We start from the raw sequence: 144,179 nt of genomic DNA, 5'->3' as shown, positions 1-144,179 counted from the left end.
CTATAGGTGAAAATTAACTATCTGTAGATTTCATAAAAAAGGTAATTGAATGCAGAATTCAATATGTATTCATATCAGAGAGTAAACTGATAAGAGTATGTAATTTTTCCTTAGAACCAAGGAGATAGACACATCATATATAAGTACTTAAGAACCATCTAAAGATGAGCTATTCATGAACATTCTAGGCTTCATACAGCACAAGCATATATGTTGTGACATCAGTAATACCTTCTGAATTAATAAAAACAAAAGGTCTCAGAGTTTGTGAGTCTCAAAACATGTTGTTTTCAATATTTTTTCATTGTTTATTAAGTGGACACTCTAAGAGGCATAGTAATTATTGAATCTATCCTTGCTCATGCTACCATCAGTCCAAAATTACAAAATCCACGTCTTCAGCTTCCATAGAAACCTAATTTAACGTTACATTCTTAGACTTCAGTCAAAAGCTTATATTGAAATGACCATATGAGGAATATTGTGGAATCTTCCATAAAATTGCAATTTGATGGTATTTCATTGGTTTAATGTCCTTTGTAAAAGAACAATTGTTCTTAGATGCAATCTACTGACATTCTATAGCGGCAGTATGTATGGTTGATACCTCCTAAAAACATGTCAAAAGGCTCCAGATAGAAATATATACACTATTAATATAGTGTCATGTATTCCAAACACGCTTTCCTTTATTTTTATTTACTTGTATTTATTGATTTTTAGAGAGAGGAAAGAGTTTCAGAGAGAGGAGAGGGAAAGAGGGGGAAGAAGGGAGAGTTGTCAACTGATAGTAGTTGTTTCCTGTATGTGCCTTGACCAGGCAAGCCCTGGGCTTTGAACCAGTGACCTCAGTGTTCCAGGTTAATGCTTTATCCACTGTGCCACTGCAGGTCAACATCTTCCTTTAATTAATACTTTAAATCATAGTTTTATACAGTAGTGGGATTCAGCCAGTTCGCACCGGTTCAGCAGAACCCATACCTAATTTTTTGTTGAGTTCGGGGAACCGGTTGTTAAAATGGCACCTGTAGTCAGGGTTCTCTCTAAGGTGGGTGTGTGGGCAGCTGCCCAATGTGGAAATCACAAATTTACATTCCTTACTCTTTTTTAAAGTTCATCTGTTCAACAGCGTATTTTAAGTGCCCGTAGTAATGTTCATTCTGCCCACAGGTGAAAAAATGGCAAGTGAAGATGCCAATCAAGAAGCAATATAAAAATATCTTTAATAAGTTTTATTGTTTTATTGTCAGGTATTATTTAATATTTTTTCATTAATATTTTAAAAATTCTTTTTTATAATCTAGTTTTGTGTACCTCTTTCATTGTTCTTACTTAAGTATTAAATGCATGAAATAATAAACTACTTTTCAGTATGTTGTTTTTTTTATACTTAAAACAGTCTTTAGGGCAGAGACCTGGTTGTTAAATTATTTGACTCCCACCTCTGGTTTTATACCTAAGTTAAAAAATCTCAATCAGGCCCTCGCCAGTTGGCTCAGTGGTAGAGCGTCGGCCTGGCGTGCAGAAGTCCTGGGTTCGATTCCTGGCCAAGGCACACAGGAGAAGCGCCCATCTGCTTCTCCACCCCTCCCCCTCTCCTTCCTCTCTGTCTCCCTCTTCCCCTCCCGCAGCCGAGGCTCCACTGGAGCAAAGATGGCCCGGGCGCTGGGGATGGCTCCTCGGCCTCTGCCCCAGGCGCTAGAGTGGCTCTGGTCGCAACAGAGCGACGCCCCGGAGGGGCAGAGCATCGCCCCCTGGTGAGCAGAGCGTCGCCCCCTGGTGGGCATGCCAGGTGGATCCAGGTCGGGCGCATGTGGGCGTCTGACTGCCTCCCCGTTTCCAACTTCAGAAAAATACCAAAAAAATACACACAAAAAAACAGAAGGGAAACCTTTTTCTAGTCACCATCAGCTATGAACTATGAATTAGCTACATATGAATTAGAGAGCATCAAGCATTATTATCAGTGAGGAGAAACATAAATGCAAGAACAAAAATGAGGAGCAAGTGCCTACTGGGTGCTGCCATGGGCCATTTTTAGCTTCTGTGCAATGAACTAGGCCTCTTCTGGGTCGGTTCCAAGTATATCGTGGGAGAAGGCCAGCTTTAAGATTAATATTCCGTTGATCGTTGGATCATTTCATGAAAATTGAGAAAGATTAACATATCTTTTCTTCCTTCTTTGCATTCTATTCAGGAACCCATGTCATTTAAGCAACTCTGTTTTTGTGAGAGGAAGCCAATCACACCTCTGACCTAGAAAACAGCTGGAACACGTGTATATCCTGAGAGAAGCATGTTCCTGAGAGATGACCAGTGGACAGAAAATCAATCCATTCCTCTAGATAAGCAGTCACACACCAAGAATGATTTAGGATGCAGAAACATTCTGTTTGGCCCACACTATATTTTTTAAACTCAAAATTTTGAATTTCAAATATAGGAGGTCTGACAACACTGTACCCGTGTCCCCACATGGCAACAACTGCTGGAGTTGAGAATGACAGCTGCTCCCTTCAGTTTGAGCAAGGGGTCTTCCAGTGGTCATAGTCCATAGCACATCTGCAATTGCAGTGCTTACAAATACTGTTTTGAAAGGGAGACTGTGCTTACAGCACTGCTGGTTACTTATATGGCCTATTTATTTACTCTATCTATCTATCATCTATTTCCTGAAGTCATCTTCTTGCTTCTTAGTATACATTTATTTTAGATAGTGATATTAACAAAGCAACTAGGCTTTCTTGTTTGGAGATTGTAGAAGAGAAGGTTAGCTGGTTTGTCTATCTATTTTCCCTCTCTTCTATGACTATAGAAACCCCAATTTTCAATGAGCACAGGGTAGTCCAGGGAAAAGATTATATTTCTCAGCAACTGGTGCCAACTGAGTGTGGTCCTACAACTTACTACTGCTAATAATAGGGGTCCATGCCCTTCATCCAGAGACCACGGGAATGAGCCAGTGGTTGAACAAACTGGATTTATTTCATGTTGCTGTGAGGGAGCATATACATGGAGAACCATGGGGATCACAGTGAGAAAATGTTAGAAAGGCTTCACTGTAGAATCTGGCCTGTGTTAGGCAATTTTAGGGATAAGTGATTGGATGCTGTCAGGAAATGGGTAATTTTATGATTGGGCATCTAGTATTAAGAAGAATAAAATGTGATGAAAGCTGAATTGGTAAACAAACTAGTACTCAGTCATACTAGGCAGAGATGTTTGGTCACTTTGTGGTTTAGTCAATATTTATATTTTTAAATGTATTCAGGCATAATTATTCATAGCCTTGTTTTCTGGCCTTGTCTGATGTTGGTGTCGGGCAGCTCTTTCTCATAGGTAAGGAAGATAGCACAGAAACCTGGAAAAGACAGCAGGTGCGTATCCTCTGCCCTTGACTCTTCTTTTCCTCCTCCAGACAGGGTAAGATGATGGCTGGTGCAGTCTAGCAGGAGCATGAGGTGATCTCCAGAACGCAAGCAACAACTGCCCTGGACTTCCTTAGCTCCAGACTTTTATATGAGAAGCAAACAAAAGACCACCTTTCTTTAAGCCACTATTATTTGGGATCTTCTACTCATAGCTGAACTTATTCCTAACGATACAGCTAGTTTTTTTATGTTAGTGTGTTTGTTCAAGGTTGTTTTAATTTCCTTAAGTTGGATAGGTTAACAGGTCAGAGAACTGATTTACTTTCGTAAAAATGGAAGAAACTTATAAACCTGTATTTTTAATTTTTTTACTTTTCATTGAACTTATTGGGGTGACATTGGTTAATAAAATTATATAGATTTCAGGTGTACAATTCTGTAATATAAGATTTGTATATTGTATTGTATATTCACTACCCCAAGTCGAGTCTTCCTTCATCAATATTCATCCCCCCATATTCTCTTCTTTCTCTCCTCACCCCTTTTCCCTCTGGTAATCACCATACTGTTATCTGTGTCTATGAGTTCATTTGTTTGTTGTTGTTTTTTTCTACTACTTAATCCTTTTCCCTTTTATACCCAGCCCTGCAAGCTCCCTGCCTTCTGGCAGCTGTTTCTTCTCTGTGAGTCTGTTTCTATTTTGCTGGTTAGTTTATTTTGTTCATTAGATTCACATATGAGTGAAATCATATGGTACTTGTCTTTTTCTGGCTGATAAATTTCATTTAGCATAATGCTCTCCTGTCCATCCACACTGTAGCAAAGGGTAAGAGTTCTTTTTTTTATGGCCAAGTAGTATTCCATTGAGCAAATGTACCATGACTTCTTTATCCATTTATCTACTGATGGACATGGGCTGCTTCCAAATTTTGGCTCTTGTAAAAAATGCCACAATAAATACCTTCTTATGTCATACATAAGAATAAATTCAAATGGATTAAAGACAAATGTTAGATTTCAAACTATAAAAATACAAGAAGAAAACATAGGCAGTAAAATCTCAGACATTTCTTGTAGTAATATTTTTTTCTGATATGTCACTTCAGGCAATGGAAACAAAAGAAAACAAATGGTACTACATCTAACTAAAATTTTTGCACAGCGAAGAAAACGTTCAACAAACTAAAAAACCCATGAATGGGAGTACGTACTTGCCAATGATACATCAGATAAGGGGTTAATACAGTGGTTTCAAAGTGTGCACCAGGGCACACTGGTGTACCTTGGAAGATTTCCAGGTGCACCTTATGGTATTCTAGAGAAATATGTGCCTGTTGGGGACCAAAAAACCAACAGGGTTTTTGAAGTTTAGATTTTTGGCGGACAGAGGTGTAGAGAATTGGCTGTAAGCTGACAGACTGCCCAACTCCCCACCCCACTTGCCTGATTAGGTTGCAAAAGGCTGTTAAGCTGTGGTGCTGAATTGTTTACACTACCCTCCATGTTCCCTGGAAAGACTGGAGGCAAGTTTCTTCTATCCTTTGTTTGGTGTAAAGTTAAGATTTGCTAATGGCCTCACTTTGCCCTATAAATAAAGATGAGGTTTTTGGGTGTGCTTTGTTCTTGCCAGCAGCAATTACAGGGCCCTCCTGACCCCGTATTTACTTAATTCCGCACCATTCCCACTCGGGACGTGGAATTTCTAGCTGCGCTGGTTCACAGCATGTGGCCAGATATAAAAACAAATATAGTTACTCTATTATACCATTTCATTATGGAAATACCACTCTTTTTTGTTAAGACATCATTATTATATTTATTATTAACACATCATTAAATTGTTTTCAGATAAATACACCCAAATAAAATGGACAGATTTCTCAAAAAGAAGCATGATATTGAAGAATCCAATTCTGGAAGTGAGCAAAAGTTAAGTGTAAATAAAATAGGACTTGAAGGCTGATGGGCAGAATTTAATTTATAGCATTTTCCGTCACTTAACACTGAACAATACAATTAGATTAGAAACCCATTCATGGAAGCTTCAAGTGATTTTGGTTTAACATTAACAGAAGAAGAACTGTCAGCTATATCCACTGATCGTGGTTTGGTGATTAAACATAAGGAATTGACTCTTGAAGCCTTATGGATTTCTATAAAAGAAGAATATGTGGCAATATCTAAAAAAGCTTTGAACATTTTACTACAATTTTCAACAGCCTATTTATGTGAATTAGGATTTCCTACCCTCAACACAATTAAGAGTAAAAAGAGTAATTCTTCAATGTATTGACAAGGAAATTAGTTTGCCTTTCAAATATATGCCAAAACTTTGAAGAAATCGCTAGGACAAATCAGGTTCATGTTTCTCATAAATACAAGAATGAAAAAACTTAATACATTCATGCTGGGACCTGCCAAATTTACTAAATTTTACTAAGAATGTATCTATATATATAAAAAGATAACTTTTTTGTCATTTTTAGTTTTTAACCCCTCTTTTTTACAAATTCTAAAAAGCATAACTCAAAAAATGTAACATAAAAATGTTTTTTAATGTCAGAATAAATTTAATTTTGTCGTATTTATTTCATTTAATTACCATAAAAGCACATTTGGACTTTCTATTTTTTTCTTTAATATTTGACTTAATTATTATAACATATTTCTCATAAATTTGTATGTAGTGCACCTACAGTTATTTGTAGGATTTTAAATGCGCCCCGACTTCAAAAATTTTGAGAACCACTGGGTTATTATCCAAAATTTATAAAGAACTTATAAAACTCAACACCAAAAAAAAAATTCAATTTAAAAAATGGGCAAAAGACCTGAATAGACACTTCTCCAAAGAGGACATACAAATGGCCAATAGACATAAGGATGCTCAATGTTATAAATCTTCAGAGAAATACAAATAAAACCACAAAGAATAAAATGGCAATGAATATGTACCCATCAATAATCAATTCAAATGTAAATGAATTAAATGCGCCAATCAAAAGACATAGGGTAGCTAAATGGATATGAAAACAAGACCCATACATATACATATACATACATATACACACACACACACACACATACATAAGATCACACACAAAGATCCCACCTTAATATCAAAAGACACATGGATTGAAAGTAAAGGGATGGAAAAGGTATTTCATGCAAACAGAAAAAACAAACAAACAAAAAAGAAGTTGGGGTGGTTAATACTTATATCAGATTAAATAGACTTTAAAACAAAGAGACAAAGAGGATATTTTATAACAGTCATTTTCAACCTCTTTCATCTCATGGCACACATAAACTAATTACTAAAATTCTGTGACATACCAAAAATATATTTTTTGAATTGACAAAAAAATAGGTATAATTTTAATTCATTCAAAGCAGGCAGCTATTGTTGTGTTGTCTATTATCATTTTTTCTGACAATCTAAAGGAAAAGAGGTCAGTGCCATATAAATAGTTAGCTAAGGCATGTTTTAAAAATTCTTGCAGCACTCCAGTTAAAAATCACTGTTTTATAATAATAAAGGGGTCAATCCAACAAGAGGATATAACCCTTGTAAATATTTATGCTCTCAACAACTTTATATAATATATAAAGTAAAACCTTAACTTTCTATCTTCTTTATTTTGGGTGAATGGCACCATCATTCATCATTCATCCAGTGGGAACATGGGAATCATGATTGTTCCCCCTCCTTAAGCCTCCTTATCCAGTAAGTCTCTCCATCTTGTACTTAAGCTTTGTGGCCTCACCGTTTGTCCTCCACAGGAAGCCAGCATGGTCTTTTCTTAAAGAGCCAATGCTATCTTGCTCTAAAATATTCTTCAGTGACTCTCAATTGCTGTAGCAGAAGAAGTAAACTCAGATGTCTACAAGAGTAGATAGGAATTTAAATACGGTATGTTATCAGATCAAATATATATAATATGGAGAGGTGGCCTGAGGAGACAGAAAACTGTAGGACGCCTGGTTAAAGGCACTCAGATTTTAAAAACTATACCACACACGGCATATCTGTAGGCAAGATTCCACCCATAACAGTTTTTTTTTTCTTTTTTCTTTTTTTTTTTTTTGTATTTTTCTGAAGCTGGAAACGGGGAGAGACAGTCAGACAGACTCCCGCATGCGCCGGACCGGGATCCACCCAGCACGCCCACCAGGGGCGATGCTCTGCCCCTCCGGGGCATCGCTCTGCCGAGACCAGAGCCACTCTAGCGCCTGGGGCAGAGGCCAAGGAGCCATCCCCAGTGCCCGGGCCATCCTTGCTCCAATGGAGCCTTGGCTGCAGGAGGGGAAGAGAGAGACAGAGAGGAAGGAGGGGAGGGGGGTGGAGAAGCAGATGGGCGCCTCCCCTATGTGCCCTGGCCGGGAATCGAACCCGGGTCCCCCGCACACCAGGCCGACCCTCTACCGCTGAGCCAACCAGCCAGGGCCCACCCATAACAATTTTAATCCTTTATTTGGAGCATGGTCTAACAAACCCCTTTGTTATCTGGTCCCTAAAAGCATCCATCCTGCTCTTCAATTATTCTCAACTATTTGGCACACTCCAAAGTTGCCAAGCACCTTTGCCCATGTCATGTCCTCTGTCCAGAATGCCCTGCTGGAGAATTCCTACTCATCCTTGAAGGCTGAAATGTTACCTCTGGGAATTTCTCCCTGTCAAATCTAAGCTTAGTATTTCTCTTCTGCATTCCAGGACATGTAGTTAATATATCATTTACACACAGAGCTTATCTCACTGCTATAATTATTAGTTTATATGTCTGTACTGTCCAAACACACATATAACTCATGGTGAGTATTTAATTATCTTGGATCTCCAGCATCACACACAGTACTACCTACAGCACAAGCACTTGGAAAACAACTGCTGGATGAATGGATGGACTACTAAACTAAATAAAATGTCTGCTGCTGCTGTAGACAGTAGTTTAGAACTATCAGTCTAAAATTTTTAGATGTACCAAGTAGGTATGCCTGCCTGAAAAGTGTTGTCAGCCCTGGCCGGTTGGCTCAGCGGTAGAGTGTCGGCCTAGCGTGCGGAGGACCCGGGTTCAATTCCCGGCCAGGGCACATAGGAGAAGCGCCCATTTGCTTCTCCACCCCTCCGCCGCGCTTTCCTCTCTGTCTCTCTCTTCCCCTCCCACAGCCAAGGCTCCACTGGAGCAAAGATGGCCCGGGCGCTGGGGATGGCTCTGTGGCCTCTGCCCCAGGTGCTAGAGTGGCTCTGGTCGCAACATGGCGACCCCCAGGATGGTCGCAAGATGGCGACGCCCAGGATGGGCAGAGCATCGCCCCCTGGTGGGCAGAGCGTCGCCCCCTGGTGGGCAGAGCGTCGCCCCATGGTGGGCGTGCCGGGTGGATCCCGGTCGGGCGCATGCAGGAGTCTGTCTGACTGTCTCTCCCTGTTTCCAGCTTCAGAAAAATGCAAAAAAAAAAAAAAAGTGTTGTCAAGTAGAAGCTACTGACAGAAATGTTTTAATGAACAGATAAATCTTAGCTATGATTGGCATACTCATTTATGTGAACCAACGGAGTCAAGAAAAGCATCCTTAGATCCACTTTCTCCCCTCTGCAACCACATGGAAAGAAACTGCATGGTAATAGTCAAAAGCCGGGGCTTCCAAGCGAAAAGCATACCTGGTAGCATCCTAGCTTTGCCACCTACAAACTTTCAGACCTCAGGCAAGTTACTTCATCTCTCCCTAACCTGGCCTCCTTGTTTGTAAAATGAGCATAATAGTGCTTATGTCATAGGTTATTGTAAGGTTTCAGTGAGATAAAATATTTAAGGCATTCAATAGATTCAGGGGCAAGATTAAAACACTCAACACATACTGATAACTGTAGTAGAGTAGTATTTTGAGAAATTTACCTATGATTTTTCTTTTTTTTTTTTTTTTTTTTTTTTTTTTTCATTTTTCTGAAGCTGGAAACAGGGAGAGACAGTCAGACAGGCTCCCGCATGCGCCCGACCGGGATCCACCCGGCACGCCCACCAGGGGCGACGCTCTGCCCACCAGGGGGCGATGCTCTGCCCATCCTGGGCGTCGCCATGTTGCGACCAGAGCCACTCTAGCGCCTGGGGCAGAGGCCACAGAGCCATCCCCAGCGCCCGGGCCATCTTTGCTCCGATGGAGCCTTGGCTGCAGGAGGGGAAGAGAGAGACAGAGAGGAAAGCGCGGCGGAGGGGTGGAGAAGCAAATGGGCGCTTCTCCTGTGTGCCCTGGCCAGGAATCGAACCCGGGTCCTCTGCACGCTAGGCCGACGCTCTACCGCTGAGCCAACCGGCCAGGGCTACCTATGATTTTTCTTATCTCCACTTTCCTCTTTCCTTATCCACCATCCAAAATTCAAGGAGATAGCTATGTGTTCACTGTCTCAGGGAAGGGATTATAACATGAGAGAAAAAAGATAAGCTTGCAGGTTTTCTAACTTTTATTTCTAAAAGTCCTGGAGAGGGTGAGAAGATTAAAGTATGAAATATTATGGTCATAAAGGTAGAGAAAGATTTCCCCAAGACAAAAAAAGAAAGCAAGATGAAGGTTGGGGATGAAGGATGGCAGGACTGCCAATAGGTCTGTGCTTCTAGGAAAAGAGGGAACTTAGGCTCTGCTTCCTCAGCAGACTAGGAAGTACAATCCTAGCAAAGAAATACTTACATAGTATGTGGGGGGGGGGGGGGGATAGGCAACTGCACAATAATGTCCATACTGTAGTACCTCATGAAACAGCAGAATTTCTACACTCCTTGAGTGTCATGTAAGCAAAACACAAGGTTTAGACCTGAATGAGCCATGCTGTATTAGTTATGTATAGTTCTATACATAATACCACTCCAAAACCTAGTGGATTAAAACATCAACAAACATTACCTCACATAGTTTCTGTGGGTAAGGAATTCAGGAATAGCTTAGCTGAGTGGCAGTGGTTCAGGGTCTCCCATGAGGTTGTAGTCAAATATCAGTTATGGCTGCAGTTATCGTGAAGCTCGACTGGGGCTAGAGAATCCACTTATAAGATGGCTCACTCTCAGGGCTGGCAAGTTGGTGCCAGCAATTGGCAGGAGTCTCATCTCCTCCCCATATGGACCTCTCACAGAGCTGTCTGAGTATCCTAGCAGCATGTGGCTGGCTTAGTCCAGAGTGAGACATCCAGGGGAGCAAGTGAGAGGTGACAATGTCTTTGTTTGACCTAGTCTCAGTAGTCCCACTCTACTACTTCCCCAGGGTTCTACTTGTCACACACAACAGCCCTGGTGTGATGGTGGAGGAGGCTACACAAGGGCGTGAGAATCAGGAGGTAAGGATCACTGGGTGTTGTCTTGGAAGCTGGTTACCACACAGGACAGCTGGGGTGGTAACTGTTCCAGCAGCAAGCAGCATTGCCTGATTACATGGACAGGATGCCAACACCTGCCAACTTGGCAAGGTGTGAGATACCAGAATGCTTAAAGGGTGGCTCTTAATTTTCTTTCAACCTGCTGGGACTGGAGGCACAAAATAGAATTAAAACAATTTTTGGGGTGACATTGGTTAATAAAATTATACAGGTTTCACGTGCACAATTCTATAACACATCATCTGTCTATTGCACTGTGTGCTCCCCACCCCAAGTCAAGTCTCGCTCCATCACCACCCAAACCTGTTCTGCTCTCCTCCAAGTCCCCCAGACCCTTTTCCATCCTACAATCCCACACTGTTGTCTGTCCTTTGCTCAATTCCTAGAACTTAAACTTTTACAGAAAGTAATGTATTATTTCTTGCACATTTAAGTTTATGAATAAAAATAACAGCAATTAACATTATTATAAATTTAAGAATAACTCTACTTTCCTATCACATTTTCCCACTAAGGTGACTCTAGTTGAACAAGTAATTCTCAATCTTGGAAATCAACCATAAAATCAACTGGGAGGTTTTCACAAAATATCCACTAGATGCTTGGTGCATATAACTGCTTGGTAAATATTGGCTAAATATATAAATGAATTACTTCAAATGATTACTTTCAAGTAGGTTGTTGTCTTTAAAGAGGTTGATCAGCTTCCTGCGATCCTCTTTATACCAGTCATTTGCTTTTACTCAGGGATTGTGCAAGGGTTAAAAATTTTAGCTTAGTTCAAGCAAATTAATTCAGTTTCTAAAGTGGGGGCTCAAACCAATGAAGTATATTTGTATCAACAATGTTTTCCTAGTTTTATTTTTAAGAAAGGCACCATAAAAAAAAAAAGAAAAAGAAAAGAAGAAAAGCATCATATATTGCTTCTGACACTTGGGGGCAAATGATTGATAAGTAATGTATTACTCAAGTTAACTATACCATACGTAAGACACATATCAGTGTGCCTTATGGGTATGGCTTATAAATAATAGGAGGTTATAGCTGTCAATCCTCTTAATGAGGAAAAGAATACAATAGGACCTTTAAAGAACCAATTATGAACCAACCAACTTTTGTAGCATAAGGGAGTACAAATGGCACTTCTCCAGGTAAGAAACTCTGTGTTCCTCTCAAGAAAACCATATTAATATAAAAATAAAAAATTTTAAATCTTCCAACTTTCAGATACTATCACATAAAAACATTTCTCTTGGAATTCCAAAGACATTCATTCATTCAACAAATACTTATTGAGTACCTACTTACTATGTGCTAAGATCATTCTAAACTTTAGGGATGCTGTTGTTGCCTTTTTTTCTTCTTCTTTTTTTAAAATTTATTTATTTTTAATTTATTTATTTTTTACAGAGACGGAGAGTGAGTCAGAGAGAGGGATAGACAGTCAGGAACGGAGAGAGATGAGAAGCATCAATCATTAGTTTTTCATTGCGTGTTGCAACACCTTAGTTGTTCATTGATTACTTTCTCATATGTGCTTTGACCACGGGCCTTTAGCAGACCGAGTAACCCCTTGCTGGAGCCAGCGACCTTGGGTCCAAGCTGTTGAGCTTTTTGCTCAAACCAGATGAGCCCACGCTCAAGCTGGCGACCTCGGGGTCTCAAACCTGGGTCCTCTGCATCCCAGTCCGACGCTCTGTCCACTGAGCCACCGCCTGGTCAGGCTGTTGCTGCCTTTTTAAAGAGGACTAAGCAATAGGAAAACTAGTATAATACCAGGCTAGAAGATAAGAAGGAAGCCAAAGGCTGACTACATAGCATATCAAAACAAATACCACTTTGCTGGATAACTGCACAATTTTTTTTAGATCGTTTTATTTACTTATTTTAGAGAGAGGAGAGAGAGAGAGAGAAGCGGGAGGAACAGGAAGCATCAACTCCCATAAGGGCCTTGACCAGGCAAGCCTGGGGTTTCCAAACAGCGACCTCAGCATTCCAGGTTGATGCTTTACCCACTGCGCCACCACGAGTCAAGCTGGACAATTCTTTTTTCTTTTACCAGAATAAACCAGTGGTTCTCAAAGTGTGTGCCAGGGCACACTGGTACATCCTAGAAGATTTCCAGGTGTGCCCTATGGTATTCCAGAGAAATATGTGCCTGTTGGGGACCAAAAAAACAACAGGGTTTTTGGAGTTTAGATTTTTGGAGGACAGAGGTGTGGGGAATTGGCTGTAAGCTGACAGTCTGCCCAACCCTCCACCTCACTCTTCTGATTAGGTTGCAAAAGGCTGTTAAACTGTGGTGCTGGATTGTTTACACTACCCCCCATGTTCCCTGGAAAGACTGGAGGCAAGTTTCTTCTATCCTTTGTTTGGTGTAAAGTTAAGATGATATGTGTGGTGGGGGTTTTGGATTGATGATTAAACATAAGGAATTGTCTCTTGAAGTCTTTTGGATTTCTATAAAAGAAGAATATGTGATAATATCTAAAAAAGCTTTGAACATTTTACTACAATTTTCAACATCCTATTTATGTGAATTAGAATTTTCTACCCTCAACACAATTAAGAGTAAAAAGAAAGGAATTCTTCAATGTATTGACGAGGAAATGAGAGTTTCCCTTTCAAATATATGCCCAAACATTGAAGAAATCGCTAGGACACATCAGGCTCATGTTTCTCATAAACACAAGAAAAAACTTAATACATTCGTGTCAGGACCTGCTGAATTTAATAAGTCTTATTAAGAATGTATCTATATATATACAGACAACTTTTTTGTCGTTTTTTAATGTTTTTAACCCCTCTTTTACAAATTCTAAAAAGCATAACTCAAAAACCATAACATAAAAATGTTTTTTAATGTCAGAATATATTTGATTTTGTTGTATTTATTTCATTTAATTACCATAAAAGCACGCTTGGACTTTATATTTTTTCTTTAATATATATTTGACTTAATTATTATAACATATTTCTCAGAAATTTGTATATAGTGTGCCTACAATTATTTGTAGGATTTTAAATGTGCCCTGACTTCAAAAAGTTTGAGAACCACTGGCATAAACCCACATTTTGTAGCTGTCGTCATGAAGTTCACATATCAGTGTGGTGGGGGGGTAGGAAAGGTGGAAAGCAGGTCAATAGACAACAACAACAAACAGTGAGTAAAATATAGAGTCTGCCTAGAGAGTAGAAGTTCTGCCGGAGAAGTAAAACAGGAAGAGACATGAGGAGTACTGCAGGATAGAGGTACAATTTTAAACAGGGTGGTCAGGGAAAGGCTCAGTGAGACGGCATTTCAGCAAAGAGCTGAAAGAAGGGAGGGAGTGAACCAATTAGATGCTCAATAGAAGAGCATTCCAGCATAGGAAGCAGACGGCAACTGAAGACAGAGGTCCGGGTGGCATAAACCTGAGCTCTCACGCACCAGCAGGGAAGTCAATGGAGGGCAGCAGGGAATGCCGCGGAGAATACGTAGTAAGTGGTGGGTTAGAGCAGAGAGGTAATCTAGGGGAGAAGAGGGACAGGGTCCAAATATGTAGGCAGCACTCCTCTAATTTAATAGGCCCAAAGCTCTCTTTCAATGATACACGTTTTGTAATTTTCGCTTACTATCCTGAATTTAAACTCACAGATAATACAACCTATTTACATATCTAACTTCAATGGTACCAATATAATGCCAAACCTATAATATATATATGAAAGTAATTTATAATAAAATAATATATATTGCCAAACCAGGTGGTGGCGCAGTGGATAGAGCGTCGAACTGGGATGCAGAGGACCCAGGTTCAAGACCCCGAGGTTGCCAGCTTGAGCGTGGGCTCATCTGGTTTGAGTGTGGGCTCACCAGCTTGAGCACTGGGTCACTGGCTTGAAGCCAAAGGTTGCTGGCTTGAGCCCAAGGTCACTGGCCTGAGCAAGGGGTCACTCTCTCTGTTGTAGCCCCCAGTCAAGGTACATATGAGAAAGCAATCAATGAACAACTAAGGAGCTGCAACGAATAATTGATGCTTCTCATCTTTCTCCCTTCCTGTCTGTCCCTATCTGTCCCTCTCACTTTCTCTCTGTCAAAACAAACAAAAGCCTGACCAGGCGGTGGCGCAGTGGATAGAGCGTCGGACCGGGATGCAGAGGACTCAGGTTCGAGACCCCGAGGTTGCCTGCTTGAGCGCAGGCTCATCTGGTTTGAGCAAAAAGCTCACCAACTTGGACCCAAGGTCGCTGGCTAGAGCAAGGAGTTACTCGGTCTGCTAAAGGCCCGCGGTCAAGGCACATATGAGAAAGCAATCAACGAACAACTAAGGTGTCATAATGGCAACAAAAACTGATGATTGATGCTTCTCATCTCTCTCCGTTCCTATCTGTCCCTGTTTATCCCTCTCTCTGACTCTGTCTCCGTCCCTATAAAAGAAAAAAAAACATGCAAAAAATATTTTATGTTTATACATAAATAGAGTTAGGTTCTAGGTTCAGATCATCATATACAGGTTTTTCACCTTCAAGAATGTCCAAAACATTCAAAAGTCATCTATAAGTCTAGGGGGGCCTTTTTGTAGTGATGAGAATGTTTTATAGCTTGATTCTTTTTTTTTTTTTTTTGTATTTTTCTGAAGCTGGAAACGGGGAGAGACAGACAGACTCCCGCATGTGCCCAACCGGGATCCACCTGGCATGCCCACCAGGGGCGACGCTCTGCCCACCAGGGGGTGATGCTCTGCCCCTCCGGGGGTCACTCTGTCGCGACCAGAGCCACTCTAGCGCCTGGGGCAGAGGCCAAGGAGCCATCCCCAGCGCCCGGGCCATTTTTGCTCCAATGGAGCCTTGGCTGCAGGAGGGAAAGAGAGAGACAAAGAGGAAGGAGGGGGGTGGGGGTGGAGAAGCAAATGGGCGCTTCTCCTATGTGCCCTGGCCGGGAATCGAACCCGGGTTCCCCGCACGCCAGGCCAACACTCTACCGCTAAGCCAACCGGCCAGGGCCTATAGCTTGATTCTTATAGTAATTAAAAGGAGTATACATCTGCCAAAACTCATCAAACTATCCACTGATGTATTTTATTTTATATAAATTATATCTCGAAATCAATTTTTTAAAAGTCATTAAGAATGAGAGACAATTACATATAGTGGGAATTTGTGGAATGGGAAGCCACTGGAGAGTTTTGGGCAGAAGAGTAACAGGATCTGACGTATTTTAAAAGGCTTGTCTGACCTCTGGAGCAGAGGAGGCAAAGGCAGGTGCAGAGAGACCGGTTAGAAGGCTGTCATAAAACACAGATGAGAGATGTCAGCGGCTTGGCCAAAGGCAGTAGCAAAGTGATGATCAGCAGAGGTACCAGAAAAGACCTTTATTATTATTATTATTATTACTTTTTAAAGATTTTATTTACTGGTTTTAGAGAGAGTATTTATTTGCCTTGACCAGGCAAGCCCAGGGCCTTGAACTGGCGACCCCCTGCATTCCAGGTCCATGCTTTATTCACTGTGCCACCACAGGTCAGGCAGAAAAGACCTTTGAAACTTTCAAACAGACCCTCAAAGAACACCTAGAAAACCAAAAGAGCTCAAAAAATGTTAATTAGATTAGAAGAAGTAAAGAGTAGTAATTTTCATTATTCTTAACAATACTCACGTAACACTACTTCATTACCCAATGCATTAAAACCACTTTGGGTCCTGGCTGGTTAGTTCAGTTGGTTAGAGCAACATCCTAAAACACAGAGGCTGCTGGTTCGATCCCCGGTCAGGGCACACACAGGAACAGCTCAATATTCCTGTCTCTCCCTCTCTCTTCCTTCTTCTCTCCAAAATCAATAAAATAAACATTAAAAAAAAACCACTCTGGGGTTCCAGTTGTGTCATTTTATATCTAAATATAACGAAGCATTATTTTCTGGTCGAATGAAATTCAATAAAAATGTTTTTTAGAAAAGACTTTAACACAGCCCTGGCCAGGGAGCTCCTGGGAGCAGCCCTCCGTTCCGCCACCGCTGCAGTTTGATCCAGGTCAGGGCACATATAGGAGGAGTCAACCAGTGACTGCATAAATAAGTGGAGCACGCTTGACCAGGCGGTGGCGCAGTGGATAGAGCGTCGGACTGGGATACAGAGGACCCGGGTTCGAGACCCCGAGGTCGCCAGCTTGAGTGCGGGCTCATCTGGTTTGAGGAAAAGCCCACCAGCTTGAACCCAAGGTCGCTGGCTCCAGCAAGGGGTTACTTGGTCTGCTGAAGGCCCACGGTCAAGGCACATATGAGAAAGCAATCAATGAACAACTAAGGTGTTGCAACGCGCAATGAAAAACTAATGATCGATGCTTCTCATCTCTCTCTGTTCCTGTCTGTCTGTCCCTGTCTATCCCTCTCTCTGACTCACTCTCTGTCTCTATAAAAAAAAAATTAATAAGTGGAACATCAATAAGGGCTTTCTCTCTGTCTCTCTCGCCCTTCTTCTCTCTCTAAAATCAATCAATCAATGAACATTCAAAAAATTTTACCAACAAAAGTATATATTTTGCCTAAGTGAAATATTCTACCTTGGCTACTTCTTTGATAATTTAGATCTTGCAATACCTTAAGCTCAGTGTAAGCAACATCAGTTTGTCATGTGAGAGCCTTTGTAAGGCAAAGATTTCGAAGATTACACTGGATTTGGCTTAAGGCTAGAACCTACTAAACTGAATTTTTAAGACCTGAGATTATAGATAATTTCTTATGATTTGTCTTGTACTCTTATCTTAAGTCTGGAGGACAGTTAATTGAGAGTTCTGGTTAGTTGACCCAAGGAACTCTAGAGTTTTATATTTAATATTAAAATCTTTCCCTTAAAAATTTTAGGGAAGTGCTTGCTTTGGCAGCGCATATACTAAAATTAGGACAATAGAGAGATAAGCATGGCCCCTGTGCAAGGATGACACACAAATTCGTGAAGTGTCCATAGTTTTAAAAAGAGAGAGAAAAAAGAAAAAATGCCAGAAAAGTAGTTATGAATAAAACGATTCTGAGATTTGCTTCAAAATAATACAGTAGGAAGAGGAAGTATAAGGAACTTAGATGAAACAAGAGATTGGACCTATGTTGATAACTGTCAAAGCTGATTAATATGTAATAGTGATTCATTTCACTATTCTCTTTACTTCTTGTTTAAAAAATGGTTTTTAATTTATTGATTTCAGTGAGAGAGGAAGGGAGAGAGAGAGAGAGAGGAAGAGAAAGAGAGAGAAAGGAACACTATCCTGCCTGACCTGTGGTGGCGCAGTGGATAAAGCGTTGACCTGGAATGCTGAGGTCAACGGTTCAAAACCCTGGGCTTGGCTGGTCAAGGCACGTATGGGAGTTGATGCTTCCTGCTCCTCCCCCTTCTCTCTCTCTCTGTCTCTCTGTCTCTCTGTCTCTCTCTCTCTGTCTCTCTTCTCTAAAATGAATAAATAAATAAAAATAATTTAAAAAAGAAAAAAAAAGAAGTCTAAAAAAAAAAAAAAAAAGAAAAAGAAAAAAAAGAAAAAAGCTGCTCCTGTATGTGCCCTGATCTGGGATTGAACCTGCAACTTCTGAGCTTCGGGACGATGCTAACCAATCAAGCTACCCCTCCAGGGCTCTCTTTACTTCTATAAACTTAAAATTTGCCATAATAAAAAGTTTTTTAACAATTCAGGGCATGGTAATTTATTCAACATTTGTTGAATAACTGCTATGTGCAGGATTTTTCTAGGAGCTTGGGAGAGATTTGTTAGCTATGAAGATAAAGTCTCTACATGAAGGAGCTCACATCCTAGATATATAAACAATTATAAAGCAATGTAAGGGCTATAACATTGTGTTAAATGTATAAAGTGTTATAGGAGAAAAGGAGTGATTGATTTTGCCTGGTGAAACCATTGAACCTTCCCAGAGGACTGATATTCAGATAGGGCCCTGCAGGTTAAGTAGATCTTTTTCTGGGACAAAAAGGAGCAGGAAGCCTCCACAGAGAAGGCAACATAACTGAAAAAGGGTCACATTAAGTCATTCAAAAAATAGAAAGCAGTAAGAGAAATAAAAACATATCAGAGCCTGACTGGTGGTAGTGTAGTAGATAGAGTGTAGAACTGGGACGCTGAGGTTCCAGGTTTGAGGCCCCAATGTTGCCAGTTTGAGCATGGATTTATCTGGCTTGAACACAGGCTCACCAGTCTGAGCACAGAGTCATTGACTTAAGTGTGGATCATGTTGATGAAAAAAAGTCACTGGCTTGAGTCCAAAGGTCATTGGCTTGAGCAAGGGGTCACTGGCTCAGCTGGAGTCCCTGGTCAAGGCACATGTGAGAAGCAATCAGTAAACAACTAAAGTGCCACAACTACAAGTTGATGCTTCTCATCTCTCTCCCTTCCTGCTTGTCTGTCTCTCTAAAAAAACAGGTGTTAGAGGGTAAACAATATTTGTATTTTCACAGCCAGTACCTAAGACAGTGTTTAACAATATACTTGGTGATAAAATTTTTCTTATTGAATAAATTTACTGTTTGAAAGGGAGACAGGAGCCTGACCTGTGGTGGTTCAGTGGATAAAGGATCGACCTGGAATGCTGAAGTCACCGGTTCAAATCCCTGGGCTTACCCAGTCAAGACATGTATAAGAAGCAACTACTATAGGTGACACTTCCTGTTCCTCCCCACCCTTGCTCTCTCTCTCTCCTCTATCTAAAATCAATAAAATCTTTAAAAAAAATGAAATTTAAGAAAAAAGAAAGGGAGACAGGAGGGAAAATAGAGAGCAGATTTTTAAACCCAAAGAAAAAGACAACTTACAGAATGGGAAAAGTATCAGCAAATCATATATTTTATAGGGTCTAGTATCCAGAATATACAAAGAACTCTTACAACTCAAAAACAAAAAGACAAAGAACCCCACTAAAAAAATGAGCAAAGGATTTGAACAGACATTTCTCCAAAGATATACAAATGTCCAACAAGTATTTGAAAAGATGCTCAACATCATTAGTTGAAAAATGCAAATCAAAAACCACGATAAGGTACCACTTCACACCCACTAGAATGACTAAAAAAATTCAAAATAGCAAGGGTATGGAGAAATTGAAACTCTTGTAGAATGCTGGTGAGAATATAAAATAGTGCTGCCACTGTGGGAAACAGTTGGGTGGTTCCTCAAAAAGTTAAACATAGAATATGACCTAGCAATAATTGCTCCAAATACATGTACACACATGTTCATAGCAGCACTATTCACATGAGCCAAAAGGTGGAAACAGCCCAAAAGCCCATCAATGGATAAACAAAATGTGGTATATACCTACAATGGAATATTATTCAGCTATAAAAAGGAAAGAAAATCCTGTCATATGCTACAACATGTAGGAACCTTGAGGATATTATGCTAAGTGGAATAAGCTAGTGACAAAAGGACATATACTGTATGATTCTACTTATACCAGCTGTCTAAGGTATTCAAATGTATGGAAACAAAAAGTAGAATGGTGGTTAACAGGACCTCAGGGGAAGGCAGAAAGGGCAGGTATTGTTTAGTGGGTACAGATTTTCAGTTTTGCAAGATGAAAAACTTCTGGAGATCTGCTTACCAAAAATGTGAACATACTTAACACTACTGAACTGTACATTTAAAATAGTTGAGAGTCACCCCGTTAAAGTAAATTTTCTAAATAAAATTTAAAAATTAAAAAGAAAGCTGAGATGACAAATTTTGTTTATGTTTTTCACCATAATTAAAAAAAACAACAGGTGAGACACCAATATACCACTGAACACTAGAACAATAAAAATTCTAAATCCAAGATATCAGTTACTTCTGAGGAGGGAGGGTAGGGAAGGACTACAAAAACATTTCAATTCTCTCTTTAATGTTTTGTTACTTAGATAAAATGTAAGCAAATATGGCAACATGTAAAGATTTGAAATAAATGAAACTATACTAAGTAAAAGCGGTCAGACATAAGAAATCATACACAATTTGATGCTATTCATATGAAATACCAGAACAGGTAAATCCATAGAGACAGAATAGAGGTTGGTGATTGTCAGGGGTTGGAAGAATAAAGGAGTAGGGAGACACTGCTTAATGGGTATCGGCTTTCCTTTTGGGGTCCTGAAAATGTTTTAGAACTAGATAGAGGTGGTAGTTGCAGAACATTTTGATTGTACTAAAGGCCATTGAACTGTTCACTTTAAAATGGTTAATTTTATGCTATGTTAATTTAACCTTAATTTAAAACTAAAATTAAGGGGCCCTGGCTGGTTAGCTCAGGGTTAGAGCGTTGGCCTGGCATGTGGAAGTCCCAGGTTCGATTCCCGGTCAGGGCACACAGGAGAGGCACCTTGCTGCTTTTCCACCCCTCCCCCTCTCCTTTCTCTGTCTCTCTCTTCCCCTCCCGAAGCCCAGGCGCTGAGGACAGCTCCACCGCCTCTGTCTCAGGTGCTAGAATGGCTCCAGCCACAACAGAGCACCGCCCCAGATGGGCGGAGCATCACCCCCTGGTGGGCATGCTGGGTGGATCCCAGTAGGGCCCGTGCATGAGTTTGTCTGGCTGCCTCCCCGCTTCTAACTTCGGGGAAATTCAAAAAAACACACTCCAAAAAACTAACACTAAGGAAGGGGTGACTGCAAGGAGGAAGGGTATATATTGGAAAGGATCTAAAGCCACAGAAAAGTAGAGAACTACATAAATTAAGAGGTCATTAGATCTGGCAAGTAGGAGGTCTTTTAGGAGAAATGTGCTAGTGTTCAGATTGGTATGGGTTGTAGTATGAGCAGTAGCTTGTGGGAGTCTTAAGCATTTTGTAGGATAAAGGGAGTCAGTGGAGAGGAAAGGCTGCAGGTAGATAAAGAACATATTTGTACAGCAAGACTAGGAGGAGCTAAAGGAGGAGATAGGGGAGGGGTTAGCCTCAGAAAAGATGAAAAATTCTAATACTGGAGAGACACAAATCAATATAGAGATAAATTTGTGATTTCCAAATTTCACCTGGAAAGGGGAGTGGCTGGGTTGATACTTGGTAAATTCTACTTCCTCTAGGAATGAGGAAGCTGGGCGTAGGGCGTGAGGAGCCATGGAAGTTCACCAAGAGTGACTAAAACGGGCTGCCTGGCAGCTTTAAGGGCATTAGTGGTAATCATAAATATTTCTCCTCCCCCCAACACGCACAAATCCACAAGTGAAAAAGCTTGTTAAAAGCACTGCATAATTATTATTGTCTCCAAATTGCTTATCAGAAATAAAATGACTGCATAGTACCATCTGTATGACATATGATACTGGATTCATGACATATTATGAATATACTTAAAATAGTCTTTATGTAACATGCAACAGAAAGATCAGTCAGGGACAAATGGAGAAGGAGCCAATTGAAATCTACTGAAGAAACATTAAATATCAAACATTCAACTAGAAAAAAGGAAAAGATCTCTAAAGAAAGATATAAGTAAATATTTCATGAGAATTTTGAAGTAATGGAACTACTTAAAAACTGATGAGGAAATAGTAGATAACAATCGCCTTGAATTACATAGCTTATTTATTTGAAAAAGAAGAAAATATATGCCTTAAAGTTTAAAATAAAGTATTTTTTTAAAGTTTACTTCTAAAAAGTAATTGATAGAGCATATTAAAAGGAAATTTAAAAATAACTTTAAAACTTTGGATGCTTATTAGTTGAAATTTAAGAAAAATTTAACTAGCCAAACACATTTTCAACTACAGGGTGAACTGGAATATGACTATAAAATGGGCATCTTGAAATGTGATAGCCACCAACAAGGTAAAGCTATCAGCTAATGATTTCACTGAATGAAACAATATGCATGTAAGGTGCTTTGTGGAATTCTACCAGAATTAAATCTTTTCCATGATGGTTTTGGAAATAAAATTTCCCTCTATAGATTTTAGTTTAGATTTGAATATCTCCCTAACAACATCGATTTTTTATGTTTGATTTAGGGTGAATAACTGGGGCTCAGTAAAATCTTAGCTTGATAGGGTCTACTTAGAAACATGGAAAGTTATTTTTTCAGAATAGTGAACAGGATAAAAAATTAAAATTACATTGGTACTTTAAATACAATTTTTAACTATAGTAAGCTATAACTAACGTAAAATTTAGCATTTTAACCAATTTTAAGTATACAGTCCATTCACATTGCTGTGCAATCATCACCACTATCTCCAGTACCTTTTTATCATCCCAAGCAACATTACTGATTTATTTATATTGTGGTAAAAACATATATGAAATTTACCTTCTAACCCACTTTTCAGTGTGTGGTTTAGCGATGTTAGTTAAGTATATTCCCATGGTTATAAAACAGATCTCCAGAACCTTTCTATCTTGCAAAAGTAAAAATGTGTACCCTTTAAACAGTACCTGCCTTTGCACCCTACTCCCCGCCCAGGTAACCATTATTGTGTTCTGTTTCAATGAATTTGACTACTTGAAATTCTGTCTATAAGTAGAATCACAATTTTATTTTTTTCCATTTTGTTTTTTGAGAAACAATCAATATATATCACTGTATAAGTGTAAGGGGCACAGCATGATTTTTATATATTATGAAATTCTTACCACAATACAGGGTGGGGCAAAAGTAGGTTTACAACTGTTTGTATGGAAATACAATAATTAATAAATAATAATACAAGAATAGATGGTTTTGCGTACTCAGCCTTGTAGGTTCAGCTAACATCCATCATCCCAATGACATACAATAAAAAAAAAAACAATTTTTTTCTCTTTGTGATGAGAACTCTTAAGATATACTCTTTTAACAACTTTCTAATAAAGCACACAGCAATGTTAACTATAGTCATCATGCTGTCCATTACATCCTGATACTTACTCATCTTAGTTAGAAGTTTGTACCTTTTGACCACCCTCCTCCTCTGATAACTCCAAGTCTGATCTCTTTTCCTATGAGACTTTTTTTAGATTCTGCATGTAAGTGAGATCATATAATATTTGTCTTTATATACAATTTATTTTTCATCTAAAATATTAGCAATCACTAAATGAAAGGGATTTTTGGCTTGTTTTGTTCTGGAGCTTTTTGCTATAGTAGAACCTGAGCTCAATCAATATACTGAATGAATTATATGGTGTAATCATATTTCACAACCCTTGTTAATGATCCATTCCTGAATACAGAAACTAAATGTCATCATGGTGAAGAATCACTAATTAAATGCTCAAGTAGTACTTGACTTTGAAGTTATTCGTAAAATACTAATTTTTTCTTTGAATGTTAAATGAAACAGCAAAAGAAATATAGATAATTTATAGAAGAGGGTAGATTTATTGACTACACCCTTCTGCAGTTAGTATTTATCATTATACTCCAGCATTTAGCCTGTGTTGTGTAACACTCTGAAGTTTTCCCTCAGTGGAGAGACTCCTGGGTCTTGGATCCAGTCCTGCCATCTATATCACCTTTGTCAATCTTTTCATCTCTCTAGGCTTAGGGATTTAATTTCTATAAGATGGAGCTTTTAGTTTCTCTAAACTAAAATTCTAATTAATAAATAAAGGTGGATAATAAACTTGACCTACTTACTTCAGGGTAGAGTTATGAGACTAAACAGGGACTATAATGTAAAAAAGTTCTGAAACATTAGCTTTAAAAATAGTAAGTATTAAGAAATTTAATCTTTTCCAAACTTTTCTCCTTTTTTATTTTATTTTTAAAATTTATTGATTGATTTTAGAAAGAGAGGAAGGGGGAGAGAGAGAGAGACAGACAGAAACATCAATCTGTTCATGAATTTGCCCTGACCAGGGATTGAACCTACAACCTTTGAGTATCTGGACAATACTCAACCAACCGAATATCCAGCCAGGGCTCTCCATTTTTATATGCCTTTCTTCTAAAAATGTTATGCTGCCCTGGACTAAAAACTTTTGCTTCTGTATCTCCCCAGTCCCTATCTATTGGATAACATATTTCAATAATAAACTCAGAGATTAAAAAATGGCCAACAGCTTTCTTGCTGTGACTAGGTCTAGGAATGAGAGACTAAAGGATGCCAGGAATAAACTAAATAAAACACAGGGAGAGAAGAATTTCCCTCCTCTCTTATTCACTGTTCCATAATTTCCCAGCTATGGGTCCTTTAATTTGGAAGAATAGAGAGCACTGAGGGATATAGAATGAAATGACAAGTTAATATTAGAAGTGCTACTTTGGGAGAATTTCAGGTTTGAATCTTCATCTGCAGTTTCACTTAAGTTACACTGGGCATAAAAACGTTGTGACTCAGTGGTTTATGCAACAAGCTGGAAACTCAGGACCTGTAGGTCTGGCCATGAGTCTGACAGTTGTTTTTTTACAAGTGAGCTAGTCACGTTAACTCCTGTGTTTTACTTAGTTTTTTCATCTATTAATGAGGACAATGATGCCAAATTATTTCCCAGGGTTGTTTGAAAAAATAGAATTCACAAGAGTTTGCAATGCCATGAAAATTCTAAAAAAGGTGGCTTTCATGAAAGAATAGACATGAAAATACTCCAACAGTTAAATTTTCTATTAAGATTGAAACATTACTTCTACCTTAGCTAGAGGAGAAAGGGAGACGGTAAATATGAAACAGGTAGATAATTCTGAAGTCTCTTTGGTTATTAGTTTTAAATTCCCACTCAAATCTTCACAAAAGTACTAAGAAGAGGGATTTTTCAAAGTGGTATTTGGCTTTCTTCTCATCCATCATGTATTTACCCAAGTGCAGGCAGCTAGTGAGGAGGGAATGAGCCTCAAGAGAGGAAAGGTAAAAAAGTAAAAGGACCGGGAATCATTCATTCTTTGCCTGTTTAACCAGTTCTTCTTTTGTGCTTTCTATGAGCAAGTGTCACGTGTGGGACACTAATTCTGAAATACACCTTGTTAAGCCTGCACCAAGCAGTTCTCCTAGAAAATGAAACTGAGGCTTAGAAAGGTTCAGTGACTCTCCCTGACTAAGAAATGGAGTGGGTTTTTGAACCTGTATCTCTCACTTCAGAGCCCATGCTCTTTATTATTACCCTATTCTTTTTCAGGAAAAGCAGAATTTATTTATGGAATAAATGTCAACCACACCTGTCCTGAAAGCTATGAGGAAGTCAAGTGGTTCCAGGGGTTCTCCCATCTCTCCCATAGCCACATGGGTTATATCATGACATCTCTACATATCTCTGCATGCCTGCTTAACACTCCTTTCTTGACTAACCAGATTCTTTATACTTCTACTCTCCTACAAGGATTCAGCCTGCCAAATCCTTAACTCAACCCCATAGCATTCTGCTTTTGCTCTTGCAGCTTGATGACTTATTCTCTCTAGGTGTCCTAGTTCAGATTCCCAACAGTGAGAACTGATTGGATCAGATAATGTTCCTACACCAGGCCACAGGTTGCTGGCCAGTCTGCATTGATTGGTTAACTTGGGTCAAGTGCCCAAACCTTTGGCTGTGGCTGAGGCTGGGCAGGATGGTCAAATTCCCTGAGAACTGTGGTGTAAGTAGGTGGAAATTCTGAAACAGCCTGTACCATTTAAAAAAACAAATCTCCCAAAACAAGATCTGTTCCTTTTTCCTTTATTCACAGGTTTCTATGAAAGATACTGCCATTTCCCCTAATACCCAGATTGAAAGTCTAAAAGTTTTTAAAAATTGTTTATTTTGTTGGAAAAATAACACACACACACATACACACACACACACACAGAGTAAATTGTCTCCCTTCTACCAAAGATTCTCAAGGCCCTCCTAGAGGTGACTACAGCTGTTTTTGAAATATTCTTCAGAAAAATTCTATGTATGTTCAAGCATTTTATCCACATTCTATTTTACATAAAAGGAAGAACTCATAAACACACACATGCCAAGCTTTCCTCATTTAATAAGTAAATCTTGTGACCTATTCCACAGATACCTTTTTAAAAAAATTTATTTATTTATTTTGGATTTTTCCGAAGTTAGAAGCAGGGAAGCAGTCAGACTCCTGCATGCCCACCAGGGGGCGATGCTCTGGCCATCTGAGGCATTTCTCCATTAAGGCTGGAGTCCTTTTAGGGCCTGAGGCGGAGGCCATGGGGCCATCCTCAGAGCGCAGGCCAACTTTGCTCCAGTGGAGCCTTGGCTGCGAGAGGGGAAGAGAGAGACAGAGAAAAAGAAGAAGGGAAAAGGTGAAGAAGCAGATGGGCGCTTCTCCTGTGTGCCCTGGCCGGGAATGAAATCTAGGACCTCCATAGCTGGGCCAACGCTCTACCACTGAGCCAACCCACCAGGGCTCATTTTTTTTTTTTTTAAATAACAGCTTCAGACAACTCAATTATACTGTTCACAAAAATTAGGGGATAGTTTATCACTTCATATTCATTTTGAAATATCCCTAATTTTTTTGAGCAGTACATTTGCATGTGATTTTGTTTTTTAACCAGACAGGTATGTTGCCACTCTTGCCATTACAAATAAGGCTGCAATAAGCATTTATGTTAGTACACAGCTGTCAATATTACCTACACATTTTTCAGTCAAAGCTTGCATGACTTTTCCATTTTGATACGTTTATGGCCAAATTGTCTCCAGAGATGTGCCAATTTCTCCTACCATCTGTTTGAATGCCCCCAGTTGTCCGTACCATGCACAGACTTGTGTTCTGTCAAATTTTCTGATCTCTGCCAACCTGGTAATTTCATCATTTTAAATTCTACCTTCTTTCTTTTTTTTATTGATTTTAGAGAGAGGAGAGAGAGAAACATTGATCTGTTTCTGTATGTGACCTGACCGAGATCAAACCCACAATCCTTGTGCATGGGTAGATGCTTGGTGCTCTGAGCTATCCTGCCAGGGCCTACCTTCTTTCTTGCACATTAAGTCAGTTAGTTACCTAGTTCTGTGAGGTTTTTTGATCTCTCTCACCTCTATCTGTGTCTTTCTAATGGCAGTAATATGACCTTAGTTTCAGCTTTTATTGCTTCATGTTTTGGCTTCCAATACCTCTCATTATATTCTCTGCCTTAATAAATCATGATCTATCCAAAAGTGACAGATTAATATTTTTCTAATTTTAATTCTATACTCAGAAACCTTTGTTGGCTTCCACTGCCCGCGGTATCATGTTTCAATCCTTAGCCAAGTATTCAATTCTCACCAAAGTCCGTACCAGTCTACTTCTAAACAGTGATCTAGGAAAAAGGTCTTACCACTGATATGTCCTATTTTAACCCAATTCCCTGACCAATCTGATCTGTAAAAAGCGTTTGTGGGCCTGACCTGTGGTGGCGCAGTGGATAAAGCGTCGACCTGGAAATGCTGAGGTGGCTGGTTTCAAACCCTGGGCTTGCCTGGTCAAGGCACACATGGGAATTGATGCTTCCTGCTCCGCCCCCCTTCTCTCTCTCTCCCTCTCTCTCTCCTTTCTAAAATGAATAAAAAACAAAAAACAAACAAACAAACAAAAAACGTGTTTGTGGATTAAGTCTACGAATGAAATCCTTCACTACTGTCCATTTGGTGATGTAGTAAAAGCAAAAGGATTTGAGTTCTGGTATTTGGCTCTGCTAAGAATATGCTGGGGGACCTTGGGCAAACAAACCACTTCTTTTTTCTTTTTTAAATTTTTATATATTGATTTTAGAGAGCGAGCGGGAGAAACATCAATCTGTTCCCGTATGTAACCCTGACCAGGGGTTGAACCTGCAACCTTTGCACATCTGGAGGACGCTCCAACCAACGGAGATTCGGTCAGGGCCAAACAACTTTCTTTGTCAAACGGTTTATTTGACTAGATGTTCTTTGATTACTAGATTTACAAAGATGTATAAAGATTGATAAAGCCCATTCTACGGAGAAAAGTCTATTCAGCTCTAAAGTACTGTGGGTCTAAAGCAAAAAAACTAAATTCCGCCAACATTGAGCCCTCACCATAAGCATAGTATGTAGTATTATTAGGTCGCACTTCGAATCCCAGGCGCCCAGTCGCCAGGGTTTAGATAGATTTGCAAAAAAAGCAAAAGTTCTTTCTCTCAAGAGGCGTTTGGTTTCTCTCAGCCGTAGCCAATTGCCCGAAAACCAAGTAATTACCACTGGTAAGTAGACAGCTCGGCAGTGAACCTGGGGCTGACACTACTACAGCTCCCAGCATGCCTCTCTTCTCACCACCGCCCTCTCCCGCCCCCGCTCCTGGACTCCTGCCCGCCGGGACTTGTAGTCCAACCAACATCGGGCCGCGCTGCCAAAGCACTCTGGAAATATGCTTTTCCCACCTCGTCGGCGGTAAGAACGCCAGTTCCAACTAAAGTATTACTCGGACTGCCCTTTGGCCCCGCTCAGTCTAATCCCCTCCGCCCAACTCCCCTCGGAGCTCTGAGCTTACCGGCCGGGGACCTCCCCGGAAGTGGAGTCTAGTCCTCCAGTCGACAGCCGAAGCGCCGTCCAGCCACTCCGGGCCGGTCTGGGCTGGCGGGCGGGCTCAGGGCGTGGCTAGGGGCGGAGCGGGCGGGAGCGGATTGGCGTGGCGTGGCAGCCGGGGCGGAGCCGCAGCGCGGACCCGCGCGTCTGGGTGGCGGCGGGGGGCGCGCCGGTGGGGAGAGGCGGCTGCGGCAGCTTGTGGGGAAGGGGGGGTGGTGGGAGGAGGAACCGGGAAGGGGGGGCAGGGCGAGCGGAGAGCCGTGTTCCTGAGGCGGTGGCGGCGTCTCCGGCGGAGGAGGAGGAGGGCGGGGAGGAGGATGGAGCGAGCTGGGGGTTGGGGCCGGCGCTAGCTGCAGCGGCTCGCCGCGCACTGGGGGAGAGCGGCGGCGGCTCCTGGAAGTTACAGGGTCGGAGCCGGGCCGGTGCCGCCGTCTCGGGAGCGGCGGGGGGCGCGAGAGGCGGGACGAGGAGGGAGCGAGCTGGGGAAGACGGAGCGGGCTCTGCGCCGGGCGGGCGGGCGGCGGCGGGGCGGCCAGCGGCCGCAGCCGGGGGGACGCGGGAGGATGGAGCAAGTGGAGATCCTGAGGAAATTCATCCAGAGGGTCCAGGCCATGAAGAGTCCGGACCACAACGGGGAGGACAACTTCGCTCGGGACTTCATGGTGAGTCCTTGCCCCGGCGGTCGCCTCCGCTCGCCGGCACCGGAGCCTGCCGCCGCCTGGCCGGGCGGCTCGGGCCGCCGGCGCTTTGTGTGCGGCAGTGCGGAGAGGGCGGCGGGCGCGCACCTACCCCGAGGGCCGGGTGGTCTCGGAGGCCGGCGGGAGGCGGACCGCCTCCGCCCCGCGGCCTCCCTGCCCCCTCCCGCGCTCGCGGCCACCCCCGCGGGCTCTGGGCGCAGAGGGAGCGGCCGCCCGGCCGAGCCTGCGCCCGGCTCCGCCGCCGCGACCACCCATTGTTTCTCGTGCCGGGGTCTGGGGGCGAGTGCGGTCTCGCCTCGCCTCCCCGTGCAGCCTGCCCCTCCCGGGGCTGTCGAGGCCGGTCGTCTGCCCCGGGAGGGAGCGGGTCGGGCTGACAGGGGAACGGGCGTGCTGAGCTTGGCGTTAGTCTGTGGGGTCCCCGTGCTCAAGCTGGTCTGAAAGTGGGCAGAATAGCGCTTCGGCTGTTTCTGGGCTCGCAATTATTGTCTCAAACGCCTGGGAAAGGATTGTCTATAAGGTATCTCGTGGTTTGCCTTATTCCCATTTACCTCCGCCCGGTGTCTTGTCTCCTGAGACCCTGGTTGGGGACGGGGCTGGGGGTCAAAGTGACTTGAGGTTAAGGGGGTCAGTGTTTGTGGAGGGAAGGGTCCTACTGGAGGAAACCTTCTTCACACTCCCTAAAGGGATATTGCCGAAGGCGGAGGGGATGTGACTATCACTTCCTATCCGGGGTGGGGGTGGGGAACTTGGGAACAATAGTCCTGGTGGGGCGGAGGCGACGGTGCGGGCCGAAGCCCTGAACTGGGAGATAACCTTCGCGCCCCCCCCCCCCCTTCCGCTCTGTGTGCAGGCGGGCTGGAAAGAAGGTTAAAAGTCTAGTTCGTGGAATTGCCCTAGAAACATCACTATGAGGGGGTTAGATCCGAAGGTGTGGGACCAGAAGTCGACTTCCTACATTACCCCCCACCACACCCCTTATTTTTCTGCCGGACAATGTTCCTTTAGGGTTGTTTCCCGGCTTAGGAGGCGGTGGTTGCGGTGGCTGCTCCTACGGATATTGCGCAAGACTAGGGCGTTGGAAACCCTAGAGGTCTGGGGAATGGAAAAGGAAGTGGGACTTTGGGAAGTGGTTGCTTCTTAGCCTTGGCGGGATTTGGGAATGGGATATAAGCTAGGGAAAATTTTGTTCCTGGGTAAGGTGCACCCCATGGGTAATCATTTAACCCCGAATTTCTGGTTTGCAAAAACTATGCACAGTTTATATATATATAAAATTAGTGAGTAGCAAACATTGTTTAGTTTTTACTTCAAAGTACAGTTTAATTGTTTACAAGGTGCAGGTGAAATGATTTAGTACAGAAATACTTTTTCACATTTTAAAAGGAGCTTGGTCTAGTAAAGCTTTAGCGTTAGAATGAAGTGTGGTTGAGCTTTGGGATTCCCGCCTTTCTAGACCAATAATAGAGGTTAGGAGGTTTTTTTAGTATCTTGAAGATGGAAAAATATACGTTTAAATAACCTATGCTTTATTTTAAGCATTTTCTCTTGGCATTTAGTCTATATGTTTTTAAAAATTACTTTTGATCTGGGAAGGGTAAAGAAAAGACATTTTCCCTTAATATGGAGAATTTAGGTTGTGTTGGTGTCTTTGAATAGTGTCAATAATTGGATGGAATCTCTGTTTTATTATAGCAAAAATAGAAGAAAATATTAGAATTTTTAAAACGTTGAAAAGTAAGTCTTTTGCTTTCTTATTTCGGTTATGGAAGTGGTGTGTTCTCTGACCATTTCTTTGCATGCTAGTCACCTAGTTATCCCTGGGCATATCCTGTCAGGAAAGAACACTGGTGATGCAGGCCATCAGGACAGGTGCCCAGTCTCTGAACTCCTGTACTGGGGAAGTAGCCCTCGGGTTCATGCTTTAGGGATGAGTCAGGGATTCCTATTGGAGATTTCATTTCTCAAGGACTGAAAGAGTTTCCTTTTTCTTCCATAATACCTGGGTGATTCTATATTTGAGAATTGATGACTAAGGCCATTCTTTTATAATGCTTGCTTTTTTAATTCCGTGACTTGATAAGCAATAGCTATAATTACAGCTGTTAGTTGGTGCAGCTTTTCCCCTTGCCTGGAAGACTGGAGGGAAATTATGTACCTTCTGCCATAGAAAGAGCATAAAAGATCAGCTAACAGTTCTGTTCTTAAATTCTGATGTAGATTTAAAATTTTAACACTTTAGAACTGAGCTTAGAGATAATCTAGCCAGTATAACCCTGTTCAATTATAGAGTAATGTTCATTTTAAATTTGGAAATTATAGAATAATAATTAATAATGCCCTACCTTTAGGAAAGTTAGGTGGGCATCTAAACTGTGCTCTTTCCATTATTCTATCCAGCCATCATAATCCAGCGATTTTCAACCTTTTTTATCTTACGGGATACATAAACTAATTATTAAATTCTATGGCATACTGAAAAATATATTTTTTGCAGATTTGAAAAAAATAATAGATAAATGTTTATTCTCACCAGATGGTTATTGTGCTGGCTGTTGTCATTTTTTAAAATTTGACAGTCTAAGGGAAAAGAGGTCAGTGCTCCTAACCAAATAGTCAGATATTGCATGTTTTAGAAATTCTTGCAATACACCAGTTGAAAATTGCTGCTATAGTTCCATCACCCAAAGGCTATCCTTTTTTAATGGTTTTTTTTATATGCACATAACATTTTTATTTATGCCTTGAGCCATATATTCTAGTTTACGTTGTACTTTGGACATGTTTGTAAGCATATATAGATATAGATTATTGTAGTTCTTTAAAAAAAATTATTAAAGTACAGTTGACATACCATACAATATCATACTAGTTTTAACTTTTAAGAAACTTTATTTAGAAAATTAAATTTAACAGGGTGATGTTGATAATAAGAGTACATAGGGTTCAGGTGAACGTTTCTATACCATTTGAACTGTTGATTATGTAGTATACCAGTCACCCAAAGTCAAATCATTTTCCATCACCTTACGTTTCTCCCTCTTTACACCCTCTCCTCACCTCCTCCTCAGTCTGTTAATGTTTTTTTATGACTACTACATATACCATTTTATATTCTTGTGTTTTTTTTTCAACTTGACATTTTGTTAAATTTATTTGTAAAAATAGTTTTAAGTGACTACATATTATTTCAGCTCATGACTATTTTATAACTTAACCAGTTCCTTGTGATTGAATGTTTAGGCCATTTATTTCCTGCTGTTGTATATCATGATTCTAAAATGAACATTTATGCATAACACTTCTTTATTTTGTCTTATGACATATCTTCTAGTACTGGAAGTATCAGGTAAAAGGATGTAAACATTTAATATGTGCTGATAACTTTTTGAAGAAGTATATAATTGTCAGTAATGTGTGAATCTTCATATATTAGTTATCTTGATCTTTGATAATTTGATAGTCGAAAAGTGGTTTCTTGTTTTAATTTGAATTTATTTTTATATTTCCATTCGGGGGAGGGTGGCAAGGAGAGAGAGAGAAAGAGAGAAGCATCAGCTGGTGGTTTCACTTGGTTGTATACTCATTGATTGCGTCTCCTGCAGGCCCTGCCCCAGGTTGAACCTGTGTTCTTTGACGTACACTGAACCATCCTGCCCAGGGCCTTGAGTTTCTTGATAACTAGTGAAGGTAGAAATTCTTCCATCTGTCATTAACTATTCTGTGAGTTGTCTATTCTTGGCCTTGACCTGTTGTGTCCCCCTCACCCCATCCTCTTAAAGAGGAGAAATCTAAGGTATAGAGATAGTGTATACTATGGAGATGAGTTGATTACTTACATGTTTCAAGTTAAACAGCTAATTTGTGGCAGATCCAGCGTTGATATCAACAATATCAAGTTTTAGTCTTTCCAAGATGGCAGGCAGTGATCATGATTAGCAAATTTATAAAATAAGGTGGTGCACATCATGTGTGACAGACCTGGGTTTTACTTGCATCTCTGCCTTTGGTTAGCTGCATGACCTTGGGTAGGCCATTTAACAGAAAATGAAATGACTGAGCTCTCTCACCTTTAAAAGAAAAGAAGTGTGGCCCTGGCCGTTTGGCTCAGTGGTAGAGCGTTGGCCTGGCGTGCAGAAGTCCCGGGTTCGATTCCCAGCCAGGGCACACAGGAGAAGCGCCCATCTGCTTCCACCCCTCCCCCTCTCCTTCCTCTCTGTCTCTCTCTTCCCCTCCCGCAGCCAAGGTTCCACTGGAGCAAAGATGGCCCGGGCGCTGGGGATGGCTCCTCGGCCTCTGCCCCAGGTGCTGGAGTGGCTCTGGTCACAACAGAGCTACGCCCCCTGGTGGGCGTGCCGGGTGGATCCCGGTTGGGCGCATGCGGGAGTCTCTGTCCCTGTTTCCTGCTTCAGAAAAATACAGAAAAAAAAAAAGAAAGAAAGAAAAGTGTATCTCCTTTACAGGGTTGAAGTATGAGATTGACACTTAGAGTCATTTAACAAATTATTGTGTTATGGTCTGTGTATCCTCATATTGCTAATATATTTGTTCAGTTACAGAGAACTAGAGAGAGAATGCAAGAGGTATCTGGGCTTTTGTTTTCAGTCATTTTCGTTTGCTTTAAAGTTTTATCATGTCTAACACAAGTAGATTTATTCTGATCAAGGTAAAGGTTATCTAATGTGCATTAACCCTTGTATAAAAATTATAAAAGATGACAAACTACATGTAAATGTGGCCATTTCAGCTTATTAACCAGTTCTCTCTCCTCTTATGAAGGTAAAAACAAAAATTTAATGAGTGGACTCTGGAATATTTATAAAACAAGATGCAGCAGAGGTGTGAATGATAATACTTAACTTTGTGAAATATTGGGAGGAGAGGATTTATGGACATTTTTCTAAACCTAAACTGGGGTATGATAGCAAATCATCCTATGTGAAAATGATATTTTATCAATCAAAGGCAACTACAGAACTATCATAGAATTTATTCATCTCAAGGGATTTAGTCTATAAGACCATATTTTCTACCAATTGTAATCCTGACAGAACTGATCAAAACAATCAGTTTGCTTGCTTGCTTTATGATTGAATAACTATTTTTATTCTTATATTTTATTAATTACTGTTTTTATTTTACTATAGAATGTTAGTGATTTTATAAATTATTTTGAGTAGAAAGGAAATTAACATTTTTAATTCCTGCTCTGTGTGAAATACTATGCCAGATGTTTTATACTCTGCCTTATTTTACATATCAACATTTTAGGAAGTGTAGATATAATCTGTGTTTTACAGATAAGGAAACACACTCTAGGAAGTTAAGTATCTTGCCTGACTTCAAACCTCTGTTCCTTTTATCCTGTTTCTCCAGGATGCATCTGAGATCCCTAAGGACCTATCTAGACTGGTTTAGTGGCAGAGGGCGTATCATGCAAAAGAGTGGAGGTTTGAAAGTTGAACATATTTAGGGAGGAGTGGATAATCTGCTATATGTGATGCTCTCGGGCCTTTTAGTCTCAAGAGTCCTGTACATCTTAAAAGTTATTGAGGACCCCAAAGAGCTTTTGTTTATTTACTATATTAGAAGTTAATACAGATATTTTTAAAAATTTTCACTCTAAAATAATGATAATAAACCCATTCTATATTAATCTGTATACTATACTATGCTTTAATCATTCAAGACGAAATATTAGTTTGAAAAAGCATTTTTTTAAAATTATTTATTGATTTGAGAGAGGAAGAAAGAAAGAAACATTGATTTGTTGTTCCACTTATTTATGCATTCATTGGTTGATTCTTGTATGGCCCTAACTGGGAACCAAACCTGCAACCTTGGCTATCAGGATAACACTATCCAACTGAGCTACCTGGCCAGGGCTCAAAGAAGCGTTTTATTTTTGCAAATTTACTTAATATCTGGCTTAATAGAAGAGAGCTGGATTCTCACACCTACTGCATTCATACTGTTTCCCTGTCACATTACACACAGTATCACGTGTCATGTACCCTCTGGAAAACTACTATGAATATGAGATTGAAAGTGATAAAAAAAATTATACTAAAGCTTGTGCATTCTCATATTCACAGATGAGGAAACAGCAGTCTTATTAGGAAAAGAGTTTTAACCTTGTTCTCTCTGAAGTGATCTGGAGGGGCATATCTCAGAACCACAGATTTTGAGAACCAGTGAGTTAATGCATATTATAGGGTCATGGTATACAGGCTGATTGATGGTGCTGAGAAATTTAGGTAAGGGTCAGATTGTTATTGTATCTATGCTATATTTTATTCCCTAGGTCAGTAATAGTATTTTTAACAGTTCAACACAGAAGTTCTTAGATTCACAGAGAAAGTGGGCAGGTGTTAAAATAGGCATGCCAGATCTTGGCTAGTTGGCTCAGTGGTAGAGGGTTGGCCCTATGTGTGGATGTCCTGGGTTTGATTCCTGGTCAGGGCACACAGGAGAAGTGCCTATCTGCTTCTCTACCCTTCCCCCTCTTGCTTCTCTCTCTCTCTTTTCCTCCCCTCCTGCAGCCATGGCTGATTAGAGCAAGTTGGCCCCAGGCACTGAGGATGGCTCCATGGCCTGTGCCTCAGGCACTAAAAAATGGCTCCAGTTGCAACAGAGCAAGGGCCCCAGATGGGCCGAGTATCATCACCTCCTAGTGGGCTTGCTGGGTGGATCCCAGTTGGGGCACATGCGGGAGTCTGTCTGCCTCCCTCTCACTAAAATAAAAATAAAATAAAATAGGCATGATAGTTGCTAACCAGCAGTATTTCTTCACATCCAACTGCAACCACCACCCTACTCCCTCTCCTTCCACATTCTGCTTTACTGTGAGCCGTCAGTTATAATCATTCAGATAGGTTCTGGGAGAAAAGCTGAGAATCATTACTGTATGTATGTCTTTGGAGAGCCACTACCTATTTTAAATAAGGTAAGCTGTCATTTGACAGACTTGTGTTGTAGAAAATTGATTCTAATGGTAATATGAAGGATGAATTAGCAGGTGAGGAAGAGTATTTTGGAAGTCTTTGAACTCTTAAGAAGTGAGATAAGGGTCTGAACTAAAACTAGTGGAATAGAGGGCTTATAAAAGATTTGATAAGGATTAAGAAAAGTTTCAGTGATTCACTAGATGTTGGTAGTAAAGGGGAAAGAAATATTGTAGTAATGACCTCAAGGTTTCTGGCACTGTGTACATACTGTTACCCAAGTTAGAAGATAACATTTGGTAGGGTGAAGAAGAAAGGAGGAAATGGTGGGAGGAAATTACAATGTAGAGGAGAATGAGTTTAGTTTTAAACATATTAAAACTGAGGTGCCTGTGAGACATCTAGTGTAGATATGTAGAGCTCAAGGGAGCTGACAGGATGAAGTTAAAAGATTTGGAAGTCATTGTATAAGCATGTAAAAGGGAGTTGAAAGCGTGGGAGTAAGCAAGTATATTCAGACAAGTACTGTATGTATTATAGAATGACCAGCTTTAAGTAAAGAGCATCAGTATTTAAAAAGCAGCACCGAAAGGAAGTACCAGTGATTTTTCCTGAGAAGATGTGTTCAAAAGGAGGCAGGGAGCCCAAGGATGTCAGAAAGCCTGTGAGAGTTTCAGGAAAGAAGTAGTTAGCAAAGTCAAATAATTCTGGGAGGACCGGTAAGGTGAGGTTGAGAAAATACCCATTCTGTTTGCCAAGTAGGAGTGATTTGATGGCTAGAAAAAGCAGTTTGGGGTTTGGGTATGGGAAGAAGCCAGATTATAGCGGACTGAGGAGAAAGTAGATGAAATGTGTATAAATTTCTTCATTTTCTTTAACATTCTGAAAGTAGATGGCAGAAGATAGAGGAAGACACAGGTTGGAAGCCCTCCCCTCCTCCCCTCTGCCTTTTTAAAAAAAGATGCACCATTTTTTGTATATTTATATATATGTATAACTTCTTGTGAAATGAGTGCTATTTAAATGCAATTTTAAAAGATAACAAGAACATGCCTTTTGATTAAGGCCTGAATTTTTCTTTTTAATTTAAAATTTTGGTTTGAAATGTTAGAAAACAGGAGGAGAGGAAAGACAAACACTGGCAAGATCTTATGCTGCACAGACTAGATAAATAAAAAAAATGTATTGTCTGTTAAATTGTTCAATATTTTGGCTTGTATGTATTTTAAGAATTGTCAGCTCTATTGAGATATAATTCACCTACCATAAAATTCATCCATCAAAGCTGTACAGTTTCATAGTTTTTAGTATACACAGATTGTACAACCAATCACCATTAATCAATTTTTATATCCCATTCCTCCAAAAAAAGAAATTCCTCCCCATGTTCCTCCTTCCTGTCCCCAGCCAATCACTAATGTATTTTCTCTCTCCATATATTGCTTCTTCTGGACATTTATAAATGGAATCATACAGAATGTGGTATTTTGTGACTTAACTAATGTTTTCAAGGTTCACCTATGAACATTCAAATAATTGGAATTTTAAATGCTTAAGCCAACTCAAAACATCAGATCCAAGCTCTGCTTTTTTTCCCCCATACTGTAATTATATGCCTGTCTTCCCAATTACTCTTTCTTTTGTACCCCCGATTTTGTAAGTTTTGCATTAGTTTAGACTCACAGGCCAATATAGACAATACAGTCTATACTTAATTAACCTGGTATTCCGAGATGCTTTAACAGTCCCACCTTACCTTTCCATTGTTGAATTCCTGTACTCTGCGGTATGTGTTCTCTCTTACATTTTGGAATAAGCTATTTCTTTTCCTTGAGCATACCTGCTAAAAGAATGAAGTCTGTGATTATACTGTTGAACATACTTTTTCCCTTTATTGGAAAAGTTTTCTTCTATGATATAGACCAGTACTTTGAAAATCAGAACACTGAAAATTTAGAATGACTTTACCATGTTCACAAAGAACTCAGAAGCAAAATGTAATTAATTTTCATTTTCTGGGGTAAATATTTTAGCCCAGTTTATCTTTTTTTTTCCTTTTTAAATTTTATTTATTGATTTTTAGAGAGAGAGGAGTGAGAGAGAGAGAGAGAAGAGGGAGGAGCAGGAAGTATCAACTCCCATATGTGCCTTGACCAGGCAAGCCCAAGGTTTCGAACCGGCAACCTCAGCGTTCCAGGTTGACGCTTTATCCCACTGCACCACCACAGGTCAGGCTAGCCCAGTTTATCTTAAAGCTCTTGTTCCCCATTGTAAAATTTGGTTTTTAATACTATGGGGGAAAATGCCTTTATTTAGATTTGAGTCAAAGAACTTGCTAAGACTAAGTTCAGTTGATAAGCAGTTGTACTAAACCCCTAAGCTCTTCCAAATAGAACTCTTCTCCAGTGTTTTATATTTCCTGTAGTATTTAAATATTTTAGATTTATGCAATCAAGCCTTGACAGTTAACCTCCTTCCTACTGAAATCACACAAAAATTTTGTTTCCGTTTGTACAATATTATACTATCTGAACTAGCTTATGACAGGTATACATAGTTACCCGTAAAAGTTTTTCCTGGAAAATGTGGAATGTAGGTCACGTTAAAATTGGGCTTTGGAATGTATATGGATAGCTACATTTCCTGTAATAACTTTTTAAAAATTTTTTTATTGATTTTAATTTGTTGTGTTTACATAGTTATAAGTGTTCCCCTGAATATATCTCCCTCCCTCCCTCCCTCCCCTTGTTCTCCTTGATACACCCTTGACCCCCTCCCCCCACCGCCTTCCCTCCTTTCGTCCATGATTTACTATCCTGCCCTCTATCTCTCTGTGTTATGCGTATGTACTTTCACTACTGTCTTTTCTTTCTTTGATCCCCTCCTCCCTTCCCCTTTCCCTCTGGACTCTTTGAACCCTTCTCTGCCTCTATTCTGTTCCTCAGTTCACATTGTTCATTAAATTCCTCATATGAGTGAGGTCATATGATTATTTCTTTCTCTGCCTGGCTTATTTCACTTAGCATAATAGACTCCATGTTCATCCATGTTGCTGCAAAGGGTAAGATTTCCTTCTTTTTCATGGCCGCATAGTATTCCATTGTGTATATGTACCACATGAAAAAGTGTTCAGCATCACTAATCATTAGAGAAATGCAAATTAAAACCACAATGAGATACCACCTCACACCTGTCAGGATGGCACTTATTAACAAAATAACACATAACAAGTGCTGGCAAGGGTATGGAGAAAAGGGAACCCTGCTGTACTGCTGGTGGGAATGCAGACTGGTGCAGCCTCTGTTGAAAACAGTATGGAGATTCCTCATAAAATTAAAAATCGAACTGCCTTTTGACCCAGCTATCCCACTGTTAGGAATATACCCTAAGAATAACAAATCACTGATTCAAAAGGAGAAATGCACCCCCATGTTTACTGCAGCATTGTTCACAATATCCAAGATCTGGAAACAGCCCCAAGTGTCCATCCTGTAATAACTGTTTTTAAATGTAATGTGCACTTGAGAAGCTATTTAACATTTGAGTTAGCTATCCTGGTAGGTTCGAAGGAATGCAAAAATGTGTCCATGTCATCCTTCCTTGTTTCCTAACCATCCACTATTTATACAAACGGTATTCATTCTGTGTCTACTAATGCAGTAGTAGTTAACCTGATCCCTACTGCCCACGAGTGGGCATTCCAGCTTTCATGGTGGGTGGTAGCGGAGCAACCAGAGTATAAATAAAAAAATAGATTTAACTATAGTAAGTTGTTTTATAAGAATTTATTCTGCCAAACTTAGCAAAAATCCGACATAAAGTACTTGGTAATTATCATTATATGCTTTAACTTGCTGTATCTCTGCTTTATAAATTTTATAAGTAAAGTTACTTCCCTACTTTATAAATCACCATTACTGTGGAACTGGTGGGCGGTTAGAAAATTTTACTACTAACAGAGATACAAAAGTGGGCGGTAGGTATAAAGAGGTTGACTACCCCTGCATTATGGCTTAGGCACTGGGTTTAGAATTGGCAGTTGTAAACAAGGCAGTTTTTTTCCTCAAGAAGTTTATCTATTGTGAACAGACTTGTGAGAAACTGGGGGCAGTGGATGGTCTTTGTGAGGGGGCGGGTCTGTGAATCCTTTCACTCTGTACATAAAAATTTGTGTTAGCCCATTGGGGTAACTAGAGTGGAGAATGTTCCTAGCTCTTAGGGTCTCAAGGGGCTTGGGTTTCAAAAACCTTAGAGCCTCTGGGCTATTAGAAAGATGACAAGCTTTGGAGTCATACAGGCATTTATTTCTGTTCTGGCCTTGCTCTGATATAAGCAGGTTACCTAGGGAAATTGGGGATATAATATCTACCAGGAAGGGCCAACATCAAGGTAATATGTATATGAAGCTCCTAGCATAGGAGTACAAATATTGATCAACTTACGACCTATGCAACTTATGACCATTCGACTTTACGACCACATTCGCTAGCCACGACTGCTCTGCGTCTGGCAGCGCAAGCATTGCCCAGCTGGGCATACTACAGTGCAGACCAGCTTCCGACAGCACTGCCATCTCTGTATACACCATTTCAACTGTTCTCCCAGACTCGGTACAGCAATTTGTGCTTTGTGTCTTGGATATTTTTCATCAAACCCCTCCCAAGATGTCTACCAAGAGGAAATTGTCTTTGCAAATACAGTATTAAACCAGTTGTACTGGTAATGCAGTGTTTTACTAAAACCTGACAAATGTAAAAATAAGAAACAAAATGGTGTAGGCCCTGGCCAGTTGGCTCAGTAGTAGAGCGTCAGCCTGGCGTGGAGGAGTCCTGGGTTCGATTCCCGGCCAGGGCACACAGGAAAAGTGCCCACCTGCTTCTCTACCTCTCCCCCTCTCCTCCCTCTCTGTCTCTCTCTTCCCTTCCCACAGCCAAGGCTTCATTGGAGTAAAGTTGGCCTAGGTGCCGAGGATGGCTCCATGGCCTCCGCCTCAGATGCTAGAATGGCTCTGGTGGCAACAGCAACGCCCCCTGGTGGGCATGCCAGGTGGATCGCGGTCAGGTGCATGCAGGAGTCTGACTGCCTCCCCGTTTCCAACTTCAGAAAAATACAAAAAGAAGAAAAAAATGGTGTAGAGATGATGCAAATGGCATAAAATTAACAAAGAAAATTATGATATATAACAATAATGAAAGAAAATTATGATAAAATATGAAAGTTTTTTTTTAATTTATTTATTTTTTACAGAGACAGAGAGTGAGTCAGAGAGAGGGATAGACAGGGACAGACAGACAGAAACGGAGAGAGATGAGAAGCATCAATCATTAGTTTTTCATTGCGCGTTGCAACACCTTAGTTGTTCATTGATTGCTTTCTCATATGTGCTTTGACCGTGGGCCTTCAGCAGACTGAGTAATCCCTTGCTCAAGCCAGCGACATTGGGTCCAAGCTGGTGAGTTTTGCTCAAACCAGATGAGCCCGTGCTCAAGCTGGCGACCTCGGGGTCTCAAACCTAGGTCTTCCACATCCAAGTTCGATACTTTGTCCACTGCACCACCGCCTGGTCAGGCATGTTTCTCTTTTTTGACCTTTATTATTTTTTCCCAATGAGTTGACTTTTTTTTTTCCTTTAATTAATTTTTGAGAGGAGAGAGAGAGAGAGAGAGAAAAGAGGGAGGAACAGGAAGCATCAACTCCCATAGGTGCCTTGACCAGGCAAGTCCAGGGTTTCGAACCTGCGACATCAGCATTCCAGGTTGACGCTTTATCCACTGCGCCACCAACAGGTAAGCTGACTTCTTAAAGGGAAGAGTTTGTCATCAGGTGGATTAGGGTAAAAAAGACATTTCAGATACAGAAAACATGGCACTTGCAAGCACAAAGAGATGATAAGAACGTGGGTTTTAGATGAGAGAAACAAGGTGGTACAGTATATAAAGAGGCAAAGCCGCCTTACCAGATGGTGGCGCAGTGGATAGAGCGTTGGAATCGGATGCAGAGGGCCCAGGTTCAAGACCCCCAGGTTGTCAGCGGGAGCCTTTGTTCATCTGTTTTGAGCAAAGCTCACCAGCTTGGACCCAAGGTCGCTGGCTTGAACAAGGGGTTACTCAGTCTGCTGTAGCCCCCTGGTCAAGGCACATATGAAAAAGCAGTCATTGAACAACTAAAGTGCCACAACGAAAAATTGATGCTTTTCATCTCTCTCTTGTCTGTCCCTATCTGTCCCTCTCTCTGACTTTATCTCTATCTCTGTCTCTGTAAATTAAAAAATGAATAAATAAAAAAGAGGTAAAGCCTATATATTCAATAGGAGGAGTTCCTCAAAGTAGAACAACTTACATGCTGAGTATGAGATGAATAGGAAATTAGCCTCTAAGTTCCTAAATGTTTTGGTGAGAAGTGTTTTGGTATCTTCTTATTGTGGCGTATTTATTTTGTCTTGCAATGTATGATTTGGTTGGTATGAAGGATATTTTAAAAATCAAGTTTAAGCCATACCATTAAACCTGGTAATTTTCCTTTATCCCAGGTAAAGTCAAACTCTCTCTGTTTAGGTCAGCTGTTCTCAACTTGTGGGTCGCGACCCCGGACCAAAACACAGGGGACGCCTAAAGCCATCGGAAGATACATATTTATTATACAATACATTTTTAAATAAAATATGTATTTTCTGATACATTTTAAAATAAAATATGTATTTTCCAATGGCTTTAGGCAACCCCTGTGTTTTGGTCGTTCGACCCCCACCGGGGTCGCGACCCACAGGTTGAGAACCGCTGGTTTAGGTAGTTCTTAGATGGTTAAAAATCAGGGGTTTTCATTGGTTTCTGTTAAAAGTGCCCTGTAAAAATTTACATTAAAAAAAGCCTTTAGGACCTAGGAAAATTATTTATACTGCTCACAAAAATTAGGGGATATTTCAAAATGAATGTGAAGCAATAAAATATCCCCTAATTTTTGTGAGAAGTATATAATTCTAGGCCTGTTGCTTAGTTTGGATTCCTCAGCATACTTGTTTTCCAGGTTTTTAAAAGAACCATTAAAGCTATTTAGAAATTAAAGATTTTGTTATAAGTTTTACATTTAGAAGTTGGCAGAGCTGAGTTTGTCCCAGTTAACAAAGAAGATCCCTTTACTATGACATGATGTTGCCTCAGCCCACAGTCGCATTCTGCCCCCCCCCTTTTATTTTGAGAGAGGGTATAATGGGACAGACTCCTACGTGCGCACTGACTGGGATCCACCTGGCAACCCCTTGTCTTGGGTCAGTGGTCAATCAACTGAACTCATATTAACACCTGAGGTGGACACTGGGATCAACCAAGCCACTGGCTGCAGGATGGGGTAGCTTCTTTTGTTTACCCTAAGCAGTAATTGAACCCAGGAATTCCATATGCCAGACAGGCATTCTATCCACCACTGAGCCCACAGGCCAAGGTCTACAGTTCCATTCTTATTAGGTGGAAAAGTGAAAAAAGGGGCATAAATATCATGAAAATTACAGAAAAATTATTTGTCAGTATAGATATTTGGTAGTAGCCTAGTTCTGAACTAGCTTAAGTGAAAAAAGACTTTATTGCAGCCCTGGCTGGTTGGCTCAGTGGTAGAGTGTTGGCCCAGTTTGTAGAAGTCCCAAGTTCAATAGTTCAATTCCCAGCCAGGGCACACAGAAGAAGCACCCATCTACTTCTCCACCCTTCCCCCTCTCCTTCCTCTCTCTCTCTCTCTCTTTCTCTCTCTCTCTCTTTCTCTCTCTCTCTCTTCGCCTCCTGCAGCCAAGAATCCATTGGAGCAAAGGTGGCCCAAACGCTGAGGGTGGCTCCATGGCCTCTGCCTCAGGTGCTAGAATGGCTCTGGCTGCAACGGAGCAACACCCCAGATGGGCAGAGCATCGCCCCCTAGTGGGCATGCCAGGTGAATCCTGGTCAGACGCATGTGGGAGTCTGTCTCCCTCCCTGCTTCTTTTTTTTTTTTTTTTTACAGTGACAGAGTTACAGAGGGATAGATAGGGACAGACAGGCAGGAACAGAGAGAGATGAGAAACATCCATCTTTAGTTTTTCGTTGCGACACCTTAGTTGTTCATTGATTGCTATCTCATATGTGCCTTGACTGTGGGGCTGCAGAGACCAAGTAACCCCTTGCTCGAGCCAGCGACCTTGGGTCCCAGCTGGTGAGCTTTGCTCAAACCAGATGAGCCCGCACTCAAGCTGGCAACCTTGGGGTCTTGAACCTAGGTCCTCCGCATCCCAGTCCATCGCTTTATCTACTGTGCCACTGCCCGGTCAGGCTCCCTGCTTCTTATTTCAGGGGAAAAAAAAGAAAAGAGTATTGCAATAGAATAGTGGCCTTGAGCTACTTCAAGGACAGGAAACAAGAAATGGAGAGCCATCCATAACCTAGGTGACTCTTCTCTTTGTTTCAGCTCCTCTATCCTTATGTGTTCCACATATTTTTCAGTTTCTCTGTCTCTTTAGGGCTTCTTGGCTTCACTTCTATGTGCACCTGCTTTACCCTTACTTTTCTTTGCATTTGGCTTTCAGAGTTTGGGGCTGCACATGCTGAATAAAGGCATTACTATGGTGACCACCCTGTGTCATTCACTTGATCTAAGTTTAGGGCTAATCAGAATGATTAGAATTGATCTAGCTCATCTTCATACTCTTGGAAGAATTAATCAACTTGCCAGTGAGATAGATGTGTATTACAGTATGAATAAGTGGAGATGACCAGATAGGGGGCTTGTTTAGATGTGTATGGAAGGGATTTTTATTAGGTAAAGAGAGAGGTAGTTCACTAAGTGGTCAGGCAGCTAAAGAATATCTTATACAAAAATCCTTGAAGGGAAACTGAAAAAAAAAAACGATTTTTTAAGTTTTCAGCTCCAAATAAATCCCATTCACCTTTCTTCAGAGCAGGGAAAAGAGAAGCATAGGATCCTTACAACTTGAGAGAACATTCTTTTAGCTCCGGCAGAGTGTGTTACTTCACATACACAGGACACATTAAATGTCAGACAAAATTTTAAGGTTTCTGTGTGGAAACTATAAAGTAAAGATAATCTGTAAATTGCATGTTTATGGTACCTAAGATTAAATCTTGGGGGTTTTTTTAGGGCTAAAATATGGAACCAGAGCATTATTCTTGCAAGGAAATACTATTCGACAGAACAATTTGACCGAAGTATTGTATCTAGTCATTAATTACTTCCTAAATATATATCTGAAATATATATCTATCTGAAAGATATTATATATTGTGTATCCTTCACAATAGATTTTACATTAATAAAATAAATCTAACATAGTTTCTGTAGTTCCCAAATCATCTAAAATTTAAATACAGTAACACTATTTGCCTGATTGTGCGTATCTCTTGAGTTGTTGTGTTTGCCTCCCTTTGCACCTCCCTGTGCATAACTATTTGAGTAGGTATCTTTCTCAACTATGTCCAGTGACTTGTTTGTGCCTTAGATTTCTTACTGTGTTGAAAATGGGTGTTACAGATAGATTAGGATGTACAGTTGACCCTTGAACAAACCAGGTTAGGAGCACAGACCCCCAAGAAATAAAAAATCCACATGTAACTACAGTTGGTTTGCAGATCTGTAGGCCGAAAATACTACTGTGTAATTTAGAAATTTCCTGTAATTTATGCCTAGTTGTTTGTAATTCTTCTAATACTATAAATAGGTATATGTATATAACTGCTCACAAAAATTAGGAGATATTTCAAAATGACTATGAAACTATAAAATATTCCCTAATTTTTGTGAGCAGTATATAACTGGCAGGAAAGAAGACCAGACAAAAGTAGCATATCTTTGTGATGATGTATTTGTTATTAACAATTTGAATGTCTAGCATTATACTGGATACTTCAGTTGATGTACAATAGATCACAACAGTTATATCTGGAATAGACCCAGTATTACTTACTATTTTTAATTTTGAGTAAGTTACTTAAGCTTCCCTGAATCTTAGTTTTCTCATCCATAAAACAGGAATATTTTGCAGTGTGAGAATTAATAATAATATTAATAAAGGACTGTCAGATGTTATTCTAAATAAATGATAGGAAGAATGATTAAGGGTATTATGTAAGTAGTAAAATAAATGTGAAGGGAAAAGGCATCTTCTTTGGTGATAGAGAAAAAAATATGTACAGTATACTTAATTATCTTAAGATATCATTGATAGTAGTTTGGGAGTTTTGACTTTATGCTCCAAATCAGTGGTCTCCAAACATATTTCTTTTTTAACTTACTGATTTTAGAGAGAGGAGAGAGAGAGAGAGAGAAAGAGAGAGAGAGAGAAAGAAAGGGGTGGGGAAGAGGAGTGGGAAGCACCAACTCATAGTTGCTTCTCATATGTGCATTAACAAGGCAAGCCCAGGGTTTTGAGCTGGTGACCTTTGCACGCCAGGTCAATGCTATGTCCACTGCGCCACCACAGGTCAGGCTCCAAACTTTTGATCATAGTAAAAATTTTGGAGCATGCACCTTCTCAATATAGTTTCATTAATTAATAAAGTATATATTTGTACTACCATGCTAAAATTTATTATAAAATATAACAAAATTAGAATAGATAAGATAAAGCCTGTGTAAAGGGTATTCCTAAATTTAAAAAAAATTTTACTAATGGCACATAAAGGATATTTATTAAGTAAAATTACAACATTTTGTAAAAATCTTGATTTAACACTTTGTGAAATAGAGATTCAAAAGACAACAGTTCAAATGCTGTAGAAATGTTAACCTGAAACTTATGTACTCTTTTTGATCAGTGCCATACCATTAAATTTAATTTTCTAAAACAAAAACGACTGGTTCTGAGTTTAATGGCTTCCAAAGATTAAAAAGATATCTAGTACAGGTACATAGACTCAAATGGTTTACTAAACCATCATGGTCATTTTTATTTATTCAGTATTTACAGAATGCCTGCTGTGTACCATTCTAGACCCTGAAGACTACAACTCTTTATAGAGCTTAATATTCTATTGGTAAGAGTCGGAGAATACAGTAACCTTATAAACAAGTAAATACGTAATAGATCAGATTTTAAGTACTATGAAGAACAATAAAATAGGAAGGAGAGAAAGGGTAGATTATATCAGTTATCTGTTATCACAGTAATTTGTATAAAACTACAAAACCTTAGTTCATACAGTAATAAATAGTATTTCATACATTTTCTTGTCAACGGGGCAGCTTTGCTGATCTTACTGGGTTCATTCATGTTTCCAGGGGTCAGCTGGCTTATCAGGACAGCTAGCCTGGCTGTGGCTGGGAAGACTGGATTGCTTGTCCCTGCTCCACCTGTTTCTAATTCCCCAATAGGCTACTTGTAACATTCTCCTGGCTGTGGCAGAGGTGCAAGTGAGGGCTGTCAAGGCTTGGAACTGGCACACTTACCACTTCTGTCACATTCTCTGGCCAAAGTAGGATATAACACCACCTCAGCTACAAGGGGTGGGGAAAATCAGAACTGCAAAGATGTCACATGTGGTTTTAATACAGGGAAGGTTGAAAAGTGGGCTATTAATACGGTCAATATATCAGGTTGAAGGGATATTATTACATAGAATGGTTAAGACGTTGAGCCAAGACGATGTAGTGAGGGAATGGGCCATGCAGTTGTTTGGGATAAGGGCATTCCTGACATTGAGTGTCCAAGGATCTGAGTCAAATGTGTTGAAGAAATACCAAGGGAAGCCAGTACTTGAGCACAATGTGTGAGGAAGTAATAGATTTGCGGTGTGGTTGGGAGCTATGGCAGATCATCTAAGTTCTTTAAAATCCTTGTGAGGACTTTGGCTCTTATTCTAAGTGAGATGAGAACCTTTTGGGTTTTACTGTCAGGTATAATGATAGTTTAACATTGTAACAGGATCACCTTGGCTGCTGTGTTTAGAATAAAATGTAGAGGGGTAAGGACAGAAGCACAGACCTTTGAGAAGAAGCTGTTCCAGTCATTCAAGCAGAAGGGCCTTAAGAAAATGACAGTGAATATGAAGAAAAGGGATGAATTTGGAAGGCAGTTCTGAAGTAGCATTTAAAAAACTTGGTGACTGACTGTCTCTCCCCGTTGCCAGCTTCAGAAAAATACAAAAAAAAACTTGGTGATACTGGAGGGTGAGAAAAAACTTTTCAAGGTGAATTGGACACTAAGAGATAGTGATGAGATAGGGAATACAGGAGGAAAGATGGATTTGAAGACTGGGTATACTAAATTAAATTTTATATTATTGAGTTTGAGTTGGATTTAGCCTTTAGGCCACTGTCATGGTGGCCCTGTAGATCTTTTAATTTTTTAGTGTATAGATGATCATTGAACTCATGAAAGAAGATGTGATTTCTGAAATAAAAATATGTACTGAGAATAACAGAGGACTATAGAACAATAGTGACACTTGGTCTGCTTCACGATGAGAAACACAGTGCTAGAGAGTTAGAAGCAGAACCTGGAGTGTAGGATAGAGACCAGGTAGATTGGAAATTTCAAAGAGAATTTGGATTTAAATCTGCATTTGGCAATAGAAATGAGTGACCTTGTCAAAACACTGAGAAAGCAGTAGGACAAATCTGCTTTATATATATATTTTCTTCTCTTTTTTAATGAAGATTAGCCTGACTGGTGGCACAGTGGATAGAACACCAACCTGAGATGCTGAGGTCCCAGGTTTGAAACTCCGAAGGTCATTGGCTTGAGCAAGGGGTCACTGGCTTGACTGGAGTCCCCCAGTCAAGACATATATGAGAAGCAATCAATGAGAAACTAAAGTGCTACAACTACGAGTTGATGCTTCTCATCTTTCCCTTCCTGTCTCTCTCTCCTGCATGTGTGCACTTAAATAAAAAGATATTAAGAGAGTTTTAGGCAGTTAGTAGGCAAGAATAGATTTTGTTTTATTTTTTAAAGCAGTGGGAGAATTACTTGGGCATGTTATGTGTATGAGTAAATCCTGTTATGTGAAAGGTAAATCTGTAATTTTAGGGGAAAGAGAAGTCTGGGAGGGAGAGTGAGGACAGGTCAGAAAGCTATTCTGATATTTTGGTTTATTCTTTCCTCTCTTAACCCTGAATTTCTTCTCCCTTCCTGCCCTCTACTGCCACCTTTGTGTTGCTGTTTACCTTGCCCTCCCTCCAAGCAAGATGGCCATGCACTGCGGCCAGAGCTGGCTTAAAACCCTGAGATTATGGAATCAAGGCAGTGATTAAAAAACCTTACAAGTGTTGAATTAGTTCTTGTTTGTACTTAATGAACTCTCATACTTTTACACTATAACCTAGTAAGCAAGACTTTATGTCCATTTTATAGATGAGGAAACAGTTACTAAAGTAGCCCTTCAGCTTGGTGAGGTCATTGGGAGTGGTAGACTTCCCATAGTAGTTAAACCATACAGAACTTTTCTCTTTTAAGGTTCAGCTTTGAGAGTGTGGGAGTGGTAATTATTAAATGCTATCATATGATATGGCAGAAAATGGTTGATGAAATAAACTCGATTTGACAGCATAAAGGTATGACATATTTAACACACACACACACACACACACACACACACACACAGTGTGTATGTCCGTAAAGTCACGGTGCACTTTTTACCGGTCACAGGAAAGCAACAAAAGATGATAATTATGCGAAATCTGCACCAAGTAAAAGGAAAACCCTCCCAGTTTCTGTAGGATGATGTGGCAGCATGTGCGCATGCTCAGATGACGACGTAACACTGTATATACAGCGGAGCAGCCCACGGCCATGCCAGTCAAGATGTGGACGGTACAGAGGAAAGTTCAGTATGTTCTGTGGCTCACTAAATTCGAATCCGCAACGTGAATATCGGCGCGTTTATAATAAAGCACCACCATATAGGAATAACATTACTCGGTGGGATAAGCAGTTGAAGGAAACTGGCAGTTTGGTGGAGAAACACCGTTCTGGGTAGGCCATCAGTCAGTGAGCAGGGGTCCCCAAACTAGGGCCCGCGGGCCGCATACGGCCCCCTGAGGCCATTTATCCGCCCCCGCCGCACTTCCAGAAGGGGCACCTCTTTCATTGGTGGTCAGTGAGAGGAACACATTGACCATCTCATTAGCCAAAAGCAGGCCCATAGTTCCCATTGAAATACTGGTTTGTGGCCCTGGCCGGCTGGCTCAGCGGTAGAGCGTCGGCCTATTGTGTGGAGGACCCGGGTTCGGTTTCCGGCCAGGGCACACAGGAGAAGCGCCCATTTGCTTCTCCACCCCTCCGCCGCGCTTTCCTCTCTGTCTCTCTCTTCCCCTCCCGCAGCCAAGGCTCCATTGGAGCAAAGATGGCCCGGGCGCTGGGGATGGCTCTGTGGCCTCTGCCTCAGGCGCTAGAGTGGCTCTGGTCGCAACATGGCGATTCCAGGATGGGCAGAGCATCACCCCCTGGTGGGCAGAGCGTTGCCCCATAGTGAGCGTGCCGGGTGGATCCCGGTCGGGCGCATGCGGGAGTCTGTTTGACTGTCTCTCCCTGTTTCCAGCTTCAGAAAACTGAAAAAAAAAAAAGAAAAGAAAGAAAAAAAAGAAATACTGATTTGTTTGTTGATTTAAATTTACTTGTTCTTTATTTTAAATACTGTATTTGTTCCCATTTTGTTTTTTTACTTTAAAATAAGATATGTGCAGTGTACATAGGGATTTATTTGTTCATAGTTTTTTTTATAGTCCGGCCCTCCAACAGTCTGAGGGACAGTGAACTGGTCCCCTGTGTATAAAGTTTGGGGACCCCTGCTGTAGAGGCTATACGGGATATCTACCTAAGGAGCCCTAAAAAATCTGTGTATGAGCCCACATCGAACTGCACTGAATCGGTATGAAACTGGGAGAGTCTTCTTTTTATTTGGTGTAGATTTCACATTTCTATCGTCTTTTGTTGCTCTCCTGTGACCAGTCAAAGGTGCACCATGACTGTGGACACACTGTATATATAAAAATAAATTTCTGTTTATATTACTAGCTTGTAAGGTCTTCAGTGGCCAGAGATTCAGAGATTCAGTAGCCGGGATCTGTCTTTATATTTTTGGAACATAGTCAGTGACCACATGAGAGGTGCTTTGTAAATCTGGTTAAATAAATTAATCATTGTAATATGCTTATGAAGAATGTTTTAACAGACAACACAAATAATAGGGTATATATACTACTGTATATCTTATTTATATAATAAACTCTTCAAGAAGTGTCGCGAGGCCCTTTAATTGGATCTGAAGGCTAATCCAAGTCCTATTCTTAAAATAGGATACTGAACTTGTCCAAGGTCACATTGGTAGTAAGTTGGCAGAACTATTCCAACTATAAAACCAAAGCTATTAACTATTACACCCTCTTATTTTGTTTTAAGATTGAATCATGGCTTCTTAGAGTAGGTGTAAATGTAAGAATAGTCCTGACACTTTCTGTTATATTTATGGCTGTTACACACTTCATCGTCAAAGGTGCAATATTTCATCATTTGTGACATGTGCATATATTGCCTATTTTCAAGTTCCCTTGGCGATCAAGACAAGAATTGGGCTCCTCATATTGTGTGTCATAATTGTGAGGAAATGCTTCATGACTGGACAAAAGGAAAACGCAAAGGAATTTCTTTTGGTATTCCCATGGTTTGGCATGAACCTAAGGACCACAGCAGTGACTGTTACTTCTGTCTGATTCATACAAAGGGCATCGGCAAGAAAAAACGGCATATGATCACATATCCTAACATTCCTTCAGTAGTACGACCTATTCCACACTCTGAGACACTCCCGGTTCCAGTTTTCAATGTTTTTATTTCTTGTAAGGATGAAGAAAGTGAACATGGTGATCAAGTGTATTTTGATAAGATGCATGAGGAAATGAAATGGTTGTACAATCTGAAGGGTCTTCTGATACCAAGCAGTCATTAACCCCTCAGCAGTTTGGCCAACTCTAATTGAGTGACGTAGTAAGAATGACATAAAAATTGTCCTCGACTTTCTGAAGTATGAGGCACATAACTGGATCATTTGTGTGGATCTTAAAATGGTAAATTTCCTGCTAGGACAACAGAGAGGTTTCTCGAAGTATCTTTGCTTTCTGTGTTTTTGGGACAGTCAAGCTCGGGAGAAACACTGGACACAGAAGGTGTGGCTGAAACGTGAAGCTCTGAAAGTAGGGATGCAAAATATTGTGAATGAACCTGTAGTTAATCGAGACAGAACCATTTTTCCTCCACTTCACATCAAACTTGGCTTAATGAAGCAGTTTGTTCAGGCTTTGAATAGAGAAAGTGAATGCTTTCAACATATTATTTCTGCTTTTCCTGCCTTGTCTTTTGAGAAGATAAAAGCAGGTGTATTTGATGGACCTCAAATTCGAACCCTCTTCCGTGACAAAGAATTTGCCAGGAAGATGAATAAGGAGAAGAAAGCAGCATGGCAGTCTTTTGTGACAGTTACAAAGAACTTCCTTGGCAACAGAAAAGCAGAAAACTAGGAACTTCTGGTTCAAAGGATGCTGTTGGCTTTCTGCGACATTGGATATAATATAAGCGTTAAGATTCACTTCCTGAACAGTCACCTTGGTAAGTTTCCTGAAAATCTTGGAGCTGTTAGTGATGAGCAGACTACTGCTGGAGCATCAAACAAGATTGTCCTCAACAAGTACACAAATGCAAGATTTTGCCTGAATAGAATTTAAATAAGTTTTGCGCAAATTTTATGATTAAAATAAGTGTTTTAATATGTTCTGTTTTGAAATTGTAGACAAATTCTGATGCAGTCATATCTTTTAGTGTATTAGTGTATTTACTGCATTATATAAATTATTATATTTTCACAAAGATGATGCCCAAGAAGACATTCTACTTCATTATGTTAAACTAAATGTTGAAAATTTTACAATAAGACGAAAACTTAAAATCTTGAATTGCAAAAATTTGCAGTTTACAGAGAAAAACTAATGTCAGATTTGAGATTAGCACACTCGAATTAGGAAAGGACAAGTGGTTTTGTGGATGCAACAAAAATTTTGTTCCCAAGTGTAATCAGAGAAATGCAAATAGACACTAACTTTTGGGTCCACCATTAACTTTTGGGGGAGTCAACCAGATTCTGCAAAATTTGGTAAGATTCAAAAGTTGTTAATCATGGTAATTAAAAATAAATAATAGCAGATATTGGGAAAGATACAGAAAAACTTATTTTGTATCTGTTTATAGAAGGTAAGTTGGTGAAGTCTTTTGTTTTTGAAGGCAGTTTGGACACTTCTAATAGAATTGAAAAGGTGCACATGTCAACTTCTAGAAATCTTTTCCTACACTGGTTGCTGAATTGCCTGTATTCCTGTTACATTTGTATATGCTGCATTTAGACTTACGGCAAATAAGGCATGTTTAAAAAGAAAAACTCAAGAAATCATGAAACTGTAAAAGCTACAAATGCCTAAGAAAGCTCTGAATTTGCAAGTCCCAGTTGCTGTTAAAAGGAGTGAATGGAACTCCCACTCCTGCCTTTTTTTATATAATAAAAGTGCCTTAGCATGTGTTGCAGCTGTCACCACTACAGTAAGCTGATTTACACGTTTTCCACTGAGCGTCATAATAAAGTACTATGTGCTATGAAAAAAGTTGCATATGTGCATAAAATAGTATGTCCCAAGTATGTTAGTTGCAGTAATTTTTGTGAAACAACATAAAATATCTGTTAATAAGGAGGCTTAACATGGTTGGCTACTTTAAATGAGTGGGAGTTGGGGGGGAGTGTTACTTTTTCATTATATATTTGGGTGCAGAGAAGAGTTAACATAGAATGGCTGAGATTGCTGTTCTTAGAAAGGCCTGCTTGCAAGATTGGCCCTTGGCTGGTGTTTAGAAACTTGGATTTTTCAAAGGGTATCTATTTTTCTGTGATAGGGTGGCTCACTGTGCCTTGCTTTTACTGTACATTTTGAGGGAACACCTGCTTTCCTTCTGGGACTATGGGTTTGCGCTAGGCAGAGTTGCTTTTTTTGACCAACCCCCATTAAAAAGACACAATCTCTAATGAGCTTCCCAGTAGAAAACATTCCACAGGTGTTTATACTCATTACTGGAGGAATTAAGTGTATCCTCTGTGGCTCCATTAGAGAGAGGGTTCTTGAAAGCTTTTGCCTAGTTTCTTCAGGACTTTGCCTCTTGCACCTTTCTCTCTCTCTCTCTCTCTCTCTCTCTTTTGTGACAGAGACAGATAGAGACAGACAGGAAGGGAGAGAGATAAGCATCAATTCTTCGTTACAGCTCCTTTAGATGTTCATTGACTGCTTTCTCATATGTGCCTTGATGGGGGGGGACTACAGTAGAATGAATGACCCCTTGCTAAAGCCAGTGACCTTTGGGCTCAAGCCAGCAACCATGGGGTCATGTCTGACCCCACACAAGCCAGTGACTTCCCACTCAAGCTGGCGACCCCAGGGTTTCAAGCCTGGGTCCTCTACGTCCCAGTTTGATGCTCTATCCACTGTACCACCACCTGGTCAGGCTCTTGCACCTTCCTTTTTGCTGAGTTGGTTTTGTATCCTTCAGCTGTCATGGTCATAGCTGTGAATGTGACTGTATATATTGTATGTAGTCCTGTGAGTCTTCTTCATATTCATCAAACCTGAAGGTGGTCTTGGGAATTCATGACACACTTTGTCAATATGGTTGGAATGTTTTAGCATCTGCATGCATTACTTACATAAATTTTAAAACATTAAATTTAATACTATGTTTAAATTATGTGTGAGTATATGTATATATAGGCACACACACACATCTCATGTCTAAGGATATGTCGATGGGTTTTTTTAAGTACATTATCCGACCCATTTATTCTGCACATTTCTCTCCTGATGATAAAGATGAAAGGTCTCTTTGATGATGTGTAGGTAATAAAGAAATGAATCAAAAACAAAGTGTCTTTAGTTACATTATTTAGGACAAGGAAATATTACTTTATATAAACTATTAAATTAATGCTTTATCAATTTTATGTCAATATAATAGTCACAAAGATCAAATTTTAAGCAGCATTTTAAGTTCATACTCTTCAGTTATATACAAACTATATTATCTGAACTTACTGAACTGAATGTGATATAAATGCGATTGGTAGGGCACAGATTCACTGAGTGTGATGTTCTGAATGTGGTTATCAGTGCCCATTAAGTCAAAAGATTTGCCATGCTTTACTGAATATATGATACGTGGAAGACAGTAAGTACTATGATGGAATAAAGAGAAATGTAAAATGATTATCTCTGGCAGACAGAAAGTTGTCATCTTGAGTGGTAGCAGTGGTGGTAGTAATAGGATAATATGTAAAAACAAATGGATATAGAAGGAAAGAAAAATACTTATGTGACTGGCATGTACTTTGGAACATATGCTACATGAAGACCCATTTTTGTTCCAGTCACCACTATATTTGTAGTGCCTAAAAGAGCTGGCATATAGAATAGGTTACGGGAAAATGGTGAAACCAGGCATCCTCATGAAGGCTGTAATTAAACCTTTTTTCTTTTATTTATATATATATATATATATAATTTTTTAGATTTTATTTACTGATTTTTGGAAAAAGGAGGGATGAGAAAGAGGGGGAAGAATCTACTTATAATAGTTGCTTTCTATATTTAAGGATTTTAGCCTGACCAGGAGGTGGCGCAGTGGATGGAGCGTTGGACTGGGATGCGGAAGGACCCAGGTTCGAAACCCCGAGGTCGCCAGCTTGAGTGCAGACTCATCTGGTTTGAGCAAAAGCTCACCAGCTTGGACCCAAGGTCACTGGCTTAAGCAAGGGGTTACTCGGTCTGCTGAAGGCCCGCGGTTAAGGCACATATGAGAAAGCAATCAATGAACAACTAAGGTGTTGCAATGTGCAATGAAAAACTAGTGATTGATGCTTCTCATCTCTCTCCATTCCTGTCTGTCCCTGTCTATCCCTCTCTCTGACTCACTCTCTGTCTCTGTAAAAAAAAAAAAAAAATATATATATATATATATTTAAGGATTTTATTTATTCAGTTTTAGAGAGGGGAGAGGGGGGAGAGAGAGGGGGGGAAGGAGGGAGGGAGGGAGGGAGGGAGGAGCTGGAAGCATAAACTCCCATAGGTGCCTTGACCAGGTGAAGCCCAAGGTTTCAAACCTGTGACCTTAGCATTCCAGGTTGATGCTTTATCCACTGTGCCACCACAGGTCAGGCTCCTTTTATTTATTTATTTATTTATTTATTTATTATTTTTGAGAGAGAGAGAGAGACAGGCAGGAAGGGAGAGAGATGAGAAGCATCATCTCATAGTTGCAACACCTTAGTTGTTCATTGATTGCTTCTCATATGTGTCTTGACTGGGGGGTGGGGGGGAGATGCAGCTAAGCCAGCGACCATGCGGTTATGGCAATGATTCTGTGCTCAAGCTCATGACTGTACTCAAACTGGTGGCCACAGGGTTTTGAACCTGGGTCCTCGGAGTCCTAGGCTGACACTCTATCCACTGTGCCACCACCAGGTCAGGCTAACCTTACTTTTTCCTATTATTGTAAATGTCTGGATCCAGTATGTGAGCAAACAGATAGATTTTTTAAAAATTAACTTTTCTTCATGAGTAGACCAGAACTATTTAATATTACAGTAAGGTGACCAGTCATCCTCTTTTAGGGAGGACAATCCTTCTTTTGTAAGTTCTGTCTTCCTCGAAAAGTGCCCTCCTATGTGTCCTCCTTTTTGATATTGGAAGACTAATCTGTAAATGTCCGTATTCGAGCAATGCAGAGTCAATCCATTGCATGTGGTGTGACATATTTGTATCTAAATGAGTACTTTTTTCTTACAATTAAAACTTAATAGGCATGTAAGCATAATTACAATATAAAATATTACAAATGTTTTTATTATGCATTTATCATACACTATAAAGTGTATCATTGCAATGAATAAAATGTTTCTTTTGTTTACGATATTGTTTTCAATTTTTTTTGTCCTTTTCATTCTCATAAAGTTAGTCACCTTAATTCTTTTTTTTAAAATTATTTTATTTTATTTATTCATTTTAGAGAGGAGAGAGAGAGAGAGAGGGAGAGGGAGGGAGGAGAGACAGGGGGGAGGAGCTGGAAGCATCAACTCCCATATGTGCCTTGACCAGGCAAGCCCAGGGTTTCGAACCGACGACCTCAGCATTTCCAGGTCGATGCTTTACCCACTGCGCCACCATAGGTCAGGCCCTAGTCACCTTAATTATATGAATAATGTGTGTCCTAGTAATCTGAAATACTGGACTAGCCCTTACCCTAACCAGCTGGTTTTTCTTACTATACTTGATAGGACATTTAATTTCTATGTAAACAAACAGTGGCTTTATTTTCCTTTTTTAAAAGAAATGCTTAATTGTGGTAAAATGCGTATTGCATAAAACCCTCTTAATAATTTATAAATGTACAGTGAGTGTTTTCATTATTTTTTTATTCATTTTGGAGGGGGAGTAAGAGGAGGGGTGAGCAGGAAGCATCAACTCCCATATGTGCCTTGACCAGGCAAGGGTTTCTAACCAGCGACTTCAGCGTTCCAGGTCAACGCTTTATCCACTGCGCCACCACAGGTCAGGCTCTACAGTTGAGTTTTATTAAATACATTCACATTGTTGTACAGCCAATCTCTAGAACTCTTCATCTTGCAAAACAGACACTCCATATTCATTAAATAACTTCCATTCCCTTCCTCTCCCTGACTCCTGGCACCACTATTCTTTCTATTTGTGTCACTTTGGCTAATCTAGATACTTCATTTAAGTGAAATCATACAAAATTTGGCTTCTTGTGATTAGCCTATTTCTATTATTATAATACTCTCACCAGTCATCCATGTTGTATAATGTGTTAAATTTTCTCTCCTTTTTAAGACTGAATACTACTACATTGTATGTATAAACCACATTTGTTTTTCCATTTGTCCATCAATGGGCACTTGAATCACTGCCACCTCTTGGCTATTGTGGATAAAGTTACAGTGAACATGAGTGCACACAAACCTTACTTTCTAATTCTTTCAGTATGTACCCGGAATTGGAATTTCTAGATCATATGATACTTCATTTTAATTTTTTTCAAGAACTGACATACTGTTTTCCACGATGACTGCACCATTTAATATTTCCACCAACAGTCCACCAGTTCCTCTACATCAGAACCGCTGCTCTACATCCTCATCAACACTTTGTTTGATTTTTATAGTAGCTGTTATAGTGGGTGTCGGGTGATATTTTGTTGTTTTGGTTTGATTTCTGTGCTGATTAATTGTACGCTTGTTGGCCATTTGTGTATTGGAGAAGTATCTACTCAAGTCCTTTGCCTATTTTTTAGTTGTATTATTTTCTTGTTGTTGAATTATTGTTCTTTATTAATATATCAAAGTGTTTCTACATATCTACCTTTAACACATAGGAAGCCCAGTGTATGAAAGTTGAACACTCAAAATTTGTGATTCATTTTCTTTTTTTTCCTTTCTTTGGGGGGGGGCAGAGACAGAGAGAGGGATAAATAGGGACAGACAGGCAGGAATGGAGAGAGATGAGAAGCAGCAATTCTTCATTGCAGCTCCTTTAGTTGTTCATTGATTGCTTGCTTATATGTGCCTTGACTGGGGGGCTCCAGCAGACTGAGTGACCCCTTGCTTAAGCCAGCGACCTTGGGCTCATGCCAGCGACCTTGGGCTTCAAGCCACCAACCTTTGGGCTCAAGCCAGTGACCTTAGGGTCATGTCTATGGTCCCACACTCAAACCGGCGACCTTGGGGCTTCGAACCTGGGTCTTGTGCATCCCAGTCCAATGCTCCATCCACTGCACCACTGCCTAGTCAGGCTGTGATTCATTTTCAAGGTAAAATGTTCATACAGGATAGTTGAAGTGGCTTCATAATTCCTTTTTTTTTTTTTTTTTTTGTATTTTTGTATTTTTTTGAAGTGAGAACTCAGGAGGCAGAGAGACAGACTCCCACATGCACCCAACTGGGATCCATCCGATATGCCCACCAGGGGGCGATGCTCAGCCCCTCTGGGGCATTGCTCTGCTGCAACCTGAGCCATTCTAGTACCTGAGGCAGAGGCCATGGAGCCATGCTAAGGGCCAGGGCCAACTTTGCTCCAGTGGAGCCTTGGCTGCGGGAGGGGAAGAGAGAGACAGAGAGGAAGGAGAGGGTTAAGGATGGAGAAGCAGATGAGTGCTCTTTCTGTGTGCCCTGGCAGGAATTGAATCTGGGAGATCCACACTCAGGGCTGATGCTCACAACTGAGCAAACTGGCCAGGGCCATAATTCCATTTTAATTAATAGTTCTTATAGTTTCATTTGCTTATAATTTTTCCTTCAAGATTGCTATACAGATTGACATACCTTCTGTGTATCTCAGTAAAATTTCTGCTGGAGGAAATATTAGTATTATTGAAAGTTGTCAAAATATCACATCTTTTATTTAAAATCTTGGCTTATTTTAGTTGATGGGTTTTTAAATATCTTTTTTTTTTTTTGTATTTTTCTGAAGCAGGAAACGGGGAGAGACAGACAGACTCCTGCATGCGCCCGACCGGGATCCACCCGGCACACCCACCAGGGGGCGATGTTCTGCCCCTCTGGGGTGTCGCTCTGCTGTGACCAGAGCCACTCTAGCCCCTGGGGCAGAGGCCAAGGAGCCATCCCCAGCGCCCGGGCCATCTTTGCTCCAATGGAGCCTTGGCTGCGGGAGGGGAAGAGAGAGACAGAGAGGAAGGAGGCAGGGGGTGGAGAAGTAAATGGGCGCTTCTCCTATGTGCCCTGGCTGGGAATGGAACCCGGGTCCCCCCGCACGCCAGGCCGACGCTCTACCGCTGAGCCAACCGGCCAGGGCCGGGTTTTTAAATATCTTAAAAAAAATAATTTAGAAACCCATTCTAGATTATATTTACTGTATTTTTTGCTCCTTAATACTCTTTTCCTTCAAAACGGAGGGGGAGATACCGTGCATTATGGAGTGAATGTTTATTTTTTTATCTGCTGCGGATTCCCAGACCACTAGAAGAGTATCTGAACATTAAAGTCTCTTTGCATTTGTTAATAACAGTGCTAATGGTTGTTAATACTGCTGTTGAGTTTACATTATTGAAATATTGTGGTATATTTTATTAAATATTTTAATACACCATTTGGTTCAGAATATTTTTTTTCTTATTTTCTTCCTTAAGACCCTAGGTGCATCTTATGGTCAGGGACCATAAGCAAAAAATACGGAGCAAAAAATACGGTATATATTAGTTTTAGTTGTGTATTCTATATCATAAATTTGTATTAGTATAAAATATTGTGGAAATCCTGATAATTGTATATAGGTAGGCACTAGTTTTTTATTATGATTGAGGTTTGGACTTTTTGTTTGTTTGATTTTACACGTTGTAAGAAGAACACTGCTTATTGTTACAAAGAGATATTTGAAGACAAAATCCTGTTCTTGGTCATTTGGGGTGCACATATCTTTGTAGTAGTGTGGTTTAGCCTTTCAGGACCAAGTAAAACAAAGTTAAAATACAGGTTTTTTTTTGCAAGGAATCTGAAATTTTGGTATCAAAGATAACCTCCAATTCATTTCTCCAGAGAAATATAAAATTTGAAGAACACATACTTGATTAGCTACCCAGGTTTGAGTTTCTTTTATTTTCAGTCTTCCTGTTCCTAAGGTTAGAGTTATGTAAGTTATAGAACTTAAACTGTAACCCTAATATTAGATGGCAATTATTCCTCCTCACCCCCTTCTTGCATTTTCTGCCTGTTGTATCTTTCTCTTCTTATTTATTTATTTATTTATTTATTTATTTATTTTTGCAAGAGACACCACATAGAGAGGGACAGATAGGAAGGGAGAGACATGAGAAGCATCAATTCTTCATTGCGGCATCTTAGTTGTTCAATGATTGCTTTTTCATATGTGCCTTGACCGGGCGGGGGGGGGGGTGGCTTCAGCAGACCAAATGACCCCTTGCTCAAGCCAGCAACCATGGGGTTTTGAACCTGGGTCCTTAACATTCCAGGTTGACACTCTATCCATTGCACCACTGCCTGGTCAGGCTTATCTTCCTCTAAATATTTAGTCTTCCAAATTAGTTGTCTAGTTTTATTGCTGTGGTTTTGGGCATCAACTCGTGTTAAAAACTGCGTACTTTTATCCTATTCTTCGTGCTTATCTGTTCTTTCCTGAAAAAGTTCACTAGCCAAAGTTTCTAATAGACCTAATTGTTCATTTGTAACTTGCTCATGTTATTCCTATGTAGATCAGATTCTTTATTTTTGTTGCTGTTTGGCCCTGTGAGAGGACCTGCATAAGGAACAAGCTGAATAATAATTGGATCTGGATGGATATTCCGTATTACAGAGTGGGGAAACTGAATGTGCCTTGGTCAGCTTGCTCTGAAGTTGTCAATGAATACTATTAACAATATCTACTAAAATCTTACTAAGAGATTTTTAACAGCTTTGTTGAGATAAACTCATATTTATTGAGATTCCCATTCCATAATAGTCACCTATTTAAAATATTCATTTTATTGGTTTTTAGAATGGTGACAGAGTTGAGCATCTCTCATTACTAATTCAGAACATCTTCATCTCCAAAAGAAACCCCATATCCATTACGAGTCACCTCATTTACCCCTCTCTCCAACACCCTCAAAACCACTTTTTGTCTCTGGATTTGCCTGTTTGGTAATCTGTATCATGAAATCGTACAATGTGTGTTTTTTGTGTTTGACTCCTTTCACTTAGCATGATGTTTTCAAGATTTACCTGTTGAGCATGTACTAGTACTTCATTCTGTTTTATGCCTAAATAATATTCCATTGTATGAATATACCACATTTTGTTTATTCACTCTGATCAATTGATGGACCTTTAGGTTGTTTCTGCTTTTTTGGCTCTTATGAGCAGTGCTGCTATGAACATTTGTGTACAGGTTTTTGTATGGCTAAATTTTTTCAGTTCTCTGAATTATATATACCTAAGAGTAGAAATGCTAGGTCATATGGTAGGTCTGTATTTAACCTTTTGAGGAATTGCCAAATTTTGTTTCTGTTAAGAATTTACAACTTCATTCTAAAAACAAAAATTTGGCAACCTAATCTGATTTTTATCTCTGCTTGGGGTTTCTTTCTTTTTGAAAAGTGGTAATGCTGTGTTAAAGAATATTCTTTATTAACCTTAATTTTTTTTAAGTGAGAAATGAGGAGGCAGAGAGACAGACTCCTGCATGCGCTCTGACCAGGATCTACCTGGCAGGCCGCTGCTCCACTACTTGCAACTGAGCTATTTTCATGTCTGAGGCGAGACCATGGAGTCATTCTCAGCTCACGAGGCCAACTTGCTGGAACTATTCGAGCCACGGCTGTGAGGGGACAAGGAGGAGGGGTGCAGAAGCAGATGGTAACTTCTCCTCTGTGCCCTGACCAGGAATTGAACCTGAGACTTCCACACTCGGGACCAACGCTCTACCGCTGAGCCAACCAGCCAGGGCCAATTTTATTTATTATTAATATATATAATATATACATATAAATTTTTTATTTTATTTATTTATGACAGAGACAGAGAGAGGAACAGATAGGGACAGACTGGCAGGAAAGGAGATAGATGAGAAGCATCATTCTTCATTGCAGCTCCTTAGTTGTTCATTGGTTGCTTTCTCATATATGCTTTGATCAGGGGGCTACAGCAGAACGAGTGACCCCTTGCTCAAGCCACCGACCCCACACTCAAGCTAGTGAGCCTTGCTCAAGCCAGCAACCTCGGGGTTTCAAACCGGGTCCTCTGCGTCCCAGCCCCATGCTCTATCCACTGCGCAACTGCCTGGCCAGCCCAGTTTTTTATATCTTAAAATCATAAATTGCTTATGTTAAACAGAGAGCATTTTTATGTATTAATGGAAAAAATGGGCACAACATATCTCTTAATAGTAATACCTTAATGTGTTACTAGACTTTGAATTTGGAATGGGAAGCTGCAAAAATATAGCCTATAAAATTAGTCTGGTTTGCCAGGTAATGTTCAAGCTTTTGGATATATAACAGTTGAGACTTAAATGTGATCTCTGTCTAAATTTATAATGGAAGGATCAGAGAGAACATCAGCGACAACTTACCATTCCAGAATTTGGCCCATGATTTATTTTGTCTAATGCAATCTAAATAGACTTGCAGTATACAATTTACAATTGCTTTATGTTTATAAACAGGAATTGGGGCTATTAATGAGTAGTGTGAGCTCAAGTATCCTACTCAGTCTATAGCACCAAATCTTAGGGTACACACAAAAAGGGATTAAAATATTCTTTAAGAACAAAAAATTGGCCAGTATTTGAGTGTATAAACACACTTTGGTATCTGTTAGTTTCAAGAACAAATAAGCTCATCTGTGCCTAAGGAATATAGTCAATAATATTGTAATAACAGTATGTCAGATGGGCAATAGACTTAATAGGGTGGTTACTTGGTAAGGTACATACATGTAATTACTGTTTTGTACAGCTAAAACTAATATATTTTGGGTCAAGTATAATTGGGAGGTAAATTAAGTTTTTAAATTCCCCATCTATTATTAAGTTTTATAAACTTATCTCGGTTTTCACATATTTTAAGGCATGCATGCTCTATGCCAGCTGGTACTTCTATACATGATTTAATTAACCTAAGTGCATTTCTTCTGTCTGTACTCGTTGACATAACAGTAATTTATTTGTATTATTCTGTTGTGCTCACCAAGTTTCTTCTTTTTCCTCATTCAGAGAATTTTTTTAGTCTTTTTAAATTCAAAGACAATGTTATTAAAGGAAAGAAAGTTATCTGTGATTCTGTACTAAACAGCTATCTTTCTTTTTAGGCAGTGAGACTAAAAAGTAAGGGCCAGGTTTGGGAGATGTTTATGAGGGCAACTCACCAGAACTTGAAACTGGTTGGATATGAGGAGAAGCAAGTGGACAGATGAGGTGGCAAAGTCAAAACCACTCAGGTTTTAAGCCTGAATGGATAGGAGGCCAGAAGGTCACGAAAATAAAAAAGGACATAGAAGCATTGGGAAAATGAGGTGAATTTATTTTTATCTGTTTAGGTTTGGATTGCTCTTGGTGTGTTCAATAAGCAGTTTTAATATGGAACTGGAATTGAAAAGTCAGGACTAGAAATAGAGGTTTTGGGATATTCAGAAATTAATAGTTAAAGGAGGAAGAAACTTGCTAAAAGACAGTGAGGGGAGGACAGTTCTAGAGAACATGTCCGTTTGAGGCTGGGAAGAAGAGGAACCAGAAAGGACTTGTTAGCAGGTTCCAGAAGAATCAAGAGAAAGATGTTTCATGGAATCTAAGAAAGGATTTAAAATTCATCTGTGTTTGAAAAAATGTATGAATTGAGGCTTTTGAGATTTAGATGCCTTTTGGAGATTGCTGGTGTCTTCCTAAAAGTACTTTCAGAATGAAGTTTTCAGAGGGGTCAGGAGTTGATGGCTCACCAGGAAATGTAAGTTTCTTTTTAAAAGTTGTTGACCCACGCCTCGTGGCAGCTGGGCTAGCAAATGATCATTTATTTCCATATAGTGGTGAATATGAATGTATTGAGGTCCTTCCATTGTTTTTCAACCAGTGTGCTGCGAGACATGGTCAGGTGTGAGTATAAATACATTTAGAAACTATATTATTAACTATATGTATAATGTGTACTGTGTTAGAGTGTCATTTTGGTAGATGGTGTGCCCCAGGATTTTGTAAATGTAAAGAATGTGCTGCGGCTCAAAAAAGGTTGAAAATCAGGTGCCTCTTCCTGTGATATATATGTATTTGTGTTTTTGCAAAGATAAATATGAATTCTGTATGCATACTATTAATTTGGGGGTCTTTATTTTTTAGTTGGACAGTTGATATAATTGCAGCTTAATATGTTAAAGCTGGAACTCAATGTTCTCAGTTTTACTGTATGTTTATATTATATATTATGGAATGAAATTATTGATGAATTGCTTTTGCTTTGTAATACTTTGAGATTCTTGTTTTGTTAATAGAGACTGAAGGCTAAAGAAGACGATAGTGATCTTGTTTCCTTAAATCAAGACACAAAACCAGATGAAGAGTAGCACAGCCAGGAGCCATAGTTTTAATACCCAGATTATGGAATTTCTGAGTAATCTGCATGGGGGATACTGGAACAAAATATTGGGATTGACCTAGAAATTGTAGAGCCAGTAGTTCTTGAGTTAATAGATAGAAATGGATGAAAGATAAGGTGATGGCAATTAAAATTTGTTTTGTTCTGACTGGGGATGGTGCAGTTGAAAGATCATCAACCTAGGACACTGAGGTCCCAGGTTCAAATCTCCAAGGTCACCAGCTTGACTGCGGAGTTGCTGGCTTGAGCAAGGAAGGAGTTGCTGGCTCAGCCTGTGTCCCCCAGACAAGGCACATATGAAAAGCAATCAGTAAACAACTGAAGTGCCATAAGTACAAGTTGATGCTTCTCATCTTTATCCTTTTCCCTCCCTTGCTAAAAAAATTAAAAAGCTTGCTGTGAAATTGTTGTATTACAAAAAGAAAAAAGAAAAAAATTGTTATATTACCTTATTCATTTTACTTTTTATGCTTCTCCATAGTTATTCTTAAATATAAAGTCTTGAGTACAAGGTTTTATTTAGAAATATTCTCTAAATTAAGGTCTAATGCTTCACCCATTCAGGGAGGATTATAAAATTGCTGTGTTGAGATTTCCTTTGCTAGTACTTGATGGACTCGAACCTAGCTTCTCTGACTCAAAGCAGTCCCATTGTGAAGTAGTGATGAAGTAGAAGAGGGGAGAGAAAACCGCTTCATAAATTCTGATTTGCATCCATTTTCCCTGAACTGAACATTACTACCGGAAAAGGTGTAACAGTTTACTGACTGCTACTATTTGTCACAGGTTGCTGTGGCACTAGCTGGTATTAATAGAGAAAGAAGATAGGGTCTGCATCTTCAGGGAATTCACGTTCTATCGGGGATGGTATGTGTGCATATATGAATAATAATTTACACTGGGATATGTGAGAAATGTCCTGTTTTAGATGTATATTTGAAAAGCTGTGGGTAGAAGTGAGGAAGTGGAAGATGGGGGTGGTGGATGCCACTATTAGTCTCTGGAAATGTTTCAGCAAGGTGATTTCTGTATTGAGCTTAGAAGAAAGCAAGGAGTTTGCTTGGCAGATTACTAGGAAAATAACTGAAGCATTGAAATTAGCATGAAAAAAGAATAAAATCATTTTGTTACCTAAAGACCTGTAAGATTTGTCCCTGTTTACTTCAAATTCTGTCCTTTTAACATCAGTCCTGACTTAGTTTCATATGGGAACCCATATGCATTTCTGAAAAAGAACAGCAGACAAGTTAGTCCGTCATGGCAGTAGTAGGTCAAGTGTGAGCAAAGATAAAATGGATTTTGAAAGAAGTGTTGTATTTTGCAAATAAAGGTGGGAGTTGCAGTTGCATAGTTGGAAGACCCTTTGGTTGTTTTAGTTGCTTTTTAACATTGCTAGAGGTATGCATTATTTATATACCTAAATATGTTTGTAAAGATTTGAGAACAGCCTGTTAGAGATAATATGCTTTTTTTGTGGAAATTATACTTTGATTTTACTACTTGCTGCTGTTATTTTGTATTTGGGGTTTTTTTTTTTTTGCTTTTTTTATTTTTTATTTTTTGTATTTTTCTGAAGTTGGAAATGGGGAGGCAGTCAGACAGACTCCCGCATGCACCTGACCGGGATCCACCCGGCATGCCCACCTGGGTTGTTGCTCTGTTGCAACCAGAGGCATTCTAGCGCCTGAGGCAGAGGCCACAGAGCCATCCTCAGCTCCAGGGCCAACTTTGCTCCAGTGGAGCCTTGGCTGCGGGAGGGGAGGGAGGGGAAGAGAGAGACGGAGAGGGGGAGGGGTGTAGAAGCAAATGGGTGCTTCTCCTGTGTGCCCTGGCCGGTAATCGAACCCAGGACTCCTGCACGCCAGGCCGACGCTCTACTACTGAGCCATCCGGCCAGGCGCCTGTATTTGGGTTTTAAACAAAATTTATTTTGGTTTAATAATTATGCAGCTGGTATGGTAGGGTTAACTTAGTATTAGACTGAACGGCTTTTGTGATTTAGGATAATTAAATATTTCCAGTATCAAACCGGATGAATTTTTGTATTTACAGTTATCGAATGCCAACTATGTGCCAAACCCCCTACCTTTTAAAATTCTAGATGGGTTCTTCAGTAATTGACTCAGAACTTTTTCAGAGCAATAACAAAAGCAGTACTATTTTATTAAAATCATATTTGTTTGATAACCAATTTATAGAAACAAGAATAACATACATTTGCCTTTTTTAAATGTTGCCATACACATTTTTAAAATAAATCGATCGTACTTGGGATGGTCAGGAGGCACGAGGATGTACATCAACATTCATACTACTCAAAGGGCTAAAAAGTATTGTCTTATGAAATTCGTACTGTTTTTTAAGTGTTTGACATTGAGGAATTGGGGCAGTTGTGTGGACTAGTAACAGATCATGAGAAGTCTTGAGCTCCAATATTTTATTTATCCCATCTTACCACAAAAAAAATTTCAGTTGGTTTAATTTTCATTTTAGCTCTTAATATTTTTTTTGTGTTCATTTGTTTTCTTAATTGTTGTGATTTAAAATCTAGCCAACAATTAAATTTAATACCTGTCAGTATCTAAATGGGTTCTAAATTCTAAGTATTGGTGACTGTGAAGAGAATTAGATACATTTAGAGGTGGAGCTAACACAATTGGCTGATGGTTGAGATCTGGGGTGAGGGGAGGTAAAGGAAGGCATCAACTATGATTCCTAGCTTTTAGACTTGAGTAACTTTTGAGTGGTGGTGTTAATTGGAGGTTTGTGATGCCCATGATACATCCAGTGGACAATTTATTAGGTAGCTATTTGAGAGATTCAACAAACAACACACAGCACGTTCTTATTAGCTTTGGTTCTTGGATAAACAGTGAAGTTTATCTTTTCTTTTTTTTTTTTTTTCATTTTTCTGAAGCTGGAAACAGGGAGAGACAGTCAGACAGACTCCCGCATGCGCCCGACCGGGATCCACCCGGCACGCCCACCATGGGGCGACGCTCTGCCCACCAGGGGGCAATGCTCTGCCCCTCCGGGGCGTCGCCATGTTGCGACCAGAGCTACTCTAGCGCCTGAGGCAGCGGCCACAGAGCCATCCCCAGCGCCCGGGCCATCTTTGCTCCAATGGAGCCTTGGCTGCGGGAGGGGAAGAGAGAGACAGAGAGGAAAGCGCGGTGGAGGGGTGGAGAAGCAAATGGGCGCCTCTCCTGTGTGCCCTGGCCGGGAATCGAACCCAGGTCCTCCGCACGCTAGGCCGACGCTCTACCGCTGAGCCAACCGGCCAGGGCTATCTTTTCTTTTTTTTAAAATTTTTTTTACAATGAAGTTTATCCTTTTAAAGAACTCAAATCTTGACACACAAAGGGTACCTTAAAGAAGGTAGTCATACTGCATGTGACTTTGAGGCTTTTGAGAATCAGTTTATTGATTTAGAACAAGGGGAATAAAACTTTTGTGTTTTAAGAGACAAAGTGAAAATTTGTTTGGAACTTTAAAACAGTAACTATTAAACTCAATTTTTGTTTGCATCAAAAATTCTAATATTGAAAATATCCCTGTGACTTGTCTGAGAAGCTTCAAGTAACTCTTGAATTTATCCATTTTAAATGTCACTTGCATTCTGTTGAATATTTGTTTATAAAGTCCAATTTATAGTTTAGAGGGTGAGATAGGACATTACTGAAAACTTTGCAAAAGGTAATAGAGCAATCTGTTCTTGATAACTCAGTGCTGGAGGCTGAGGACTGGTTAAGAATGGAGAGTTCAAGAAAGGCTTCAAAAAATATGTAACACTTTAGCTCGAATCATCAACAAGAGTAAAAATTATGAAACTGATGTAGAAGGGTGGGGTGTTACTTGTAGTGGTGGTAATTCTTTATGGCTGAAGCATCAAGCTCTAACAGTGCTATAAAAAAGAAGCTAAGAACTTGGAGAGGCAGCATTTGAAATATGTTATAGTTAAACTAAGGAATTGGTAGTTTATCATGGAGGTGATAGACCCACTGGAGGATTTTTAAGTGTGGGACTAAAATTAAAATGATCATACTTGTCTTTTAGAACAGAAACTGAGATATGAATGAAATTATTTAAGGAGTTTATGTGCTTTTTTCCAAGACAATTAAAGCTGGAATTGAAAATGTCTTTAAAATTTTTTTTATTTTTCAATTACAGTTTATATTCAGTACTATTTTATATTAGTTTCAGATGTATAGCAAAGTGGTTAGGAAATCATGTACTTTTACAGAGTGGTCCCTCCTGCTGCTTCAAGTACCCAACTGGCCCCATACATAGTAATCATGATATCATTGACTATATTCTTTATGCTATAATCTATAGCTCTGTGACTATTTTGCCACTACCAATATATACTGTTTAATCCCTCACCTTTTTCATGGAAAGCCACCCACAAGCCCTCATCTGACAACTGTCAGGCTGTTTTTTGTATATATGAGTCTGTTTCTATTTTGTTTGTTTATTTTGTTTTTTAGATTCCACATATTTATGCTAAGTGGAATAGTCAAACAGAAAGTGTCTTTCTTAAGGGCTTGTTTGGGTGTTTTTGTTTGCTTAATTTAATATGCTTAATTTAAATCAAAGTCAGACATTATAAAGGGTTTGATGAGAATAAGCTTATATAAATGTATCATTTAGCTATGTTTTGCCCAGTTAAGACAGTTAGGACAATAAATGATTTAACATACTTTTTTGCCTTAGGATTATATTAATAATTATATATAACAATAAATTAATTATTTTATTAATGTTTAGTTCAGGGCTATTCTTATGTAGTCTGGCCTATAGCACTAACTTTCTGAGTAAGGTCCCTTAGTACATTATGGCATGTTTCTCAGTTTATTTCCTAGTAACAGCTTCACACTGACCATGCAAAGTAATGGTCAGGAAGCTAAAATGAAATCAACTGTATAGATATTTTCCATTTTATATAGTTAAATGACCTTTGGTGCTACCTTTTCTTTCTCACTATTTGGACATCAATTCTGACGTATTAAAAGAACAAAACCTTTGTTTAGGCTGACATTAAAGTCTTACTATAGGATTAAATTATTTAACATGCAAACATTTAATATGCTATAGAGTTACACGGCATTATAAATATTAATCTAGCAATAATATTGTACTCACAGAATTTAGAGTTTAGTAAGGGAAGAAAGATGTGTTCTCTTTATATATCATAAACAAACAGAAGGAAATGGCTTTTTCAGAGTATGTATAAAGTCTAAAAAAGAACTCAGAAGAGAAAGATTATTTTTGCATCAATGGGATAAGAGACTCTAAAGGAGCCAACACTTAAAAGATGGATTAAAACAACAAAAAAAAGATGAGCCCTGGCTAGATAGCTTGGTTGGTTAGTGTCATATTATGCTGATGTTTTATTTAAGAGATTGGAAAGAGATTTAGAAAAGAATATTGGTTTTCCTATTTACTGTACCTCCTAGTTTATCTAGAGTCTAATCTCAAAACCTTTTGTTTTTTGTAAGATTTTTTTTGTTTATAGGTAGTGCACTTTTTGGCTTTCACTTGCTGCTGACCCATGATCTCCTCTTCTCTTCTTTATTTTGTTAATTAATAGTTACATTTTTCCTTCATCTTTAATCCATGTTCCACTTCCTGAGAGAAAGATCCCTAATCTTTATTCAAAATTATTTAATGCTGCCAAGATGTATATAAAATAACAGAGGACCCAAGGTATTGTTGAAAATCAACTTCCATTCCTCCATGTAACTGATCACAATACTCCTTCCTCTTGGATCCTAACCTTATACTAGTGGTGCTGAGAGTGTTTTTCAGCAACTTATTTAAAGAGTACAAATTCTCAGGCTGTACCCCAGACCTACTGGATCAAAAACTCTTTAAGTTTGGGACCCTACAATGTATATTTTTTTTTTTTTTTTTTTTTTTAAATTTTCTTTTTTTTTTTTATTTATTGATTTTTAGAGAGAGAGAGAGAGAGAGAGAGAGGGAGAGAAGGGGGAGGAGCAGGAAGCATCAACTCCCATATGTGCCTTGACCAGGCAAGCCCAGGGTTTCGAACCGGCGACCTCAGTGTTCCAGGTCGACGCTTTATCCCACTGCGCCACCACAGGTCAGGCTACAATGTATATTTTAACAAGTCTTCAAGATGCTTCTGAAATGTTCAAATTTGACAAGCATGCTTCTTCTTTGTTTTTGACAAGCATGCTTTTTTTTTTTGAATTTTTCTTAAGCTGGAAACCGGGAGGCAGTCAGACAGACTCCCGCATGCACCGACTGGGATCCACCGGGCACGCCCACCAGGGGCGATACTCTGCCCATCCAGGGCGTCGCTCTGTCGTGACCAGAGCCACTCTAGTGCCTGGGGCAGAGGCCAAGGAGCCATCCTCAGTGCCCGGGCCATCTTTGCTCCAATGGAGCCTTGGCTGCCGGAGGGGAAGAGAGAGACAGAGAGAAAGGAGAGGGGGAGGGGTGGAGAAGCAAATGGGCGCTTCTCCTATGTGCCCTGGCCGGGAATCGAACCCGGGACTTCCACACGCCAGGGCAATGCTCTACCACTGAGCCAACCGGCCAAGGCCAATAGTAAAGGTTTTAAAGAAAAAAAAATCTGTTGAAACAAGTAACATTTAAAGAACTTCAGTAATTGACTTGGTAATATGGTTAACATTTATCGAGCCCATTTTTGTGTGTGCCAGGCTGTTTATTATCCTCGTATTAGGGTGAGACAGGTTAACCCTTTGAATAGTATGAATGTTCATGTAAGTCCTCGTGCCTCCTGACCAGAGCACGATCGTACATTTGTAAGGCACCATTAAAAAAGGGCGAATGTATGTTCTTCTTGTTTCAATAAATTGGTTATCAAACAAACATGATTTTAAGTTAATAAAACTGTAACTGGAACTAATTTCATTTTTTGAAACAAACTCACTCCCAGGGGTCAGCAAGCATGAAAAAAACCTCACTACTCAAAGGGTTAAATATGGTCAATGTCCTACAGCTAGCAAGTGTCAGGCCCAGTTAACTTGAGGAGCTCACTGTAAAGCTGGCTTTGTTATTGTTAAGAAATAAGTCCAGGACCTGGCTGGATAGATAGTTCAATTGGTTAGAGCATAATCCTAAGTGCAGAGAAGTTGCTGGTTTGATTCCTGGTCAGGGCACATATAGGAAGCCATCAATGTTCCTATTTCTTTCTCTCTCTCACTCTCTCTTCCTCTCTCTCTCTCTCTCTCTCTCTCTCATCCATAGAATAAACAAAAATAAATAAAAGGAAAGAAATAAGTCCCTCCTTGAGTATATATATGGTTTTACAGTAATATATATTGCTCACAAAAATTACAGGGTATTTCAAAATGAATACGAAGCTATGAAATATCCCCTCATTTTTGTGAGCAGTGTATTTATAGTTGTATAGAATTTATTTATTTTTCTGTACAATATTATGTTTAATGGACTACCTTTATTTTATTTATACTGTATCAGAGATTAGTATCTCTGATACAGTGTATGAAAATTTCTAAGTGCATTGTAGATAGACTTATTTTAAATAGAACATTCTTCATCATAAGCTTGACTGTAGTATTCTATTCTGTGGTAGACTTTAATAAAACTGAATATATAAAAATTTATACTCAGGTTACATACTTGTATGTAAAAGTGTTCTTAAGGTTCATTATATAAGCTATGAAAGTCATTTCACATAGCTTGCTTATTTCTCAGTAAACGTAATTTGTCATGTAAAAGAAGAAATGCTTGGAGTGATTGCAGCAGGTATTCCTGAGGTGCAGCCACAATTTATTATTAAATTATTTCTTCTTCCTTTTTTCTTTGAAGTATATATTTTTTTCATCAATGGTTAACTTAAGTTACTTTCCTCCTGTGTTTCTGCAACTGTTCAGGTTGCTCTCCTTTTGAAGTCACATTCACATACACTGTCTTGTAATACATTTAAGATAGTATAAATAATCTGAAAATGAAAATCTTCTTAACATTTAAGTTTTTGAATAGGCAATACACAAAAGTCATGAAAGGAAATACAGTAATGTTTCCCATCCATTTCTAGCTAATTTCTCTTTCCTACAGATAGTAATCTTTGTTGATAATTTCTTTTCAGAGATATTTTATGCACATGTACAAGCAAATACAAATAAATATTTTTAACATATACACTACTGTGTTCTCTGTATTTTACACTTAATATGTGTTTGGATGTATTTTCATATCATTATGTATAAAGAGCTTCCTCACTGGCTTTCAACTATCATATTTGATTATATGAATGAAACAAGTCTTTTTAGCTATTAACAGACTTTTGTTTGTACTTTTTTGTTCTTTATAAGTAAAGCTTCAAAAAGTAACTTTTTAATGCATATGTCATTTTGTGTGTGTGCAATTTATCTAGAGAACAAATTTATAGAAATACAGCTCCCAGGTTAAGGAGTTGTTTATTTGTAATTGCAAATTACCTTCCTTAGTGGTCATATTAAAATGTTCTTTTCTACCATCATTGAATGAAGTTCTCGTTCTCCCATATCCTCACCAACAGTCCATTTACTTTTAAATACAATTTTCCCCCTAATACAATTTGAGAACCTTACCACAGGAAGTAATATAGTAAAGGTGGGGAATTTTACTTTACGGTACTGTGCCAGTGCAGAACAAGATTCTACTACTAAGTCTTTTCATCTTAAAAAAGTGTGTATTGGGCCCTGGCTGGTTGGCTAAGTGGTAGAGCGTCGGCCTGGTGTGCAGAAGTCCCGGGTTCGATTCCCGACCAGGGCACACAGGAGAAGTGCCCATCTGCTTCTCCACCCCACCCCCTCGCCTTCCTCTCTGTCTCTCTCTTCCCCTCCCGCAGTCAAGCCTCCATTGGAGCAAAGATGGCACGGGCGCTGGGGATGGCTCCTTGGCCTCTGCCCCAGGCGCTAGAGTGGCTCTGGTCGCAACAGAGCGTCGCCCCCTGGTGGGCGTGCCGGGTGGATCCTGGTCGGATCCGGTCGGGCGCATGCGGGAGTCTGACTGTCTCTCCCTGTTTCCAGCTTCAGTAAAATACAAAAAAAAAAAAAAAAAAAGTGTATTGGTTTAGGGCTCTAAAATTGTGGTGATAAAGTTTATTAGTTTTTCAAAGAAAACCAAAAAACTCACTATTCTATATATGTGCCTATTTTTAAGATTATTTCAAAGGATGTTAAGTATATCATAATAAGGATGAGTTAAGAAAATTTGAATTACAGTTCTATCTGTGATTTTATAGACACAGTACTCTTAGTTGTTTAAATATAAGTATCACAGACAGCAAAAACAGAATGGTGAAAAAGTTCAGTGTTACTGGATTTCTTTTTCATTTCATTTGTATTTAATAATTTGTTGAACAGTAAAACCAGAATGCCTTCAATATGTCTTTAAGCCTGGAAGATGTAGTAGACTCTTTTGAAATTAAATTTCAGCAGTGTAGTTGAGTAGTGAATTTAAACAATTCACAATGCTCACTTTCAGTGCTTCTGAAAGCAGGAAGTGTATTACTGACATGCAGAAATATTCCAGCCCAAAGAACATCCCTACTGCCATATGTGGTAAGAATTTGTCACTAACTCACAAACCACTTCTGTAATGCAGTGAATAAGCAGAATTGGTCTTTGTTGAGCGTTTCCAATCCAGTATGTGAAAGAACTTTGTTTTTCAGTGTCTTATAAGTAATTATTAGCTTATGCTTTAGAAGGAGCCTGGCACATCATGGGTGCTCAAAGTTTAAGACAGAATAAAGAAAATTGTAGATAATCTTTAAAACTTGGGTTTTGGGACCCTTCGTTAAAACTCAAAAGATACTTGAGTACAGTAGGGACTGAGTAAAATATTCTGACTCAGCTTATTAATAATTTATTTAAATAAAATTTTCTAATTTTATTTCACTGCTACTTGGAATATTAATCTTATGTTTACATTTAATAAAAATAAATCATCCTTGGGATTAATTATTAAAGGGTAAGTAGATACTGTGTATGAGCTCAGGAAAACAGGAAAATGAGTTGGGAGGAACTGGGGTTAACAAAATTCAACGAAGAGCAATTTGTGAATCATTAAAATTTTGAAAATATTAATATTTTTCTAAACTTGAATTGTCTTCTTTTTTGTATTTTAAGCGATTAAGAAGATTGTCTACCAAATATAGGACAGAAAAGATTTATCCCACAGCCACTGGAGAAAAAGAAGAAAATGTTAAAAAGAATAGATATAAGGACATACTGCCATGTAAGTCTGAAATGCCCCTCATGAAAGGGGAATGCTAATTAGCAGTTTGTATTCTGCGTTAGCTCTTGTCTTTCTAATGAATTTGATTATTAAAGAGGTAGTAATTGCCCTCTTTCTACGTACACTACAAGATAATTTCTAATTGTGCTTCTTGTTTTCCTTCTGATAGTTTTTGTTGTTTTTTATTGTTTAACTTTTTTAAGCATCACAGTTACTCTGATATTTAGTTTTAAATACTGAAAAACCCAAATAAGAACTATTTTTGTGGATTCCTTATTCAGTTATTTTATTAAAATATAATATAGACAGATAATTCAATAAAACTGAATAAATTTTGTAAAATGCTAAAATACTTTTATTTATTGTCTGTTCACAGAACCTTTATTGATTAGTTATGCATGAAAAAAGGAACAATAACTCATGCCTGTGTATCTGTTGTTCTCAGCAATCTTAATATCTGAGAGTATGCATTATATGTACTAATAGCATTATATTCTAATAATAATAATGTGACTATATTCTTAAACAGCATACTTTTTTAGAATATACACTCCACTTTCCTTCCAGTCCACCTCAGAATAGTGGGTGGTATGGGTATCTTCTGGACAGGTTTATTAAGCAGGAATTCATACACATACTCTTAAAAAGGTAGTTTCTCTACCTTTTTCTGTCATCCAGGGAAATGAAGCTTAAACAGCTCCAGATTTCTGTTTTCATATGTTGTGTCTCATTCATTGATTTTACAAAATATTTTGATTGTATCCTGTGATCTTGGGATACTGCAGAAAATAAAGTGGGAAAACCTCCTGCCCTTATGAAGCTTATGTTCTAGTCAAGGCACCAGATATTGAATACAAATAATGTGTGGTCTTTCAAATGCTGATTAGTGCTATGTTGAGAATAATACAGTAGGAATGAGCAGCATACAGAAAGCTGAGAATAGAATAGCAGGCTTTATAATTTTAAATAAGAGAGAGGGAATGTCAGTGGTGTGTTCTTAAATTGGCCCTCTGAAAAATAAAAGCCCTGATTTTTAATTTTGCCAGTTTTTGTAGTAAGTAGATTATTTGTCATAGTCATCACAACAAAATTTTGAGGTAAATACTATAATATTCCACTTTGCAGATGAGAAACTGAGACAGGGAGGTTAAGTAACTTATCACACAGCTAACAGAGTGGATGAGAATTTAAACCCAGGCAGTTTGTATCCAGAACTTCAGTTCTCAGCTAGGGTGGTTTTGCCCCTAAAGTGACATTTAATAATCTCCGGAGACATTTTGGTTTGTCAGAACTGATGTGCATTAGGCAGGCTGCTACTGGCATCTAGTGGGTAGAGGGCAGGGATGCTGCTACATCCTGCAATGTAGAGGCCACAGCAGCCTCCTCATGAAGGTTATCCAGAGCAAGCCGGACCTCTTTATCACTGTGCCACTTTATCACAGTCAGAGTGGTAGTACCTTTCTGTTTCCCTTTAAATGATATAGTGTTTGATAAGTCAGGTTCCAATAAATTTCTAGTCACTTTAATTTAGAAAATTATATTGAAAATAATTCTACTTAGAGAAGCATGTTTACTTAACTGTTATAAGAATGTTGTCAATTCCTTTTGCATGTTTAATATGTCCAGTGATTGCAGATACAGTATTTTTTAATAAAAATTACCCATTGTAAGTGTACAAATCCCATGATTTTTACTAAGTTTATAGAGTTGTGCAGCCAGCAACACAATACAGTTTGAAATATTTCCATCACCCCAAAAAGATCATTGATGCCAATTTGCAATCTTCAGCCCCAATCACTGCTCTGCTTTATGTCTCAATAGATTTTTCTTCTGGAAATTTCATATAAATATAAGTATGCAATTTGTAGTCGTTTGTGTCTGGCTTTTTTCACATAGCATGATTTTTAATCCACATTGTAACGTATTAGTACAGTAGTTTATTTCCTTTTATTGTTCAGTAATATTTCGTTGTATGGTTATATCACTTATTATTTATCCATTTACCAGTTGAAGACCATTATGAATAATGCTGTTACAAACATTGCCATACAGATTTTTATGTGGACATATGGTTTTATTTCTCTTGGATAAATACTCAGGAATGGAATTTCTGGGTCCATGGGAGCTTATGTTTAATTGTTTAAAAAACTAATAATTGATTTTCAAAGTAGCTTTGTACCACTTTATTTTCCTACTAATGGAATGTGAGGGTTCCAGTTTCTCCACATTCCCGCTAATGCTTATTACTGTCTTAAGATGATAGTTATTCTAGTGGTAGATTTGTAGACATATCTCATTATGGTTCTAATTTGCTTTTCCATGATGACTTATGATGTTGAGCATCTTTTAATGTTCTTTTAGGCACTTGTATATCTTTTTTTGGTGAGAGTGTCTTGGAATCATTCTACTTTTTTAAAATCTGATTTTTTTAATACTATAGAGTTGTAAAAGTTCTTTATATATCCTAGATACAAGGTATTTTTTCCCCCAGATATATGATTTGTAATAATATTTTTTCCTAATATGGTATGTGATGTTAGGGTCTGAAATAATCTTTGTACATGTGGGATTGTTCGAGCATTATTTGCTAAGAAGACTATTTATTCTTTCTACATTGAAATGCTTTGATACCTTTGTTGGAAATCATTTCACCTGTACATTAAATTGTATTCTATCAACCTATTCTTAAGCCAGTATCATGCTGTCTTGATTACTGTAGAAATATATAGTAAAGTTTAAACAAGAAGTGTGCTCTTACTTTTTAAAATTAGTTTGGTTCTTTTGGGTCCTTTGCATCTCAATATGAATTGTAGAACTAGCTTGTCAATTACTGCATAAATCCTAGTAAGAATTTATAAGTCAGTTTGGGAAGAATTATCATCTTAAAGCATATTGACTCTTTTTTAATTATTTATTTTATTTATTTATTTATTTTTACAAAGACAGAGAGAGAGTCAGAGAGATGGATAGACAGGGACAGACAGACAGGAATGGAGAGACATGAGAAGCATCAATCATTAGTTTTTCATTGGGCATCGCAACACTTTAGTTGTTCATTGATTGCTTTTTCATATGTGCCTTGACTGCGGGTCTTCAGCAGACCGAGTGACCCCTTGCTCAAGCCAACGACTTTGGGTCCAAGCTGGTGAGCTTTGCTCAAACCAGATGAGGCCGCGCTCAAACTGGAGACTTCGAGGTCTCGAACCCGGGTCCTCGGCATCCCAGTCCGACGCTCTATCCACTGCGCCACCGCCTGGTCAGGCGCATATTGACTCTTTCAATCTATGAACATGGAATGCCTCTCTTCGTTTATTTAGATTTTAATTTCTCTCAGCAGTGTTTTATGATTTTTAGTGTCTACAAGGTTTGTATTTTATTTTTTTAAGTATACTCGACTCTTGAACAGCATGGGTTTGAATTGCACTGGTCCACTTTTACACACAGATTTTCTTTCAATATATAATAAAGAACTACTATTTTCTATTTGAGTTGGGAGTCCATGGATGCAGAGGGCCGACTATGCATTCACATGCCATTTTATTTTATTTATTTTATTTTTATTTTTGTATTTTTCTGAAGTGAGAAGCAGGGGGAGGCAGACAGACAGACTGGCATGAACCCAACTGGGATCCACCTGGCATGCCCATCAGGGAGTGATGCTCAGCCCCTCTGGGGCATTGCTCCGCTATAATTGGAGCCTTTCTAATGCCTGAGGCAGAAGCCATGGAGCCATCCTCAGCGCCCAGCCAACTTTGCTCCAGTGGAGCCTTGCTGTGGGAGGGGAAGAGAGAGACAGAGAGAAAGGAGAGGGAAAAGGGTGGAGAAGCAGATGGGTGCTTCTCTTGTGTGCCCTGGCTGGAAATTGAGCCCAGGACTTCCACACGCTGGGCAACACTACTGCTGAGCCAACCGGCCAGAGCCCATTTTATTTTATTTTTATTTTTTTTAATTTATTGATTGATTTTAGCGAAAGAGGGAGACAGACAGACAGGAACATAGATCTCTTCCTGTATGTGCCCTGACAAGGGATCAAACTAGCAACCTCTGTGCTTCGGGATGATGCTCTAAGCCAGTGGTCCCCAACCCCTGGGCCGCAGACTGGTAACGGACCATGGGCCATTTGGTACCGGGCCCAGAGAAAGAATAAATAACTTACATTATTTCCGCTTTATTTATTTAAATCTGAATGATGTTTTATTTTTTTAAAATGACCAGATTCCCTCTGTTACATCCGTCTAAGACTCAGTCTTGACACTTGTCTCGGTCACGTGATACATTTATCCATCCCACCCTAAAGGCCAGTCCATGAAAATATTTTCTGACATTAAACTGGTCCATGGCCCAAAAAAGGTTGGGGACCACTGCTCTAAGCAACCGAGCTATCAGGACAGGGCCATATGTCAGTTTATATAGGGGGCTTGAGCATCTGCTGATTTGGGTATTTTCAGGGTTGGGAAGTTCAGGAATCAATCTCCCACAGACACTGAGAGACAGTTTAAGATTTGAGAAGTCAAAAGTTGTAATCGGATTTTTGACTGCATGGAGGAAGTTTTCCCTAACCTTCTATATTGTTCACCGGTCAGCTGTATCAAAAAATACAATTTATATTAGTATATTGATTTTTTTTTAATCCAATGACCTCCCTGAACTCATTTATAAGTTTAGTGCTCTTCTGTGGATCCTTTAGGATATCTTATACAAAATCAGGCCATCATCTTCAAATAATGACATTTTTGCTACTTTTCAATATGAATCTCTCTTTTGCCTTATTACACTGGCAAGAACCTCTAGCATAAAGTTGACTTGAAGTGGCAAGCATAGACATCCTTGCTTTTGATCAATTCAAAGTAGTTTCATTACTATTCAAAGATTAGATTTTTCTGCAGTTACTTTGGATATTTGGCTTGCTTTATACTAGAACACTAAAGCCAGTACCAGAATTAAGACATTTCCATGTATTGCTTGTGGCAAGGATAAGCTGTGCTTTGTGTGTTGAGAGGCCTAAAACTGAGCTGGCTAGCTTCTAGGAGTGATGGATCCAGGGCACTCTGCTATCTAATGTTAATAATGGAACTCCTTTTATTTCTTAGACCAGGATTTGGTAAGTTGGCTGTTTCTTTTTCCTTAGTAACAATCTTACCCATTTTCTCTTTGTTGCCATAGGTTGTTGATGTTTGTTCAAAAAGAAAAATGTTGCTGCTTTAAAGAGCCTCTTAGCAGCCAGAAATGATTTTGTCTGTTTGGAATTGGGCTCTTGGGACATTGTAGGGACAGTCAACAAAACCATGAGAAGAAATGATGGCTTTCTTTTTTTTTTTAATTTATATTCTGTATACTAATTTTTATGCCTAATAGAAGCACCAATGACAAATGTTAAAATACATGAGTTATACAAGCAACATATTTTTATATTCTTAATAATATATTATGATTATAAGTAGTGAGTATAAAATCTATCTACTTATGAAGTTTTTTTTAAGTCATTTCTTTGCTCCATCTTGAAATTACTGAATAAAACTTAATTATTTTTTATTTTTTTTATTTTTCCGAAGCTGGAAACAGGGAGGTAGTCAGACAGACTCCCGCATGCGCCCGACCGGGATCCACCCAGCATGCCCACCAGGGGGCGATGCTCTGCCCATCTTGGGGCATCGCTCTGCCTCAATCAGAGCCATTCTAGCGCCTGAGGCAGAGGCCACAGAGCTATCCTCAGCGCCAGGGCCATCTTTGCTCCAGTGGAGCCTTGGCTGTGGGAGGGGAAGAGAGAGGCAGAGAGGAAGGAGAGGGGGAGAGGTAGAGAAGCAGATGGGCGCTTCTTCTGTGTTCCCTGGCCGGGAATCTAACCCGGGACTCCTGCACGTCAGGCTGACGCTCTACCACTGAGACAACCGGCCAGGGCAAACTTACTATTTTAATGCAACATAAGACTCAGATATCATGTGTTTTAATTTGCTTTCTCCATTCCCTAGCTGTTGTATGATTAGAGGTAGATGAAATAAGACAGGCAAAATGTTAATTATTGAAGCCTGGTAATGCATATATGAGGATTCATTATAGTGTTATATTTTTGTATTTGCATAAAATTTTCCAAATTTTTTAGAAAATGTTTCATAAATTTTTCCAAATTCCCAGCTTGCAAGAAGAAGCCTAACACCAGTCTTGACTATCATTTGGGAGTCATTTTTATTATTTGAGTTCACAATCCCTAGAAACATTTACTGAGGATTCAGTGGTAAACCAACTATTGTGCAAAGTCTCTGCCTTTGAGAAACTTAATAGAGGTTGAAAAGTAACAGATAAAAAACATGTATAGTATGATTGCATTTATGTGTTGTTGTTGTTTTTTTTAATTTTTAGTAAGAGAGGAAAGGGGAGAGTGACAGAGCAAAACATTGATTTGTTGTTCCACTTATGCATTCATTGGTTGATTCTTGTCTGTGCCCTGACTGAGGATCTAACCAGCAACCTCAGCATGCCTGGGTGAGGTTGGGACAATGCTCTATAATCAACTAAACTACCCGGCCAGGGCCACATTTGTGTAATTTTTCAGAGTATGTAGGTATATGCATAAAGAATACTTTTTGAAGGAAAAAAAATCCTGCTTAATATAGTATCTTTCTTAGGAAAGAGAGAACCCTAAAATTCAAAGACAGGGGAAGATTACTTTTCATTTTATATATCTCTTAAAGATTTAATTTAAAGAAATCATATATATTACTTTTATTTAAAAAATCACTAGGCCTGTGATGGCACAGTGGTAGATCATTGCCCTAGAATTCTGAGGTTGCTGGTTTAAAACCCTGGGCTTGCCTGGTCAAGGCACATGACAAGAAACCAATGAACAACTAAAGCGAAACAACTATGAGTTGATACTTCTCACTCCCCCCACCCTCTCCTCTCTTTGTAAAATCAACAAATAAAATAAAATAAAATAAAAGTAAAACTACATAATTTTATAAAATTTATATTTTTGGACTTTACTGTAAAGATTGTTTAAACCCTAGACTACTGTCTAGTAAATATGGGATGATGTCCAGGAATTTGATTGGTAAAAGAGCTCTTGAGAATACACCGATTTGCCACTTTAAAACACAGCTTTACATCATAAGATTTTTGTTTTTAAAGAATGACTTCTTGCCATTAGGATGTTAGAGATTATCCTGCTGGTACCTAGAATCAATTTTTATTGTTTTTCAAAGTAAATATTTTTAGTTATTTAACCGTACTTATGGTTTGTTAGAAAAGACCTGTCTGCCAACAGGACATAATTTGTGAAATCCTTTTTTTTTCTTGCAGTTGATCACAGCCGAGTTAAGTTAACTCTAAAGACTCCTTCTCAAGATTCAGACTATATAAATGCAAATTTTATTAAGGTATGTTTAACTTTAAATAGTGTTTCTCTGCCATACATACTTAATATATTTAATAAATTGATTTAAAATGCCTAAACATGATACCAATAGCAAAAGAAATGAAAATATAATTACAGACCTGACCTATGGTGATGCAGTGTGTAAAGCCTCAACCTGGAACGCTGAGGTTGCTGGTTCAAAACCCCAGACTTGCCTGGCCAAGGTGCATATGGGAGTTCATGCTTTTGGCTCCTCTTCCCCCCTCTTTTTTTCTCTCTCCCCTCTCTAAAAATGAATAAATAGAATCTTTAAAAAAAGAAAAGAAAAGAAAATTACAACCTGACCAGGTGGTGGCACAAAAGATAGACCGTTGGACTGGGATTCAGAGGACCCAGGTTCGAAACCCTGAGGTTACTGGTTTGAGCGCAGGATCACCGGCTTAAATGTGGGGTCGCTGGCTTGAGCATGGGATTATAGACATGACCTCATGGTAGTTGGCTTGAGCCCAACGTTTGCCAGCTTGAAGCCCAAGGTCACTGGCTTGAGCCCAAGGTTGCTTGCTGGCTTGCACAAGGGGTCACTCAGTCTACTGTAGCTTGCAGGTCAAGGCGCATATAAGAAAGCAATCAATGAACAACAAAGGAGCCACAATGAAGAATTGATGCTTATCTCTCTTTCCCTTCCTGTCTGTTCCTCTGTCAAAAAAAAAAAAAGAAGAAGAAGAAAAGAAAGAAAAATCACAACCCTGACACGCTTATGTGCTTTCCCTTTTTGTGTCCTTATGAATAGAGTTTTCCGACAGTAGAAATAGTTTTCTTCTTTTAAATTGAAGACTTACAAACACTACCTATTGCTAAATCGTCTTTATTGTCCCTTTGAGTTTATGTACACAGATGTACATGGTCATTCCCTACTGTTAAATCATATAGGTTGTAGTTTCTCTTGATGGCAATACGTATTACTATGAATGTTAATATTCTTTTGAAAAAAAATTTTAGGATAAATTACCAGGGTTGGAATTATGGGGTAATACTGATTTAAAATTATAGAATATTAGATTAATTTAAAGCTTTTGGCAGTTGTCACCATTTCAAGTGGAGACCCAAAATGCAAGATTAATGTAACCTTTATATATATAGTAATACTTTTTGAGATAGTCTTTAGTCAAAGCAGTTAAGTCTTACATGGTTAGCAATAGAGAGACAAAGTCAAACTGCTATTTGATTAAATAAAAGACTACTTTATTCCATTAGCTGCTCTCTGTTTTTGAATTTTTTCATTATGTAACAGTATCATTTTACATGTCATTTATACATATTTTAATACAATATTTTATTGACAAAAGCATTAAAATGATGAGTTTGGTGATAAAATTAATATTATCTATGTCAACATTAAACAGTCATAGTTTCAAATAACAACCTACTTTTCCCAACAAAGTCAAATCAATTACAAAACCCAAAACAAATAGATTAAACAAAAGTAATACATAGGTGATTTGCTCTTTCAGATATGTTCACGTTTACATTCTTTTATAAACATTAGTTACATCTCCATTTGTTAAGTTTATAAAAAGACATTTTTAGAAGTGCTAGTTTTTAATTGCACTTTAGTAACAATGAGTCATTATATGATTCCATTATATGCTGCTTTAGTATTTTAGTCTTGTTTGGTTTATTCTTAGTTTCATTGTTAGAAACATAGTATGCACACAGTACACTTTAAGTTGAGTAATTGAAGGTAGCTGTGGAAGCATCTAACTAAGGAAACAATTAGTTTCAATATTGTTTTTAAAATCAAAGGATGCTTTTATAAAAAGTTTCTGCTATAGTTAATTTTGTTGAATTAGGATTGAGGCTTTTTAATTCCTAGGTAAAGAATTATTTTTAAATTAGACAGGTTAATTACTAATTCTATATACCATATCTAATTAATACATAAAAGTAATAACATTTCACAAGAAACTGAAGTGAATCGATTATATTTTGTCATGCTTTTGTGTACTGTGAAAGGAAAATGCTTTAGGTGAAAACAGTAGTATTACTAATAAAATTTGAAACATTAAAATTTACTAAGGAAATATTTTTGGTAATCATAATGAAATTTGCTTTTTACCATTTTAGGGTGTTTATGGGCCAAAAGCATACGTGGCAACCCAAGGACCTTTAGCAAATACTGTGATAGATTTTTGGAGGATGATATGGGAGTACAATGTTGTAGTAAGTAATTTACTTTTCAGAATCTAGTACATGTGGTGACATAGGATGTTTTACTGAATAAGACATGGAAACACTTTTTAGCCCTAATGATATATTAATTATAGCTAATATTTACTAAAAATTCTGAAACTGATTCTAAGATTTCTCATTAAATTAGGAAGAGGGTGTGATAATGCTTTAAAACTGTTCCCATGTCAGTAACTAAGAAGACAGCTACCAATCAGATAGATTGATAGGTGGATAGAGGGATAGCTGTGTGATAAATCAAGTATAGCGAAATGATAATTGTAGAATACAGATGACAGTTATACAGTGTTTACTGTAAAATTATTTCAGCTTTGCTGTGTGTTTGAAACATTGTAAAATATTGTAATGGGGAAGCAAATGGAATAACATGTTTAAAGACAGTTAAATCCGTTCAACCTTTAGATAATTTAATTAATTGTAGTTCCAAGTATGAAGTAAATTTATAAGATTTATAAAGTTTGATTCAAATTGAATACATTATGTTAACTTAAGCCAATTTAAATTGGTGCTATATAACCCTTGTTAGGAAGGTGTGATTTTCATTATATTTTTAACTCATACTTTTTATATAAAAAGTAATTCTTGAAGTTTATATTTGATTGAAAAGAGAAAATTGTGCTTAACTGATAAATTGTTCCTCTTATCCTACCCCCACTTTTTTTTAGATCATTGTAATGGCCTGTCGAGAATTTGAGATGGGAAGGGTATGTATGTATACCTATTAACCCTTAAAATAATTATAGCGTGTCCTTTTTGTCACTTCATTTCTGGCCTTTTATTATATTGTGGGCTCTAGCAGTTAAACCAGATGCTTTTTTTTCTGTGTTCTGCTATTGCTTTTATTGGATTAAAGAAACAAAATAGAATTACATTTTATTATGTATATACTGGAAAGAACATTTTTTATTGTTACTTAGTAGTCTTCAAATATTTAATGTTGCTATAAGAATATTATTTATGGCCTGACCTGTGGTGGCGCAATGGATAAAGTGTCAACCTGGGAACGCTGAGGTCGCCGGTTCAAAACCCTGGGCTTACCTGGCCAAGGCACATATGGGAGTTGATGCTTTCTGCTCTTCTCCCTTCTCTCTCTCTCTCTCTCAAAAAAAAACTGAATAAAGTTAAAAATAAAATATTTTTTAAAAAAAAAAAGAAAAGAAAAAAAAAGAATATTATTTATGAACTGAAGTAGAGAGGTCTTTTAAAAATTGGAATAAAATTAGGCCCTGGCCGGTTGGCTCAGTGGTAGAGCGTTGGCCTGGTGTGCAGGAGTTCTGGGTTTGATTCCCGGCCAGGGCACACAGGAGAAGCGCCCATCTGCTTCTCTACTCCTCCCCCTCTCCTTCCTCTGTCTCTCTCTTCTCCTCCCGCAGCCAAGGCTCCATTGGAGCAAAGTTGGCCTGGGCGCTGAGGATGGCTCTGTGGCCTCTGCCTCAGGCGCTAGAATGGCTCTGGTTGCAACAGAGCAACACCCCGGATGGGCAGAGCATCGCCCCCTGGTGGGCATGCCAGGTGGATCCCGGTCAGGCACATGCAGGAGTCTGTCTGACTGCCTCCCCGTTTCCAGCTTCAGAAAAATACAAAATATAAAAATAAAAAAATAAGAAAAGAAAAAATGCCTGACCTGTGGTGGCGCAGTGGATAAAGCGTCGACCTGGAAATGCTGAGGTCGCTGGTTTGAAACCCTGGGCTTGCCTGGTCAAGGCACATATGGGAGTTGATGCTTCCAGCTCCTCCCCTTTCTCTCTCTCTCTCTGTCTCTCTCTCCTCTCTCTCTCTCTCTCTCTCTCTCTCTCTCTCTCTCTCTCCTCTCTAAAAATGAATAAATAAATAAATAAATGTATCTTAAAAAAAAAAGAAAAAGAAAAAATAATTGGAATAAAATTGAACAATGAATATGAGTTAAAATAATTTTGATTATTGATTTCTCTGCCTGCAAATAGCACATTTTTGTTTGTTTATGCTATATTCAAAGAAAATCTTTTAATCTGAAAATTTTAATAATGCTATTTTTATGCTCTGTACAAGTAAAATTAGTTTCAAGCCCATTTGCTCTCCTGTAGCATCAAGTACTATGTCTTCATTGTTGGAGGTGTTAACATACTTATAGAATAGGTATTTGATAAAACTTATATATGGTCTTCTATAACTGACACACTAATCAAAACTTACAAAACAAGTTATGTGGTGATTTTAAGTTTCCCTTATACTAATATGGTCCATTAATTAAATTAAAGCTATTTTTACTGTAAATTTATTTATTTATTTATTTATTTTTAATTTTTTTTTTTTTTTTTCTGAAGTTGGAAACGGGGAGGCAGTCAGACAGACTCCTGCATGCACCCAACTGGGATCCACCTGGCACGCCCACCAGGGGGCGATGCTCTATTGCAACCAGGGCCATTCTAGCGCCTGAGGCAGAGGCCATGGAGCCATCCTCAGCGCCCAGGCCAGCGTTGCTCCAATGGAGCCCGGGCTGCTGGAGGGGAAGAGAGAGACAGAGAGGAAGGAGAGGGGGAGGGGTGGAGAAGCAGATGGGCGCTTCTTCTGTGTGCCCTGGCCGGGAATCTAACCCGGGACTCCTGCACGCCAGGCCGATGCTCTACCACTGAGACAACCGGCCAGGGCCCTGTAAAAATTTTTAATCAATTTTTTTTCAGTATAGGATATGTTGCAAAAGCAAGATAGTACATCTTTCAGTTATGAGAGATGTTATAATATATAAATCATTGGAAAAGCTTAGTTTAACTAATAGTTTTTGTTATTCCTCCCAACCCTGTTTTTTACTAGTAGTGGAAATATTCAGTAATATTGGACAGAAAAATGAACTTTTTTTTTTTTTTTGACAGAGACAGGGTGTCTGAGATAGGGACAGTCTGTCAGGAAGGGAGAGAGATGGGAAGCATCAATTCTTTTTTTTTTTTTTTTTTTTTTAAATTTTTTTTTTTATGAGTTTTTTATTAATTTTTAGAGAGGAGAGAGAGAGAGAGAGAGAGAGAGAAGGGGGAGGGAGGAGCAGGAAGCATCAACTCCCATATGTGCCTTGACCAGGCAAGCCCAGGGTTTTGAACCGGCAACCTCAGCATTTCCAGGTCGACGCTTTTATCCACTGCGCCACCACAGGTCAGGCCGGAAGCATCAATTCTTCATTGCAGCATTTTAGTTGTTTGTTGATTGCTTGTTCATATGTGCCTTGAATGGGGAGTTATAACAGGTCTTGCTCAAGCCAGCGACCTTGGACTTAAGCCAGCAACTTTGGGCTTTACGACCTTTGGGCTCAAGCCAGCAATCATGGGGTCATGTTTATGATCCCACGCTCAAGCTGGTGAGCCCACGTTGAAGCCGATGATCTCAGAGTTTTGAACCTGGGTTCTCCGTGTCCCAGTCTGACCCTCTATTTACTGTGCCACCACCTGGTCGGGCATAAAATGAACATTTTCTAAAATTAAAAATTATTCAAACTGAGAGAACACTTAGCTGTTTAATGTAGTTCAGTACCATTATTATTAATCAAGTATAATAGTAAATTTATATTTTTCCCCCTAACATTTTCTTAAATTACTAACTATTAAGGTTTAGGATTTATTTCTTTTCATTTTGTTAATTAGCTGCCTTTATATATTAATAATATGTAATACTTGATGAAAAATTAGGTTGTATTGAGTGCCAAATTTTTAGAAACTAAATGATTTTGTGATTGATAGTGTTTTGTTAGTAGTAAGTTGTCAGTCATTCAGGGTCTGTTAATTTATTTTATAACCTTGACTTAAATCTTGACTTACAATGTGAGCAAATGGAAAGAGCATCAATAATGAAATCAAACAAGCCTACATTTCTAGCATTTTTGATCGTGGTACAGTGAACTGTCCCCTCTGAGCTTCATTTTCTCACTTCTAACACAAATGATACAGGGTCATAGGTTATGCATGTATGATGCATAACATACAGTTTTGAGTCTTCAGTTTATTGTATTGAGTCATTAGTTTATACCTGGAGTAGAAATAGCAATTTACTGTAGTGTTATTCACACAGTTAGGATTCTTACTAGACTTGTATAACTTGTTTCTGTCTGTTTCAAGATGTTAAAGCTTGACCAGGTAGAAGAACAACAAAAAAAATCCTCAAAAGTTATTTAATTAACCTGATCCTTTTCTGTAAACTTATACTGGGAAAAGAGGTTTGTGATTTTAAGCCTTCTAAAATATTAATAATATTGCTCTAAGCCAAATGAGCATATTAGACAGATCTACTTTGTTGTCTTCTGAGCAGTATTTTCAGCTTATGTTTAATTCCAGCCTGTAGGTAATAATTCCACTTAGTATATTTGAAACTATACTGCTCACAAAAATAATTAAGAACTGATACATTTTCCACTGCCTGAAGGTTTATTTAAGCTAGATTGTCATTTAAAGGTGTTCATTTTATTGGGTCTTGATAAAATTGTATCACTTCTTAGCATCAAAATTACTGTATATTCTGTTAAGTTAGGCTTTCATTTACTTACCTAATTTTCTAAAATAATGAGGTTTGATATTAAAATACCAATGAAAATTGAGTGATCTCTTTTTGAGAGAGAGGCATCAGCTCATAGTTGTGTCACTTTGATTGCTCCCCATGCGTGCCTTGACTAGAGGTCTCAAGTTGCAAGCCAGTGACCATGGAATTATGCCGATGATCCCATGCTTAAGCCAGATGAGCCTGCGCTCAAGCTGGTGACCTCAGGGCTTCGAACCTGGGACCTTAGTGTGTCTTAAGTTGATGCTCTATCTCCTGTACCACCACTGGTCAGGAGACTGTTCTATTTTTCTATCTTTTGAAAACAGGAAGATAAGAAAGATAACTGGTTAAACTTTCAAAGTGAATAGTTTAAATTATACATTATGCTTGTATTGATGAGTTTTTACCATCAATAGAACATTGAAGGCCTTGACTGTTGGCTCAGTGGTAGAATGTTGGCCAGCGTGTGGATGCCCTGGGTTTGATTCCTGGTCAGAGCACACAGGAGAAGCAACTTTCTGCTTCTCCACCCTCCTCTTCTCGCTTATTTCTCTCTGTCTCTTCTCTTCCCCTCTCCTCCTGCAGCCATGGCTCGATTGGAGCGAGTTGGCCCCGGGTACTGAGGATGGCTCCATGGCCTCCGCCTCAGGTGCTAAACATTGGCCCTGGTTGCAACAGAGCAAGGGCCCAGATGAATAGAGCATCCATTACCCCCTAGTAGGTTTGCCAGGTGGATCTCGGTCAGGGTGTATGTGGGAGTCTGTCTCTGCCTCCTCTCCTCTCACTATATTAAACACCCCCCCCAAAAAAAATATTTGAAATATACTATTATTCAGTACTTGCAACAATTATATAAGGTAAGGATTATTCCCAGTTTTACAGATAAAGGAACTACCATATTTCCCCAGGTATAAGACAGTCTTATGTATAAGACACACTTGAATTTTTTTTGTGAAAAAATATTGCATAAAGCAGTAGTCCCCAACCTTTTTTGTGCCATGGACCAGTTTAATGTCAGAAAATATTTTCACGGACCGGCCTTTAGGGTGGGATGGATAAATGTATCACATGACCGAGACAAGCATCAAGAGTGAGTCTTAGACGGATGTAACAGAGGGAATCTGGTCATTTTTAAAAATAAAACACTGTTCAGACTTAAATACAAATAAAACAGAAATAATGTAAGTTATTTATTCTTTCTCTGCAGACCGGTACCAAATGGCCCACGGACCAGTACCAGTCCACGGCCTGGGGGTTGGGGACCACTGGCATAAAGTTTTGAACTCTAGTTTTATTCATCATGAAATGCATACAACTCCTCTTCACTGTCAAAACTCCCATCCATTAGCTTGTCCTCATCTGTGTCGGATGACAAATCACTGTCTTCAACAAGGAGTAGAGAAACAAGTGTGAAAAAGCAGGAAATGCAAGTAAAAAAACCCCTACAACCACTGTATAAGCCACACCCAGTTTTTAGATCCCAAATTTTTTGGAATAATGTGCGTATTATACATGGGGAAATACAGTAAAGAAAGACCTTTTAAACATGAAAATTAGTAATTGTGAAACTCTTCTGACACCAAGTAGAATGCTCTTTCCACTATCCCACAGATTTTATACTTAACGAGAATTCAGCCAGATATTACAGAGATTGTCATTATAGGCTTTAAAACTTGTCTGGCAACCTTTCATTCTAAATGGATCTTGTGGCCCTGGCCGGTTGGCTCAGTGGTAGAGTGTTGGCCTGGCGTGTGGAAGTCCCCGGTTCAATTCCCGGCCAGGGCATCCAAGCACCCATCTGCTTCTCCACCCCTCCCGCTCTGAACTAGAGTCTCTCTCTTCCCCTCCCGCAGCCAAGGCTCCATTGGAGCAAAGTTGGCCCGGGCGCTGGGGATGGCTCCATGGGCTCTGCCTCAGGCACTAGAATGGCTCTGGTCGCAACAGAGAGATGCCCTGGATGGGCAGAGCATCGCCCCCTAGTGGGCGTGCCGGTGGATCCTGGTTGGGCGCATGCGGGAGTCTGTCTGACTGCCTCCCCGTTTCCAGCTTTGGGGGGGGGAAAACCTAAATGGATCTTGTGCTAGGCACTTTTATTTAAAGCAGTTTTTTTATTCTAGAGGAGGATGTTAATACTGTCTTACAATTAATCATGGAGAGGACGCAGCCCATCTTTTAAGAACCATTGGATAAGTGGGAGCTCTCAGCTCCTTGTCACTGATGGCAATTTTTTTGTTTTCTGTGAAGAAACAGGCAGAACCAGAGCATGAGAAATTTATAAAATTTCAAGTAAAACTTTCCCATAAGTTACATACTAACCTTTTTTTTTGTTTTGTTTTGGGGGGCAACAGAAAAAATGTGAGCGCTATTGGCCTTTATATGGAGAAGACCCTATAACATTTGCACCATTTAAAATTTCTTGTGTAAGTACCTATTTTTATGTATATTATTTAATCATAAAATTGGCTTGCTAGACTGATGAATCATTAAATATGATATGGTATGAACCTGGTTTTATATAAGCCAAGCACTCTGTTTCCACTGTAAATCTAAACTTATAATAAACAGATATTAATAAATATTTCATACTGCTTTCAAATTTAGAAACTTTGGGAATGGCTTCTAATAAATGTATAAATCACTTGTACCTTATGTTAATTTTTATTAGTCTTTGTAAGTTGATGAATGTTTAATTATGAGTAAACAGAGTAACTGCTCTTTGAGTAATCTATTTGAAACCCTTGATGACTGATGTATAGTTGTTTCATGTTAATCTTTTATGTCTGTTATGCTCTCCAGAATGTTCTAATTATATACAGAGATGAGTTTATGAGTTGCTACCCTAAATGTAAAGATTGATCTTTTATGGCAGGTAATTTGATAAGAAACTTAAAATATATAACTTTCTAGCCTGACCTGTGGTGGCGCAGTGTATCAAGTGTGGACCTGGAATGCTGAGGTTACTGGTTCACAACCCCAGGCTTGCCTGGTGAAGGCACCTATGGAAGTTGATGCCTCCTACTCCTCCCCCCTTCTCTCTCTCTCTCTCTCTCTCCCTTTCTTAATCTCTCTCTCCTCTTGCTCTAAAACTGAATAAAGAAAATCTTTAAGAATATATTAAAAAATAAAAAATACATAACTTTTTAATGAACTCTGGAAATGAATTAAATTGAAGTTCTGAAAGTAACGGCATAAAACTAAAAAAATTAATAAAAGAAACAAAAACCACCAAAAAAGAGTAAAATATAAGTGTAGAACAACTTGCTTTGGGTTACACATGATGGCATCTTTCTTAATCACCTGAAAGAAATGTATTTTTTATTTACTCAAGAGATCCATGATTGAGCAAAAGTGAAACAAATAACTTTCCTATATTATGGTTTTTCAGAGAAACAGAACCGATAGGATGTGTGTGTGTGTGTGTGTATATATATATATATATATATATAGAGAGAGAGAGAGAGAGAGAGAGAGAGATTAATTGTATGGAATTGCTCTCATGATTATGGAGGCTGGCAAGTCCAAAACCTGAATGGTGGGTGGGCAAGCTGGAGACCCAGGCTAGCTGATGTTCATCTACAACACCAATGCTTCCTGGTTGTACACAAGACTGTCTTTGACTGGGGAATTGAGCTGATGACAACCGCTGTGCTCTGAGAGGATGATCCGAACAACAGAGCTATCTAGCCAGGGCTTAATTTTTATTGATTTTTAGAGACAGAGAGAGAAAGGGAGAGCGAAGAGAGGGTAAAGGAAAGCATACATTTGTTGTTCCACTCAGTCATGCATTCTTTGGTTGCTTTCCATGTGTGCCCTGATCGGAGATCGAACCTGCAACCTTGTGGTTTAGGGACAATGCTATTAACTGACTGAGCTAACCACAGCATTTTTTTAAATGCTTCATTAACCCACAAATAGTTCATTCTAACACGGGTGGGTGGGGTGGGGTCTTATGAAATCACCAGGGACAGTGTCCCCATCAGACATAGAGATGCAGATGTTTGTGAAGACCTTTGAGGTTGAGTCCAGTGAGACCACTGAGAATGTCAAAGCTAAAATCTAAGACAAGGAGGGCATCCTGCTTGACCAGCAGCATCTGATCTTTGTGGGCAAACGGTTGGAGGATGGCCGCTTTCTCTCAGACTACAATATCCAGAAAGAGCGCTCCTGTACTTGTTGCTTCATCTGCAGAGTGGCGTCATCGAGCCCTGCCTCCACCAGCTCACCGGAAGTACAGCTGCGATAACATGCTCTGCTGCAAGTGTCACACATGCCTGTGCTGCTCACACTGTCAGCTTCTACAGGAAGTACTGACAGCCAACAACCTGCACCGCAATAAGGAGGTCAAATAAGGCCCCTCCAGTACAATCAGTGCCTACTGGCCTCCTGCCTTAACCCCAATGTCATAGGGCCTCACTAAAATTTCCCTTTTGTTGACTGGAAAAAGTAAAATAAAAAAATAAAAATATAGCCTGACTGGGTGGTGTTGCAGTGGATCTAGTGTTGACCTGGGAAGCTGAGGACCCAGGTTTGAAACCCCAGGGTTGCTGGCTTGAGTGTGGGTCATCAGCTGGAGAGTAGGGTCATAGATATGACCCCATGGTTGCTGGCTTGAGTAAGGGGTCACTGGCATACCTGGAATTCCCCGGTAAAGGCACATACGAGAAAGCAATCAATGAACAACTAAAGTGCCTCAATTACGAGTTGATGCTTCTCTCTCTCCCTTCCTGTCTGTCTGTGTCTCTAACTATAAATAAACAAACACATAAATAAAGAAATTCATGACTTTTACAATGGCTATTTATATACATGATTACCAGGTACACCAGGAATTTTAAATGTTAATTTTATATTGTAAACTTTAAGTACAAGGTTGTTTTGGTGTGTGCTATATATGTGTTTGGTTTAATGTTGTCACTGACTCACAAATATATCCCTTTATTTAGGAAGCTGAACAAGCAAGAACAGATTACTTCATTAGAACACTCTTACTTGAATTTCAGAATGTAAGTATTTTCTGTAAAAATAATAAAGTATTTTTATTTACTCTTAATTTCTAAGGATAATTGTTAAAGAGAAGACAAGTAGCTTACTATGTTATTATTTTACATAAGATTTTTAAATTTTTTCATTGTGTACAATATGAAGAAAATCAGTGTGATGCTTCATTTATTGAGCCTTATGCTTATCAAATTAGGTAATAAAGTAATATAAATTTTAACTTGCTTAGAACAGGTTTCCCTAAATTTACTGTCTTTGTAATAATGGTTTCTTTGCTGCAAATATATTTCCTCTATTGCAGTAGCAGATGATAGCATTGTTTAGATAATTATTACCCGCTTTTACAGTTTACAAATTTTTAGAAAGAGGCCACCGTCAAAGCTAAGCTGTCCTTTAGGTTCTGATTGTTTTCACTTAAGGCCCTGGTGTTAGGGTTTCAGAGCTTCCCTCAGTGATGATTTGTCTAGGAATAAATCCAAGGAAAATCGGATGGCCATTAGAGAATGCTTGTCATCTTCTTCCTCAGTTTTTTCTGTTTTTATTTTCTTAAATTTTAAACCGTATTATGTAATCTAGCTTGCCATGAACTTCCTTATCCTTCCCCAATTAGTGCATTTGTAAACATAGAACTTCTACTTTGTTGTTTACAGCAATCCCTCCCCCACATAACTAATCAGGTCCCTTTAGTTGTTGTTTATTACACTTTGGTTGCTATTTTTTAATTTACAATAATAATTATAGGTACTTTATTAAATTTCAGTAGTGTCTCAGGCATTTAAAATCTAACTTTATAGTGGTAGATTATTATCTCCATGGCACAAAAGTGAAGATACAGTCTTTAAGAAGTTAAGTAGCTTACCTAAAGGTATTCAGTCTGTGGCAGAAATAGAATTTGAGTACAGTTTGAACCTGGATTCAAAGCAGGTGCTATTTCAGTGAAACACCGAGAATAGCCGTTTTTAAAACATTTTGATAACAGGACTCTTGTATACACACACACATATATTTTTTGTGACAGTGACAGAGAGAGGGACAGACAGACAGGAAGGGAGAGAGATGAGAAGCATCAATTCTTTGTTGCGGCTTCTTACTTGTTCATTGATTGCTTTCTCATACGTGCCTTGACCAGGCAGCTCCAGCTGAGCTAATGACCCATTGCTCAAGCCAGCAACCTTTGGCCCTAAGTCAACGACCATGGGGTCATGTCTATGACCCCACATTCAAGCCAGATGAGGCTGCGCTCAAGTTGGCGACCTCAGGGTTTCGAACCTGGGTTCTCTGCCTCCCAGTCCGACACTCCATCCATTGCACTACCACCTGGTCAGGCAGGACTTTTCTATTTTTAATAATTATTGAAGATTCCAAAGAGCTTTTGTTTATGTGGGGTATATCTTTCAGTATCTATTACATTTGGAATTATAAACAGAAAAAATTTTTTTTTCTAAAACATTATCATACAAGCATATACTCCATTAGCTGTCAACATGATGATGTCATCATATGTCATGTAGTCTTGGGAAGACCCTACTATACACACGTGAGCATAAGAGTGAAACAGGCAAATTAACACCTGAGTATTATTATAGAAATAGTTTAAAACTCATAGATCCCCTGAAAGTGTCAGGATGGGGGTCCCCCACACTATACTGATGTGAAGTAAGATAAGAAAAGTGGCTTTGGGGTTGGACAGGTTCATTTCTAATTTTCTTTGCCAGTTTAAATATTCTCTTAGCCTTCTAACTGTAGTAGATTCCAACACAGTGCTCATGATATATTGCCCATCCATTTAATATTGTAAATTAATTAAATAGTGTATATAGAGTAATGGTTAAAGAGCATGCTCTGGAGGTAAGACTGCTTGAATTGAGATCCCACATTGGTCTCTTGATATGAAATGTTAGGTAAGTTATTTAATTATTTTGTCTGTTTTCTTATTGATAAAATGAGGATAGTATTACCTTTCTCATGGCATGACATGGTGATTAAGTGAATTGTTACATGTGAAGCCCTTAGATCAATACTAGGTATGTGATAGACAATAAATGTAGACTATTATTTGTTATTTTTTTAATGTAATACTGAATACCATATAACTATCTTAGAAATGGCAGTAAAGTAAGATAGATATATACCTTTTCTCTGTTTTAAAATTTACAAATATATTTTCATAATTACTGAATTTTTGTAATTGAAGGAATCTCGGAGGCTGTATCAGTTTCATTATGTGAACTGGCCAGACCATGATGTTCCCTCATCCTTTGATTCGATTCTGGACATGATAAGCCTGATGAGGAAGTACCAAGAGCATGAAGATGTGCCTATCTGTATCCACTGCAGGTACAAAGAGATTTCCAGATATTTATAAACTTTGGAATATAGGTGACATTTTAATATGGGTGAGATACCATATTTTAAAACTTAATTTTTGGATTTTCTTAGGTCATTTTATGAGTTTCCAAATCATAAGATACCTGAATCCTGAGGTAGTTTTTCTTCTCTTAATCTTTAATTTACATTATTTTCTTTCAAAAGACTTTATATTCATAGCACTTTATAGAACTGCCATCAGTTTCATCTTTTTAAGTGACTTGGAGGTGAACTAGTTAGGTAGCTAAAAGGTTGTTATTTTTTTAACTAGAGAGGGACACTGAAGCTAGTTTCTGGTGCACTTGATCTGACTGTAATGCCTACCTTAGTGAAGTGTAAGAGCTGCTCTTCTTATTTATAGGCCAGAAAAGGTGACTTGTTGCTGGAAATGTGACAATCAGCTCACAACTCAGTTAATTAACAAATATTTGTCTATAGTTCATTTAGTGGTTAGATGATGTTTAAATCAAGTAGTTGACTAGTTAGGGGAAAAAACCTATTTAATTGTAAAATTAAAAGATACAACATATCCTTGACTTCTTTTCAATTCAGCTGAAATTGTAAACAGCAGTTTAAATATCCAGTGGCCAGTCTTAGGGCAAAATTTTTGAGTATGTCTGTAATTACTTCATAATAGACAGCTAAAAGTAGGATTTCTCTAAGTTGAAGGCTGTGAATGTTTTGTGTTTTTTTTTTATATATATATATATATAAATAAATTTTTATTTTAATGGGGTGACATCAATAAATCAGGGTACATACATTCAAAGAAAACATTTCCAGGTTATCTTGTCATTTAGTTATGTTGCATACCCATCACCCAAAGAGAGATCGTCCTCTGCCACCCTCCATCCAGTTCTCTCTGTACCCCTCCCCCTCCCCTCCCCCTCTCCCTCCTTCCCTCCCCCCACCCCCCATAGCCTCCACACTCCTGTTCATGCCTCTCAGTCTCGCTTTTATGTCTCACTAATGTATGGAATCCTGCAGTTCCTGTTTTTTTCTGATTCGCTTATTTCACTCCGCACAATGCTACCAAGACTCCACCATTCCGCTATAAGTGATCCAATGTCACCATTTCTCCTAGCTGAATAATATATCATGGTGTATATGTGCCCCATCTTCTTCATCTAGTCCTCTATTTTTTTTACAGTGATTAAAAGCCTTTAAGCAAACTCTTGGCCAATACAGCAAGAATCCATAAATGAGTAGTGTCCTTAACATGTTCCCCAAGTCCAAGTTGGCCCCCTCACCATGCCAAATCCCTGAAAAATGCAACCCAACCACAGTTCAGTCTGTTAGGAGCTGTCACAGGGAGCAGGAGTCCAGGAAAGTTCCCCACAGGAAAAGTCCGTATGGCACTGGAATTGTTGTCACCATTCTATACTTTGCAGCTCATGTCCAAGTCCCAATGACCGCTGCTTCTAGCTGGTAATGATTCAGGTAGACTGGAAAAAGCCATTTGCAGCATGCGTGGATATGGAGCTTCTGTTCTCCTCTGCCTGGAGAGTTGAGACCAGGTTGCTTTTCCCTGGAGCTCTGTGACTTTGGCCTGGTAAAGAGGACCTTGGGATACACTAAGCTGGGTGGCAAAGGTAAATTCATAATACAAGTTGGCAAAAGGAGAAAAGAGAGCTCTAAATTAAGAGTAGGTCCCAGCCTGAAATATGAGTGGGGCATTGAGGTAGGAGGAATAAAGGAAACACTATATATTAAGCAAAGCAGCAGAAAATAGGACTATCAACACCCACAACAGAGATCTTTGAGGGAAGAATAAAGAACCTGACTATTCAGGCAAAACATAGTTAAGTGGCCCTTGTGCAAATGAGAGAAGAATTTACCTGCTTCTTGGAAGAAATACCCTAAGCTCGTCCACAGTGTCGTAGATGGGGTCGACGGCCCTGGGCACCTTCAGCCTTCAGTGGCAAACCCCAGCATTCTGGGCAAGGTTAGGTCATAGGTGGCTGGAGCAGGCCTGGAAGAGACTGAACCCTCCCTTAGAGGAGCGAGGGGGAAGCCCACCTTCCAGTGTCCCTGTTTCCTCACAGCAGAGGTGTGTAAGCCTGGCAGGCTTTAGCTCAATGACCTTCCTTTCCACTATTGAAGCAGGACCCAGATGGCATCCTATGAGACCCCTTTGGGGTGCTGGAGCCTTTAAGGGTGTATCCTAAAAGCTGGTAGTTCCTCCTGATCTCTATTGGGCTTTTTCTGCCTCTAGGTATCTTAAAAGCCATTCTCAGAAGATCTCGCTGAGGGGTTTGAGGATCCCCATCCGCCTATATACATCTTTTCCATATATCTGGAGCTATTTGGAAAAAAGACAGAACAGTGTTATTAGCTAGATCTAATAAAGAAGGTAGATTTGGTGTCTCCTGTTCATCAGCTTTCAAAAGAAATGTAAATTTTTTTTTTTTTTTTAAGTAAAAAGCATGATATGGTAGACCCGTCGGAGTCATTGGCCTGGTGTGCAGGATTCCCGGGTTCGATTCCCGGCCAGAGCACACAGGAGAAGCGCCCATCTACCTCTCCACCCCTCCCCCTCTCCCCCCTCCCGGTCCCTCTCCTCCCGCCCACAGCCAAGGCTCCACCGGAGCAAATCCACCCTGGGCACTAAGGATGGCCTCATGGCCTCCGCCCTAGTTGCTAGAATGACTCCGGTTGTAACAGAAAAGTAGGATTTCTCTAAGTTGAAGGCTGTGAATGTTTTTGTTTTTTTTTTTGTATTTTTCTGAAGCTGGAAACGGGGAGAGACAGTCAGACAGACTCCTGCATGTGCCCGACCGGGATCCACCCGGCATGCCTACCAGGGGCCCAGGGGCAATGCTCTGCCCACCAGGGGGCAATGCTCTGCCCCTCCGGGGCGTCACTCTGCCGCGACCAGAGCCACTCTAGCGCCTGGGGCAGAGGCCAAGGAGCCATCCCCAGCGCCCGGGCCATCTTTGCTCCAATGGAGCCTTGGCTGCGGGAGGGGAAGAGAGAGACAGAGAGGAAGGAGGGGGGGGGGAGTGGAGAAGCAGATGGGCGCTTCTCCTATGTGCCCTGGCCGGGAATCGAACCCGGGTCCCCCACACGCCAGGCCGACGCTCTACCGCTGAGCCAACCAGCCAGGGCAAGGCTATGAAATTTTAATGCTTATAATACATATTTTAAAATGTTATCCATAAAGTTGGTACTAATTTTAATTAATCTACCACTCCCAGTTTGTGGGAATGCCTGTTTCCCAGAGTCATCCATTATGTTTTGTTCATTTTAATGCCTGTTACAGGCAAGCTTTTATTTATATATTTACTTATTGTCATTTTTTTGTAAATTGCTTATTTGTATACTTTGCCAATTTTATAGTAGTAATTATTTATCTCTTAATAATTATACTTTATGGATTCTTTATATATTGAATATGTTAACTTTTAGTCATGGTTTTTCAGTTTTTCTGCCTTTTTTAAAAGTTATTATTTAAGATTTTTTAAATTGATTTTAGAGAAAGGAGAGATGAGGGGAGCAAGAAGTATAGTTGCTTCCCTTTGGTTGTTCATTGCTTGCATGTTGCTTGTTGTATGTGTGTGTCTTGACAGGGCAAGTTGAGGGTTTCAAACTGGTAACCTCAGCGTTCCAGGTTAATGCTCTGTCCGCTGCTTCACCACAGGCCAGGCTATTCTGCCTGTTTGCTAGGTATAAATTTTAAATTGTTATGTAGTCAGAGTTGTGAATCTCTTTTTTTTTTTTTTTTTTTTTTTTTTTTTTTTTTTTTTTTTTTTTTTTCATTTTTCTGAAGCTGGAAACAGGGAGAGACAGCCAGACAGACTCCCGCATGCGCCCAACCGGGATCCACCCGGCACGCCCACCAGGGGCGACGCTCTGCCCATCCTGGGCGTCGCCATGTTGCGACCAGAGCCACTCTAGCGCTTGGGGCAGAGGCCACAGAGCCATCCCCAGCGCCCGGGCCATCTTTGCTCCAACAGAGCCTCGGCTGCGGGAGGGGAAGAGAGAGACAGAGAGGGAAAGCGCGGCGGAGGGGTGGAGAAGCAAATGGGCGCTTCTCCTGTGTGCCCTGGCCGGAATCGAACCCGGGTCCTCCGCACGCTAGGCGTGAATCTCTTCATGTATGAATTCTGTCTCTTCATTTATGAATTCTATCTATTGAGATATGCCTAGACAAGTCCTTCTCTTACTAGTAGTGCTTAAAGTTTTTTTTAGTCCCTTATGGGTTTTAACATTTTATTTTTAATTCATCTGTAGTTTTTTTTTTTTAGCTAAATTTCCCTATTTCATTTATTGAGTGGTCTAGTCTTTTTGATGGAGAATCCATTGTGTGATAAATGCTTATATATGCTCAGATCTGTTTCTGAACTTTATATTGTGTTCCTTTTTTTAATAGCTATTCTGTACCTTAACCACTTTTTATTTTTTATTTATTTATTTATTTATTTTTTAATTTTATTCATTTTTAGAGAGGAGAGAGAGACAGAGAGAGGAGAGAGAGACAGAGAGAGAGAAGGGGGGAGGAGCTGGAAGCATCAACTCCCATATGTGCCTTGACCAGGCAAGCCCAGGGTTTCGAACCGGCAACCTCAGCATTTCCAGGTTGACACTTTATCCACTGCGCCACCACCGGTCAGGCATAACCACTTTTTAAAAAAGGTATTCTTGACTGATTTGAGAGAGAAGAAGGGAGAAAGATAGGGAGAGAGAAACAGGTATTTGTAGTTCCACACATTCATGCATTCGCTGGTCATTTCTTGTGTGTGCCCTGACCTGGGATGGAACCTGCAACCTTGGCCTATCAGGGCAATGCTCTAACCACCAGAGCTACCTGCTCAGGGCTCCATTATGTTTCATTCATCTGGTTGTCTATGTCTCTGTCATATAAAGTTCTAGTAATTCTAATTCTTAACTCTATAATTCTAGCAATATGTTAGAAATGTTTGGAATTGACAAATGTGTCAGTAGTTTAAAATGAATATTATTGATGTTCATTATTAAGAGCTTTTTAAAAATCACAGTAAGCTGCTTATAATGTACTTTATCAGGACTTTCTAGTTTATGTGTTTAACAAACTACTTATACTTCTGAATTTTTCAAAATATGCATTAAAATAATGATAACATTTTTCTGCCTAAAAATTATTCTAGTGATGTCAGTAACATTTTTAATTACTCATAATGACTCTCAATCCTCAGGTATATATTGTATCCCTCTAGTTGAGAATCATTTGCTCTAAACTATTTTTGTCATGTTTTAAAATTAAAACCCGGTGGTTCTGTTAGTTTTTCAGGTGAGAAGTACCTCCGTGATCTTTGTTTTTTTGTTTTGTTTTTAGTGAGAGAGAAAGAGATAGGGACAGACAGACAGGGAAGGAGAGAGATGAGAAGCATCAGTTTTCCATTGTGTCACTTTAGTTGTTCATTGATTGCTTTCTCATCTGTACCTTGACCAGGGGTGAGCCAGTGACCCCTTGCTCAAGGCAACAACCTTGGGCTTCAAGCTAGCGACCATGAGGTCATGTCTATGATCCCATGCTGAAGTCAGCAATCCCTTGCACTCAAGCTGGTGAGCCCACTCTCAAGCCTGTGACCTCTGGGTTTCAAACCTGGGTCCTCTGCTTCCCAGGCAGATGCTGTATATACTGCACCAACACCTGGTGTGGCCGATCTTTGTTCTTTTGGTGAATTACTACCGGTGTTCAGATCAGTTTCAGGACCTGAAGAATTCATCTTCCTGTACCTTCTGCAGAGTGAAACAATGTACTGTTTCCTCTTCTACTCCAAAGCACCAGAGCCTTCTTGAAGTTCCACTGTAAAGGCCCCTAGATATTCTGTGAGTCACTTACTACTAGAAGTTCTTTAAATTTAATGAAAAGAAGATATAAATACTAATCTTAAGGATGTTTGCCATTCACACATAGTATTTTAAGTACTGTAAGCAGAATTTTGTCATTTATTAAGTGATTTTTATTGCTTCTAAATATTGTTTTTTACTTTAGTTTTTATTTTTATCACAAAAGTAAAATTGTTCTTTCTAACTTTGTATTCATAGTGCAGGCTGTGGAAGAACAGGTGCCATTTGTGCCATAGATTATACGTGGAATTTACTAAAAGCTGGGGTAAGAATAATTCTTACGTAACATTGTATCCAATGTATTTGTTATGGTTTTCAAATACAGTGATTCATTGGTAAATTACGGCATGTGTTTTGTTACATGTCACTTCATTAGCAGTAGCTTTGCTGTGTAACATCCCAGTTAGTGGACAGGTGTAAAAGATGGGCACTGACTTGAGGTAACACAGTGGGCAGCAGAGTCAACACGGCCCCCATTGTTCTGTGTGAATTAACACCTGCATTACTGATGTAAACTCAGCTGACTTTGCAAATGCAGAATTCTCACTGCCTTGTTATGTTTATTTTAGGAATAAGTATATCAATTCAGTAATATTTATGCCTAACTAGAAATATAATATGGTTAGGAATGCTGACTCTGGAGCCAAACAGCCCAGAATAATACTCTGGTTCTGTCATTTACTAGCTGTGGGATCTTGGTCAAATTACTTAATCTCATTGTGCCTTAATTTCTTAATCTGAAAATGGGAACCATTTGTTAATAATTCAAAAGAACTAAGTAAAGTTAACCATTGTGAAGTTCTTTAAAAATATGTATAGCACGTAGCAAGTGCTTGGTTCATGTTAGCTTTTATTATTATTGCTGCTGTTATTACCAGAACTGTTTTCAAAAAATTGTGTTTGGTACTATGGAGGATGTGGAGATAAATAAGAAACAGCCTTTGTTAAAGATTTTAAAAACACAGTTTCCCTTACTGTATATAGATTTGGTTCATATGTTTGTTCTATACTATGTTCATTTTCTATGTATTAGGGAGAAACTTTTAATTCCTCATAGCTTTATGGTTTTTCTGAATATGGCAATTCATGTCTTCTATAAAATAGGATTAATAAGATACTTAGTTTCTTTTTTTTTCTTCCTTTTGCCATTTTTTACATTTTAGGGAATATTTAAATTTTAAGCAGTTTCTCAAAAAGCCCTCTGGGATTAAATTTTATTTTTGTGTTCTTCAAAACTATAATCATTTCTTAATAATCAGTTAAAATTTTGAGTAAAATTTAAGTAGGGTTCTGTCACATTTTAACATAAAAGTCAAAGATTAAAATTGGGATGGCAAGATGAACTTAGATGAATGCCATCAGACAAAAGACACATCTGACCATTCCAAAAGTTGTTTACTTTGAACAGTCCCCATTTGATTCAGTTTGGCTAACATAAATATGGTCTTGGGAATTAGGTTAGGACTTGATATAAAGATCTTTTGATACATTTTAAGACTATGAAGCAGTAAATCTGGGAATTGTCCTTATCTCTTCTGTCTTCATCATGCTAAAATATTCTTGACCCAGGTTCTAATAGTTTTGCTTTAGAAATATGCCTGAAATCTCTTTCTACCTTTTTTTTAATACTACTTCAGTAACTCTCTGCAAGTTTGTCTTCTCTTCAGATGGCCATTTTCCCTACTACAAAATGTTCCCTGAATATCATGTCAGGATTGCCTCTTGCAGTGGTTCCAAGTACAAGTGTACAGATGCGTTGTCTGGGATAATCAGTCTCCAGAGTTGTGGCTGAGGGATCTGATTATGCTCACCTAGTTCGCCCAGCCACTCCTGACATAGTCAGCACAGGAAACACTGGCCTATAGAAGGAGTGTAAACTCTGTTATGTTTATATAGTTTGATCCCAAGTAGTTTGTCTATCTTCTCTCCTCCTCTGAATACCTCCACTTCTTTCAGTCTTAGGCTTTATCCACATCAAGCTTCTCGCTTCTCCAAACAGATTATATTTCCTTCACTTTTCATGCCACACAGAGTTAGTCACAGCATCTTATTCCCACTGCAGTGCAGTTATGCTTGGCTGGACTTTCTCTTTTTGTTTACATATCTGGCTCACTAGGGTGAGCCTCAATTACTGAGGGTCAAGAATAACTTTTTGTTTATGATGCCAAACAGTTTTTGACACAGAGTAAGTAGTGCTCAGAATGTTTTCAGTTTTCCAGCATGTGTATAAGGTCTGTATGAAAAGTTGAAGACTATTTTACGGTTTTCCTGAACAATTATTCAGGGTTCATATATTACATTCTTTGTTTTAGAAAATACCAGAGGAATTTAATGTATTTAATTTAATACAAGAAATGAGAACACAGAGGCATTCTGCAGTACAAACTAAGGTATAGTTTTTTGTTTCACTTTATAAACTATATTTTTATAAATACCTTTTTAGTTTTTTTAATGTCTTTCCTTTATCATTTCATCTCTTTAATAGGAGCAATATGAGCTTGTTCATAGAGCTATCGCCCAACTGTTTGAAAAACAGTTACAACTGTACGAAATTCATGGGATCCAGAAAATTACTGACGGAGTGGTAGGTGTTCTTGGCCTATTAATTTTAGGAAAATTTTACTTTTTATCAAGCTAAAATAATATTTAGCTTTTTAATGTCATTTTGGGTTTTGTCTAACATGAGAATATTCATGACAGTTATTTTTATTTTACCTTGACTTTCTTAATTCCTTTCCTTCTTTCTGCTTGAAAGTCTCAGTTATAATATTTAATAACTCCCAATGCAAGTTAAATATTCTAAATGAAGTATAGCTGGGAAAATAGTTCTTAGGTCAAAAATTATATATTCTTTATTGTTTCCAGTATAAATTACTTTTTAAAAAATTACCTGCGTTGTTCTATGAATGAAAGTTTCCAAATCTAAAGAAAGGCTTTAAAGAGTTTGAGTGAAGGCTGAGGGCCAGACTTGGAAGCGAAGCAAAATCTCAATAGTTTGAGAAAATGTTCCGGAGAAAGGCAGTTTTGCATCTCACTTTATATAGTAGAAGCAAAGAGGTTGCAAAGAGGGTTCAAAGAGGGTGACATGAGATTCACAGGTGGTAGACTGAGGAGTGGGAGAAAGTAGAGTAGAGCAGGGAAATCTCTGGGACTGGATGAAAAGCAAAATGGAGAATTACATCTTTTACGGTGTGGATGCAGGAGAGTTAACATTTACTATACATAGATTATAGAGTATGCAAATAAAAAATAACAAGGAGGGATGTTGGAGTCGTCTTGTGCCAGTATCAGAGTCTTATTTCTGGAGGTCTAGAGAAGAGATCATTGTGACATTTCAAGTATGTTATCCTCAAAAATAATCTGTAGGGCTTGTTCAAGGTAAAGATTAATCTATCACATAAGGCCTACGAACTGACTGGCCATATAACTGTTCAGTTAGGAATTTTTATGATTAAAACATCCTGTGTCATTACCGTCAGTTGCCAAGTTTGTTAGGCTTGCCGGCTAGCCAGCCCCCTTTCCTTCACAGTTCTCTCTACTCTTCCCTGCCTCATCTACCTAAGGCATTGTGAGTGTGCTGCATGAATTTTATTTTGTTTGTGGTTATGGTGATGCAAAATTTTATAGTTATTTTGCACATGCATTTTAATTAAGTAGAATTATAAGGCCACCATTTAGTCCCTTTTGGGTATGATTTAATTCAATGTCATTTTAGCCTTAAAAGATCTTGGAGGAAGGAGAGGATCAAGATGGCAGAGGGTGGTGGGGAGATGGGTGGAAAAGATGAAGGGATTAAGAAGTACAAATTGCTAGTTATACAGAAGTCATGGAGCTATAGTGTACACAGCATGGGGAATATTATCAATATTATTGTAGTAACTAGTGTCAGATGGTTACTAGAATTATTGTCGTGATCATTTCATAAGGTATATTTCTAATAATTATGTTATATACCTCAAACTGATAAAATGTCATATATCATCTTTAATTTAAAAGTAAATTTTAGAAAAAAAAGTTTTAATTGGATATTCAAACTTTTGACTTGATAAAAAATGTATATTTTAAAATCTCATTTCTGCCTCTGTTTTCTAACTAGTTCTCTTATTTCCTCTATATAATCACCTTGTCCTTGAAGACATTAGGCTACTTTTTTGGGTTTGTTTTTTTTTTACAGGGACAGAGAGAGAGTCAGAGAGAGGGATAAATAGGGACAGAGAGACAGGAACGGAGAGAGATGAGAAGCAACAATCATCAGTTTTTTGTTGCGACACCTTAGTTGTTCATTGATTGCTTTCTCATACGTGCCTTGGCTGTGGGCCTTCAGCAGACCAAGTAACCACTTGCTCAAACCAGCGACCTTGGGTCCAAGCTGGTGAGCTTTTTTTTTTTTTTCCCTCAAGCCAGATGAGCCTGCGCTCAAGCTTGCGACCTCGGGATCTGGAACCTGAGTCCTCCGCATCCCAGTCCGACGCTCTATCCACTGCGCCACCGCCTGGTCAGGCTAGGCTACTTTTTTAGTAAAATTTCTTTACATCTTTATCACTGAACCTAAGACAGCTGTCACATGATAAACCAACTTAGCTCCAATAAATGAAGTAAAATGAAACAAGTTGCAAAATTTGTGACCTTTGTTTTACTTTTTCCTCTTGACATACTTTTGGAATTTCCAACTCTTGTTTGAAATTTCTTGATTTTACAAAATCAGAGATTTGTTATCAAATGCTGATCTCAGGATGTTAAGATAATCTCATTGATCTAGGAGTTTTAAGTATTATGTGTTTTCTTTATTAGCCAAGAGACAATTTCAGTTAAAAAAAATTTTTTTTAGTGTGTACATGTGAGGGAGAGAGAGAGATGAGAAGCATCAGCTCATAGTTGTGTCACTTTAGTTGTTCAATTATTGCTTTTCCTATGTGCTTTGACCAGGGGGCTCCAGCTGAGCCAGTGACCCTTTGCTGAAGCCAGTCGCCATGGGATCATGTTGATGAGCCCATACTCAAGCCAATGACCTCATGGTTTCAAACACATAGTTATAAATTGTTTTCTCTTATGATGAGAACTTTTAAAATTTACTCTCTGGAACTTTCAAATGTACATTACAGTGCCATTGACTATAGTCACTGTGACTATACATCCTGTGACTTATTTTATAACTAGAAATTTGTACCCTTTTACCCACTTTCAACCATTTTACCTACCTCCCATCATGCCTCTGGCAAGTACTGATCTGTCTGTTCTCTGTATCTGAGTTTGATTTTGTCTTTTTTGTGTTTAGATTCTACATGTAAGTGAGATCGTATAGTATTTGTCTTTCTTTGTCTGACTTATTTCACTTAGTATTAACGCCATCAAGATCCATCCATGTTGTAGCATATGTCAAGGTTTCTTTCTTTTTATGGCTGAATAGTATTTCAGTGTATGTGCAGAGCACATTTCCTTTACCGTTCATACACCAGTGAACACATACTATATTTCTTCATGTATAAGACATGCTTTTTCAAAAAATTTGGGGTCTAAAAACTAGTTACATCTTATACAGTGGTTGTCAAGTCATTTAAGAAGTGTGGTATTCCAAATGCCATAGATGGAACTGAGGATGAGGCAATATTTTGAAGACGGTGATTCCGTCATTAGACACAGATGAGGATAAGCTAATGGATGGGAGTTTTGACAGTGATGAGGAGTTGTATGAATTTTATGATGAATGAAACTTGAGTTCAATAACTTTATGTAATAAATTGTTTTTTCAATTTTCGGGCCCCAAAGTTAAGGTGCATCTTACATGTGAAATATGGTAGGTTGCCTTTGTGTCTTGGCTATTGTAAATAATGATGCAGTGAACATGGGGATACATAGATCTTTTTGAATTAGTGTCACCTTTTCTTGGGTAAATATCCAGAAACAGAAGTGCTAGATCATGTGGTAGATTTATTTTTAATTTTTTGAGGACCCTCCATAATGTTTTCCATGGTGGTTGTGTCAATCTACGTTTCCCCAACAGAGTATAAACATCCCCTTTGCTGCACATTCTTTCCACACTAATTATTTCTTTTTTCTTTTCTTTTTTAAAAATAACCATTCTAACATTGTAGTTTAGAATTGCATTTTCATCTTGAACAGTGAAGCACCTTTTCATATACCTCTTGATCATGTCTTTGGGAAAATATTCAAATTCTCTGTCCATTTCTTAATCTAATTTAATTTTTATTTTAGTTTTTTGCTATTGAGTTGTATGAGTTTATCTATATTTGGGTTTTAAACCCTTATCAGATACATGGTTTCAAAGTATTTTCTCCCATGTGGTAGGTCGCATTTTCATTTTGTTGATACTTGACTTTGCTGTGCAAATGCCTTTTAGTTTAATGTAGTCCCACCTGTTTGTTTTTACTATTACCTTAGATAGAAAAAATATTATTACAATATTCAATGTTGTATTTTTAAAGCTTTTAAACTTACTATTCTCCAGAAAATGCATTGTTCTCACACCTTTATTGTCTCATTACCTGATCTTTTTAGGTTTTTATTCATAAATTAAACTTCCTTTTTATTAGTATGAATTTTACACTGGGATTATAATTACAGATTATTTTTGTCTAATACAGCGGTTCTCGAGAACTGCTGGTCTAACAGATTAGTCACAGGTTTACAAATGGCTAAGGGATACAAGAACAATCACATGTTACATGAAATGAGGTGAAATAATACATAATAGCAGATCAATGGTTACTTCAAACCTATTCTCTTGTCTCGGTGTTACATAGGATACACACACTAAATGCTAATTTAAAATGTTAAACTATATCTTGCAAAATTGTTAAGCTGTCATGGTGACTTCTGAATTGTTTATTTGGACAAGATGGGCTTTCTTGTTTCGCAAAAGGGAAAAACAACATGATATAGAATCCATTCTGAGGAAGCTATATATGATGAGAAGCATCAGTTCTTCTTTTCAGTACCTTAGTTGTTCATTGATTGCTTTCTCATATGTGCCTTGACCAGGGGCTACAGCAGAGCGAGTGACCCCTTGCTCAAGCCAGCAACCTTGGGCTTCAAGCAGTGACTGTCCTTATAGCTGTTTATATATGATTGGAAACCATGCATCCCAGTTACAGAAAACGTGACATCGTAAAATTGGGGGAAATTATCTTAAAACTGTGTGGTGGAGTAAAATGATTTGCAGTGTTAGTTATTTTGAACCTATGCTGTGAAATAGTCATTAATCTCCATTTATTATTTCTCTGACAATTTAGAGGTGTTTAAAAATATTCTTAAAATGTTCCAGAAATATTTTCATAGAAAATTTAGTTTGATTTTTTTTTTTTTTTTTTTTTACAGAGAGAGAGTCAGAGAGAGGGATAGATAGGGACAGACAGACAGGAATGGAGAGAGATGAGAAGCATCAATCATCAGTTTCTCGTTGTGAGACCGTAGTTGTTCATTGATTGCTTTCTCATATGTGCCTTGACCACGAGCCTTCAGCAGACCGAGCAACCCCTTGCTCAAGCCAGCGACCTTGGGTCCAAGCTGGTGAGCTTTCTTTGCTCAAGCCAAATGAGCTCGCACTCAAGCTGGTGACCTCGGGGTCTCGAACCTGGGTCTTCCGCATCCCAGTCCGACATTCTATCCACTGTGCCACTGCCTGGTCAGGCAGAAAATTTAGTTTAAAATGCTAGTCAGGCCTGACCAGGCGGGTTGGGCAGTGATTAGAGCATTGGCCTGGGACTAGGAGGACCCAGGTTCAAAACTGGGAGGTTGCTGTCTTAAGCGCAGGGTCATCTGGTTTGAGTGTGAGATCTTAGACATGACCTACCCCATGGTCAGTGGCCTGAGCCCAAAGATCACTGGCTTGAAGCCCAAGGTTACTGGCTTGAGCAAAGGGTCACTGGCTTGGCCCCCAGTCAAGGCTCATCTGAGAAGGCAATCAATGAGCAACTAAAGTACTGCAACTGAGTCAATGATGCTTGTCTCCCTAACTCACTCTCTCTTTCACTTAAAAACAAACAAACTGGAAATGCTGAGTTTGCTGGTTTAAAACCTGGGCTTCTCTGACCAGGTGTTGGCACAGTGGGTAGAGCAACGGACTGGGATGCGGAGGACTCAGGTTCGAGACCCCGAGGTCACCAGCTGAGCGCGGGAGCTGCTGGCTTGAGCAAGGGGTTACTCGGTCTGCTGAAGGCCCATGGTCAAGGCACATATGAGAAAGCAAATCAATGAACAACTAAGGTGTCACACAAAAAAACGAATGATTGATGCTTCTCGTCTCTCTCCATTCCTGTCTGTCTGTCCCTATCTGTCCCTCTCTCTGACTCTTTCTCTGTTGCTGTAAAAAAAAAACAAACAAAACCTCCCTGGATTGCCGGGGTCAATGCACACATGAGAATTGATGCTTCTTGCACCACCTCCTCCCTCCGCTCTCCCTTTCCCTCCTCTTTCTCTGAAATGAATAAAAGCTTAAAAATGCTAGTCTGCAATTTAAGACTCTATAATACTACTTATTAGAGGTATTTATAACTAAAATGACTTTCCAGAGTAGGATGTCTAAAGAGAAAATTTATTCTGAAATCCAGTACTGTATTACTTGGGATTTAGACACCTTCATGAGCAGAGTATGTGTGCATGCCTTTTTATCTGGTATGTAAGATAGCACTACCAGTCATCAGCACCAGGATTTGCAGTTCTAGAATGACTGTGTATTAGCAACAATAGTTTGTGTTGTAGTACTTCTGTGTTTGTGTTGTACATTTTAGATGTTCTATTGAATTCTGAGTGTTTTTTCCCTAAAATAATATTCTTCAATTTTAAAGCACCTTAAGTATTTGATAATTAGGTTCTAATTATTTTCACTTACGGCCTTTGATATAACTCTATTATGTGGAAAATACTAATACACAAAATAACTTTTGCTAAGGGGTAAAGGTGTTCAGCATTTAAAAAAATAGTAATGGAGGCCCTGGCCGGTTGGCTCAGTGGTAGAGCGTCGGCCTGGCGTGCGGGGGACCCGGGTTCGATTCCCGGCCAGGGTACATAGGAGAAGCGCCCATTTGCTTCTCCACTCCCCCTCCTTCCTCTCTGTCTCTCTCTTCCCCTCCCGCAGCCAAGGCTCCATTGGAGCAGAGATGGCCCGGGCGCTGGGGATGGCTTCTTGGCCTCTGCCCCAGGCGCTAGAGTGGCTCTGGTCGTGGCAGAGCGACGCCCCAGAGGGGCAGAGCGTCGCCCCTGGTGGGCGTGCTGGGTGGATCCCGGTCGGGCGCATGCGGGAGTTTGTCTGACTGTCTCTCCCTGTTTCCAGCTTCAGAAAAATACAAAAAAAAAAAAAAAAAGATGGTGGGATCTTGATAACATTATATGGAGTGAAATAAGTAAATCAGAAAAAAACAAGAACTGCAGGATTCCATACATTGGTGGGACATAAAAACGAGACTAAGAGACATGGACAAGAGTGTGGTGGTTACGGGGGGGGGGAGGGGGAGAGGGAGGGGGAGAGGGAGGGGCACAAAGAAAACCAGATAAAAGGTGACGGAGGACAATCTGACTTTGGGTGATGGGTATGCAACAGAATTGAATGAAAAGATAACCTGGACATGTTTTCTTTGAATATATGTACCCTGATTTATTGATGTCACCCCATTAAAATAAAAATTTATTTATATAAAAAAAAATAGTAATGGGCCTGACCTGTTGTGGCGCAGTGGATAAAGCTTCAACCTGGAATACTGAGGCAACCAGTTCGAAACCCTGGTCTTTGCCTGGTCAAGGCACATATGGGAATTGATGCTTCCTGCTCCTCCTCCCTTCTCTCTCTCTCTTCTTTCTCTAAAATGAATAAATAAAATCTAAAAAAACAATAATGATAACATTAGCAAGCTCTGCTTGAAGTAAGAAAATACACTAGAATTAATCTCCAGTGGATTGATTTTTTTTTTTTTTTTTTTTTTTACAGAAACAGAGGGACAGATAGGGACAGACAGGGAGGAAGGGAGAGAGATGAGAAGCATCAATTCTTTGTTGCAGTGCCTTAGTTGTTCATTGATTGCTTTCTTATATGTGTCTTGACTGGGGTGTTATAGCAGAGTGAGTGACCTTTTGCTCAAGCCAGTGACCGCACGCTCAAGCTGGTTAGCCTGCACTCAAGCCAGATGAGCCCACGTTCAAGCCGACGACCTTGGGTTTTCGAACCTGGGTCCTCTGCCTCCCAGTCTGATGCTCTATCCACTGAGCCACTGCCTGGTCAGGCTCCAATGGATTAATTTGTAAAATTCCTTTCAGCTTCAAAAGCTGGAGTTTATTGCAGCTGATAATAAAGCAGCTAAAGACAGCTATGTACATGAGGACAAATGTGGGACACACACTGTATTATGAGAATGTAAAAAAGCAAACATTATTGCAGGTAAAAACGAGGACATCGTCTATTTGAAGCCCAGTGACTGTTCATGTTGTGTAGGCAGTAACTCCCTCTGCATTGCCACATTAATTCCTCTCATCAGATGAAATTCATGCTAAAAAACTGATGACCCCACAAGTTCCTCTTTCTCTTTTTACCTTTCTGTTAATGGCTCCAGCATTCTCATTGACCCAGAATGAGGAATCCTTCATGACACCTGTCACATCAAATGCCCTTACTTTCTCTCTGTTCCCTTCCACCTATTCCCGCCTTCCATCTTCTGGTATTTTTGTCAGTCTTTTTTATTATTATTATTATTATTTTTTTTTATGGAGACAGAGAGAGAGAGGGATAGATAGGGACAGACAGACAGGAACGGAGAAAGATGAGAAGCATCAATCATCAGTTTTTCGTTGCGACACCTTAATTGTTCATTGATTGCTTTCTCATATGTGCCTTCACCGTGGGCCTTCAGCAGCCCAAGTAACCCCTTACTCGAGCCAGCGACCTTGGGTCCAAGCTGGTGAGCTTTTGCTCAAACCAGATGATCCCGCACTCAAGCTGGTGACCTCAGGGTCTCAAACCTGGGTCTTCCGTATTCCAATCCGACGCTCTATCCACTGCGCCACCGCCTGGTCAGACATTTTTGTCAGTCTTATCAATCCCTTAGTGCTATTCAACATGCTTCCCTAATATTTTCAACTTTTTTTTTTTTGACAGAGACAACGAATCAGAGAGGGACAGATAGGGATTGACAGGAAGGGAGAGATGAGAAGCACCAATTCTTTGTTGTGGCTCCTTTAGTTGTTCATTGATTGCTTTCTCATATGTGCCTTGACTGGGGGGCTACAGCAGACTGAGTGACCCCTTGCTCAAGCCAGCGGCCTTTGGGCTCAAGCCAGTGACCATGGGGTTATGCCTATAATTCCATGCTCAAGCCAGTGACCCCAAGCTGAAGCTGGAGAGCCTGTGCTCAAGCTGGCAACCTTGGGGTTTCGGACCTGGGTCCTCTGTTTCCCATTCCAACACACTCTCCATTGCGCCACTGCCTGGTCAGGCTATTTTCAACTTCTTAATGTTCTAACTATATTCTTAACAGTTTCACCTACATCTTTCTCTGATTTGGAAGCTTTCTAGTACTAATTTTATCACTTTATTGTTTTATTATTAATACTATTTTATTTTCTTGTTTGGCGATACCAGACTATAGACTTTTGATGTTTAGCACTCTTTTCTTTACATTTTTTGTATCCTTTCCAGTTCAGTGTCTTTCACATATAGATCCATAATGCCTAACCTAAGGTTGTTTTCTGTTGTATGTGTTTGGTGGTATACTAATTTTATAGCAGAACCTCACTTGACATGACATGAGCCTATTTATGTTGCAGTATAAAAAGTTGTTGTTTTTGTAGGTTAGAAACAGATTAGTAGAAGCAGGTTCACATGGTTTCACCCATAATCTTTATTTAACCTACTTAATGTGAATATTTAGAGATTTCAGTACAAAAAATGTTAATGTTATTACTATGGGGATGTGATTATGTAATTAATAAATTAGTAAATGAATCATTAATATGTCAAAGGTATCTTTATGATGCAGAGTGTCTCTAAATTCTGGTGATATCTGAGGATCTAGAATTGTGACCAAAAGTCCTCTTTTACCAGCGGCAGTACCAGTTGATATTTGTTGTGTTGGCATAATAATAGTGCTCCCCCTTGAATCCTCAAGAGCCCTGATTTGGCTAATAAATTATATGTTTACTTACCTTTAGCAGATAGCCCTGCAACAGGTGCCTCCATTATGGTAGGTGGCTTTAGTTAAGAACCAGAGGCCCTGGCCGTTTGGCTCAGTGGTAGAGCGTCAGCCTGGCGTACAGGAGTCCCAGGTTCGATTCCCGGCACACAGGAGAAGCGCTCATCTGCTTCTCCACCCCTCCCCCTCTCCTTTCTCTCTGTCTCTTTCTTCCCCTCCCACAGCCAAGGCTCCATTGGAGCAAAGTTTGCCTGGGCGCTGAGGATGGCTCTGTGGCCTCTGCCTCAGGCGCTAGAATAGAATGGCTCTGGTTGCAACAGAGCGGCGCCCCCTGGTGGGCATGCCGGGTGGATCCCAGTTGGGCGCATGCAGGAGTCTGTCTGCCTGCCTCCCCGTTTCCAACTTCAGAAAAATACACACACAAAAAAAACCCAGAACACTCAATCTCACAACTAAGTCTTGTTCTGGTCAGAGTAAGGTACATTATAAGATGCATACAACTCTTCTAATACGGCTGAGGAGATAGGCACTGGGATGGCTCTGGATGCAACAGAGTGACGCCCCAGATGAGCAGAGCATCGCCCCCTGGTGGGCATGCCAGGTGGATCCCGGTGGGGCGCATGCAGGAGTCTGTCTTGACTGCCTCCCTGTTTCCAGCTTCGGAAAAATGCAAAAACAAAACAAAAAAAATGCAAAAACAAAAAAAAAGAAACAATTATAAAGGCAAAGAGGCTGCTATGATGGGCATGGTAGAAAGTGACTTGATTTAAACAAAAAGGTAACTACAGTTGTAGAATCCCTTAATTGATCATGGTATATGAGTATATGCAAATATGACTTTTCTTTTTCCCCTTCAAATTATCCGAGGTATATAGGCAAGAGTGAAAAATCATTCTTGTCTACTCACTGGTATAAGTTTTACCATAGCCGAGCTGTATAAAAATGAGGTACTCATTCCTCAGTCAGGGCACGCATGAAGAAAAACATCTGCTTCTCTTCCCCTTCCACTTCCCCTTCTCTCTCTTAACCTCTTTCAGCCAGTGGCTAGATTGGTTTGATTGTGAGATTAGTTTGGGTGTGGATTTGAGCATCGGCCCCAGACATGGGTTGCCAGGTGGATGCGGGTCAGGGCACATGTGGAAGTCTATCTCCCCTCCTCTCACTTAAAAAAAACATGAATAAATAAAATTGAGGTATTCCTGAGACTGAACTAATTCAAGGCAGTGTTTTATATAATAATTTCATAGCTCCCCTAGTCAGAATCCTAAACACAATGTAAGATCATTATAACTGCAATGACACTGGAGCATCCATATTAATGATATCCCTGGTCCTGGTGACCAGCGAGAACCGAAAATAACCTTGGATGGGTTCTCCCTGGCTTTTGGGGTTCATTTAGTCAGCCAGTGATATAGGGGCTATATATACTAATATAGTAGGGCACTCCATGGGGGCAGAGGGAGGTTAGGACAAGACATGATCATTGTGAGTTCTGGGACCTGTTGAAGGAAAAAATGTTAGGTAGCAATAGAGTTCAAAAAAAAGGTTGGGTCTGACCTGTGGTGGTGCAGTGGATAAAGTGTCAACCTGGAAAGCTGAGGTTGCTGGTTCAAAACCCTGGGCTTACCCAGTCAAGGCACATATGGGAGTTGATGCTTCCTGCTCCTCCCCCCTTGTGTCTTGTCTTGTCTCTTTCTTTCTTTCTTTCTTTCTTTCTTTCTTTCTTTCTTTCTTTCTTTCTTTCTTTCTTTCTTTCTTTCTTTCTTTCCTTTCTTTCCTTTCTTTCTTTCCTTTCTTTCCTTTCTTTCCTTTCTTTCCTTTCTTTCCTTTCTTTCCTTTCTTTCCTTTCTTTCTTTCTTTCTTTCTTTCTTTCTTTCTTTCTTTCTTTCTTTCTTCTTTTTTTTTTTGGTGACAGACAGGAAGGGAGAGAGATGAGAAGTTTTAATTCTTTATTGTGGCACCTTAGTTGTTCATTGATTGTGTTCTCATATATGCCTTGGCCCCGAGGGCTACAGTAGAGCAAGTAACCCCTTGCTCAAGCCAGAGACCATGGGGTCATGTCTATGATCCCACGCGTAAGCCAACGGCCCTGTGCTCAAGCCAGAGGATCCCATGCTCAACCAGGCAATCTCGTGGTTTCAAACCTGGGTCCTCTGCGTCCCAGTTTGACACTATCCACTGAGCCACTGCCTGGTCAGGCTTTTGCCCTAACTTTAATGAAGCATTTATTCTCTTTCTTGGCAGAATGAAATTAACACTGAAAATGTGGTCAGCTCCATAGATCCTGAGAAACAAGATTCTCCTCCTCCTAAACCGCCACGGACCCGCAGGTATTGTATGTCACATTCAGTTGGAAAGGATACGTTCGTTCACTGTTAATTAAAACATCAACGTTAAACGGAAAGCTGGGGGATAATCAAGGAAATCTCCCATGAATACGAACAAATAGAGATAGAAAATCGAGAGAGAAGATAAATTAGAGAATCAAACCAGGAGGTCTGTAATAATAGTGGTAGTAGTCTAGGAGACCAAAAGTAAAAACTTAGCAAAGAAATAAAGTTTTCTTGTAATAAAACACATTAATTTTAATATAGGAAGTTCCCATTATAATTGATAAAAATATTATAATACCGTGGATTCTTTTAAAAGTTACATGAGATTATAGAACATCAAGAATAAAAAAGAAGCCTGACCTGTGGTGGTGCAGTGGATAAACAGATAAATCGTCGACCTGGAACGCTGAGGTTACCGGTTTGAAGCTCTGGGCTTGCCTGGTCAAGGCACATATGGAAGTTAACGCTTCCTGCTCCTCCCCAACCTCCCTCTCCCTCTCTCTTTCTCTCTCCCTCCCTGCCAATAATAATATAATTAATTATTATAAATAATTAATAATTCATTTAATTATTCTCAAATGAATAATTAAAAAAAGAACCTAAGAGCACCAAGAAAAGAAAAAAAAAACAAACAAACAAGGTCACGGTCAAAGGAATAGGAATAAGAAGTAACAAAATTCTGAAGGAAAATTATTTCTAATCTAGAATTATACCTATTTTCGGCCCTGGCCGGTTGGCTCAGCGGTAGAGTGTCGGCCTAGCGTGTGGAGGACCCGGGTTCGATTCCCAGCCAGGGCACACAGGAGAAGCGCCCATTTGCTTCTCCACCCCTCCACCGCGCTTTCCTCTCTGTCTCTCTCTTCCCCTCCTGCAGCCAAGGCTCCATTGGAGCAAAGATGGCCCGGGCTCTGGGGATGGCTCTGTGGCCTTTGCCCCAGGCACTAGAGTGGCTCTGGTCACAACATGGCGACGCCCAGGATGGGCAGAGCATCGCCCCCTGGTGGGCAGAGCATCGCCCCTGGTGGGCGTGCCGGGTGGATCCCGGTCGGGCACATGCGGGAGCCTGTCTGACTGTCTCTCCCCGTTTCCAGCTTCAGAAAAATGGGGAAAAAAAATCTATGAAAAAAAAATAGAATTATACCTATTTTCAAAAGAATCAATGATCTTGAAAACATAATAATTAAAATATACAAGGCCTTAAAAAATTTCCATCTTACATACAGTTATTAAGAAGCAACTAGAGGCCCCAGCCAGATAGCTCGGTTAGAGCACCCTCGCAAAGTGCAGAGGGTCCCTGGTCAGGATATATACAGGAGCAGGTCATTGTTTCTGTCTCTTTCTCTTGCTTTCTCCCTTCCTCTCACTCTAAAATCAATTAAAAAAAAAAAAAAAAGCAACTAGAGGATATACCCACCAAAACAAGGGACCTAGAAAAAGGAGGGTAGGACCTGGGACACAAGACAGTCTGACTTAGGAGAGAACAGACGCTCTGTGGCCTAGGGAGCCAGTTGCCACCTAGAGCAGAGATGCACATTTTCTCAGAGGGTGTGTGGTGCTGGTAAGTCACCTGCTGTGCTTGACGAGTTGCGAGGAGATGGACAGATCTGCAGGGAAGTAAGAAACAGGGCTGTGTCACTGATGAGGCATAGAGAACCAAACAGCAAACCCAGAGCAATTATTAGGAAAAACAAGGACTTGAGGAAATACAAAATTACGGTATCACTGGCTTGAATAATAACTATAGTCATAAGATTGAACTAAATGGATTTATAATATTACAGTATTCGGAAGATGAAGAAGACTCACAGTAGGAAGGCAATAGAGAATGTATGAAATAGATCCAGAAAACAGTTTATGCATTTTCAAATATTTTGAAACATGAAGGTAAATCTTAGAAGCAGCTATTAAAAAGCTTTGAAAGTTGATGTCTCAGCAGCTGAAAAGCTGTGGGAGGGGCTGCTATTTTACATTAAAATTCTTGAATTTGACTTTAAACAGTGTATATGTATTACCCTGTTAATAAATTTTCATGGTTTGACATAATTTTTTCTTCAATAACTACAAACTTGACTACATAATTGTTACGTACGACTCTTATTAAAAAAGATGAACAGTAGCCGTTGTATGTTTGCTTTTCAGTTGCCTTGTAGAAGGGGATGCAAAGGAAGAAATACTGCAGCCACCAGAACCTCACCCAGTGCCCCCCATCTTGACACCTTCTCCCCCTTCAGCTTTTCCAACAGTCACTACTGTGTGGCAGGACAATGACAGATACCATCCAAAGCCAGTGTTGCACATGGTTTCATCAGAACAGCATTCAACAGACCTCAACAAAAATTACGATAAATCAACAGAACTTCCAGGAAAAAATGAATCCACTATTGAACAGATAGATAAAAAATTGGAGCGAAATTTAAGTTTTGAAATTAAGAAGGTCCCTCTCCAAGAGGGACCAAAAAGTTTTGATGGTAACACACTCTTGAATAGGGGACCTGCAATTAAAATTAAGTCAGCCTCACCTTGTATAACTGATAAAATCTGTAAGGCACAGGAATTGAGTTCAGGGGATCTAAAAGATATTTCTCAGAATTCTTGTGTGGACTGCAGTGGAACACAGTCAGCTAAAGCTCCAGTTATTCCACCAGGAGAGTCACAGAAGAATTTGGACACACCTCCAAGGCCAGACCGCTTGCCTCTTGATGAGAAAGGACATGCAATGTGGTCATTTCATGGACCCGAAAATAGCCTACCCTTGCCTGATTCATCTGAGGGAAAATCCTCAGATACTCACTGTCAAACAATGAAAACTGTGAGTTTAACACAAAGCCCTACAATACAAGGTGAAACCCATGATCCTGTAGATCATCGTAGCAGTTCCCCTCTGTTCAGAGCACCCCTCAGTTTCACTAATCCTCTTCACTCGGATGACTCAGACTCAGATGAAAGGAACTGTGATGGTGCTGTGACCAAGAATCAAACGACTCTTTCAACAGCAAGTGCCACCGTTTCTGCTGCCGCTAGTACTGAAAGCATTTCTACAAGGAAAGTATTGCCAATGTCCATTGCTAGGCATGATATAGCAGGAACAGTACATTCAGGTGCTGAAAAAGGTAATAATAGTATCTAAGACTTAAATATTTTTACTGTGTGCCAGTCACTGTTCTAAGCACTTTAGCTAGATTAATTCATTCTTTCCACACTTTATTCTAGAACCTTAGCAAAATTTTATTTTAGATTAAAAAAATTTTTTAAGTAAGCTTTTATTACCTTTACATTGCACTGCTGAGCTTTATACTTTCAAAATGTTTCAATTGTATCTTTTTCTTCTATATTATAGCTTTTATTATTTTATATGGGTCAAACATGCATTTGACTGGATAATAGAAATTTAAATAAGACAATTACTTAAAGTAACAGTGGTACAAATATTGAACAGTAGCCTGATTGGCCATTTAATTTCATTCATGTTTATAACAAAAACTTAACTTTTTTTATGCTCTTAATTACAAAAAATCTTTAAAAAAATTTCCTCATAAATTATTGAAAAAGTGGCTGCTTTCAATACTGTTTATCCAAGAAGCACTATTGCAACTACTCAGCAGAATATGGGAGTTTTAACCCAATTAGTAGTGAGTTGTGATATGTCCTATCTAGTCATCACTCTTATTATTTAAATAAGCAGTCTTAGCATTTCAAGATAACGTCGTGGGCACTCAGTCACCAAGATATATTTTATTGGTTCTTGAAACTGGTCTGCTAAAAATAATCATGGCTGCCTTCTTAAAAAAGTCGAAAGCAAATGTATACATGTGAAAACTATTTACTGATAGATTACCAATGGTCATTTGTTTGTTAGGGAATTTGGGTTGAGACATGCAGACTGTTATTTACAATGTGCTGGCAAAATAAGTACTGTGTACTTGAAAGATGACTTTCTTTTTCTATTTCTGACCTAGGAAGTACTACCCATACTGTGTCACCTTTATTCTTCCCAACTCACACATACTGTATTTCATATCTTGAGAATGTGTCTGATCAAGAAGAGTGTCTAGCCTGACCTGTGGTGGCGCAGTGGATAACACGTCGACCTGGAAATGCTGAGGTCGCCAGTTCGAAACCCTGGGCTTGCCTGGTCAAAGCACATATGGGAGTTGATGCTTCCAGCTCCTCCCCCTTTCTCTCTCTCTAAAAGTGAATAAAGAAAAAAAAAAGTAGAGTGTCTAAACTAATTTCCTAAATTTATAGGATTCTGTGTATTCTTGATTCTTCTGTTTTATTTGAAGGATCTTCAAAAGATAATGGTTACCACAATAAGTATTGCTTTATCAACTTGCTATAATTTAAAATTGTTAATATCTTTTTTCTTCCTCAACCTCAGAGTTTGAAAAATAATTTACCAAGTTCTAATTACTCAAGAAAATGTATAGATGAGAAATCTTCATTTGGGGCTTTTTTTCTTTTTAAAGCATTATCAGGCATGTCTTAAGCCTACGATATGTATTTTTTTCAACGATTAGTAAAAATATAATGTGGTAAGGCCAGGCAGGATGCATGATATGATATGCTCATTAAATTCACTGCCAACATGCCCAGTCTTTTGGTGATAACAGAAAGAGTTCCTTTAAAAACCACATACTGTACAGGGATAGTTGAAAGCACCCTATTGTATAGCAGCTTGCTTCTGCTTTTTTTATTTGTATTTCAAAGCAAAGGTTGCTATAAATGGAATTGCTGGTTTCTTTTCACCCTGCCCTATGTGTTAACTGAAGTCTTTCCTGTGTAAGTGTTCTGTGTGTTGCAGCATAACTACAAGCTTTCCTAATATTATTTACCTTGGAGAAGATTCATTGGTTCAAGAATTAGGTTTTTCTTTGTTTGTTTTAGAACCTCTTAGGGAGTTAAACAGAATAATTTTGTTTGATAACTTAAATAAATAAAGAAAACTGGCATAAGTTACTGCCTGACAGAAATTTCTGAATATGAAGTCTGATTTTAAAACTGACTCAGGTGTCCTGAAAGGTTTCTGAGACATGACCACACTAGGCCCCCATACATTGTACGACTTGCAAAAGCCTATGTAATGTGCTGTCTTTGGTTGAATAACCTCTAAAAGTTAATAGCATAGGAAAGGCAATCCATAGAGCCAGGGGAAACATACAGTCGAGAAGCAAGGGTCACAGTTATTATAAAAAAGGACTTAAGAGTGAAGACTCTCATGAGAGTAAAGGTATAGAGTTTCTGAAAGATACTTGGTACTTAATGCAAACAAGCAAGACTGACTTCCTGATTTGTTCACTTAATTATGAAATGGCACCAGAGTGCCAAGATTATGCATCCCTTCCCTCCAACAGCCATATCTGCTTCACTGTGAGTCAGTAGCAAAAGGGCAAAGGGAAGGATGATGATGGCTCAGCCTGTTACTGTTAGATAGTTCTTTAGTGGCTTAACTGGATATGCAAGAGAGAATTCCAGTACTCTTGTTGGATATATACAATATTGAATTGGTACTCTTCTCAGCAGGACACAGAACTCTATTTTCTTGTATCTTCAGCTAAATAAGTGTAGAAGGGACAAGGGTAATCATACTTGGCTCGTGCTTCTTGAAAATAAAATTGCTTTACTTGATTTTCAATGTCTTTTTTAATGCATAACCTATAAGATGTGGTAAAATAGCAAAGTATCATGGCAAGATTGAGCTGTTTTTTTTTTAAAGTTGTTAAGGCCCAGAAAAAATAATACAAGATGCTCACATTTCCCTCTCTTTACCTCCTCCCCTGACCTGGGAGCCCATACCTGGAATTGCATCTTCATGCATGTTTTCTTCCTCTACCTCCAGTGAAACCTCAAAAGAGTGTTACACTCTTTACCCCATGCCGTCGTGTGCTGGTGAGGCTTCAGAGTATTCTCAAAGGGTAGTCATATGTAGCTGTCCAGGAGATTTTAGTCAACAAGTGCGTGGACCATTTAAACAAAAACTTAGTAGTTGTATATTTTTATATGTAGTAGAAAAATAGTACTTCAAATTCGTTATTTTAGTCATTACTGTTTAAAATGTGACTGAAGTACATAGTAACTTAAAAATGAGTGGAATTTAAAAAGTAAATAGGATGGATGGTACAAAGCATGCAAAACTCATGACAGGGGTTCAGCAGTTGATTCCGGTTTGGAAAAACCTGGTCTAAGTCAAATGACTTTCCTTGGTGGACTCAAAGCATCACCAGCACCCCCCAGGAGAGGAGTCAGTTGCTCACCGTTCAGACTCAGGACAGTGTGACAGTGTTTGCAGGGTATGGGGAAAGTTATGAGAGAGTCATTTTCTCTCTATGATGGATTTCATTCTTTGCTTAATAGGCCTCATAATTCTTCACAAGTCAGGTAGTAAGGATTTCTTATTTTTTTGTATTTTAAGAAAGTGGTTCTCTTAGTTTCCTTGTGGCAGTGAGTTTTAGAATGTCAAAACACTCTTGTTTTTTTAGATAACAAGTTCATTTTTAATGAGTCAACATTTTTTAACAAGTTAATAACTGGCCGAAATTTTATGTATTTAATATAGATGTTGATGTTAGTGAAGATTTACCTCCTCCTCTCCCTGAAAGAACTCCTGAATCTTTTGTATTAGCAAGTGAATCTAGTAAGTATCTCTTCTGCTTTTACAAAAATACTTTATATTCTTACTTGAACTCTGAAAAACATGGCTGATTTTAATCTAGTTGCTATTGAAATTCAAAAACAGGTTTGAATTGATACTGACAAATGTTTTTAATTCCTTGTATGAAAAATACTTTTAAAAATGGTGTTTTTACTTGTTAAGATTCCTAAAATGGCTGCATTTATGTTGATACTATAATTCAGATCAGTGCAGTTAAGAGCATATTTGCAATCTGGTGTGGATGAAAAGACATTGATTGGTTCACTTGGTGACAGTTCAGGTAAATAAACATTTAAATTGGGTTGTAGGTGAGCATTTCAGTTGCTGTTAATTCAGAGACACTTAAGGCCACAAGAGTATCAGTAAGAACTGGGGAAAGTGTATTTCAAAGCATTGATAATATATTTCTCTTCCTTTCCAGAAAAAGAGCATAGTTAATAGCTTTAATATATTCATAGTGTTTCATGCTCAGTGGAGGTGCTCACGAATATTTATTTATTTATTTATTTATTTATTTATTTATTTATTTATTTATTTTTACAGAGAGGGATAGACAGGGACAGACAGGAACAGAGAGAGAGAGATGAGAAGCATCAATCATCAGTTTTTCGTTGCGCATTGCAACACCTTAGTTGTTCATTGATTGCTTTCTCATATGTGCCTTGACCATGGGCCTTCAGCAGACCCAGTAACCCCTTGCTCGAGCCAGCAACCTTGGGTTCAAGCTAGTGAGCTTTTGCTCAAACCAGATGAGCCCTCGCTCAAGCTGGCGATCTCGAGCCTCGAACCTGGGTCCTCTGTATCTCAGTCCGATGCTCTATCCACTGCACCACCGCCTGGTCGGGCTAATCTTTATTTTTTTAAGAGAGAGACAGGAAGGGAGAGAAATGAGAAGCATCAACTCATAGTTGCAGCACATTAAGTTGTTCATTGATTGCTTCTCACATGTGCCTTGACCAAGGGACTCTAGTGGAGCCAGTGACCTTGGGTTCAAACCAGTGACCCCCACACTCAAGCTCGTGAGCCTATGCACAAGCCAGCAACATTGGAGTTTTGAACCTGGGACCTCGGTGTCCCAGGTCAACACTATCCACTGCACCACCACCACCATCACCAGTTATGCTCACTAGTCTTATCTGAATTAAATTTTAAGTCCAAGTCTGTCATATGTATAGAGTATAATGAGCTTATAATAAACTTTAATGACTAAATTCTTTTAATTACATTTTAAGGAAGGGCCTGACCAGTGGTGGTGCAGTGGATAGAGCGTTGACCTGAAATGCTAAGGTTGCCGGTTTGAAACCCTGGGCTTGTCTCATATGTGTCCCTTCAAGGCACATATGAGAAGCAGTTACTATGAGTTGATGCTTCCCGCTCCTCCCCTCCTTTTTCTTTCTAACCTCTCTCTCTTTCTATCCTTTTATTTACTTAAAATCAATAAATAAAATCTTTAAATAAATTTTACAGAAGGAAAGTTAAAGGAATATTCTTGAATTGATACAAACAAGAAGAAGATTCCCTGACCTGTGGTGGCACAGTAGAGAAAGTGTCAACCGGAAATGCTGAGATCGCTGGTTCGAAACCCTAGGCTGCACCTGGTCAAGGCACATGTGGGAGTTGATGCTTCCTGCTCCTCCCCCTTCCTATCTCTTTCTCTCCTCTCTAAAATGAATAAATAAATAAGAAAAAGATTTAAGCCTGACCAGGTGGTGGTGCAGTGGATAGAGCGTCAGACTGGGATGCAGAGGACCCAGGTTCGAGACCCCGAGGTCGCCAGCTTGAGCGCAGGCTCATCTGGTTTGAGCAAAAAGCTCACCAGCTTGAACCCAAGGTCGCTCGCTCCAGCAAGGGGTTACTCGGTCTGCTGAAGGCCCGTAGTCAAGGCACATATGAGAAAGCAATCAGTGAACAGCTAAGGTGTTGCAACTCGCAATGAAAAACTAATGATTGCCCTGGCCGGTTGGCTCAGCGGTAGAGCATCGGCCTAGCGTGCGGAGGACCCGGGTTCGATTCCCGGCCAGGGCACACAGGAGAAGTGCCCATTTGCTTCTCCACCCCTCCGCTGCGCCTTCCTCTCTGTCTCTCTCTTCCGCTCCTGCAGCCAAGGCTCCATTGGAGCAAAGATGGCCCAGGCGCTGGGGATGGCTCTGTGGCCGCTGCCTCAGGCGCTAGAGTGGCTCTGGTCGCAACATGGCGATGCCCTGGTGGACAGAGCGTCGCCCCATGGTGGGCGTGCCGGGTGGATCCCGGTCGGGCGCATGCGGGAGTCTGTCTGTCTCTCCCTGTTTCCAGCTTCAGAAAAAAAAAAAAAAAAAACAACTAATGATTGATGCTTCTCATCTCTCTCTGTTCCTGTCTGTCCCTGTCTATCCCTCTCTCTCTGACTCACTGTCTCTGTAAAAAATAATAAAAAAAAAAACAAAAAACACACACACACACAAGAGGTGTTTTCAAAAAAAAGAAAAAAAAAGATTTAAGACTTATTTATTGATTTTTAGAGAGGAGAAAGAGAGAGAAGGAGAAAGGGGTCTTGGGGGGGGGGCATCAACTAATAATTATTGCTTCCTGTATGTGCCTTGACCAGGCAAGCCCGGGGTTTAGACCCGGTGACCTCAGTGTTCCAGGGTAACACTTGATCCATTGTGCCACCACAGGTCAGGCCAAATAAAATTTTTTATGAAAATGATAGTTTCTAAAAATCTATAGACTACATTTGTATATTACCTAATGCAAGAAATTTTAATAAGTAAAGATGTTAATTTTAATTGTAAGATATCATTTTTCTTAGATACACCTATACGATCTGAATGGAGTGAACTTCAAAGTCAGGAAGAGTCTGAACAAAAAAAATCTGAAGTGAGTCCTTTTGGGATTGAAACAGCTAGATCTCAATATTTTTGCTCTTTTGTTAATTTATGTTACTGTTTGTTACAGTAACTGTCAGTTTAAGACTGTTAAATATTTTTATCAGCATTTCTTGTCCTAAGATTTCAGATGAAATATGAGATTTGACTTTTTTAAAAGGGCAAGATAGTCTACATATGATTGTCATGTCACTTCAGAGTCTTATTTTCCCAAGATGCTTTTGAAATGTTTAAACAATGCCATGTTCCAAATCATTCTGGAGAAAGGACTGGAACTGGAGTTACTCTCTTCAGTAACTTTCCTCGATACTTTTAGTTCCGTTATAACACTAAGTACACAGTCCTTCCCCTCTTTGGTTTTTCTAGTCACATGAGTTTTCTTTTCACAAGAAATGTAGGCCCTGGCCGGTTGGCTCAGCGGTAGAGCGTTGGCCTGGCGTGTGGGGCACCCGGGTTCGATTCCCGGCCAGGGCACATAGGAGAAGTGCCCATTTGCTTCTCCACCCTCCCCTCCTTCCTCTCTGTCTCTCTCTTCCCCTCCCGCAGCCAAGGCTCCATTGGAGCAAAGATGGCCCGGGCGCTGGGGATGCCTCCTTGGCTTCTGCTCCAGGCGCTAGAGTGGCTCTGGTCGTGGCAGAGCGACGCCCCGGAGGGGCAGAGCACCGCCCCCTGGTGGGCAGAGCTTCGTGCCGGGTGGATCCCGGTGGGGCGTGTGCGGGAGTCTGTCAAGAAAGAAAGAAATGTATTGGTAGCTAAATATTTTAGCTACGGAATCATTTTTTTGTCACCATTAATATTTTTCATATTCCATATTTTTATATCCCTGAAATTGGGGTACATCTTACAGTTGACTAAAAAATGCTGATATACAGTGTCACATAAAATAGTGCTAACCTATAATGATGGTATGTCTTATAATCCATGTATATCATAATTTAATATATGTGGTAGAAGACTAACAAAATGCTGTAGTATATATGTTTCTTTGTGAAGTAGTTCCTGCATTGTCAGATGTTTTCATTCAGAAGGATAAAAGAATTTGCCTATCCTTTGCTCCCAATATAAAATAACTATACATTAAAAAATTTTAAGCCCAATTGAAAATGTCATTGTGTTCTTTTCCATTGCCACTGGGTATCTTGATTTCTTGGGATATGTACTCATAACAGACAAAATTTGTTCATGAAACTTAAATTGTCTTTCATACAGGGCTTTATAACCTCTGGAAGTGAAACATGTGGTAAGTTAGATTTTATTTTTGCTGTAGATTATATAAATTAATTTTCATAAAATAGCATGAAATTGTTATATGCTTTTTTTTTTTTTTTTTTTTTCTGAAGCTGGAAACAGGGAGAGACAGTCAGACAGACTCCCGCATGCGCCCGACCGGGATCCACCCGGCACGCCCACCATGGGGCGACGCTCTGCCCACCAGGGGGCGATGCTCTGCCCATCCTGGGCGTCGCCATGTTGCGACCAAAGCCACTCTAGCGCCTGAGGCAGAGGCCACAGAGCCATCCCCAGCGCCTGGGCCATCTTTGCTCCAATGGAGCCTTGGCTGCGGGAGGGGAAGAGAGAGACAGAGAGGAAAGCGCGTCGGAGGGGTGGAGAAGCAAATGGGCACTTCTCCTGTGTGCCCTGGCCGGGAATCGAACCCGGGTCCTCTGCACGCTAGGCCGACGCTCTACCGCTGAGCCAACCGGCCAGGGCCCTTTGTTATATGCTTTTTATTGGTTAGTCTGTATGTGAAAATATGTAGGACACCTCTTCTAGATCGTGAAATAGGTAGTATAATTCTTCCAAATAAATTATTATTCCAGAGATTATTATTGATCTGGAAAAATAACAGCATTTATTACCAGTAGTTATAGGTTGATAGGAAAGAAATTATTTGAAAAATATTCCCTGTAGTCTCTTATTCTCTTTTGTTTATAAAAACACTTAACATCTAGATCTGACAATGATTTGAATAAATGCTTTATGTTAACATGGCGATTGAATTTGGTCTTTCAAAATTGTTCTGGAAATCTTCTAAAACTTAAACATTTATCATGCTAAAATAGGTCAAGCTATTGTTAATTCTTATAAATCAGTGACCATGTAAGCAGCTCAGACATCCTAGCCTGTGCAAGTCCCTGAATTAATCTTGCACCTGCCTTCATTCTCCACTCTGCTTCAGCCCCTCTCTCTCTGGGTCTTGCCTGCTGGGGCTCCGTTTCTGCTGTTACTCTTTGCTACTTTGCTGAGGCAACACAGTACAAGGAACAGAGCAAAAGCTTTCGAGTCCAGCCCACCTGGACTGGTATCCCATCTTCGCCCTTTTAGCTATTGTGTGGCTTTGCCCAAGTTACCTAATCTTTCTGAGCCTCAGTCTTCTCTGTGAAATACAAATAATAGTACCTACCCTAGAGGATTTGCTGTGAAGGTTTAATTAAATTGAGTCACATACATGAAATATCAACCACTGTGCCTGCCACTTAATGGGCAAACGGTAGTAATGCTATTACTGCTATATTTTTTATATCTTTATAATTAATACTATGTTATGGCTCAATCCCTGAATCTTTTATTTTCTTAATATATGTTAACTCCTCTCTGGCTTTTCTTCTCTGTCCAGTCTGGATATGGTCCTCCATCACTGTAGTCACACTCAACAGTTGTCCTCGACTTTCTTGCTAATGCCCATCCCATTTTATCCTTTGGGCTTACTGAATCTGCTAAGAAATCACTCAGTTTTATAGACTGAGCCTACAATGCTGGTTCAACACAGTTGGACCCTGTTTTGTTTGGTTATCTTATTAGGTGATACCTGAATTGTCCAAATCTTCCCTTCTTCTAAAATCATCAATCCCACTAACTCATTCTCAGTAGGCGACTTTGTCTTTACTAGAAAATTGAAGCCTTTACACTAGATCATCATCATTTTCTCCTAGAAGCCAGCTCTGAACACTTCACCACCAGTTCCTCCCGCATGCCTCTTCTCAGTCCCCATTGGGCTCTGTATAATTTTATTATAAACTTATCACACTACTATAATAATATACTTTTCTGTGACTCCTACTAGACCAGGGGTTAGCCAACTGTTTTCCACAGGCCTAATTCTGCCATGGGCCTTTTCTCTTGTTCTTCCCTTGATATAAACAATAGATTTTGACATTTTTAAAAAGTTGTTTAAAAACGAAAACAAAGAAACAAAAGTCTGTGAAGATTATGTAACAGGATAGTATATAGCTTGCAAAGCCTAAAATACTTATTCTCTAGCCCAAGGGTCCCCAAACTACAGCCTACTGGCTGCATGCAGCCCCCGCTGCACCTCTTTCATTGGGGGTCAGTGAGATGCATCCTGTGCTCCTGGAGCGCTGTATGTGGCTGCTCGCAAAGCGCGATGTCGCTCACATACAGTACTACTTCCAGTGACGCAGGATGCACATGTCATGGCTCTGGAAGCACATCATATCACTTGTTACGGCTAGCAGGAGACAGTCAGACAGACTCCCGCATGCACCCGACCGGGATCCACCCGGCACACCCACCAAGGGCGACGCTCTGCCCCTCCGGGGCGTCACTCTGTTGCGACTAGAGCCACTCTAGCGCCTGGGGCAGAGGTCAAGGAGCCATCCCCAGCGCCCGGGCTGTCTTTGCTCCAATGGAACCTCGGCTGCGGGAGGGAAAGAGAGAGACAGAAAGGAAGGAGAGGGGGAGGGGTGGAGAAGCAGATGGGCGCTTCTCCTGTGTGCCCTGGCCGGGAATCAACCCTGGACTTCTGCACGGCAGGCCAACGCTCTACCACTGAGCCAACCGGCCAGGGCTAAATTTACTTGTTCTTTACATTAAATATTGTATTTGTTCCCGATTTGTTTTTTTACTTTAAAATAAGATGTGCAATGTGCATAGGGATTTGTTCATAGTTTTTTTTTATACTCCGGCCCTCCAACGGTCTGAGGGACAGTAACTAGTCCCCTGTGTAAAAAGTTGGGGGACTATCCTTTTACGGAAAAGTTTGCTAACGCCTGTCTATAGACTCTGAGCACCTAAGGAGAACCATCCAAGTTGAGGCTAATTGTGAGTGTGACGAGTGTGCTAGAGCAGTGGTCCCCAAACCCCGGGCCGCGGGCCATTTGGTACTGGTCCGCAGAGAAAGAATAAATAACTTACTTTATTTCTGTTTTATTTATATTTAAGTCTGAACGATGTTTTATTTTTATTATTATTATTATTTTAAAAGAGACAGAGAGAGGGATAGACAGGGACAGACAGACAGGAACGGAGAGATGAGAAGCATCAATTATTAGTTGTTTTGTTGCGCATTGCGACACCTTAGTTGTTCATTGCCCTCTCATATATGCCTTGACCGTGGGCCTTCCGCAGACTGAGTAACCCCTTGCTCGAGCCAGCAACCTTGGGTCCAAGTTGGTGAGCTTTTGCTCAAACCAGATGAGCCCACGTTCGAGCTGGCAATCTCGGGGTCTCGAACCTTTGTCCTCGGCATCCCAGTCCGATGCTCTATCCACTGCGCCTCCGCCTGGTCAGGCTATTTTTAAAAAATGACCAGATTCCTTTCGTTACGTCCGTCTAAGACTCACTCTTGACGCTTGTCTCGGTCACGTGATACATTTATCCGTCCCACCCTAAAGGCCGGTCCGTGAAAATATTTTCTGACATTAAACCAGTCTGTGACCCAAAAAAGGTTGGGGACCACTGTGCTAGAGGACAGTATCTCGATTGGAGAGAAAAGAAAGAGAAACCAGGAAGGAATTAACATGTATAAGGTCTACTGGAAAGTTCTGTCCATTTCTATCACAAGTTTTGACACGTAAGCACGTTTATTTGGCACATGTGTGCCTATTTTTATCACTTAATGTATACATACTGACGTAGCAAATTAAAACAAAGTTGACTCACGTTAGTCTTATGTGTGAAGTGACAGTGTACCCGTGGCTACTGATAAAGTTCATTTACGCCACTGTAATTTTAACGAATTTCAACAAGGAAGAAATGCAACAGAAGCATGTCTGTCGCATCCACCAAATTTCCGGACTTAGCACCCTCTATCATCACTTGTTTCTGTCCTTACAAAATTTTTTCAAGGGCAAAAAATTCAAAAATGAAGAAGATATCAAACAAGCACTGGTTCAATTTTTCGCATCAAAAGATAAAACATTTTTCAAAAATGGGATATACAAATTGCCCTCACGCTGGCAAGAAATCATTAATAATAATGGCAGTTATATTATTTAAGTTTATTGACGGTAAGAAAAATTTGTATTTTTATTCCAAAAACGGACAGAACTTTCCGGTAGACCTTATATTTAAAGGTCATTAGACTTGTACTCCAAGTTTCCAGAAAAGTTTCTTAGGTGTAGGGAATGTGATAAAGGTTGTGAAAGAGCCTGACCTGTGGTGGTGCAGTGGATAAAGCATCGACCTGGAATGCTGAGGTCACCAGTTCAAAACCCTGCCCTTGCCTGGTCAAGGCACATATGGGAGTTGATGCTTCCTGCTCCTCCCCTTCTCTCTCTTTCTCTCTCTCTCTCTCTCTCTCTCTCTCTCTCTCAACTCTCTCCTCTCTAAAATGAATAAATAAATACAAAAAAAAAAAAAAATTAAAAAAAAAAAAAAAAAAAAGGTTGTGAAAGAATGAATTAATCAAAGGAGTTAATTTCTTTTGTTAACTAATCTTATACATTGATAATTGAGTAAACTAACTAAAATTTAAGTAATGTAAAACTTCAAAAAGAAAACGATTATTACTTTTAGGAGCAAATAGCAAACACATCATTTAACTATGAACTTGCTTGCCAATCATTGATTTCCATATAAAGGCATTTCAGTTGCAGTTTTTAACACCCAGTGTAGTTAGTTTAAGGAAATATAATATGCCAAGATTCAAGTTAATTAAAGTGAGAGCATAAAGAGAATCTTCACATTGCAGAAGTACTCATTGCATATTTCTAGGTGCCCTCAAACACACTTATTATGATTTCCTGTGCTCACTACCCTAGCATTTATATTTAGCTAGGCCTCTAAAATCATGAAGCCCCAGAGAGAGAACTTGTTCTTTTAACCTACTGTCCACATTAAGACAATTAGAGGATTTTTCCAGTGATGCTACAAATGGTAATTAACAGTGGCTTTGTTTTGCATTTTGTATCATCCAACAGGAGGCATTCACACAGGGAATTCTCCAGAATGTCCACCTACTTCCAGTAACAAGAAAGATCAAATACCAGAAAGTCCAACCAAAGCCACAGATATTGGTAATTTTAGAACTTGAATTATGTAGTTAATGCTGCCAAGAATGAGAAAGGTCATTTTCCCTCATTCCAAGATTTCCTTAAGGCAAAGGTTATCAAATTTTGTGTTGTGATTTACTTTATTTCTCTATCCCCTCCCCACCCCTCCCCCGCTTTTTCCCTCCCTTTTTCTTTCAGTCTCTCCCTTAGAAAAAGTTAAATTACTGATTTTAGAGGGAGGATGGGAGAGAGAGAAGACAGGAACACCGATCTGCTCCTGTGTGGGCCCTGACTGGGGGTGGACCCGGCAGCCTCTGGACTTCCAGATGATGCTCTAAGCAACCACGCTGTTCAGCCAGGGCTGATCAACTCAGTCTCTTAAATGAACTATGCAAAATAAATTGAAAGTTGGTTTGTGTTTATAGAGTTTTGCTTAGTTGAAATTCTAAATTCCCATATGGAAATTTGTTTGAGAAAATACGATGTTTGACATGCCTTTAACACTGTAAAAATACTTCAGAACACTGACCAATTATTGTGGCATTTTGATCATAGGTTTTGGTAATCGCTGTGGAAAACCCAGAGGACCCAGAGATCCACCTTCAGAATGGACATGATTCAGGGAGTCAACATACACTTTAGAATATACTGGAAAATTCAAGTGCCACTGAAAGCCAGATTTATAGTATTCCATCTTAAAAATGTGGGACTAACAGCAGTGTGGATTGTTACCTTAGCTTTTTTTGTTGGGACCATCTACCTGCCTTATACTACATTTAGGAAAAAGTATTACATATGGTTTCTTTTGTAATTTCAAGTATTATTGCCTTAATGTCTCTTAACCCTGTTACACGCTGCTTGTAGACATGTTAATACAGTAATACTTTTATGATAAATTGAGTTTAAGGACTACCCTTTTGCTAATGTTTTATCATGTATGCATTATTTTGTATATGTACAGGGCAAGTAGGCATATAATTTGATAACGTTGCAGTCATAAAATATTATTAACAGAAGATGTAAGAAATTTCTGCATGGTCTAAATCTTTATCTACCTTATTTGTAAATAATTTGCCCTGAAGTTTTAGAAAATAGTTTCTGAAATTTAAAATTGCTGGATTCATGCAGCCAGCATTACAGTTATCAGAGATCAAAGATTGTAATAATAATACATTTTGTAAATTGTAAGCAAAAAGTTATTTTTATATTATATACTGTCTAAATTGTCCACCCTAATTGTCCTTGTTTTCATCTAGTCCTGGAGATTCAGTAAGTGCCTTGGAACAATATTGAATTCTCTTAGCTCGTGTGTGTGACTTTAATATTTGAACTCAACTGGGATTAGAAGATGATCAAAATATATGTATGTTTCAGGATATTTGAGCTACCATTAAAACAACAATTTTACAATGCTTGCTTGTCTTGGTCTTTTTTTTTTATAGTTATTTTATTGATCTTTGGAGAGAGAGGAAGGGAGACAGAGAAACATCAACTTGTTGTTCCACTTATTCATGCTGTCATTGGTTGGTATCCTGTATGTGCCCTGACTGTTGAACCTGGAACCTTTGCATGTCCTGACAATGATTTACCAAATGAGCCATGCAGCCAGGGCCTTGTCTTGGTTTTTCATTCCTCATCCCTAGGAAATTAGACTTAATTTAGTGAGCTATCTCACTATGTGCCTTTCTGCTGGCTCAGTCTTACCTTTAAGTCATGAATGTGAATGGGGTTTAATCTCTTGAAGAAGAGGGCGTGTCTTGTGCAGGTTTGTGATTGTAGTACTGCACTTACACTAATTTTAATACTTGTCCTTGAGCTAACTGTGTATTACTGCCGACTGAGACCCTAGAACACAAACATGGGAGATGAGGAAAGGGAATGGTGTCTTCCCATCACTGCTGGAGCACAGGTCCATGCATGATTACCAAGTTTAAATTGTGACTTCATGAAGTAAAGTTAGTGGACCCCTACATTTTCCTTCTGCATGAAAAGAGGGGAAGACTGGGACGCTGAGGTGGCTGGTTCGAAACCCAGGACTTCCCTGGTCAACGCACATATTAGAGTTGATGCTTCCTGCTCCTCCCCGCCTCTCTAATGTAAAAACACAAAAAGTTAAAAAAGTGGGGAGGGGGGAGAAAGTAACCTTATGTGAGTAGAAGGATAATCATTGTGGAGGAGAAAATAATATTTCATGTCAAAATACTTGTAAAGCCAAATGGTCATTTTGATCCCTTTGAATTTCTAATTTTTCTCGCACATTCTGGTCTTAAGGAAATGTGAACACAATCGACCCTTGTCATTCACAAGATACAGACACAAGACATTTTATAATTTTCCTGATAAAATTTAAACAAATGAAGTATAACTGATAAAACATTTAGACCCTTGCCTGATCAGGCGGTGGCACAGTAGATAGAGCGTCGGACTGGGATGCAGAGGACCCAGGTTTGAGACCCCAAGGTCGCTGGCTTGAGCAAGGGGTTACTCGGGCTGCTGAAGGCCCACAGTCAAGGCACATATGAGAAAGCAATCAATGAACAACTAAGGTGTTGCAAGGAAAAACTGATGATTGATGCTTCTCATCTCTCTCCGTTCCTGTCTGTCTGTCCCTATCTATCCCTCTCTGTGACCCTCTCTCTCTGTTCCTGTATTAAAATATATATATATATATAGTTAGCCCCTTCACACACTTGGTGATTTGTGTAATATGGGTACTAAAATCACGTAAAAAGATTTGTTGGGAGCCTGACCAGGCAGTGGCTCAGTGGACAGTGTTGGACTGGGATGTGGAGGGCCCAGGTTCGAAATCCCAAGGTCGCCAGCTTGAGTGCGGGCTCATCTGGTTTGAGCAAAACTCACCAGCTTGGACCCAAGGTCGCTGGCTCAAGCAAGGGGTTACTTGGACTGCTGTAGCCTCATGATCAAGGGACATATGAGAAAGCAATCAATGAACAACTAAGGTGTCGCAATGAAAAACTAATAATTGATGCTTCTCATCTCTCTCCATTCCTGTCTATCCCTCTCTCTGACTCTCTCTCTGTCTCTATTTAAAAAAAAAAAAAAAGATTTGTTGGGAAATGATTGCTTGGGACATCTTTTTATTTTTTTTTTTTTTTTTAACAGAGATAGAGTGAGTCCTAGAGAGGGACAGACAGGAATGGAGAGATGAGAAGCATCAATCATTAGTTTTTCATTGCTTGTTGCGACACCTTAATTGTTCATTGATTGCTTTCTCATATGTGCCTTGACCGTGGGCCTTCACTTCAGCAGACCAAGTAGCCCCTTGCTCGAACCAGCGACCTTGGGTCCAAGCTGGCGGGCTTTTTGCTCAAGCCAGATGAGCTCGCATTCAAACTGGCAACCTCGGAGTCTCAAACCTGGGTCTTCCGCATCCCAGTCTGACGCTGTATCCACTGTGCCACCGCCTGGTCAGGCTAAAATGTTCTTGAATGGGCTCTGGCTGGTTTGCTCAGTGGTAGAGCATCAGCCTGGCGTGCGGGAGTCCCGGATTCGATTCCCGGCCAGGGCACACAGGAGAAGCGCCCATCTGTTTCTCTGTCCCTCCCCCTCTCCTTCCTCTGTCTCTCTCTTCCCCTCCTGCAGCCAAGGCTCCATTGGAGCGAGGTTGGCCCGGGCACTGAGGATGGCTCTATGGCCTCTGCCTCAGGTACTAGAATGGTTCTGGTTGCAACGGAGTGGCGCCCCAGATTAGCAGAGCATTGCCCCCTGGTGGGCATGCCGGGTGGATCCCGGTCGGGCGCAAGCAGGAGTCTGACTGCCTCCCCGTTTCCAACTTCAGGAAAAAAAAAAAAGGTTCTTGAATGTAAAGGGTTCACTGTCTATCAGTTTATCTTTTTATCTTCTGATGTTAAATTTGCAATAGGCACTATTCACTAGACGCTCTTTAGAGAAGTAGATGCTGTGAGGGAGACAGAAGGCCCCTGTGTTGCCAGGACTCTAGCTTGGAAAGGAAAACCTCCATTGGGAATATGCTGAGTGTGAGATACACCCAGCACCATGAGGTGGTGCAGTCTGCTGTAGATTTGAGGTTCAGAAGAAATGCCCAGACTGGAGGTCAGTATTGGGGCATTCATATAGATAGGAATGAAACTGTGAGTGTATAGAAATCCCAGGGAGAATTTTGATATTTATATGAGTTTTTGTAGTCAGTAAACGTCACATTTCTGTTTGTGAAAACAGGACAGGTTAACCCTGAGCACTATTGCCTATCTTGGTAAATGGTATCAGCTTTTCCCCTTTACCACTTTGAGTTATCTGGTTCATTCTGCACACTAGGTTCTGACCCTTCAATCTAGTTTCCTCACTGCCACCAGACTATTATTTCTAAAAGGCCAGTTGGATCTGCTCTTGATGTTTTCTAATTGTTACTTCTACGTAAAAGAATGTTTTATGGTTATTCATTACCTATGATAATGTTCTTCAAAATATGGCCCGGGTTCTGAACTGGAATTATTTAGAGAGTGTCCTTAAAGTTTGGGTGGTTCTGAATTTAGTGTGGACTTGAAGTACACTGGGCTAGGGAATGTGTTTTAGACAGGCCTCGGATGTGGTTCTGGCACATAATGGAAGTACAGAACCAGGCCCCAGGGTCAAGTCTAAACGCAGCAGAGGAGTCTGCTCTGACCTCGGAGCCGTTCTTATGCTGAAACCTGTGTCCTGGCTGTAACGAACTGCTTACAGTTTTTTGGCCCCGACCTTACTCATACTGTACAATTGTTCTAAAACACTTTCTTTTTTTGTCCTTTCTCTGTTGAACCCTGCACATCTATCAAGACATAATTCAAATATTATTTCTTCTATTAAACCCCTTAACTTGTTCTATTTCCCACCAAGTCAATCAGGTAATCTCTTTTTGTGTCTATTCTGTACCGGATTTATCAATGCACTCGAACTTTCTACTCTACTACATTCACCCCTTTGAAAGAAGTGAACATGCTATTTAGTGAAAATATTGGCATATATATATATATATGTATATATATATACACACTTTAAAAGCAGCTAAACGAGCAAAGTAGAACTAATTATGAATATAAGTATTATTTACTTTTTATTGGTTGATTATAAACGAAAGGAGAAACATCAATTTGTTGTCCCACCTGTCTATGCATTGCATTCTAATATTTTTGTTGAAATACATATTTTGTGGTATCGATAGCAATCCATGAAATCAGACTAATCCTAAATATAGGAATAATTTGAATTAAATCACTGCTAGTTTGGGGAAAGTTCTTGATGCTTTTCTTACACAGATCTTCCTCCCTCCTTTCCTTCCTTCCCTCCCTTCCCTCCCTCTTTCCCTCCCACCTCCCCTCCCCTCTCCTCTCTTTTTTCTTTTCTTTCCTCTTTTCTTTTTTAACATTTATTGCCCTGGCTGGATAATTCAGTTGGTGAGAGCCTTGTCCCAAAGCACAGAGGTTGCTGGTCCAATCCCCAGTCAGGGAATATACAGGAACAGATCAATGTTTCTGTCTCCCTCTTTCCTTTCTCTCTAAAGTCAACAGTAAAAAATTTGAAAAGTATTTGGTTCTAGAGGGATAAGAGAGTGAGAGGGAGTGAGAAGCATCCATTCATTGTTGCTTCACTTTATTTAATTGATTACTTCCCATTATGAGCTTTGATTGGGCAAGCCTGGGGTTTTGAATTGGGGACCTCAGCATTCCAGGTCAAGGCTCCATCCACTGTGCCACCACAGGTCAGGCTACACAGATATTTCCTAACTTCCTGCTTTTAGTGATGTTATTCTTTTTTTTTATTAAGTGAGAGATGCAAAGGCAGGGAGGCAGAGACACAGGTTCCCACATGACCCCGACCAGGATCCACCCAGCAAGCCCCCTACAGAGTGAAGCTCTGCCCTTCCAGGGCAGCCTCTCCATTGCTCAGCAACCAAGCCATTCAGCTCCTGAGGCAAGGCAGTGGAGCCGACCTCAGCTCCCAGGGCCAGCTTGTTCGAACTATTCAAGCCATGGCTGCAGGAGGAAGTAGGGGGGGGGGGGAGAGAGAGAGAATGAGAGAAAGAGAGAGGGGTTAGGGGGGAGAAATAGATGGTTGCTTCTCCTGTGTGCCCTTACCAGGAATCGAATCTGGGACCTCCACACGTCCAGCCAATGCTCTACCATTTAGCAAACCAGCCAGGTCCAGTGATGTTATTTTCATTATCAGAAATTCAGATTCTAGCCCTGGCCGGTTGGCTCAGTGGTAGAGCGTCGGCCTAGCGTGCGGAGGACCCGGGTTCGATTCCCGGCCAGGGCACATAGGAGAAGCGCCCATTTGCTTCTCCACCCCTCTGCCGCGCTTTCCTCTCTGTCTCTCTCTTCCCCTCCCGCAGCCAAGGCTCCATTGGAGCAAAGATGGCCCGGGCGCTGGCCATGGCTCTGTGGCTTCTGCCTCAGGCGCTAAAGTGGCTCTGGTCGCAATATGGCGACGCCCAGGATGGGCAGAGCATCGCCCCCTGGGGGGCAGAGCACCACCCCTGGTGGGCGTGCCAGGTGGATCCCGGTCAGGCGCATGCGGGAGTCTGTCTGACTGTCTCTCCGTTTCCAGCTTAAGAAAAAAGAAAAAAAAAGAAATTCAGATTCTATATAATAATGCTATATGAATTAGTTTTTAAATAATGAGATATTAATTAACTTTCATTTTTAAATACTCTATTGTCCAACTTTGGACCTATGTTACACAGCTTTTAAAAAGCCAGAGCTCCCCTGGGCTGGCAGTTCAGTATGTTAGAGTGCTGTCCCAATACACAAAGGTTGTGGGTTTGATTCCTGGCTAGGACACATACAAGAATCAACAAAATCAGTCAATTAATTAAGCCAACCAACCGACGAGTAATAAAATGCCAGAAGCTCGTATTTTCCTTCTGGAAGACAGAATTGCAAAAGCTTTAACCTAGATTTTGGCACATTTCCACTCACTAAGCAGCCCTGAATATTATGTTAACAGTGCAAAGTGGATCTAGTTTGAATGTAAACTGTACTCTTGTAATCTGTGTTCTCTAATATTTGTCTTTAAGGTGCACAGATCTTGTAAAATGTAAATGACCAATACTTCGATCGTAAACAATTTAACCAGTGAAAAGCAGTTAAACTCAAGGAGATGTGTCTGTTCTAAACTATAACAAATCAGGGTTTTGTTAAATTAGTGGGGGAAGGGAATTCCAGAGATTCCAGTCATTTTATACTTTTTAAAGATAGCATGGCATATGTACTGTTATCATGATCTAATATAATGGCATTTGTGACTTGAGAACTCTTGCCAATATTTCAGCAAGAACATATTCTTTAACTACTACAGATTTATTCCCAAATACCCAAATATTAAAAAAGGTTCTAAATTCCTCCTGAAAATAATTTAAAAAAATTTTTTTCCAGTTACAATGTTGTTTTGTGATGAGAACTTTAGAGATTGATCCACTCTCAGCAACTTTCAAATATGCAGTCCAGTGTTATTAATTACATTCACTGTACATTATATCCCTGTGACTTATTTATTTTACAACTGGAAGTTTTTTATTCCTTCACCATCTTGTTGACCCTCACCCCCAATATTATGTTCTTCTCATTAAAATTTTTTTGTAGGATTACGTTTAATAAATACACAAATGCACAGTTTATATATTGGGGATATTTTAAATTATGCCTTATAAATTTTAGCTTTATTTATATATATGAAAAAGCATTTAGCCTGACCTGTGGTGGCGCAGTGGATAAAGCATCGACCTGGAATGCTGAGGTCACTGGTTCGAAATCCTGGGCTTGCCTGGTCAAGGCACATAGGCAAGTTGATGCTTCCTGTTCCTCCCCCCTTTCTCTTTCTCTCTCTCTCATTATCTTCCCTCTATAAAGGAATAAATAAAAAAAATTAAAAAGCATTTAAATAATTTACTGTATTAACCTAAGAATTTAGCATTCCTCATTGTATTTTTTAAACTTTTTTTTTTTTTTTTTTGTATTTTTCTGAAGCTGGAAACCGGGAGGCAGTCAGACTCCCACATGCGCCTGACCAGGATCCACCCGGCATGCCCACCAGGGGGCGATGCTCTGCCCATCCGGGGCGTCGCTCTGTCGCAACCAGAGCCATTCTAGTGCCTGAGACAGAGGCCATGGAGCCATCTCCAGCGCCCGGGCCAACTTTGCTCCAGTGGAGCCCTGGCTGCGGGAGGGGAAGAGAGAGACAGAGAGGAAGGAGAGGAGGAGGCGTGGAGAAGCAGATGGGCACTTTTCCTGTGTGCCCTGGCCGGGAAACGAACCCTGGACTTCCACACGCCAGGCCGACGCTCTACCACCGAGCCAACTGGCCAGGGCTTTTAAACTTTTTAAAAAGTTTTTATTTATTCATTTTAGAGAGGAGGGAGAGAAAGAGAGAGAGAGGGAAAGCGAGAGAAAGGGGGTTGAAGCAAGAAGCATCAACTCATATGTGCCTTGACCAGGCAAGCCTGAGGTTTTGAACCAGCAACCTCAGTGTTCCAGGTTGACGCTTTATCCACTGCACCATCACAGGTCAGGCAGGAGTTTTCTTTCTTTCTTTCTCTTTCTTTCTTTCTTTCTTTCTTTCTTTCTTTCTTTCTTTCTTTCTTTCTTTCTTTCTTTCTTTCTTTCTTTCTTTCTTTTTGTGAGAGCAACAGACAGAGAGAGACAGAGAGAGGGACAGATAGGGACAGACAGGAAGGGAGGTGAGAAACATCAATTCTTTGTTGCCGCATGGTAGTTGTTAATTGGTTGCTTTCCCATATGTGCCTTGACCAGGGGACTACAGCAGACCAAGTAACCCCTTGCTGAAGCCAGCAAACTTGGACTCAAGCCAGCGACCTTGGGCTTCAAGCCAGTGACCTTGGGCTTCAAGCCAGTGACTATGGGGTCATGTCTATGATCCCACGCTTAAGCAAGGGACTCCATGCTCAAGCTGGTGACCTTGGGGCTTCGAACCTAGGTCCTCTGCATCCCAGGCTGACACTCTATCTACTGCACCATCGCCTGGTCAGGCTAAGTTGTCTATTTTAATGTTATTCTGTCAATATCAATTTTCATGTAGCAGACATAAATTGAAATTTATATGGAGAAGTTTTACATTTAGATTTTACTTTTATTTGAATTCACCTGAACTTAGAAGCAAAGTTTTAAATTTTGATTTACTGATTTTAGAGAGACAGAGACAGGATCAGCTATCTGTTCCTGTATGTGTCCTGACCAGGGATCAAATCTGCAACCTCTGCACACTGGGAGGAAGCTCAAACCAAGTGAGCTTTCTGGCCAGGGCAAGAGCAAAGACTTTGAAAAGTTAGATTCTTTCAGTAAGGATTCCAAATAATGATAGCTTTTCTGTATTGCACTGGTTGAAACATCATCAATCTTCTCCATGGTACCAGAAGAGCGTAGGAAAGTAAAGGGTAAATTTATGGGTCAAAAAACAGGAAAGGTACTCAAGAAAATTCAGAAAACTAACAGTCCCAAAGCTTTTTTGGATGGCTTCAGTGTGAGAGTGTCAATGAAGGTTCTAGTGCCAAATGCTTTGCTTTGCAAGAGGCGTGGGCGAACCTTAAGGCATCAGTGTAGCCTGACCAGGCGGTGGTGCAGTGGATAGAGCATCGGACTGGAAGGTGGAAGACCCAGATTCGAGACCCCAAGGTCACCAGCTTGAGCACAGGCTCATCTGGTTTGAGCAAAGCTCACCAGCTTGAGCCCAAGGTTGTTGGCTCGAGCAAGGAGTCACTCGGTCTGCTGTAGCCCCCCCCCCATTAAGGCACATATGAGAAAACAATCAATGAACAATTAAAGTGCCGCAACAAAGAATTAACGCTTCTCATCTCTCTCCCTTCCTGTCTGTCTGTCCCTATCTGTCTGACTCTGTCACCAAAAAAGAAAAAAAAGCATTAGTATATTTTCACACAGACACAGGCCTATTTAATACAAATTATTACCTTTGTTGAATGTTTGCACTGTGCCACGCACTCTGCTGATCTCTGAACATGTATCTTAAGCTTCACAAAAACCTTGCCAGGCAGATCAATTCCTGTTCAGTGGATGAGCCCGAGGAATACAGACTTTAGGTAATTTAAAGTCAAAGAAAGTATCAAAGACAGAATTTAAACCTAGTTCCTATTCCTTTTTTTTTTTAAATTATTTTTTATTTTTTATTTATTCATTTTAGAGAGGAGAGAGAGAGAGAGAGAGAGAGAGAGAGAAGGGGGGGAGGAGCAGGAAGCTTCAACTCCCATATGTGCCTTGACCCGGCAAGCCCAGGGATTTGAACCGGCGACCTCAGCATTCCAGGTCAACGCTTGATCCACTGCGCCACCACAGGTCAGGCCACACCCACTTATTTAATAACACTCTGTAAGCAGTTCCTACTGCTGGAAAGGCATTCACCAGACCTCTAAATTAAAAGAGCATACTAGTAGTCTTTTTAGCAATTACCTTCTTTAAGGCTATAACAATATACATAATAATTTTTAATGTGAAAAGTCTTTTTTTTTCCTTTTTGTATTTTTCCGAAGCTGGAACC

General features: G+C 39.6%; 1 protein-coding gene and 1 non-coding gene across 6 annotated transcripts; both read left to right on the top strand.

Annotated features, from left to right (window-relative positions):
* The first annotated feature begins 17,576 nt into the window (after positions 1–17,576).
* LOC136311344 (U6 spliceosomal RNA) lies at positions 17,577–17,680 on the top strand. Its single transcript, XR_010726745.1, has one exon. It is a non-coding gene; the product is annotated as a U6 spliceosomal RNA (small nuclear RNA).
* An 11,701-nt stretch (positions 17,681–29,381) lies between these two features.
* PTPN12 (protein tyrosine phosphatase non-receptor type 12) lies at positions 29,382–135,070 on the top strand. 5 transcript variants are annotated; one of them, XM_066240557.1, is made up of 18 exons: positions 29,383–29,779; positions 76,045–76,153; positions 83,450–83,526; positions 85,629–85,724; positions 86,417–86,455; positions 92,597–92,668; positions 95,192–95,251; positions 97,441–97,583; positions 103,644–103,710; positions 105,758–105,835; positions 105,931–106,029; positions 117,824–117,909; positions 120,052–121,022; positions 124,466–124,543; positions 127,350–127,417; positions 128,635–128,665; positions 133,584–133,682; positions 134,214–135,070. In XM_066240557.1, the coding sequence occupies exons 1-18, from the start codon at positions 29,681–29,683 to the stop codon at positions 134,273–134,275; spliced, it is 2,334 nt and encodes a 777-aa protein (XP_066096654.1). In that variant the 5' UTR covers positions 29,383–29,680; the 3' UTR covers positions 134,276–135,070. The 5 variants fall into 5 exon arrangements, with proteins under 5 accessions (XP_066096656.1, XP_066096654.1, XP_066096657.1 ...); XM_066240558.1 differs by having other exon boundaries at positions 29,384–29,779; positions 133,587–133,682; XM_066240559.1 differs by lacking the exon at positions 124,466–124,543 and having other exon boundaries at positions 29,382–29,779.
* Positions 135,071–144,179: the final 9,109 nt, after the last annotated feature.

The sequence above is a fragment of the Saccopteryx bilineata genome, chromosome 7 (assembly GCF_036850765.1).
Source record: "Saccopteryx bilineata isolate mSacBil1 chromosome 7, mSacBil1_pri_phased_curated, whole genome shotgun sequence".
Lineage (NCBI taxonomy): Eukaryota > Metazoa > Chordata > Mammalia > Chiroptera > Emballonuridae > Saccopteryx > Saccopteryx bilineata.
Note: the sequence above shows the minus strand (reverse complement) of the source record. Positions and strands in the feature narration are given on the sequence as shown.

What these genes read in the sequence shown, in the direction of transcription:
- PTPN12 (XM_066240557.1), top strand. Translation starts at nt 29,681, where the DNA reads ATGGAGCAAGTGGAGATCCTGAGGAAATTCATCCAGAGGGTCCAGGCC. An exon ending in AGAAAATTACTGACGGAGTG is followed by an intron (nt 106,030 to 117,823) that starts GTAGGTGTTCTT and finishes CTTTCTTGGCAG; the next exon opens with AATGAAATTAACACTGAAAA. An exon ending in AACCAAAGCCACAGATATTG is followed by an intron (nt 133,683 to 134,213) that starts GTAATTTTAGAA and finishes TTTTGATCATAG; the next exon opens with GTTTTGGTAATCGCTGTGGA.